We start from the raw sequence: 114,754 nt of genomic DNA, 5'->3' as shown, positions 1-114,754 counted from the left end.
AACATAGGTGTTAATGAATACCCTTGAACAGGGAGGCTGCAGAGGTGGGGGCGGAGAGAAAAGAATCCGCTGCACACAAGATCAGTCTGTTGCTGAACCTTCCTTAGAAGGCAGAAAACGTGGAACAACAGAATGCATCCAGTAATAATTATCTGGCTAATATAAACTTTTATCGTTCTATAAAATAATTCACGCGGGCATTCACAGCATTGTCAAGCGTTCCTTTTGTCGTAAACGATCACAGCGCTGAAAGGGCACGCAGTGCTCGTTGGTCCTGTGAGATATTTGTGTTATTTTCTTAACGTAGAAATACATCAGGTGTCTGATTCTGCTCATTTCTAAATACATCAGGTATCATTCTGCTCAGTGTCTGTTTTATATCTTTAATTTCAGTGCAGGATTATCAGATTTTATTTAAATGAGGGCAGAATCAGGATCCCAGTTTCTTTTTTCTTTAACCAAAAGCAAAGAGAACACAAACCTGCAGGACACGCACAAAGCAAGCACAAGTTGGGAGGTCTGAACTGGGGTGATTTTATTGTCTTTTTATTATTTTATTTGGTTTTGTTTGTGAGATGTGGCTCTTGCTGATTATTCAATGTAATTGTTTTATCGCCATTTGTGAATGAACGCTACTGCTGTGCGAAATTGTGTTGTGAGCTATCCCAGCCCGTCCAGAATAACTAACTCCAGTGGCTTCTTGGTCTGGAATGTCACTACCCTCCTGAAATAGGCCTGCTGCTTTTCTGAGGGCTGTTTGCAGACTGCCGTAATATCAAATTAATATTAAATTTGGTATCAAGACAGTGAGCTCAGCTTTCTGAAGCACGTGGGACCTCATGTGCCTGAGCATACGGCCAGGTTGCTGTGCCACTGGGCCGTTTGCTGGGGTGCAGAAGGGTGGGAAGGGCTCCGAATGCACATGGACAGCCACTTAGGCTGGCGTGGAGAACAAAATCCCAACACAAGGAACAAAGGGTAATCCCTGCCTTGGTTACAACCCTAGCAGAGGAGGAGAATAGTGCTGGAAGGGATTTTGAAAGGCTCATCTCGGCCTCGGGTCAGCTGTCCCTGCTGTACTGCAGGAAGATGTTGAGAGACCTGCAGTGGTGGAGGTTTCATGGGCTCTCTGAGTGGTGTACGGTCCTTACTTAACTGGTTTGGCATGCAGGAAGCTTCCTGATACCTAACCTAACTGGTACACATGGAAAGCAGGTTCTCCTTTTCTTCCTGATGTAGGTGAACACCTCTGCCTGCCCTCTCTCTGCTCTTTAGGCCAGAGAACTCCTCTCCCTTCTGCCTTCCCTTGTAGTTTGGGTTTTCGGAATCCTTTGCTGGTTTTGTCTCTTTCCTCTCGATATTTTTGACTTGGTTCTCAACTATCCTGGAGTGTAGACCTGAAAACTGAGCAGACTATTCCAGTTCAAACAGTAACGGCTGGATAGATTAAAATTACTTTTTGGTTACCTTATTTGTGATACTCCTGTTTATGCATTCCAGCATCAAGATAATGCAAGATAGCCTGGCACTGCTCGTGAGCCGTAATCCTCTCTCTGAAGAGCTGCCTTTTTATCCTGGTACATACTTGTGCAGTTGCTTCTTCCTTTGTACGTGTAGAACCTTCTGTTTCTCCTTATTCGGTGGCATTTCAGTTTTCTCCAGTCTGCCAAGATCCTTCTGCACCGTGATGCTGTGCTCCAGCATAGTTGGAGCCTCTTCCTGTAGATACGGTCTTCAAATGTGAGTAAACGTGCTCTGTTCAGTCATCAGAGATGTTGATCAAAGTACTGAATAGTTCTGGATCCAAGAGAGATCTCGGTGAAATCCTGTTCCATGTATCCTTTCAGCTTGGGAGTACTAATTACTTCCAAATCATTTTGCACTTATTATCTAGACTGTATTTTTTTTTTTCCCCAGTTAAGAGCATGTTATCTGAAGCCGTATGGTCCTCACTCCTTCTGCCCTATCCACAAAGCCTGTTACCATCTGACAGAAGTAGGCTAGATTGGTCTGGTAGTATTTGTACAGACAAACCCATGCTGTTACTTCTCCTGTCTTTACTTTCCAGATTCTTGCAAATGCTTGGATTAGCTGTTTAATCTCTTTTTTCTAATTTTTTTTTTTTTTGAGTAGAAATTGATCTAACCAGTTTGTAGAGCTCTTTCCTTCCACCCTCAGAGAGAGATGCAATCCTTTTCCTCACTCATTCTCTCTTGATTCTTGGAGATAATCAGTAGCAGCTCTAACACTGTTTGAACCTTAAGGGAGTTTCATCAGGTCCGGTCTATCCAAAAATCTTTAACTTATCTAAGTATTTTCCAGTCTACTTCTTCATTTTTCTAGCCGAAGCTCTTAAGACTTTTGTCAGTGGTGCTATTAGGGAAATCACATCTGCCTTCTTAAATTGAAGACTGAGCTTAAAAAAGGCACTAAGGATACTGGCATCTCAGCATCACCAGTCGTTAGGTGATGATTAAATAGATTTCCCCCTCTATGGATTAACAGACCCATTTTTCTCCTTCGTCTTCTCACTATGCATCTTTCCAACACCCTTGCTATCTTTGAAATAAAATTTTCTAACATTTTGGGACCTTATCTTTTTGGTTTTGTCCATAAGCTGTCTGTACATTTATTAATAATTTAGTAATTTGACCTACTTTCTCCTTTCTTTCAGGTCATTGAAGAGCTTATGATTCAGCCCCGTTAGTCTTTATTTCCCTTCCTCTCCTTCCTCTGTGTAGGTCATATTCTGCAGTTTTGCCTTCAGCAGCGGAGCTCTGATGAACTTCAAGCTGTCCTGAACTCGCAAGAGTTTGGGTCTCCATTTAGTTCCTCCTCCTCTTCCTAAGAATGAAAATAGGTAAAAGATGGCCAGGTTGATTCATAATTTTAATTTCTTATAGCCAATCAGAATTTCAAATATTAGGAATTTCTTCTATGCATTTTTCCCTTCTCCCCAAGATTTCTACTACTCATGGCTTAGGTGTGATCCAGTCACTGGTCCCCCTTAGGGCGATGCACATACTTCAGTGGTTGCAGGATGCCTCAGCCCTGCTAACTGGTGCAGCGTGCTTCACCCAACCCTCCAGGCAGCCTGGGTGCTCTCCTCTTCGCACCTGGTGCCCTCCTGGAGCAGAACAACTGCCTTTTTCTAAGCATATGCGCTGTGGACTACGTTCACAGGAGCGTGCCGCTGGGGGAAAACCAGCGCTCTCGCTAGAAAGGACAAAAAAACCTCCCAGCAAACTGGAACATTCTGTGTTCGGAGGTGTTTTCCCAACTAGAAAACAGGATTAAGTTGAGAGCATTATCTTCGTTTAGTTCCTGGCTGGATGATAGTGTTGCACCAATTCCCATGGGTGGAATTTTTAGAATAGTAAAGGTTCAATAAGGGATTTGACTGGAAAAAGAGGACACCTCTCTCAGTGAAATAGAAGATACAAGGTGAATGTTCACACCAGACCCTCAGATCTCTCTAGAATACCTTGCATGAGCAAAGATTTCTTGGATTTTGCCAGTGAGCCAGGAACAGCGTTCTCTTTCAAAACACGCGATGTGCAGACATCAGCTGTCACAAATGCATTGTTCTCTTTCCCCCTCGCCTCAGACAAAGGTAGGTATTTAGGATCTGATCCTGAAATGACCACCTGTTGTTCCCCATTGGACTTGTACATGTTTATTATGAAAATCAGGCCTTTCATATAAAGGCAAATCACAAGTAGGAAGGTGGAATGCAAATTCATGGGGGTTTTAAAGAAATACTGACGGCTCCACATGGAACTTACTGGATAAGGCTCAGAGTTTTATTTGGTGTACCCACACTACAGTGTCAAGCATGTTACCAGATCCGTGCTAAGATCAGTTTGTTGTGAACAGCTCCGTTTCAAATGTTAGCATAGGTACGAACTGATGATGATCTGAAATGCTTTGAAAATCGTTTTCTCGGCAATGGGATAAACATATCCTAGAGATTGTACAGCCTGCTGCATAAAGGTGTTGTGAAATCAACGTGAAAGCCAGTCAATTCAAAATGCATTTAAGAATCATTTCAGGGGTTATTCCGAGTCCCGCTGCTTATGGTTTCATGGCGACAATTTGCTGTCGGTCCGTAACAGGCTGCCTCTGAACACAGACATGAGCCCTGAGACGACGTGTCGCTGAGGCCCTGGTCCTGAGGGAGATCCGCTCACCGGGATTCCTCCCGAGGTCCGATGGCTTCGTTAGCATTTTGCACCAGTGGGAGACTCTGGTAAGAGATCACACTAAGGGGCTAAGGCATTGCTAGGCATCAGAGAAATTACTGTATCTAAAGTGTTAATTGTACATAAGGTGCAGTTAAAACAAATCATCTTGAGATTCCTGCACGCTGGTGGTTTGAATACTGTGTGTGTAATACCAGAATATTACAAGGCTGAGCTACAGTACAGCGAGGACGCACAACAAAGTCACTCTAAGAGCTCCAGCGAGACATTTAAATACTAGTAAGCTTTGTGATGTCTCTTTCCCTGGAAATAACTGGATGAAATGTAGATAGCATCTGGAAGTTACATTTTTAAAAATTCATCTTGTTCCAGTAGGACAGGTAAGAGTGGGCTGGGTTTCCACTGGCTGTCGAGAACACAAACACAGTTACCCGAAGGCAGACTTAAAAGCCATAGGACATCTAAACCCATCTGAAGAATGAGAAAACCTTTAGAGAAAAATCAGCACTAACTATTTCTGTGTGAAAGATGCGTTTCTTCCCAGACAGCAGAAGTGCATGATGTCTGAGAGAAGCATACGCTGTGAGACGGTATCTATCCTGGAATTAATGGTACCCAAGAAACACAAAGCAATTCTTGACAGACTAGCGCTTCAAGTGCTGGTGAATCCCAGTCTGACCTGATCTGCTTTGCCTTACACACTGCACCCAATAACCCCGTCCAACCTGATCGAGTTAAAACCGTCCTTTTGCTTTCCGTATTTCAACAATAACGCTCCCAGCTGTTATCTTACTTCGCACTTCAATAGCTTAATTCACTGACGTTGTTCAAAGCATTTGGTAAACTTGGTAAAAGGGAAGCTACTTTGCAAAAAAAAAAAATCCAGTGTCGTATTTTTAAAGGTAACCGTTGTGGTAGGTAGGATCTGACAGCAGCATGACGGAGCGTAGAGAACCAAGGCTCTTCATAGTGCTGGGGAATCCCAGCGCCAAACTGCGTAGCTAAAGCACGGACCCACATCAGGACGAGGTTCGAACCAACCCAGGATCCACTTAAAGCGAGATAACTTGTGTTTTCTGTAATCCTCTGTGCCGACTGGCTGCCACGGTCTCTGTTTCATCTTGGAGAGCACGGAGAGAGTCCCAGCCTGGTTGCAGCAGAGCAGGACAAGAGCGTGTCTGTCCCAGCCCTCCTCGTGCCCGCGGAGCTGCTGGCACCAGCGGTGACAAAGGCCGGCCGCCGCGGCTGCCCCTTCGCCGGGCGTGAGGAGGGCTCTTGGTCCAGCAGCTCTTCCCGGAGCTCTGCCAGCCCCGCAGCCTCAGAGATGGGCACGGGGGAAGATGGAGCCTGGAGAGAGACGGTGGCTGGGGATGTTTTCAGTTATTTTACACGAAAGGCGCTCTTACGTTTCTAGTCAGCAGTACAGCCTTAAGCGCGGCCAAGTTTACTGCAATAAAACCAACAGTTTTGACACAAAAGTGAACAAAACAAACTTAAGCACAGTACAGCGCAACCACCCAGGGGTTTGTTTTGCTGGTTCAATTTCCCGGAGTTTCTGCAGTCTAGCAGTCTGGAGATAAAAGTGCATTAAAAAAATAGTAACATTAAATATAATCGCATAAGATCGCGTAAGGCTTCATCACATCAGCCACTTTGGAAAGAGAACTAGTAGTTGATTTTGAATTTTCCCCTGAACAGGCAATATATGTCACACTTGCACGTGCAGTAACAATGACAGAAATACGTCGGGGATTTTTCGGCGCTGCTCTTCACACTTTAACTACCCATCCACGGCGCACAGGTGGGAAGCGAAACAGCACAAGTTGCCACCTCGTTGGATTGTCTTTTTTTTTTTTTTTCTTTTTTTTTTTTTTTCCTAAACATAGGGTGAATTTCACAGGGTTCCCCACGCCAAATCCAACGAGAAGCCGCCGGGCAACCCCCCCCCCCGGCTTGCGCCAAACCCCCGCCATCAACCTTCCCTCCGCCCGCGCTCCCGGGGCGGCTCCGACCCCTCTCGCAGCGCAGCGCCCACCCCAGCCCTCTCCAGGGGTCGTTCAACCCCCCCGGCCCCGGAGGGTCGCGGGGAGTGGTGGGGCACCTGCGGGGCCGCCTCGACGGCTCCCCGCGGCGGGGCCCTGGGCGGAGGGTGGAGCGAGAGGGACGGGCCCGGCGGCGGCGGCGGCGGCTCCCCGGCGGGCGGGCGGGCGGGCGGGCAGCCCGGCACTTTCCTTTTCGGCGCGGGGAGGAGCGGCAGCTGCGCAGGCGTTGCTCGCACCCTGTTGATTAGTCAGTGCTGGGATGGCGCTTCCTGGGCCAGGCGCGGCGGCGGTGGCGGCGGGCGGCCCCAGCCGGTCCCGGGGGGCGGCGGGAGCAGCAGCAGCAGCAGCAGCAGCAGCAGCAGCCGCAGCACCGTCCGCCCGGCGGGCCACCCCTTCTGCCTAGCCCGGCATGTCCCGCGGCGGCCGGCGCTGAGTGAGGCGGGCTCCTTGCCTGCCCCCTCCTCCCCGGTTCCCCCCCCCCCCCCCTCCCCGCTGGCTGCAGCCCCGCCGGCGCTGCCCGTCTGGCTCCTTGTGTGTCCCCCCCCCCCCCCTTTTTTTTTTCGCCCCCGCTCCGGGCCGGGAAGATGGACCCCGGCCCGCCGTTGGGCTGCAGCCTCAAGGACGTGAAGTGGAGCGCGGTGGCCGTCCCCCTGGACCTGCTCGTCAGCACGTACCGGCTCCCCCAGATCGCCCGGCTGGACAGCGGTGCGTGGGGCGGCGGGGAGCGGGGAGCGGGGCCGGGCGGGCGGCGAGCGGCGGGGGCCGCTCCCGGGGCGGGCTGCCAGACCCCCGGGGCGCACCCCCGTGCCACCCCGGAGGACTTTCCGTGCGGTCCCCACGCCGTTACCGGCTGTCGGGCGTGAGGCTTCGGCTTGCACCGGAGTCCGTGCGTTGCTTTGCATCCAAATATCTGGGGGATACCCCCTCGCCTCTCCCTGCCCCGTTGCCGTGATGAGGGTCCGGGGGAGCTCGGGGAGGGCGGTTTGCCTGCCCCTCGGGAGGGTCCTCGCCGTCTCCAACCGTGGAAGGGCATTTTCGGTGCTGGCGAGCCAGCGTTGTGATGGAGCGATGCTACACCGGGGCCAAATAAGAAGGGATGTTAAATGGCCAAGCGGGCGAAATCCCAAATGTTCCACTTCACTAAAAAAGCCACTGGACCTGTAAAAAGGGGAGTAACGTAAGAAGGCTTTACAGCCTCCGGATAACTTTTATTAGTGTTCGCTTGGGTGTTCCTCTGCAGTTTCCAAGTCTGCAGCTTTTTGTTTACTCCAAGAAATAAGAAACAAGTCTGACAGAAGAGCTGTGACAGCAGCGTTTTACCTTTACTGGATATTGGTCTTCGAAAGTAATGTGTCTGCACAGAGAACCGGGGAAATAGGGGGAATTCTTTATAAGGGCTCAGGCAGCTGCTTTATAATAGCGTGTGTGTACGTTGTGTGGCAGCTCCGTGAAAACTGTCTGACTCCCTCATCTCTACGAGAATGCAGAAGATAACTGACAAATGAGGAAAAATTTCCAGGCTTTTAAATTCCTTTAGCTTATGAAGTCACCTTGTACTTACAAGGTGTAATAGAACAGTTCCCTTAAAGTTTTGTATTGATTTGAAAAGTTAAAAATGAGCACAAGCATCGTCCTCTGTTAACTCCCGGTGTGCAGGTCAAGACCAGGATTGGTTTATTACTTAACTGCAGTTCCCATAATCCAGTGATGAATCAAGCCAGGGCTTTTTTGACTTTGTCCCTTGATTATGCAGTACTTTTCCTTTCCCTTGTAGTGCTTCCTCAGAGCCGGCGCTCAGGAGCAGGTTGAAAAAAAAAAAAGCTGCTTTGCTTTTTGAACTGCAGCTGGCTGGTTTTCATCCTGCCGAACGTATATTGCCCTGTGAGAATGGCAAAGCTGGTGTGTTCAGGAGTTCCTCGTGGTAATACCTTCTGTCACTACAAACAGCTAAGATGGCCTCCAGTCACTGCACTTACGGCTGTCAATTTACTTGAGATTCCTGGCAGTGATTCAGGCTTTAACAGGATGTATGTATTGATGACTTACTAATTTCCCTCTCTGCGTGCTGTACTTCCCAATCTCCCCGCTCCTCTTGCCTTGCTTCATTGGAAGGGACCTGAAAGAGCTTTAGAGGTAGAGAAAGTTCATGGGTTTTGAAGCAAGTAAATTTTTTAATTATTTTTTTTCCTGGTCTTGTGTCAGACCTGGTGTCGGGAATACCCCACAATTGATGGGGAGATGAAGTGGATTTTGTGCAAAGGCTTTTTTGTCCCCTGCGCCACGCTTAGAGCATAAACAGACCTGAGCTCTTCTGCCCGTGCCCCGAGATGGCCAGACACGAGGCAGCTGTTGGTGTAGGTGTCCTGCGAGTGATGGTTCAACCCCCCGCTGAACCCTGCTGGGAGGCAGGCTCAGGTACAGCACTGGGCTAAGGGCTTTGGGTTGGAGCTGGGGGAGGTCTGGCCAGGTCAGCGTGCAGGCAGAGGCTCTTGGGACTGCTTGTTCCTACTCGCACGGACATACCTTTTAACTTCTGGGAGTACAGATGGCAGATGAATCAATATTTTATAAAGAACACAGACGCCGTGGTCTTGGTGGGACGAAGCGAACGCTTTTTCTGTTTCCAAAGGAGGTTGCCTTGCACTAAGAGAAAGCAACCATGAATCAGCACGCAGCCTCCTACAGGAGGAAGGTTGGGATCGTTGCAATGTTTGTGGATGTGACCGGGGCATCTGCTGCCCCGGGGTGGTTGCTCTGCATCCCCGTCCTTGTCTGGCGAAGCTCACGAGCGGAGCTCTGACAGAGAGTTTCTTGAAGCAGTACTGAAGAAAATAAATGCAGAGCCCCATCCAAATGTGTGTCACCCAGCTCTCGGGGAGTTTGAGGATACCTCTGTTGACCAAGGGGTGTCTTGTTCTATGAGGAGGCAGCTCTTGTCTCCTCCGCACCGCTGCAGGTGCAGCCTGCAGGTTCTCATCGGCGGGTCAGGGTTCAGGTGCGCAGAAATGGCCTCGTCTCTTCTTTCGGTGCTGAATTCCTCTCCAGATCAGCGGGAGCTGTGTCTGTTTCGTGCTGTTGGAAATCAAACCACCTGTAGATGTCTGTCTTCAGTCACCTTTTGATTTCGTGGTTGGCTTCTGTCTGTAGCAGCGAGTTGTCTCTAGGCTGGTTGTTTCAGTCATCCTGAGGTTTTGTGAAAGCCAGAATTCATTTCTTCTGGAGGACCAGGGTGTAGAAGAGGGTTGAAAAGCTGGAGATGTGTTTTCTTCAGAAAATGCCACCCTTGCTCTGTTGTTTCTACATTCCTTCATGGAGTTTAGCCACTCTGTGGATAACGTTCTTGGGTGATACCCACACAACATCTCCAGTTTTTCACTGTTGCTTCACCTTCAGGCCTTTCAGTTTGAAGGGGTGGAAGGGGTATGATGAATGCAGTTTTGTTCTTCAAATTTGGATGCGCAGCTCCTGGAAAAATGCCCTTAAGTAGTGCAGTTTGATTTCTTGACAGGATGAAGTTGTGAAATATTTGTGCGCACTAAATTTGGTCCTCTGCTAAGAAGGGTGGGTTTTTCTTGGTGGTCTAGGATGAAGGAGGAATGGGAAGAAGTGGTCTGTCATTGCATCAAGGTATAGTTGGAAGTAGTTAGGCATCAGTGCCTACCGTATCCATCTCAAAATGATAAATTTGTCAACTTCTTTTTTTCAGATGAAATTTTAAGACTGTTTAGTTGCGTTCCCAGGTTATGCTTTTGGATGTTGCTAAGTCACAAGTCAAGTTGTGTTTGTTCTAGTCTGTTTGTGTGTTTTAATATTTTGCTGGTGAATATTGTTATATTAATTGAACAAACAGACTGCAAAAAAGAAAACCTGTCACACTTGAGAGAAAGGAAATGTTTCGTCTGGGTTTTTTCAACATATGTAATGGCTTAAGTATTTCTAGAGGGTAACTCAAATACAAAACTGCTGAAAGAGTGCTAAACACCGTACCAAAGAAAATGACTGGACTTTCTCTCACGCTGTGGAATTCACTGAGGGGGCTGTTTCAGATGAAAAGGAGCAAGACTCGAAGAGCAAGAGAGGAGCGAGCTTTGTGCTGTGTTGTCCCTGCCCTCTCCCCCCGCCATCCTGACCTGCATTGTCACAGCCGAATCCCACCCCAGTGACACAGAGAGGCTTGTGGGTGGGTGCGGTGGGGAAGAGATTTCGCTCTGGGAACATGAAGCAGAACGAGATCTTCTCAGAGCGTGGTTGTTGCAGCGGGGCAGGAGGTGAGCATCGCTGCTCGGCTGCGCGTGGGGCTTGGGCTGGCCATCGCCAGGTGGTCAGTAGAGAAGGTGCACAGCGAAGCGGTGGCTGTGTCTTGTTTTCAGTGCTGAAACGATGGTGTGCGTAATTATCTCGGGGCTTTAGATGCCTTCTAATTATTTTTCTAAGGATAATTTTGGAGGGTAAAAGTGAAATGCTATCAGGGTTGCGATCCGCAGAGCGTTGCTTTGCGTAGAGCTGAGCTTCAGGCCGAGCTTTTATTTTCCCCGTAAGCTCACTGCTCCCTTCAGACTCTAAACGTTTGTCATCCTTTTTCTTAGTGGAACTCCCCTTTCCCCGGCTGCTGTCGCTCAGCTTCCACAAGTAAAGAGCAGCCCTTTGCCAGCAGGTAGTTTTCACCGACAGATTAGGTATGAACTGGAAGACTTCACCAAAATTCACAGCTTGTGTTCAAAGACTGAAGCCTCAGGGATTAAGAGGGCCTGTGGTCCTCTTAATTTTTTTCACAAGGGATAAGCATATTCATGCATGCTCTAAAAAAAACCCATAATGTTATGGAAACTGGTGGTCTTGGGATCGAATGTAGTGGCACTTGTCCTCAACTCACAGAGAAGTGATTCCCTACTGCGCGTGGTGGGGAAACCACGCTGAACTTTTCTGGAAGGGAGAGGCTGGATTGTGATGAGCTGCTGAGACTCCAAAGGCCGTTCTTCTCTATGCACTGTAAAGGTGTGATTGCTGTAAGATGAAATGACAAAATTAGTGGCTATAAAGAAAGGGATAATCTATAAAATAGGTAATGAATTTAGAGGATGATTTCTTCTTTCTTACTCCTGAGTGAACTCTTGTGAATATCAGCAGTGGGTGAATAGTGAGTTTGTGCTGCTTTTGCTCCTGGGGATGAAGAGGTTTTACTTACGTATTTAATTTCAGGTTCTCTCTTTTTTTTTCTTTTTTTTCTTTTTTTTTCTTTTTTTTTTTTCTCCCTGTCCCATTTCAAAACTTTTCATGTCAAAACTTTTCTGTTAAGAATTTTTCTTTCAAAAATTTTCTGTCCGTCTACCCCAGTCACGTTCAGGGAACTATTGTTCCCTGCAGCGCGTTACTGTAGGGCTTATTCCGGTTCCAAATATCTGGAAACTGAGCACCCTTGGAGCTTGTCAAAGAACATCGCACTCAATAGAACAGCGTGGCCGCGTACATAATGAAAATTTCGTCTTGCGTCACTCTACAAATGCGGGTTATCTGTGCAGCTGAACAATACTTTGAAGCTACAAAGAGACTTATTCTTTTAAGGTCTGAATGCTGCTATCCGTGCTTTCATTGTCTTGAATGACCTCCTTCTTTCGAGAAGCGAGTGCAGGGTGTCTCAGTAGTCCGCTGTTGAATAAATCTTTAAAAGGAATCGTGTGGGGGTAGGGCAGAGCCTCCGAGGGGACCAAGAAAGAGGTTTCAGATATGCTCAGACCCTGGGCAATGGCCGTGATCCGATTTCCCACTCTAGGTGTGGCCGTCTGTTGTGTGCTGTGGTAGGTGACAGTTCTCTTACTGTGCAGACAGGCAAGTGTCTCTGATTCGAAGGCAAAAATCCTCAAGGTATGCTGCATCCACGTAGCTTGATTTCTTCCTTACGTGCTGAGCAGCTTTGAAACTCCAACTGTTTATACTGCGTGTTCTGCCATTAAAGTAGAATCTCAGAAGCGTCTCCTCCTCGCTTCCTCTTCGTTCCTCCTTTACCTTGTGGTCTGCTGTTTCCATCAAGACAATTGAATGAAGAAACAATTGATAGGTTGCCACTAACCACTGCTCCTGGGTTTTTGTTTTGGTTGCTTTTTTTCTTTTCCCCTGCTGGCAGAGACGTGTTCCAGAAACATTTCAGTGGAAAAGCTTTTAATTCATTTAAAATCTGCAGCTCCTGAATGGTGTCTGTGAAGATTATAGTGCTCTCCTGGAGATGGAGGCCAGTAACTTGGCAACGCCTATTCCCAGGTGTGCCACAGGCTTCCAGTGAGGCTAGAGTTCAGCAGCGTGCCTGTTCTACACCTAAAAATCCATGATTTCTTTGAGCTGCTTTCATGTTTGGCAATAATTTAATATACAGTGGTGTGTACTGCATGTTCTTTAATCAGTATGCATTTGCACTGCGCTGGACCCTTGGTAGTATGGTAGGGCTGCTAAGATGCAAAATAGTTGCCTTGCTCTTGCTTCTTACACGCTTAATCAACGTTCATGTTCTTTTCTGCCATACAAGGTGTGAAAATCGTAACTCTCTGTTTCAGTTTCTAAAGTTTTGACTCTCTTAGGTGAAGCCTTTGTCTACATACCTGGACAAACTCTTCCTGGATAATTCTGTCGTTCAGTTATTGGAAGGAGAAACACCATTAGTCTTGCCTTAACTGGCGTTCAAGTGCTATATAACTCCATGGATAAAGTCCTAGAATAAGATTAGTGCCTTGGTGCTTTTTTGTTACCTTTTTTTTTTTTTTTCATTTAAATTATGTGTAACTTTCAGATGAGGCACAAGATACATGTAAAATCAAAAGAATTAAGGTGTCTTGAGCAGTTAGTAAAACCCTTAAAACAAATGGGGTGTGATGAATCATATGCTGCTGTTGCAAGAGATGGTAGTAAGGAATGGTACACGTCTAGGGTAGGAAAGAAGGGTTTTGTTGTTCTATGCTTTGTCTGTAAGTGCTGTTCTGGAACTAGGTGTTCCTGGCTTCGGTGATTATGTGCGTTGGCACTCCCTGTAACAGCCCAGCAAAGGCAACTCCAGGGAGTATGCCAAGAAGAAGTGCTGGAGGATATTGGACAGCGTGGTCTAGTGCTCCAGGATTTGATGGAAGTTGTGGGAAGAGCTACAGCGTGTTCCAGTCATTCCAGCGGTGGTTTGTCAGCGGCGAAGGGCATGGGTGTTGCTGTATTTCCTTTTGGCATTAGGAGTAACAAGTTGGTTGGGTTAGGGAAGCTTAAGTCTCTCCCCTATAGGAAAATACTCATCATCTTAGTGTGGATTGCATATGACTCAAAACCAACCTTCATAAAAGCCAGCGAGCCCATATTTCAAGTCTGAAATTTTTGCTTTTAATGGTGCTTCCCTTTGGAACGAGTTTTACGTGGCATTTGTGGTCTGCGATTTTCATACCATTTACATTATGAAAAGCTTGTGGAGCTAACTTCGCTGCACCTCCACCTGGGAGCCAAATCTGCTCCTCTGACGGCCTCGCACAGGCATGTCAAACCGGGGTGGATAAGCAGATTGAAGAGCGTGTCTTTGCTGAGGAGCGGGGCCACGTCTGCTTTGCACCCTCTGGGGTGCTGTGCACCTCAGCGTAAAACTGCTGGTGTCTCAGCTTTGCCCGGGCACCTGCACCCATGGCTGGGGCATTGCATCAGCAAGAAGCTCTGTCTCCGTACCTCCTGCACTGCTGCTGCGTGGTGTATCGCCCCGTTGGGCTTGTTGCTGCGTGCTGGGGGGGGGGGGGGGGGGGGGGAGAAATGTCTTCCTGGGGGTGGGAAGGGTTTGGAGTCCAGCCTCCTCGTCCCGTCGTTTTTGCTTTGGCTTTCAGTTTGTGCAAAGGAGTGATCAGAAGCTTGGCCTTCAGAAAGGGGTCGGTGGGGTGGCTGGGGTGGGGGAAGGAGGTAACTGCGTTTGGCTCGTGCAAGGCATTGACACCAACAGCTGCTGCAGCGGCTGTCTACGTGGGAGAAATGAGCTCAGAGGTGTTAGGGTGGTCGCAGATGGGGAGCGAGAATTGCCAGATCCTACAGGCTTTCGCGGGCCAAGCCCGGTGTGTGGAGGGAGGTGCTCCTGAGCCTGCGGAACGCGCACCGAGTGTCTGGACCAAGCCACGATACAGACCTGAAGTGACCAGGGAGAGCTGCTGGGGCTGTGGGTTCAGGGGGCTTGGGGAGCCCCGTGCCGGGGGCTGTGGCATGTGCACCCCCAGGCAAGGGCTGGTGTCCTCCCCGCAGAGGTGTGGGTGGTGATTTTACCAGGAGAAGCAGCAAACTGTGTTGTGGCAGGGAAGGCCGCTTGGAGCTCCGTGGAGGTGCAAACCTTCAGGAAATGCAAAATTGTTTGAAAAGTGCCCCTTATGTTTGTTGGCTTTTTCTTTCCCGGTGTTGTAGCTGGTGCAGGTTGTAATCACGGAGAACTCGAACTCGTGCATGTTTCCTTGGCCTATGAGGATGTCGCTGGGCTCCTCAAGAGAACCAAAGATAAAGGTTTAAGTACCATCTTGGAGGCTGGAAGATGCCTGAGAGCTCAACCTGATGAAGTTGGTTCTGGAGTTGCCTCCTGCCAGGGCTGAACCTTAGTGACTCAAACGTAAATATGATGTAAAACACAACATGCTGCAACCATATTTGTGAAATGAGCAGGGGGAAATTTTCCGTCAGAGTGGTGGCGGCGGCGAGGAAGTTGGGGAGTTTCTCGTTATAGTCAGAGCTGGGAGGGTGGGAGGAAAAGCTGAGTAAGGGACCAAAAGCCCCCCTTCGACAGGCCAGAGTCCTCCGAAGGCGAGGTGTTGGACTGAAGGGCTGTGTGCCCAAGAGTGACCTGAGCGGAGGAAGGTCCCCGTGCGTACCCCAAGCAGTCATTTCAAAGTTGTGCCTGCTGGCCCTGTTTGAGCTGTTTCCCCCCTCGTCGTGCTGCAGCAGCTGCTGCTGGGTGAGCTGGGCTGAAGCCGAGCACGCTCGCGTTGCATCTGGGTCCCTAAGAGTCACACAGTCTAAATACTCACTTAGTAAATTACTTCCAGGAGCTATTTCAAAGTAATCCACAAATGCTTGGATACCCCCTTCCATGTGTTTGTTTTTCTGTTTGCAGCTTTTTGTTGTTGTTGTTGTTTCAGCTGGCAGTTTTACTTAACTTGCCCCACTAAAAGCAAGCACCGACTATTCTTGTTGCTTCCTGGCACCTCACCGTTTTGGAGATGAAAGAGGGAAGATTGGGGCGGGAAGATGAAGGAAACCTTTTATAGAAGGGGGGTGTGGGGAAAGGCACATGTGCACAGATCTTTTTCTTCTTGTCCAGCTTTCCTGTTGCATCTTTCAATGGGTCCCTTCGGGGCATGGTTGGATTCAAGGAGCCCTTGGTTCCAATCTATGTCGTTCAGTCCATCCCCAGGCTACTGTCCTGCACTTGTGGGGTTCCAGTACGTGTTGCAAGTTACCTGCAGTCGCTTCCAAGGTCGCTGTAAGGTAAAACACCCAGTACTGTCTAGCAGGAGCAGAATGGAGCGGTGCAAGGAGCTGCTTCTGTCTTTCTGTTAGCCTTTTTTGCCTTCAGACAGGACAGTCTTTCCTTTCATTTCTCCCAGCATTACTGGCACGTTGTTGTTGTGCTCTTGTCCTGTCCTCCAGCTTCTTACAGCTCCTGTGCAAACTCTGCTTCTCCATCCCTCCATGCCCTCTTCTTCTCCCTCAGCTTGGAGGAGGTCGGGGTGTTTCTTGCACCAGACAGCAGCGTGATGTTTGGCTGTGCGTGTATCGGGAGCGATGGCTGTGTATGTGCTAGCAGAGGTGAGAAAGCAAGCAGGGAAAGTTATTTCGGACAATTCTGTGGACTTGAAAATTTCTGGTCGCTGAGACCAGAAATTGGAACTGCAGCTCCTTGCTGCTGGAAGGAGACAGGTGTTCTGGGCTTCGCTGCAGAGAGATGGTTTGTATCAGTGCCGATAACACGGGGTTCTCCCTCTGTGGAGTCTTGCACTTAGCTGTTGGCGTGCTGTTTGGTTTAACTTCAGTAAAGGGAGTTTTGCTGGCAGGACTCAAATGTGAATAGGGTAGGCTTTGCATGTAATGCTTCTTTTTTTGTCAGCCAGCACTGAAAGGGAGTGGAGATGCTGTGTATTTGTAAGAATAATAGCAGTCCTTTTCCATTTGTTGTATGATGTGACTAGCTTGAAGGAGAATCTTGTGTGTGTCTCCTTGTTGGAAGACTCATTTCCAAAACATTGCGTTATTCCTGCTTCTTTCTTAACAGTTTCCTTCAGGCTTCTGTTTATTAAAATGTCAAAGTGCCCCTTTTCCTCCTTGAACGGGGCCGTAACCACACACATCGGGTAACATTCAAGATCTTACCTGAGTTGCGTTTATGTAATTTCATTATGGTCGGTCTCTTTTTCTGTCTTGGTCTTCGAACGTGAAGCTGCGTTATCCTCACAGCAGGAAAACACAGAAAGCATCGGTGCAGATGTGCCTCGGAGAGATGATGGGGTTCCGTACGAAAATACGAACTGTGCCTGGTTACACATGCGTGTTACTGCACCGAACCCGGGATGTGGCGGTAGACAAACAGCAAAGCTGCAACACCACTGCAGCTGAATGTAGGGCAAGCTGGAGGAAAAGATCGTTTCTGTTGCGTGCGTTATGGGTTGCATTGTCAAATATCATTTGGGTTCCTGTCAATATATGCCAAAATATCCTAAGACCAAAATGGCCTGTGGGCAAAGATAAATGTGCCCTCAAGGGGAAAGTGAGGCATGATGGGCTTTTCTTCGCTCTGTGCTGCACGCTGCTCACCAGCAGTAGACGCTTTCCTCTTCCCAGGAGGGGTTTTCTTTCTTTTTGTGCCGCCTTACGACGATAAAAATACTATCAAAGGGCTGTTATTCACTTATCCCTTATGTTTCATTAAAACAAAGCCATTGGTTTTATACCTTACAGTTTAACTGTAGATTTCTCTGAAACAGTAGAAATAAATTGCATTCAGGATTAGGACTGGTCTCGACCAGGAAAGAAATTGGTGCAGCTTTGACTGCGTTCCTCTTGTTAGTATGCCCATATTGCTCAGATTCTCTTACTGTTCCAGGATGTAACCAAACCAAACAGGTCCCTAATTACAGCTGAACATCCCAAATGTCTGTGCCTGTACGCCGTCAGCCTGTGTTTGAAGAGCCATTACCTTCTTGGAAGTGATACTTGAATTTTTCCAGGTTGAGCAGAGCGGGTAGGATGGACACAGCTAAAATGCAAAGGCAAGGGCAGCCCCGACAAGCGGGTGCTGTGTGTGCACAATCAATTAGTGCCTGCGCAGCCTCCGAGGGCACGGGGAGATGGGCCAGGCCACTGGGCAAGCAGCCAGGCGGCAACCCGGCTTCAGAGCAGAGCTGAACTTTTGCTCGCTTCCAGCTGTTTTTTGTTCCGTCCTTATCCGAGGCTGGAAAAAAAAAAAAAAAAAAAAAAAAAATCAGAGACAAATTAAAGTGTGGTGATGAGTTCTTTCAAAGCCGAAGAAAACTATGCTTGAGCAGCTCCTGCGTTTGGGCTGCTTTATTTTTAATTGGGAGCTCGTCTGAGATAGCCCAGGTTCAAACAGGGATCGCCGCTGTGCAGCACAAAGCGGCGTGGTGTGTCTTTAGGACTTGGGATATGTAATGAGAGGACCGAGCATGTTTACTTGGATGCTATTTTAAAATATCATCTCATTATAAATAACTGTCGGTGAGAGCTCCCCAGCTCTCATGCTGTGCCCAGGAAAAGTCTGAATGAATAGGCTGCTTTTCTGTCTGCCAGGGCAATCGAGATTCAAATGCTAGGCCTCAAGTCCGTGAGGCTGGTAAGGTTAAAATTTTCTTCATCAGCATCCTGAGTCTGGGGAGCTTTAGCCAGACTTTCCTGACCAGGCTCCCCACCATTGCACACGGGGAGAGGTGACTTCTGCAGCGGTTAAGGTGCGCAGCCGCCCTCAGTTTTATCAGTTAAAGCATCCGTTCTGCAGAAATAAATAGGAGGCCAGTGAAAGCATGTAGTGCAATGCTGAATGCTGACCTCCCACCTCTAAGTGTTAACCTTCTCCAGGTAGGCATCCGATGCTAAACAGGCGCTTGGAAGTGTATCCTCCAGTGGACCTCGCAATATTTATAGGTGCACCTGAGGAGGAGCTTTCTAGCATGAGGAGTGCTTGCCCCTAACGAAAGAAAACCGAGGCTCTCTTAATGAAGGATTTGAAGGAGCTGATTTGGATGGCAGCAGGCTGCTCAGAGTTCTCATTGCTGCTGTGTTTTTCTTTTGGTCAGGTGGCACTGTCACTCTCTTTATCCGTACCTACCGGACTGCTTATGAAAGCTACTCTTTGGAGTCCTTATTTCCAAGCCTTGATTGCAAATGGCAAAGAAATACTTTAAATCTTTTTTTCTTTTTTTTTTTTTTTTCTTCCCCCTGACTTGGGCCATGAGAATTTAAAATGGAAAATAAACTAAACATGAGACTGACGTAAAAATTCCTTTCTCTCTCTCTGTATGGTAACACTAAACTAGGCTGGAACCTCTCTTGCATGCAATGAAAAGTTATTTAGCTTTCTCCTTCTCAATATTTCTATGCTGTGGTCATTTTAAGTGTAGCTAAACTTGGCATTCTTTGCTCTTATTCTTAATACTTCAGATTTGTGATCTTAGGTAACTTCAAAACCAGAAAACTTTCTTCTGTAAGAATCTCAGGTTTTAGGTAATGAAGTAACTCCAAGATATTTTTTTGATTTTTTTGTTTCCTTCAAATATAAGATGCCATGATAAATAGTTGGCATTATTCAATGTGTTGCAGGGTATTGGAGTAGATTAAAGAATGGCTGAGACTTTCTAGGGTGATTTTTAAGGAACCGTGGTGATTGACTGTTTTGTTGGATCCATCTTACAGTTTAATCTGTGGTGAGGATACAGCAAATCTGCAGTTACATCTGATGATGCTCAGCGTTAATAAGAACAGTAATTATGATAGCAGCAGAAAGTTACTGTGTTTTGGAATGGAAATGTTCAGATGTTGTTGTACTGCGTGGTTTTTTTTCCCCTGTGTGGGGGTGGAGAGCAGTCTGTGTTGAAAGATGTGTTTCTGCTTGTTTGGCTTGAGTTCCTAAAAAGTAAGGTTTCTCATTCCGGGGTGTTTGTTCTGAAGGCTTGAAACAAACACAAACAAAGCTCAGTGAAATCTGTGTTGTTACTCTTCTTTTTTCCCCCCCCCCCCCACTAGTTTTCTTATGAACGCAAAGAAAGCAAGATGGCAAGGTTCAAACTGTGAGATTGCTAAAATCAGCAGAATATTTACCATCAGCGACAGTGGCACCAGATTTCCACTTTGTGTTTATTTAAAATATTTGTGCTCCTCTTCCCTGCAGTAGGTCAAACAGGGGTTGTTTTTTTCTTTTTTTTTTTTTTTTTGAAGACTCGCTGAGATGCTGTCTCTGTGTAGAGAGTGTGTCTCTGTAGAGAGATGCCCTCTGTATTTGCAGCTAGAGAAAAGTTTGTCTTGGAACAAACTGGATTTTTCAGTGGATTAATCTGTCCCGTAGCCTTGTAACAAGATTATGGTTTATGCTGATTTGTTGCAACAGTACTGGTATATCCAGTCATTCCAATAGCAAAATGCTAATCCTAAAGAAATAAATCTGTCTTCTTGCTGGCAGGCATAAAAAAAATAGGGGGATGGGAGACTCTGCTCTCTTCTTGGGTATTAGTGGGTGATAGCTTGAGTTCATCATCGGTTGGATAGAAGCAATTTGATTGTATCAGGCTTTTGCAGAGGGATTGGAAATCGCAGAAGTAAAGCCTTATCTCCTTTCTCTTGATTGTGAAGTATTTAATGGTCACCCAGGGCAAGGTTTGATCACAGTACCGTGAGGCTGAAGGATTACATCAATGCCCAAAGTACCGCCAGTAGTGGTGTGAGGCAGTCTGTCCTCACCCCTTCCTCGCTGCGCGGGTAGGGTCAGTGAAGCAAACTGGATGCCCTGTTGTTCAGACGCGACTGTTGCAGTGTGGTCAGCCGTGGCCAACGACAGTTGTTTCATCCAAGGAAACAGGTGTACAGTGGGGAGAAGCTTAATCTTGGACAAACTGGTTTGGGGGTGGATGCATCTTGCCCAGCTCTTCCTTCAAGCTGAGAAGATTCAGCGTCTCTCATTCCACCATCCGAGGTGGAGACAAGTGTAATTGCTGGTAAGGGACCTTGCTGCAGACGAGCAGTTTTGGGCAGCTGAGTGTCTCAGTCTGGGCTGGGCAGGGCTGGATGGGACTCCTGGGTGTTTCCTACATGGTCTCTGCAGCGAAGTACCAAAGAGGTGGTCTGAAACACTTGAGGAGCTTGTAAGGCACAACCTGAGCTGGCTTCAGTGCCTGGGCTCTTCTGGGGCTCAAATAAATTATTTAAGGAAAAAAAACCCCACCCTCTTTTGTAATGTAAAAAGCAACTTTGAAGACCAACTGGTTGAATCTTAATTTGAGAGACAGCACACAAGACTTTAAACTAAATTTGCCTGATCTTCCCTGCTTTAGTTGTGACTTTTTCCCTTTTTGTTTTTTTTTGCTTTTGGTAAAGGAAGGAAGAATATAAGTCATCTTAAAATCAAAATGCGTATGAATCCTTATGCTGTCAGGGGAAGCCTTTCGTCCCCTGAAAGATGTGGAGTCTATGCAGTTGGTGGAAGGTCAAGTCAATATTACTTTGGATTCCTTTGGAGAGAAGGGTGTTCAATCGCAGTTTGAATCATGACTGAAGTACTGGTTGGTCCAGATAATAGGAGCCAGCCCAAATGAATGTGCTGCAGGGTTGGAACAATTAAACAGATGCACATATTTAAAACTACTTGGGAAATCGCTTGAGAAGGAAGCAGGAAAACTGAAAAGTGAGGTTGAATATCAACAAGCCTGGATATAACTGCACTTTTTATTCCAGATCTTTCGTGTTGCAATCTCAAAAGGTTGTGTAGCTGGGGACAGAGCCCTCTCCTTTCATCTTTTTCACTGTGTTCAGACACAGTCAGATGAGACCACTGTCAAGCTTTCCTAATGAATCTGCCCACTTTAAATTAAAAATTTAGTGCACTACATTTTATAGCCCTGAGATGTTTAAATTTTAACGTGGGTTGGGTTTGTTTTGGTTGGGTTTTTTTTTCCCGTCTTGCTCCTAGAAACTACAATATTTGCTCCTGGAAATTAAAATATTTACCCTTTTGATTCACTGGCAGTCTGTATTTAGAATTTGCACGATACACCCCCACGCAAGTTGTTTTGCTTTTCTTTAAACACAGAAGTTTGCCTGATCAGTTAGATAATTGTTTTTTTTATCAACCTTTTTTTGTGTCTGTATGGAAAGACAAAATGAGACTGATAACATGGAGAGGCTTTCAAAGCAGGTTTCTCTTTGGTGGTAGTAGTGTTTTCTACAATTACATGCTCTTTTTACTTCTCTCCCATTAGGCATTTTATGCAAGAGTAACTCTTCCAAGCATCTGTTCAGACATAGTGACAAAAAAACCTATAAAATTTTCAATCCTTGCAGATCCAATGTTCATTGACGTTGCTACATGTGGGGTTCTCCATGGAACAAAATATTTCTGCGGTTTTCTTTCCTTCCTTTGTTAAGGAACATTACAAGGATGTGAATTTTTTCCGTATAAATTCCCATTGCTGCTTCAAACTGGGAAATTCAGGTGTTGTTTTGCTCCTCGTGAACTTTTTCCTCATAGAGCAGCACAAGTTTTGTTCTTGCAGAAGAGAGAGCACTGGCAGGCTGAACAGCTCATTGAGATTTGACTCAGTAACCAAGCACAGTGCTAAAGCTTAAGCAACCCTAATTTAATATTTATTAGTCTTTGACATTCACTGAGGTATGTCTCCATAGATAAATACCCAACAGATACTCTGGAGTATGATGCAGCATGCAGAAAACAAAAGGTTTTCCTTCCCCCGCCCTCCCTCCGAGTTCAGATAGGAGTTACGTGTCATGAGGAGAGCTTGCATGACCTGCTAAATAAATAATAATAAAATAAAATTCATTGTCCTAATTTGAATATTCAGACTTCACAAGAACTTTGTGTTTCTTCCCCCAAAATGTAAATTCTAAACGCAGCATTACAGAAGAGGAAGGCTTTAAGTGAAATGGTCTGTAGGAGAAGAGGCACCTGTTCTGCCAGCGAGGCGTTGCTGCAGTGCTGGAGGTGAGGGGTGTACGTTGGTGGCATTGCGATGGAGGGGAGGTTGCGTGTTTCAGTCTGCCTGAAACAGCCAAACCACCCGATGACTTTAGATGAGGTCCGTGCTTCTAAGGGAAAAGGGCATTTATTCGCTCGTTTCTTTCCTCCCCTTGGTGATGACTGCTGTCAGATGGACACGTGTGACAGCACCGCAAGTTTTTGATTGACAAATAGGATACAGTAGGTTCGTCTTCTACTGAGATGTCACATACTTAGTTCCTTTCTTTCTCCTCCATTGCATGTATTAAAACCAGAGAGTGTTATGTAGGAGCGTGGTCTTCTCCCCTCGGTGAAAGAATTCATGGCTGCTCTTTGAATTCAGACCCCAATAAAAATAGATACGAAGCCTCAAAGATATTGGAGAATTGACTACTTGGAGTTTTCCTCCAGTAGCCTATTGTCCATGCTCACCGTTTGGGGGGTTTTGTGTATGTTTTTCAAAGAACTTGTGCTCTTACTGCCTTTGATCTGAAACACTTCTCTTCACAAACCCATAAAGTCCATAATCCTTTTTTTTCTTTTCTTTTTTTTTTTTTTCTTTTTAATTAAAAAAAAACAACCCCAAACAACAGATTATAACTTCATTTCATACTGGCTGGGGCTGTGCTTTGTTTTTCATGATGCAGGAGGATAATGTTAAGGTGTATCTTAATGCATGGCTCCTCAGCCAGGGAAGGCCCAGTGAAGCTGCATGCCCAGTGGAGCTGATACCGTGTGAGTAAGGCTCCTCGGTGCGACGGTAGCACGATAAATAAGAGCCTCACTTCTTTCTTTTTTCCAGCTACTGATCATTCTGCTTTCTCTTAGCTTCCAGTTGTTGCAAAATAAGCTTTGGTTCCTCCCTTGTAACACTACCCACGTGGTGACAGTTCTTTGTAGTTATTTCACAGCAGATGTGCTTACCTGGCCAGAGAGACACTTCTTTTTGCTGTTCCACAAATTAACCCTTCGTTCCTAGCAAGTGTTAGTGCAGGTTCAAGTGGGGATAAAGTCGAAGTTGTTCGTTTGTGTGGTTTTGTAGGTACCTGGCTGAGCACACACTGGAATGAATTTTAATGCAGCTGAGATTTTCCTATGTAATGATATGTTATGTGATTGTGGAACATTAGATGGAATAATTAAACTCACCACCTACTTAACTGACCAAGGCAGGCTGGGTGATGCACTTAATTGTGCGGCATCTGTTACCTTGCATGCAGATGGTGTTCAGGCTTAATGAAAACACATGGCCCAAAGTCTTGATGAGTTCTCCCTGGGGTTTCGCAGGCATCTTCTTCATCAGCTATTTCACGAAAGCCATCTTAAATGTCTCATGAGCTCCTAGCTCTTTTCTGTAAGCCTTTTTGTTCCAGGAAGAGCAAATCCTGCATGCTTGAACTGATGTGCAAGGGACAGCATTAAGCTCACTTTGCAGTCTTCTGTGATGAATGAGATGAGAGGAATGTCTCTGTAACCCTCTTCCTGGCAGGAGGAGATGGTATCTAGTTCATCTGGCGCGTGTAAGTGGTATCTGTTACGTTGCTGGAACCTTGCATGCGACTTCTTCTCTTTCTCTGAATCGTTGGTTACCTACTGTTTTAATGTCTCCAGATGCAAAGCTTATGCTTTAAGGCAGTGATGCAGACTCTTAGCCAAGATGACAAAGTGTGTGGCATTATAAAACGTTTATATTCCTGTAGATCACTGCTTATTTTTAGCAGTGCAGTTTCTGTGAGTGAATGAGTCATGTTGGTCTGCCCATTTTGCAGTGACTTGAACGTTAGTTTCTGAATTCTAGGAGGAGAAACTTAAAAGTTGGTTTTGGTTGTTTGTTTTTTTTTTTTTCCCATTTGTTTCATGATTTTTCTTTAGTGGTTGGTGTTGAAAAGTCATTGCTGGCTTTGGCAAACCAGAATACGTGGAATCTGTGTGAATTTTCTTTTATGGACTGTAATGGCCTGAGCTTTAATTGTTGATCCAGAAGGAAGCAAAGGGGAGGTGGGAGTGCTTAGACCCTTCAAAACTGGCATGGTCTTCAGTTCTACTCCTGAGGCTTTAGACCAGACATTTGAAAATTGTGAAATCCTAAACGAAATAAAAGTGTGTGTCTTTAGAAGGTAAGCGGTGGTAACTGCCTGCAGGGAGGTCAGTGCCTGCCTCAAAAGAAATGAGTTTCCCTTTCTGCTGCAGCATTGCCATGTATAAACTCTCTTCCTGTGCGTAGCCAACCTCTGTTGTCTCACCTCGTTCTTAAAAACTGGGAGTGAAAACAGAAATTCATCTCAAACGTGTAGATCGAGGTATCCTGCTCCCAGTTTTGCTACAGTTGTTAACTGTTCCTTTGAGATTGGAGCGTTTACAGTGACAGAGCCAAGATTTGCCAAATGCAGATGATCCAGTTTTGGAACTGGAAAGAATTATTAAAGAAGTATTGGCATTTAATGTAGGTGGTATTTAATGAGCATGGGACTCTTGATTTAGCGATTACCCTTTTTTTAACCGTATCAACATGTGAACAGTTTTCCTTTCGTGGTCAGCGTTCCCTCTGCAATTGCCCTTCCACAAGGGTGGGCTTTGCAGTATTTGTGGGTTTTAGGAATTGTATGGAAATGGACCGTGTAATTACAAAATGGTAATGCGTTTTATTTGCAATGAACACATGGATAGCTGTTGCAGTGCTGCTTTGGTGTTGCATGATGAAGTAGCCCAAATATTGGTCGTGCTCAGAGTGCGTATAGGAGGACAGCTTGTGTAGGAACATACCGGCTAACTTCTGAGTTCGGAGGTGTGAGGCTTTTCTTGTCAGGCAAGGACGGGTGTTGACGCTTTATTTAGGGTTTAGGTGCTGTTAGCGAATCGTGGGTTTCTTGGTCTCGGGCATTATTATGAATAAACTTGACTCATATTTTTGAAAGAGGTAGGCAACGTGGGGAAGGGTGGGGAATTGCATGTGATAGTTCACTGCTTCTCTGACTTTTATTTGGGGGAAAAAAACCAACACAAGTATTTGCTTGTAGGTTCTTTGTAGTGGTTTAATTATATTGCAGGCATGTGGGGTGGGGAGGAGCGGGTGAGAAGATAGAGCTAATCCATATTTGATCATAAGAGACAAAACTGTTACTAAAGATGAGTGGCCTGTGTTCTCATGGCGTCTGCTTTTTGTGCAAGCAGCAGTGTAGGAGTATGTTGAAGAGGTGAGAACAGAGTTGCGTAGCTGGGGGATGCGAGGACTGCCGAGTTCTCTCCCACATAGTTAAAATCTGATTAATGAAAAGCTTGCGTAACCCGTGTTACTGAGGCAGGGGAAGAGATCAGATTGGATACGCGTGGCTGTTTCGCAAGGTACGGTTGGCTGAAGGAAGCGTAAGGGGCTGAGTCTGGGCCGTGCTCGGGCTGGGAGCTGAGTTGTGTAGCTAGTCAGAGGTGTCTCCTGCCTGAAAGGTCGTCCTCTGCGGGAGGAAACCGCTCTAAAGGCAGCGAGCAAGGCTTACGAGGGGAGACAGATGAGAAGAAAACAGAAGAGAGTTTGTATCGCCGTGTTCTGTTGGCCTCGGCCACGTTTGACCCTTCCTTGTCCTTCCTCCCGTCGCGCGGAGGCCATCGTTAGCCAGGTGCTTCTGTGAGTCCATTGATCCCTTTGGTGACAAGGAGCCTCTTTCTATAAAGCAACCCCAGGAATCCAGCTCGCCCATGGTTAGGGAAGGTCAGGGCTTGGTAAGGACAGGGCTGCCTGTTATGGAGGAGCCGGAGGGACCCTGAACTCCCCATCGCGTCCTCTCCGCCTTCTCTCCTCGGCTCAGTCTCCCGTGGCAAAGCACGGCGTTCGTTGCCGATTTAATCGGTTGGATCAAGTAATTGGTGTAACAAGAATTGTGGTTTCCAAGGTTCTGTTTAAAAAATACAGCTACTTCCAGCTGCAGACTTAATTACGTAGTCGCTCTTGGGCCTGCCTTAGTAATCTCTTTTCACACTCGCCTGTCCCACCCAGTTCTAGTGGAGTAACTAGATTGTGGCATGTGAGCCATGAATGGAAGCACCTTTTCATAATAGGTGTCTCTATTTTCCTGAGAATATCTTTCTCAGTCTCTTTGAGGGTGACCCATACTGTAATTATTTCCCTGCAATCCTGGATGTAGAATCCAGCCTTCCTTTAGGTGACGTTGTGAAATTATACCTGCAGGTTGTAAGGCAGAGGAAAAGCATACCAGAGATGCTTTGTGTTTTCTTCAGAATTTGTTTGCCTCTGTCAGTGAAACTAGTAAAATACTAGTTCTTCCCTTAGATGTCATTGGTTTTATTTTGTTGTGGGATGGAATAATTACTTGTTGCCATAATTACTTGTTGCCATCGATTATAGAAAGCATGAGCGTAACTGAACTGAAACATGAGTTTCGAGTGACACCATATATTATTACTGCTATTGTGTTTTCCCCTGAAATCGTAAACCTCTGTTGCAGCAAGCCGAAGATAATTTTTACATGCATTAGGAGTTGCCCTGTGAGCAGGAAACAGGAGATGCTCAAGGTCAGATGATTTGGTAAAATTTAGCGGGTGCATGGCTTCTCTAGCAAATGTATCTGAATTTCCTTCAAGATACGGATGCGAGCAAAGAGTTACCTGGTGCTGCATGGCAGTTTTGCCACTCTTCCCGAGGCTTTCCGAGGTCCCTTCTCCCAGCGCACTGTGGGTGGAGGGGTGGTGCTTCCCAGGGAGCAGGAACTGGTGTTAAGCAGCCTGTCTGCCCGGCTGGGCTGCCGAGGGGCACGCGCTTGGGAACCAGCTCTTGAAATGTCCTGCTTCCCTGGAAGCTACTTCCTGTGCTGTGAAGAAGGAAATTTGGAAATAGTACCTTCGTAGAAGAAAGAATAGCTGTTACGAAGGAGTTCTGTATAACTTTGGATTTTTATATAATTATATATATATATATATAGGGGGTTTTTTTCCCCCTCTAAACCCCCATAACAGCAGTTTATCCACAGTTGTAAGTTATAGCCCCAAATGTGCAAAACAGGAACTTTTTTTTTAACAGGCCATGGGACAGCAGACCCTGGGAAGTCCATCCCTCGAACTCTGCGGGTTGGGGCAGCTCTCTCCTTTTGTTTAGCCAAATTCAAGTTTCTGGAGGAAACAAGCAGAATCCTGTGGCCAGAGAGCGTCAGAGCATGTGGTCGTAATGGTCTCTTCTGATTTAAAATCTTAACAGTTCTCACACACACCAGTTGCTGCGTTTTGAATCGTGTAGGAGGGTGCTTTCTGATAGAATGGGAGCATGAAATCAGGCAGGAATGGGGTGTGTAGTAGCTGTTGCCTACGGTGGGAAAGATTGCCTGGTGTGGGCAAAAAAAAAACCAAAGCTGAATGGAAAGTATCTCTCCTCTGCAGAGATCGAACAGGGGAAATGTCTGCTGCCCCGGGATGAGGAAAGTCATATTCTCCTCTGACTCTTAAGAATATCAGAGGACAGTGAAGAGAAAGTGCAGTTTGTTTTAGTAGCTGAAGGGAATGGGTTTTGCCCAAACTTGATTCCAGGGCTAAACTACTTGCTTTATTTTTGGCTGTAACTGCAGAGGGCTGATGGGAGAGAAGGACAATGAAATGTAAAGCTTCATTATTCTTGGCGCATGTTTAGTGTCGTCTAAGTGTTCCTGAAAGTTCACATGGCTGCTGTAGAGACACCTTGAGAAAGGCTGTTTTCTGTCTGTTTAATGCAGATGCACATGGAGCAGGACTGCAGGTATGTAAGAGCAGTCTGACACGGTACGCCCTGCTCTAAGAGATTTTGTTCATGTATCGTGCTCGAGATGTAGAGCTGGCACTTGGAGTAGCCTAATGTGGCTCTTGCAATTGCTGGAAAGCCAAGCAAAGCACTGCTCAGGCACTGCAACCGGTGGAGGAGGGGAGAGCACTCGGCAGAAATGCAGAGGATTTGGTAGGGACAGGGGAAGAAAGGAGAGCTGGGTCTCTGGCTGTGTTTGGGATGGATTTGACAGATGCCAGAGTACAAGAGTATGAGAGGGGGCATTACAAAGATGAGCTGGATGTTACCTCGGGGGCTTCTTGTTGAATTTCTCTCTGAGAGAGGACTTCGGTGTGTGTTAAATTTTTTTTATTTTTATTTTTCTCCTCATTAAGAGGCAGGATTAAGTTTACAGACATAGGAATAACTAATTAAGCAGTGGCTTTCAAAGGGATAGAATGACAAAGCTGAAATCTGTGTTTCTGCGTGTGTGGTACCAAATTACTTCATAGCAATGAACAAGATTTGGCTTCAGGTGGCTGTAGGGTAGTGTGATGCTTACCTTTCAACGTATGAAAATGTACTTTTTTCCCCTTTATTTAAAAATCAAAAAAGTTCTCAAGTATTCGTATTAAGTGAGATAGGCAGACATAAATAGAGATATGAAAAGTCTGTCTGTGCAGAAACCTGAAAAAGGAACCCCAGAGCCACTGCTGAGTAATCTGGATTACAACTCTGTGGTATTGTGTTCATGCACTGAGTTGTTTTGTTTTATATTTGTTTTCTGTAAGGTCAAGTGCTTAATTGCAAAACCGAATACTGTGTAGAATTGAAATTTACTTAACTGTATTTTTAAATATCAAAATGTCTGAAAAAATAAACAGCAATAAGATTAAAATGCTTGTCGTGAAGTTTTTGTAATTCTTCATGCAATAAGTGTGATTTTTTTTTAATTTTTTTTTTTTTAAAAAAAAACTACGTCTGTTTTGCAGGAGAAACTGTAGAAGGCCTTCGAGAGAGCGATTATCTTCTGATTCATTCATGTCGGCAGTGGACAACAATTACAGCTCACAGTCTGGAGGAGGGTCACTACGTCATAGGGCCAAAGATAGAAATCCCTGTACATTATGCAGGTAAAGCTATTGTTGACCTAAAATAGAAATTCAAAGTGAATGAATTGCCTACCGCTTACACTGATCACTTTATTTGACAGAGTGGAGCTAAGCCTCTGATGCTGGTGTCTGTGACTTAACTTTTTAATGACGTTACAGAGCACAAGAGGTACTGACTTATTGCCAGGGCTACTAAATAGACGTATTTCAGTGGGCAGCCCGTTGACAGAACACACAGCTACGTAGAAGAATTGGTTTCAATTTGAGTATAATGAGTTACCAGTACTTCTCATCTGTGAATGTGGTGAGAAAAGTGTGAAAGTTTGAAAATGTCTTGAAATAGTTCGGCCGAAGATTGAAGGGGTTTTGCACTTTGTTGCATACTCAAGCTGTAGGGGATTTTTTTTAATATTTCTATGCTAAAAGTCAGGGACCCTTTGTGATAATACTGCTGGTTTGCAGTGATGCTCCTCAGTAGTTCCTTGTCACTCTCTACCTTTTTGGGTGATGCAGTAATACTGTTGTTCCAAGCAGATATGATACAACTAACCCATATTTATTTTACGATTTTAAATTACTTTTACTTTCCTAGGAAATTATTTTTAATACTGTTTCCTGCTGCTTAGTGTCCTTATTTACAAGCTGAACAGAACAATACTATGATTGGGGAGTGCTTGTCTTACTGCAGTAGATAGAAAACATTTAAGAAGCTGGAAAGCATGAACTGAAAGAGCCATGGCTGTGAAGCAAAGACGTGGGCTTAGTGTTTTATTTGGTCTTCTGTATAGCCAGTTGTCAACTGAGTGATCCACTCGGCTCTCTTATGGTCTCCCTTAAAACGTGAGGGTGTGCCGAGTTGTACAAGAGCTGACTGAAATGTTTTATTTCAGTCCCAGCTGTGCTGCAGCTGCAGTGATGCACCCTATGGCAGTGACGAAACTTAAACCAGTTGCCTTCTTCCGTACTGTTTCTCCTTTGTGTCCACTTCTGGAAGGTTAATTTATTTTTTTTAAGATGTGTTTAAAAGCTTTGGTCTGGTGGCATACAGTGTAATAATATGCGTGGCTGTAAAACTCTCTGAATTTAACTTTCTTAGTATAAACAGTTTCTAGTTCTTATGCTTAGTAACATCAATTTTTTTTACACCTCCTGGCTGCATAAGCTTCAGTGCTGTGGCCAGATAAACTCTTCACTTCCTTCAAACCGAATGGCGCATTTTAAAATCCTCACTGTGGTTCCTGGGAGAAGGAGAACAGAAGATAAAATGGTTATTGGCATGAAAGAAGATTGGATATTAAGGGGTTTACTAAAGCTTCATTCTTAACTTCTAAAGAAATTAATAAAGGTCCGCTAAGCAGGGTTCCTGACTCTTCATACTTCCATTCATTCACAGCTTAAATTTACACAGATACCAGCGAAATCAAAATCTGTCCCCTAAGGTACCGCAGAAGCATCAATGTGCTTTTCTTCCTGCCTTGTGTTAATGCAGGAAGAGAGTGTGCGCTTAATTGACGGAACACGTTTTGGTGTCAAAGAAGTCCAGAAAGTTCCCTGCCATAAACCCCTCGTTAATGAGATGAAAATACGTGAAAGTTCAGGAGCTGCCATGGAGGGAGGGCAGTTACCGAGTATGCGACAGGCTCCGATGCTGCCCGAGGAACGTCACAAAAATGGTCAGCGGGACTTGCAGTACCCGATGGGCTCGCCTCCAAGAAAGGAGCGCTGAGTCTAAGCAGGGGGAAGGTTTAGTTCGCAAAGCACTGCGGTCTGCTGCTTGGGTGCTAACGTTTAAATGCATTTAGAGACCTTGCCCATGCCCTAAAGATTAATTTAGGCTGCTGCGGCGTGCCATCCAGAGCTCTCGAAGCTAACACCGAGCGCGCTTCCAGCGCCGCCTGGTGCGGTGCCTCGCGTTCGCTGCTTTTGGGACCCTGAGCCCCGCGCTAGAGGCGAAGTTTAACGCGGCTGCCCCGGGGAGACTTGCTGGGCGCTGACCTGACCCAGTTATGCTGCTAGCTGTGGAGCCAGCTGGGGCAGCTGCTCTGCTGGGAGCTCTGGGGAGGCCGGGAGGTGGGAGCGCTCCAGAATCGTTACCTTTCGGAGGAGGACGGGCTGCTACCGAAAGGCAGAGCCGTCGGGTGGCGATTGCTGCCGGAGGTGGCTGGCACAGAGAGAGCTTTCCCTCTTTACAGAAAGCACAGCTAGAACAGTTGGCAGAACGTTTATATGGGGCTGTTTTAAAGGAGGGATTTTGTGTCCTCGTAGGCAAATGTTTGTAAACTGTATTGCTGTATAAATTTTGGATTATAGGACTGACTACTGGCATGCTTTAACTTTAAACTTCTGTCAAGGAAGATGAACTGCCTACCAGAATGACCCTTAGAGATGAAACATAAGAGGTCATTAAAATTATTTTCTAGGTTTCTTTCGGCTTTAATGGAATAATTTATATTTTTTTAACCCGTAGCAGAATTTTAATGTAGCAAATTGCAGTATGATTTTGGCTGCGGCGGTTGATCAGGAAGGGAAGTTGAAACTGATGTTATTCTCCTGAGATTATGGGCTTAAGTATGACAAAGTCATCACTTACATATATAAATATGAGTATAAAGTAAATCTTATTTTGCTACTTGCTAAATCAGGTTTTGATACACTTATTAAATCTAAATATAATAAAATCTTATTAAAGAAGGAAAATGCTGTATTTTGCATTTAAGTGAAATCTCATTAACAGGACCTGAGTTCTGCAGTCCTACTGATGGCCCTTTCCCTACGGGGAGACTGCTACCCCAGTTGTTCCTGTTGAGGATGGCTGACATGGTTAATTTTTGCTGTTGCTGTCAAAGAAGAGTCATATATGACAGTTATTAGTCTAACCATTCCCTCTTGAATACTCTTTCCAGTCTGCTTCTCTTTAGAGTAAAAGTTAAAGTTAATGTAGGATTGAGTTCAATTTTCATGTAATTAAAACCAAATGGCTAATGTGTTTCTGGCTCCTAAAACAAAAGACGTCTTCACATGCGTATAGAATGGAAAGCAGATCAAAACTACTGTTCTGAGAGCGCCCTGTCTCGGCGTGGGAGACTGGACTTCGCAAGAGTCCGAGGTAAACCATCACAACGGACATTGCGTTGGTGTCCTTTCCTCAGGTACACAATTCACACTACAGGAAGGTCTTACCAGCTTTCTGTCTGAACTAGTTTTACGTTGCTCCTGGTACTATGATGTTCTTAATACTAATTTTCAGCTCTAAAAGCAAGTGTGTATCATCCGTACCCTTCAGCTGATATGAAATATTACTGCTAGTTTTGGCTTTGGCCGCACTGTAATCTTTACCTTGATAAATGTCTCCCTTAGTAGCCTCTGGAAAATACTGTTTTATGATCTGAACGTGGAAGATATAGGGCATGTTGGTATCTTGCAGAATTAGCCTTCACTGTGGTGCCGCTTGTCAAGAGGAACGCCTCTCGTTCCTCTGCAGAGGTACCTGTGCAGGAAGATGTGTCCCAGGGGTGCTGAGGACCACGTCTCAAACGTGTTCTGTGATAACTGAAAGGCACTGAAGACACTCTCTGGAGGTTTGAACGCTGTGGCCCTTGGATGTTGCCTGTGCCTTCTTGTGTTACCCTCCAGGGCTGTATAGCTCAAAACTATCAAAAGCAGTTTTGAGGATTCATCAGCTCAAGCCGCAGAGGTCTGCTCGGACTCTTAACTACCCAGGTTCAATCTGTTGTAAATGCCTGTGCTACGTGGCCACGAGTCCTTATGTGTGCAGATTACCGGTTTGAAAGTCGATGAATTTGGATGTGGTTGCTTAAAATTCGCCGTACAGGAAAACCAGCACAGAGGGCTGTGGAGTGACCCACGTTGTGTGCATACCCCGACCTACACAGCGTAGCCTTTCCTTCCAAAGCCCATGCTAGTATGGGTGAGTGTATGCAATGGAAGAAAAAGTACTTTGGGATGGGTTGGCAGCGTCTAGGTTATTTTGCTTCAAATACTCCCACATTTAATCAGATCATAACTGGACATTTACTGTTGTTATTTAGGGCCGTATCTCTGTTGTTGCAACTGATGGTTCATTTGCTCTCCTGTCCATTTGAGAGGTTTCCTGTCCATTTGAGAGGTTTTTTCCATTCTGAAAGCAAAGCTGTTCCTTTGAGATGAGGTTTTTTTTAAAAAAAAAAAAAAAAAAAAGGCAAAAAATCCAAACCCCTACCTTTTCTTTTTCTTTAAGCTTCTGCTCAGCTTTGCCCAGGGTTTGGCAGGAATCCCTCTTGTGTCACTGCTGCCTTCTGTGCGCTCATAGGAGGCAACTAACAAAGAAAATACTTTCTAATGTCTTCATAAAAGTAACACCCCATTCCAGGGTGTGCCGCGCTAACGCATCCGGGGTGTTGGAAATACCTTAGTGTGAGCTCACACCTCCCCGCCACGTCGAGAAGGTGTGCAATTGCTAGTACAGGGTAATCGCTGGTGCCCTGTCAGGTGGCTTACCTAAGTGTGCTGATAGCTTTCTTAATGCCTTTTAAATGAGGAAATATAAAAAAACCTTGTCATGTGAACCTTCCCCAGGTGGCTTGCCGGGTGGGAATGAGTCAGAAGTCCCTTCTCTGGTATTAGAACTGGTGCACAGCGAACGTCCTACTGAAACCTGTTTCTACTGGTTTGATGTGTTAATCATGGAGCGGTGCCTGATGGGCCTGTTGCTCGCTGCGTCCAGCTAACGCCGAGGAAGACGCTCTCTGCAGGTCTTCTCAAGAGTGAACTTGCCTTTGCAGCGGTGGAGCGGGAGAGCTCCCTGAGGTTTTGCAACGTGCGGCTGCAGAAGCTTCTTTCTCGTGTCCAAAGGCATGCCTGCTTCTGAGACACAGCTCTGCAGTCCCAGCAGGCCTCCTGCTTGCTGCCCGCTCCGGCATAGTCAGACATGTCCAAGGAGAGCGCTGAAGTATGGTGTGACTTAGTCATCTCCTAGTGGTCTTGAGATCATGACAGCAGCTGCTGTTGCTCAGTACCCACCCCGAACCCGATGCATCCAAGATCTGGAAGAGCTTGGATTTTTATTTTGGCCATACTGAGCACTCTTAGTTGCTTGTAGTTCTGTAAGGACGCTGTACGGCTCTCGTGGTGGCCTTGGAGAGAAGAGCGAGCATGAGACTGGCAAATGTCCTTTGCTTGGCAGCTTTATGGTATCTGCTGCCAACTTTGGGGACAGAGGGGGTGCTTCCTTGTCTTATGTTCAAGAGTCTACTCTTCACTCCCTCAAGTGCAATTTAATGCTCTCTGAGGGTCAAGGAAGGTGGTGTTGGACAAAGAGCCCTTTGTCTGGGGCTTTGCCTTCCTGGGAACAGTGGGTGGTGTCTGGGAGAGCTATGCCTGTTCTTCTGTGTAAATGGAGCAGTAGAGCTCTGATGGGGTAATTTTTAAGTTCAAAGAGGGGTGTGAGATCTAAGACGGGGAGGGACACTGCTGTGGAGTAGGGAACTTACTTAGGTGAGTCCTTTCCAGCCAACAGGTACACCACTCCCTGATATGAAATGCGTTTTGCATTTTAATTTGTGTTTTGCTTTAAGCTTAACCTGGCACCCAGCTATCACGTAGTTCTCCTGGGGCTTTTGTGTTGTACAACTGAATATAACTTCTAGAGAACAGGGCATGAATGCAGTGCTTTTGAGAGAGGCAGGCTGCCAGGTGTCTATGGGCTGGTAAACAATTAATGTATGTCCTCAGAAGAAAATCAAGGTAAAAAACAACGCACACATTTAACCCCCTGGTACCCAAGTTTTGGGTTTGTTTTGTGTTTTTTTTTTTTTTTTCCTTAAAAAATGATCTGAAAAGCTGTTAGAGGTTTGAAAGCTTGTCTTCATGCTTTCAAAAGAGAACTATGACTTCTGTAGTTCTGAATACTTGACTGTGTGAAGTTTCTTGAGAATTGCAACCTTTTTCTCTCCATAAACAAACAGAAGAAGGTCTATTCAGTATTCATTTAAAAGTTTGATCGTAGAGTAGTGCCTGGGTCTTGCAGAGTGAGAAGGCACTCGTTTTTGTGAGCAGCGTGTGCCTCTTCAGCTACAGGTCTGAGATCAGTAATGTCCGAAATGCTTGCAGTTGCCCGTGTAGCATCATTCCGTGCTTTTCTGTCAGGGAAATGATTATGCCTTAAAATACATTTGTCTACTTGGTTTTAGTTTAATTGCTGCCTCCCTTTTCCCCACCAAAGACTGAGTTTTTTCTATTCTAGGCGATCACAGCTTTGTAGTCTGGAAACTGTCTTCATATTCCTGGATTTTTCAAATCTGTCACCTTGAAAGAATGGATGGACTGTTCTTCCATACATGAGCAAATATCTATATTCTTTTTATTTTATTTTATTTCTTTTTCCCAGAGAGTTGCCTTGAACGAATTTAGTTGCTGTCAGACTTCCCCGTGATCCCGTCTGTCTGTTATTCCACTTTTCTGTGCCTATTTAAATTTTGGCAAATGCTTCTCTATTGATCTACAGTGCAATATCAAATCACAGGATCAAAATGCAGGCACTGAAGTTGCTGGCAAAACCTGCTTATTTCTTTTGCACCTGTGGGTGCACATGTTCTTCCTGTTCCTTCGTCTCCCCCCATTAGTCAGGCTGGTGAAGCAGCAGCTTTTTACCCAAGTTTAGTGAAATACTCCCATTTTGTCTGACCACTTGCATTCGAGAATCTCTTCATTTTGTTTTATAACTATTAAGGAATGTATACATATGTCTTCCCATATTTTTTTTGTTTGTTTGCATGCTTCCTTACTTGATTTTTGGTTGAGCAGTTTGTCCTCAGCCCAAGGAGTTTGTTCTGGGTATATATGGTACTTGCTTTCTAGTATCATGCACGGGCAGCTTCCCAGAATGCAACTTATGGATCAGAAATACTTTTTCACTGTGGGGAGATGGTTCAAATTTAGCTTCTAGTGAAATGGCGTTGTGCAATTCTTCATCAGGTTGCACTGCTGAGAATCTTCCACTGTCCGCTTCGGCTCTCTGGAGTTGGTTTGCAGTGTCTAGTTTCCTTAAAGCTATCATCCTCGTGAGTTAAAATCAGCAGACTGTGAGGCTGCTTTTCTCCTTGTATATGTACAACTTCATGTCTGTGAGAGATTTCTGGAGTCACCTACAGAATTTGCAGGATTTGCTTGACATTCAGTTTGGTGGCTGGGTATATCAAAGTTTGTATTCAGCTTTCTGGAGAAACCCCCTTCAGCTCTGTTTTAGTTCCCATCCACCTGCCGGTTTTGCTGCCTGACCCATCTGAAATGCCTGAAACTGCAGCTCTCAAAGGCTGCTGCTCTTCGCTGTAATGAGAATAGTAGGATTAGTGCACAGGGTGGTATTATTCCACGTAATGGAGAAAGAGTCTGATTATGTCCCAGAAGGTTATGGAAAGAAAATACCGGCGTTTTCTCTCTTGCTTCCTAACCTGGAATAAAAGTTTTGTTGTTTGTAGACACCAGTTTGTACTATAAAACTCATTTGGTTTCATGGGATTTGCTTGATGCCTTAAAGGAAACAAAAGCTTGTGATAGTAGTGATATTTTTCAATACTGGCTGAGTGAGGTACTAGGTGGGAAGAGGCATATGCTTTTGGGTACAGCTCTCTTGCTCTCCTATGCTTTCACTTCAGCACGAGTATAATTTTGCCGTTGTTTAAGAAAAAAATAAGATTTGCCTCAGCATTGAACTCCCTGTGTTTTATTTGTGAGAAAGGAAAGGGAGTAGGAGGAGAGAGGGAAAACTTGCAGCTTTTACCACCGATTATTTGAAGTATCACGTGTTCTTCTCAGACTTTCGCCGTTCTTGGCTGTTACTCTAAGGCTGCAAACTTGCAACTTGCTGAAATTCAGCTGTGACCATACAAGCATTAACCCTAAGGTGGGGTTTTTTTGTTTGCTTGTTGCAGAATCTCAAGGGGCAGCGAAGAAGCTGATTGGAGTTACATCAATTAGGGAAGAACTCTAGAGGCTTGTACAAAAGAAATTAACTGAGGAGGATGACTTTTTGAAAGATTGCAGTTGAGGGAATGGTAGAATAGCAGCCAGGAAAGTGATTCCCAGAAGACTGGGAGATGGGCTAAATCACACAGGATTTGCTTGGCATTGCTTGAATTACTTTGCCTTAGCTCTTGGCTGGTACGGTGGAGCACTGGGCTCATTTGCATGATGCTAGAAAGACTTGAGTGCTTGGGAGAAAGGTCTTAAAAGCTGCCTAACTTAACGACTGGGGAGCTGAGAGGAAAAGGCTGATCCCCACTGGGAGTCTGAGGTGTATTTAGGGCTGCACTCGAGGTTCTGGTCTGATCCCGCATTTCCGACCACTTGAGGCTACCCTAAGTACTAACTACAAGGAAATTGGGAATGTGGCGCCTGAGTTCCCAAGAGGAAGCTGTTCTCCTCTCTCATGAGATATGACTTAAGGATCTAAAAGGAAGGAGATACATGAACACTACAGCCTACCTGCAGGTAGGCTACCATGGAGCCTACCCTACAGCTCCTGCCAGCAAGGTTGGGGTAGGGATGAGCTGTCTGTTTCTAGGCACTGGACAAGGCGTGAATCAAGTGTGAAGCTGCTTCACCCTTTCCTACCCTGAAGCAGATGTTCAGACATGTAGAAAACCATACAGTTAAGAAGCTTTCAGGGTAGTTAGAAGCTCAAAGAGGGTCTCTTAGCCTGTAGTCTGTAATGGAAAGTCTGGAACTTCACACCTGTTTTCCTAAAGTAGGAATTTTACAGATTTGACACCACCCATCTGGCCTCGAAGTTGACCCTTGAAGGGAGAAGAGAATAAAGACGAGGCAGCTGTAAAGGCCGTGGTCACTATTTAATCAGTAAAAACCCCATATGCTTTCCCTTCTGTACAAACCTTGAGGGAGTATTTTTATAAAATCTATTTGAGCTGAAAAGTTGTACGTTTTGAGTTGATAGTTCGTATGGATGATGATGCCTTTTGTTAACCTTTTACTTAACTCTGGTGCATGCAGTTGGAGCTTGTGTTTTGTTATGAACAGAGTAGCAGGTGCAGAAGAAAAACAAGCACGTGTCACTGCTATGAAATCTTTACAAAGAGTGAGGTGGTCACCAGTGCAACTTTTCCCTGGGTCATAATCCATGCTAGTAGCAGATGAAGACTTTTTACAGTCCTTATTGCTTAGGGGATTTGGGTATGGTTTACTGCATGCTGCTTTTTTTTTAAAAAAAAAAAAAAACCCTTCATTTGGCCATCTCTTCTGCCTTTGGTTTAACTTTGTCTCGGGTTTATCCCCTCTTTTTCCTTTGCTGATGTTCTGACTTGTTACATGGTCTAAATCTGCGTAGGAATTTGGGAAGGAAGAAATTGCCATGAGCTTCCTATGGTTAGTCTAAGAAATCCCTTTTAGACTGACTGCCCTTTTTTGCTTCTTGGGGCTGGAGGGGAAACTGTTACAACTGAGCTAACATGGCAAACGAGCAAGGCAAAAATTGTGAATGCCTTTCCCTTCTGTAAATACAGAACCCAGCTGGCAGGAATGTAGAGCAGGGGTTTTGATAGGTCGTGTGTGTTTGGGGAGGGAGCTGCAGAGAAATCTGTCGCACAGGATGATGTCAGCTTGTGAATTTTTGGATGCCCAAACAGGATTTTTTTATTTATTTTTTTTTTCCTTCCCCCTGGAGCCAGTGTTTGCTGCTCAAAACAAGTGATAGGAAGTGCGGTAGGAATTCTTTGGTCAGCGTCCTCCCCATGGAAACCAGCACACTTCACGTCTGGGAACGAGAGCCAGTCACGTCAGTGCTGCCTATTAAAGCAACTGACATCACGGGTGTCTTGAGCTTCGACTGAACTACTGTACCAATTGGTGCCAATAGGAAAATAAAACCATGCTATTTAAGCCATGTATAACTCTGTTTATACAGAGAATGTAATTTGTGTGTTTAATTTAGCCTGTGATCCAAGACAGTAATTCTGCTGTGTCAGGGAAAGGCGCTTCTGTGAGCTCTGAAACTTCGAGGAGTGGAAAAACTGGCGCTTTTTCACTGTTGTGAGCTGTTGTGCAGAGATTTTTGTGTTCTCAGTTGGCAGATTAACTTGTTTCAGTGTGCGTGTGTAGAGCTATTAACACTAATAGCGAAGGTGACCATTCTTAACAGCATAGGAGAAACGTGGGTATTTAACTTATGCCGAAGGTCCTAAGCATTAGAGGGAAACTGAAGCCTGTCCTTATTTCCCTCACAGCTTTATGTGCAGACACGAAGCTCCGTTTCTTTCGCTCGTTCCCTTTCCCACAGGTGAAGGCTCAACTCTCCTGTTGAACCAGAGTGCGCAGTTTGATCCCAAAGGCAGGCAGAGCAGGAGGAAAGAAGGAAATGCAGTGTACACGTGTGTCACGTACAGGGCCTTTCATGGGTGCTCTCAAACTAGGAACGCCTGGCTGGGGAGCCACCTGTCACAAAATCTGCAACACTGACAGATGCTACTGTCGTCTTGGATGGTTGATAGCTGATGTAGAGTAAGAAGGACCTTTTAAATCTAAATGCTACGAAGGGTGTGTTTTTCAGGGGAGTCACCTTCACAGCGTGCTCTTTAAATATTTGTCACCGATTCAACCTTTTCCGGTTCATCTCGCATGAATTCTGTGCTGCGGTAGACTGGGAATAGCCAGCCAAGGCTGGCTGGCTGCATTTGGGTGGCTGCAATAATTCAAGCCAGCTGCATCTGTTCCTTGTTGCTTTTTTTTCATGGTGCTCACCTGATCCCTCTTTTAGTGTGTGTATGGACCACCTTTTCAGGTGAAATGTCCCATTTTTGTCATGATGGCTGCATGTGTGCACGAAAAAGGAAGAGGGACACGTGATTAGGATGCACGATCACATCTGAAGGTTTCTGAAGGTCTTCGTGAAAATCATGAGAAGGGCATTTGTTGTCTTCTGCCAGAATAGGTTTGATTGGCTTTGGGTTTTTGGTTTGTGGTGGTTTTTTTACCATTAATAACCTTTTGAACATAGGTAAGTGTGAGATGCATATCTATGGAGGAGAAAGGTGTTCAGCAGGAAGTACTGGTTAGGGAAAAGCTGTGCAAATATCTTAATTCACACAAATGGCATTGCCAAAAAAAAAGAAGAAAAACCAAGTAGTGCTGTGTTTAAGTTTCATGGGTCTGAGTAGAGATGTTCTTACAAGGGTGACTTGGAAACCCAAAATCATCTGCTGGGGAGGATGCGTCCCTCAGAGTTGGTATAGGGGAAGGGCTACAGCGTATCCTGGGGTGTGGGATGAGAAATACTCCGAGTAGGAATGAGAGCTGCAGTGTGATAGTAAATCAGCTTTAGCCTTCTCTAGATGTTGTTGAGATGTTGGTTGGGGGAAATGGTCATTCCTTCTGACTGTTCATGGTATCAGTTTTTTTTTCCTGTGAAGTGCTTTTGGATCCTCCAGGACAGTTGCTATAGAAACATAACATGCACATTTAGACAAACTTCCTGACTGAAATTAATGGGGAACCTGAGTTTGACTTCAGACTGGTAGTGCGTTAAAGCAGTACGTAAATAGAAGAGAGACTGGCATTTATAGTAAAGATGTAGTGTGCATATGCTCCTGTCTAAAAAACCTACTTTATCTGATTCTAAAAAAGAGGCTGAGATGCACTTGAAATCCTAAGGGGTTGGGGTGGGTTAGTTGGTTGGTTTCCTCCTTGTCAATTTGATTCCTGCGGACTGACCTCTACCCCGTGGCAGAAGCCTATGGATGCCTGTGGGTTACCTGTGCTTCTACCCCCACTGCTAAAGATACACAGCACGGACCCAGAGGTCTGCAGGAGCTGTTCTAGGTAAATGGTTGGGAGCAGATCTTGTTTGTGCTGCCTTCCCAAGCTGGGAAGTGCACAGGCTTCTCCATGGCGGACAATCTTGGCTGGTCTTGTCAGCTTACGCTCCTGTGGTCATCCTGCTGGGTGTGGGAACGAGGGGGGGGAGATGCTACGGTGGTAGTAGGGAGGGAGAGGAATGAAGGGGAGATGGTGGTGGAGGGGGGAAGCAGGAAGACAATAGGAGCAGCAGCTTGGGTGGTGGTGGAGGGCAGGAGCAGGAAGAGGTGGTGGGACTGGGGCTCCCCTGCGGGAGGTTGGGAAACGTCGGCCTTGCAAGGACCAGGAGCTCTGCCAATGCGGCTTTGGGGTCTGGGCTCGCGTTTCTAACCGGTGGCTCGCTCTGAGCACCAAGTGGTTCTCAGTGCTCTGATGCTTAGGAAAATTTCTGGTGCCATTTTAACAAAAAGTGTCTTTGCTCATCTGCATTTCTGGTTAAAACTAATGACTAGAATTAGTCTGTCTAGAAGAAAGAGACATATGGCAAGCAAATGGCCCTTTTTAATGAGCCTCCCACTCAGCAGTTGGCTGCTCATCCAGTTTGTGTGTGGCAAAGTCTTAGAGCAGCATCTTATTGCCAGGAAAAAAACCCAACCCTGCAACCTTTTGGTGGGTTTCTTTCAGGGAGCAGGGGAACAGATCATAATCTCAGTATTAGCGGAAGACAAAGCCTCAAGTTAGCTTCTTCAACAATTTTTTACCAAAGCGATAAGAAAATGTTCCAGAACGTAGTTTAGAAAGCTGGAAAGCACCCAGTTCTTTACCTCTTGATGGTGGTTGGTTACCATATGTACCTTTTTACAGCATGTGGGGTTTTCTAATGAAAAGTCAAATAAGTAACATAATGCCTGACTTCTGAAAGTCACAGTAGTCTAAAAGGCCACAGTAAGTGATTGCAGCTGGTCTATAAAATCCTATTAAAATTAATTTCATTGAATATTTGATGGAAAATACCGTATTTGGTAGCCAGTAGTGGGTCTGGAGGATTGATGGCACCATTTTTTCTAAACTGTAGGTGCCACCAGTATGGGGGCATAAAATTTGTGGTGACCAGACTCTGCTGTTAGTCACAGCTGCGTGACTGATCGAAGAGAAATCCGTTGGCGAGGTGTAGCTCGGTAAGGAGTCATGCAAGTAAAACCATAGTTATTTATGCCAGTCTTCCTCATTCAACCTTGTGACTTCAGATGTATTTGTAGCAAGGTCAGGCTGTCCTTCAACACTCAACCTTGCTGAAGAATAGTCTGTGCTAGGGCAATGACTCTTGATATTGGATCTGATGTTGATGTTTGTTCTCATATTGGAGTTAGTCTGTGTATAGCAAATGGAGAATACCTTGCTCTCCACCATCCTGATACTGACCCCCTCTGCAGCTCTGCCTCGTCTAATGTGCAGCTGTGCCACATTTCCTTCTCTCTGTGATTTCTAACACTTCTCTCTGCTGCTCTGTGATTGCTTTGAAAGTGCAAGGTACTTTGCCACCCTCTGTGTGCGGTTGGGACTACCCGTCCCTCAGCTGAAGAGAGAGGGCTGCTTGTGCAGACCTCGGCTTTGAGCACTGCCACCACATCGTGGTTTAGTTGGGTCCTTTGTCACTGTAAGAAAGAGGCTGGTTAAGTATTTCTGCAGGAGAGAGAGATGTGATTCAGACCCGTTTCAGCAGGACTGCCTGCAAGAAGACGTATAGACGTGGTGCTCAGGGATGTGGTTTAGTGGTGGGCTTGGTAGTGTTAGGATAGTGGTTGGACCTGATGATCTTAAAGGTCTTTTCCAACCAAAACGGTTCTATGATTCTGAGTGGGAGGTACTGGATTTCACTGGGGTGGTTGCAGAAGACAGCGCACCTAACCCTTCACCTGGTGCTATTTACTTTGTCTTTAGTTGCCATGAATAAAATTCTAGTTGCCCTTTCAGCAGAGGAAGGGAAGCTATTAGCAGCAACGATTGTGCGCATCCAGCCCTTTTGATAAGATAGGAACTAGTAATTGCAACTTAAAATAACTTCTCCCGGTCCATCCTGTTAGCTGCTGTGCAGTTGTTATCTAAGCAGCCTGGAAACGGAGCTGTGCCGCTAGCCTCGGACACCACCGGGTCTAGTGTCTGACAAACTGGTTTGAAATCCGGGGATGAGCTTTTCAGCTGGCCAACACAGTCTGGGTGTTTGTTTTGTAGGCTGTTACTCTGCAGTCTCACAGGCTTTCTTCCAACTGTGTGCATCTAGCAGAGACTCTTGTGAAGTTCTCCCTCCCCAGACCTCGTCTGGACCCTCGCCAGCTGAGCCCGTGCGTACAAACCTTTTCTATGTCAAATTGCTGGTGACCAATTATAGCCGCGCAGTACAGAGGGGAGGAGGGGGAAGGTATTTGACTCTCTGTATTTGCCAAGTCATATTATCGTAGCAAGGTGTGAGTAATAGCCGCTCGCTCACGCTCTCTCTCTCCACAAATGCCAGATCTCACTTCGATTTGATTTCCAAAGTGTCTATGCCAGAAAGCAGACTACTTCCAGATACCTTTTCTTTGTGTGCCAGCAGTATAAAACATTCAGTGCGAGTGGGTTGAACATTCGGGGGGGGGAAATGTAAATATATTTTAAGGAAGCTATCTCTGATGGGCAAGTAGCTAAAAAAGCAATGCAGCAAAACTGTCTACCTAATCCTACCAATGTGGCTGGACTAAACTGTGTTCTTTGCTGTTGGGATGCATGTAGGGTGGGGTTTTTTTAATTATTTATTATTTTTTAAAAGTCTAGTTTTTCCATTGTAAAGCATAAAGGGAGTGTACACTTTACATAGTGAATTAAATGGGGTCGATCAGGAGTTGGTAGGTCCTGCTGACTGTGCAGTAAGTGGTAGAAAGTTTTCACAGTGACTGATCTTTTCCTATCCAGGAATAAACTGGTAAGGTACCTAGTTTATTTTTATTGTCTTAAATTCCTCTGGAAAAAGGTAGGGTAAATTTAATCCAACCCAAAAGCTGGCTTTTGAATTTTCCATATTTCTGGTTACTCAAAAAATTGCCAAAAGAATTCTCTTTCATATGCAGTTTTCAACAAAACTACGGTGCTTTAGACATTTAAAGCTAAATGAAATACATTAATGTCACAAATGTTAAGAACATAGAATAAAGTTAACTAGTGTGCTTGAGGGAGATGGGGAAAGAAGTCTGAGATGCTGTGAAATTCCTATGTGACAAATTGCCACAGCTTGTATACATCTGAGTGGGTGTGCAAGGAAGCTGGTGTTTTCATTAGAAAGTTTCTGCAAAAGAAGGTTGCAGCCAGTCCTTTCCATTTTGAAAGAGCTCTAAAGGGAGCAGGGAAGGGGATTGAGTCCTAGAATTAGAAACCTAGTAAGTGTTTAAGGTCTGTGAAAATCATATTTCTCTTCCTCAAGTTTTGGGGGGGAAGGACAAAAGAAAGAAAAGGGGGGGGGGGGAAAAACCCAAAACAAAACACTGTCTGAGTGCTTCCGAGAGGATTTGTCTGCCCACATCAATAACACGAAGTATCTTCTGTCTAAGAACATTTTCAGCTCTAAATGCCTGTGGCGCTCATCAGCTGCTGTGGTGGATAAGAACTGTGCCCTGCGTATAGAGACCATCGCTTCGGAGGGCCTAGACCACACGAACTGTGTGTGTGCGCGCTTTATGTCCAGATTTGTAACGTTTGCTGTTGTGTGGTGGTGGGGGGTATTGATTGGTTTTCATAGTTCATACTTACTGGTCCAATCATGATCTTCAGATGCATTTATAAAATAAAGTGGAGGAGAAAATCAGCATTGCTTCCTGGGGCCTCGCCTTGAGCCAACAGCAAGTTGTGCTTTTCCGAATCTGAATCGAAAGTTTCCACTGAAAGGCAGCACTTGAGTAATACTTGATCGTGTTCGTAGTTTAGTTGGAACCGATTAAAACAAACTCTCTTTCTACAGGCTTAGTTGTTTGTAAAGCTCAAACCCGTATGTGGGTAGCTATTTGGAAAACTAAAATGCAGGACCTGGTTGGTTCCCATTTGCCCTAGGCTTCAGTATCATTGACTTCAAAAGAAATCGGCAATAGAAACAACTTGGGCTGGTTTTGGCAGATGAGGCTTTTTTGTTTCTTGCTTTCCTTGGTTGGGAGGGATGATCTTGAACGGAGACAGAATACTTTGACTAGCATTGCTATAAATATTAGTTTCCCCTCCAGGAATTCTCTGTATGAAACAAACAAACAAAACTGTTTAAAAAATTTGTCCTTTTATGTAAGGAACCATTAAAACGAATCCAAGCACCCTCTTACCTATGTCCTCAAACAGTTTCTCTGAAACAGATTTAAAAATAACTTTGTTTTCTTGCGTTTGGGGTCTGTTTGTGGTATGCAGCCACAACTCCATGCTGTTGCATGCTAGAGCATGTCCTGTCGTGGCTGCTTGGGCCAGGTGTGTTTCACAAGTCAATTATGCTTAAAATAAACAATTGCTGTAACTCAGAAATTTGTCTTGAATGATCAGTTTTGTAGTTCCAGGGCTCAGTAACCCTCATCAGGTAATTCTTCACCAAGTATAGTCTTCATTTGAAAAGCTCAGCAGTTGTTAATCTTGGTGATTCCTCACTGGAGGAAAAAATTCTTCTTTCTCTGCCGTAGGAGGAGAGTGGTTATGGCATGGGGGTGATGTCAGAACTTTTGGGTAACGTTTGGAGTAAGCGAAAAAACAAACAGCATCAGGGAGGGATTAGATGAAGCTCTTCGTAACTGGCCTCTTAGGTCGGAGGAAAGCTCTATACTGTCTCTGTTATAAGTAATTTTGCAGAAGCACATAACATTTCCTGAGTTGAGCCATGGATTTTTTTTATATATTTTTTTTTTCCAAGAGTAATAAAAGTCTCACTAAACTCAATGGGCGCAGAGCTAGATTACTGATAAAGGCTCTTGAGAAGAGCCTGCTTCTGAGTATTTGAAAATATTTATATTCTCTGGTATTCTCCTGATACTACCATGGTTCAAAAAGTGGAAAATATAAGGAAGCAATCTGGGTGACTTCCAGTTATTTGAACACAATGCCCTGGCTCTAGGGGCTCACTTCCATGAGAGGAGGTGGAGGCTACAGATGGCAAATCTTATTCAGAAACAACTAGGATTCAAAAGCATGTTGCCTGAAACTTTGGAGCTTAATCTAGCGGCTATAAAAGAATGTCCATCTATATCTGTATAGAAATAAATTATAGCAAAATCAGTTTAATGCCCAAGGATGGATGGAGCTGATGCAGATACAGAGATGCTTATATTTGTTCAGCTGATTCCATGTTAAGTGCTGTTCAGATGTAATGGCAGCAACAACAGCGTCATTCCATATTAGCTGTAGTGTGGTTGTAATAGCAGCGACAACAAAAATATGTACTTACAAACTCAGAACATGTAAGAATAATTATTAATTTTAAATGCACTGAATTAGTCGCTCCCAACCACCCATAGGAATGGATTTTTGGGTGTTGCATTTTGGAGCACGAAATCTAGGTTCCTTACTCCTAGCTGCTATGGCTCAGAAACGTCGTTAGGAGTGAAGAACAGCGTAAATGTGGTTTCCACTGAAAAGAGCAGGTGCAAGACCATATACCAAGGACTTGTATTCTTTAATAAAAGCACCTCTTCTTGTAAGAGTTGGGCTGCAGACTGTTCGAACCATGTCCAATCAAATATTTGGAAACAGATGCAATCGACTGTTGTTTCTCCTCTCTTGCCTTCCAGTGGATAGTTGGCACGTATTAAAACTAGCTGATAAAGATTAATTCTGTATAAAAACTTTTTAGTTAAAACCAAAACCAAACCACACCAAAACTGTTGCTTTCCATAATTAGTCCAATCTACTTGTTTTCGTGGCCAAGTAAATTTATGGAACTTTTTGTTGTGACTGGAACGACACAGAAGTCAATAACATGGTCAATGTAAAATCCCACAGTACTGTTTTCGTGGTTGTCTTTCAGTCTGGTGGTAGATGTTTTGGTGGAGTTTTCGGTTTTATCTTTTTCAATTTCTTTTACAGACTTTTCTGCATGGGGAGTTACCACTTAGGATTTGTGAAGACCTGATAACTACAGTGTTTGACTGTTCCAGTATGTCCAACTAATAGAGATGGCAAAATGTTGTCTGCAAACAGTTATATATGCAAGAGTTCAGACCGACATGGAAATCAAACTTTGGGTGTCGACACCAGTATTCTTTCAAATAGTGTAAACAACCAGACAGATTATTCTTAGCAATGATTTATAAACCCACCAGAGATTTGATTGCATCCAGATTATAATGCGACATTTCCCTCTGAGCTGCAAAGGCAGTTAGTTTGCCAGTGGAGGTTGTGAGGTTGCCACTATTTTTTTTTTTTTTTTTCTGTCATTTTGAGCCTGTGTGTGGTATCACCGTACTGGTTTTGGCTGCTCAACAATCTTGAGTTAACTAACACAAAACTTAAAGTAAATACATGAAGAATGGCTAAGAGGTTGCTGAACTTGTTTAGAGATTTGGTGTATTCCCCTAAAGAAAGAAAGCAAGCATTTCTTCTGTACTTGGCAAATCCTTTTATTGGATTTTTTCCCCTTATGCTATCAGACTGATTTATCTATTTATTTATTTACTACTTTTTTTTTTTTTTTTTTTTTTTTTTTTCCCTGCAGATGTATTGGCTTCAGGCATTGGCGGCTGACCCGAGTTATATTTGTGGAGTTGATGTCTGTATTGTATTGATTGTGCTGTTCCTAAATATAGCAAAGTCACTTTTAGGCTGTTTTCTCCCTCTTGTTTTGCAGCCATTCAGAGATGCGTGTTCCTCTGTGAGGTTTTGAGTAGAAGCTTTCTGATCTTGAGAACTGTGAAAAGTTTAAAAAATACCTTTATGCTGTAACTGACTAGCAGAAATTTTTAATGATCTTTTTGAATGGCTGTTAACTGTGAGAGGGGATTTTAGGCCATTTTAAAAAAACTAAGCGCTTCCCTCTCTCATTGTGCAATTAGCAAGACCTATGTATTATTTGGCAAAAGTCCTTACTAAATTTCTAAAAAGTTACTGGTATATGGTCTTAAAGGCTGCTTTGTGTTAAAATGAAACTTGCTCAGATCCAAAATGTTGGCAGTAGGTTCTCTATGGTTTGTTCAGTTCTGTAAAGCTTTCCAGTAAGAGACGACTTGCTGTTGTAGTCTTGCAAGAACAAGACGGTGGGGCCATCCTGGTTGTTCTTTGTGAGGTCTATTGCTTTCCTGTCTCTGAAAACGTGGAAGGTCTTGTTTTGGATGAATCTCAACAGTTAGGCTCAGCTAGGAGAAAAAAGGAGAACTTCCCAGGTGAAGCAAGAAGGTGGATGAGACTGAAGTTCCCCAGGCTAGACTTGTAGCGAGAGTGAGTCATAATCCATGTCCAGATAAGATGCTCCTCTAAGATGAGAAACTCTTTATATTTTTTTTTTTTTTGTATACCAGATGGTGCAGGCTGAGACAACGGAAGATGAGGAGGCATTCCTGGCGCTGGGCTGAAGTATTCTTGTGCTAGAGAGACCCTGAATTAAGGATAGCAACTAAACTCGCCTGATCCTGAACAGAGACGAGCTTTAAAAGTACTTGGTATCTGGTTAGAGAGGAATATTTGTGAGAACAGTGATAATTTGGCACTGAGATGCAGTGTAGTCATGAACACAGATGCAAAACTAGAAGAGCATCGTGTAGTTGCAGTGGAAAATGTCTGTCCGACCACTAACAGCTCAAAAGTAGCAGCGGCAGCTTTTGGTCGCTTAGTGCTGGAGTCTGAATCCGAGTTCCCTTCACGTGCCCCAGCTGTGCCTCAGCTCTGGAGTGATCCTGAGGACTGGAGCATCAGCCCCACAGAGGTGCCCCGTCGCTGGCACGTGGCCGGCAGTGGGCCGAGGGGGACGCTGCTGCTGCTGCAGAGCAAGTGGGACACCTGCTACAAGCTCCTTGCGTGTTATTTCTGTTTGGTAAACAGCACATAAAGCACTAGAGGAAGTAGTAAAGACAATAATTTATAATCTTAAATGCATGATGTAATCAGGACGCTTACAAAAGGGGATTTTGTAACCATCTTTCCTGTTTTATTAGTATTCTCTTGCATTGCAAAACTGTTCCTATTACCGGATCTGTTTGTAGGTGTGTTTATTCTTAGGGGTTGGGACGCTTCTTTCATCCACAGATTGAACTGTTAATGTCTGATGTATTTACGTTACACCCATTTCGCCATTTTTGAGTTCGTGAAAGATTCCAGTCTGCAGTTTAACGTTCTCCACTGACCATGCAGTATTAGAACTGATTTGAGTCTTGATTTATATGACCACCTTCTTTCAAAAGAACAACCAACCTGGATTGTCCATTTCCTCTAAAAATGCCTAATTCCATACTCTTTCCAGTCCTTTCTTCATCCTGCTGAAGCTGACTGGTAAAAAAGCCTTTCATTTGATCTGTACGTTGACAGCTTGCACATAAATGGAGATTCGACGAAGCAGTTAGTTGCAGCCTGCTTTGTGTCTGACACTGCCAAAGGTTTTAAGCAGGACTGAAATCTAGCTAGCAAGGGCTTAAATCATACAGCTAAAGGATATGAATGCAAATTTGTCAAGTGTTGCGGCCATAATATCTAAGTGGCCCTTTAAAAAAAAAATCAGTTGCTGATTTGTTGCCAAGATTTTCTTGGGGGAGTGTTTTGTTTCTGTTGCTTTGAGGTGGGAAAGGTGCTTGGACTTTTTTTCTTTTTTTCACCTCATCTTGGAACCTCATACACCCAGAAGTACAAAGGTGTAATTCCAGCAACTTGTCTTCAAAAAATGTAGCATCAAAAAAATTCTAACCTCGTGCTGCAGAACATTATAGTCACCCAGAAAAAATGCTTATGTAACTTCAGAAACCTCTTGCTTGAATTGAGCTGAGACTGGTCTTAAGCCGTATTTAGTGGCTATTTCCAAATTAAAATAACACTTGCACAAGCTGGGCAGAACATGGAGCTGTGAAACCATTTTTTTTTATTACATGCCTAGTTTATGCACGGCTGACATGGTTGGAAGAAACGTGCTTCCACGTGTTTGTATGTGCGTATGCACACGCTGCAGTATCTGTGATCAACCGGCAGACTAGAGCTTGCTTCCTTACCTCTCGTTCTTTTTAAAGAAGCGGGAGTATCTGGGTGACATGTTTGGTTTCAAACTTGGTTTAACTAGTTAGTGCTTCACAGTCCTTTATTATTTGTCTTTGTAGAGCAGCCGTAGTATCTTAAGCACCGTTCAGATACATGGGCAAATAGTCCCTGCAGTGGGAAACTTCCATCCTGCTGAAGGCAAGCGGCAGAGGAGAGGGGAAGAGGAGATGGCAACAAGAGTATGTACATTTAGGGTAGATCCAGGCAAGTCTTAGAGCTGCATGGATCTTACTGGAATGGCTGTATGATTCGAATGGCTTTTTTTTCTTTTTTTTTTTTTTTTTTTTTTTAAGCTGGCAACCTCTTCCACAACTGAGTGATGCTTCCTGCCTCCCTTTCTTGGTCGGGAGCCTGCGTGTTCTGCCAGAAAGCAGCTGTCACTTGACACAATCTGTTCTGTGCTCCGGCGTAGGCTGGCTGCTCAAAGGGGAGCTCTGTTGATTCTTACACATTAGGAGATTAGAGAGTGACTTCAACCTCCCTTGGTTATTAGGGCTTAAAGACCAGCTGCAGAATGAAATATTTGGAGCCTGTTTCACTAGCTTTCCGCAGCAAAGTGGGTCGGGGTTATGTGTTGAAAGAGGGAGGGGTATGGTGTTCTGACACCTACAGATGCTTCGGGTGTATCGTGGTAGATGTGGAGAGGGGGAAAGTGGAAGGGAGAATTTTTTTGAGAGTTTATGCAGTGGGCTTTTTGCTTTTGTTTGTTTCTTTGCAGGGGTTGAAAGGTAAGGTCCGTGGTTTTGAAATTGATATGTATATATGTGTGTATGCGTGTGCATATATGAAAATATATACACACGAATATACACATACCCCCTCCATATATATATATGTATATACACACACATATATAGATGAATATATATGAAACAATGATTACAAATTACTACCACCTCTTGTGGTGACTGTGAACAATTCAGAGTGGTACACTGCTGCTCCTGAAGGCCGATTTCTCTTTATGGAGATCAGAAAAATAGCAGGGTAGTAATACCAAGCTTCCTGAACAGTAACAAGTGAAGGAAAAAAGTATTTCTGCAGAACAATTAAGCCTGTTTGGAAGGTAATGAGCACCAGAATCACATGCCAAGGCCTAGTTGCAAGGAGTTTCCAAGTTACAAGAGACGCTTGTATGGGAGCTTATTTCTCCAAAATAAGCCTTAATTAGTAAATGGCAGTGCAGTGAATTTTGTCATCTACTAAATCATCTGAGAGTCCTGTCTAAAATGTTTCCTCAGGACAACTTTGAGAGAGCCAGTAGTGCTTACCCTATTTGTATGTAGTTATTTTACTTAATGCTCTGTTTCAGTGATTACACGGTCTGATATGAAAGTAACACCTTTTGGGGTATATTAATTAAATTTAACTGAAAGGCAGCATAGCTGAAGGATATTAGAAGAACTAATTACCCTTTGGCATTTTTTCTTTTCTTAAAGCTGAGTGAAGAAAGATTGGTTTTGTGTGCTCTTAAAGCATCCTTACATTTGCAGTGTATATAGTCTTAAATTTAGGAAAATTTGTGATAAAGGCATCTCTCATTCTTAACATTTATGTTTCCATGCAGAAAGAGCACAGTTTAAGTCTACTAGTTAGACTACAGTGATTTGAGAAGGTAATGTGAAAAATCAACCTTTAGTGTGTATTTAGGGTTCTCCAGTGATCTTCTAGGAGAGGCGGTGGTATAAAATTTGATCCGTTTATTTTACTAGAAAAGCTGTTATGTGCAATGTGTGAATGACTCCAGTTTTGGAAAAAGATGGAAAATTTATCAAAGAATGCAAATGGCTCAACAAAAACCAAGTCATCTGTTTAATTACAGCCTCATGTTTAAACGACAAACTGTGGCACTTTCTTCATTTCTTATAAAAGTGGCCTTCATCTCCTTCAAGTTGTGAAATTGAAGTTTGTCACAATAATTCAGAAAATTCCTGAGTTCCACCGACATTGTCCGTGAGTGTTTCAGCTGCTCAACTTTGTTAGAGATCATGAGATCAAATCCTTCTCTCTCCCACCCCCTTCCCTCTCTTCTGTCTGTAAAGACTGTTTTGTTTGTGTAGTTTCTTGGAACAAAATCCACTGACAGCAGTCTGTGCAGTAGATTTATTAAGCAAATACAGTAGCTCCTTCTGTAGCTTCCTTTCCTGTATCATGCCTGTGACCCTTGGAGTTTTTCCAAGATAATGTCAGTCTTATGCTTGATAGTTGGATACATTAATTATGCTTATGTGAAACCGAGTGTCTTAGACTTCTTTCATTCATTGCTACTCTTTGCAAATCTTGCTGAATTAACTAGTTCCTAGAAGCGTTTGGTTCCAAAGCAGAAGGCTTTTAGGTTATGGCCTGGGCGATCACCTACTAGTTGGTCTTTGGAGAACTTGCAGGGTGGTGACACTCTGCTGCTCCTTGCTTCCAACTTCTGCCTAACAGTTGAAAGGTGAAAATCAGGACTATGCTGGGGGCTGTCTCAATACAGCAAATTCATTGTGTTGGCGGGCAGACCTGGGGAGGTGGTGATGGTCATTGTAACTTCACTGCAGTTGTTGGACCACTTACCTGCTGTTGAAGTTGTACAAGACATAACATTAAAAGGAGTCTTTGACCTATCTGAATGGTTTTTTTCAGTGGAGATCCTGATACTTCTCTGGCCGGTGTAAGGCTAATAAAAAAACCTGCTTTTCACAGTTGCATTAAATGTCAGTGGACCATTAAAAGCCCTTACTGCAGAAGGAACAAACCTGGAAATCTTCCTTTTCCCTCAAAACTGTCTTGTGTACTGAGCTGTACATACTCCTAACAGACCTCCTCTAAGCTCCTGCAGGAAAATGTAAGGCAATTAGTAGAAAATGAACAGCAAAGCAAACACTATGGTCATGCCTCGCTGATTAAAGGTACTTGAATCATGTACTTTCTCTTTAAGTAATATGATGATTATCAACCCATCCTCGAGCCAATTAGAAGACGTAGGTGTGGTACTTCTCACCCTGTTCTGATGCTAGCTACTTGATGCTAGACTGTCCTGAAAGTCTTCCCCAAAGGTGTCCCTTGGGTACATTTTCACTTAGGTGCTGTATGGAAGTAAGGACTTAAATGAAAATAGGGTTGAAATGGTGATGGAGGTGGAGCAAACCTGGCAATCCTAAGTGTTGACATCTTTCGTGTGATGGTGAGAATAGGAAGGATGGCAGAGTAGGAGGAACGAACCGGATTTCGTTTACTAACTGTGTTGATTGCTGTCAGTTCTTTGCTAGTCTGATTCTTCCCTAGTGGGGTGAGTAGGATGTACAGGGTTTGCTCCTCTTTAGGTTATTTTATGTATAAAACCTGTACTACTCTGCAGGCCGAAGTGTGCTTACATCAGGCAAAGGACTACACTGGTCTAACTCAGCTGATGACACTTATTTTTATGAGGATTCTTGATTGCATATTGACTCAGTTATGCCTGGCTGATTGAGATGGAAGTGCATTAATTTGCATATTACTTCCAGACTAATCAAGAATAGCTGTAACTACCAAGTGCTTGATTTTGTCTTGTCGTCACGCTGAAAAACAGACTTTCTGTAGTGTGTGTGTTACCTTTTACTTAACAAGGGAGAAGGGTGTATTTCCTAGCTCAGTTTTGCTGGAAGTTTGGTTTGAATGGAGTTTCTGCTTAAGGTGGTATTTGGGGCTAATGGATTTGCCTCAGGAGTTTCAAAGTAGTAGATGACAAATCAGAGTCTGTGGTGGATGTTGATTGTTACCAGTAAAAGGAGTTGTTGGGGGCCTGCCAAAACATTAAATTATCTAGCTTTTTCCAGGTGTGTTTTTGTTTGTGAATTCTCTTACTTTACTAGATGCTTCCTAAGGGCTTTCCTGGAGATTCAGATGCTGTCTGTAATCTTCTAAATCAGTTTATAAACACATTTAATTAAAATCTCTATAAGGACCTAAGGCTTATAGATAATTATGGCTGTCCTTCAGCGAATGAGAAAGATGCCTGACCATTTTGCATGGGTGGATAAATGTAAGTAGACTTTATTAAAGCATCCAAAAGAAGCTTAAACTCACTGCTTGTCCTCTGTCTGAATTGAAAATAGAAGCTTGTGGCTTATATGTGATGCATCAGTTCGTGTTCTGAGGCTGGAAATCCTGCACAGATAAGCCAAACTGAGGAATACACCCCATAGTGTGTATTAACAGGGAAACTAGCTTTTGATGGGTGGCCAGTACCTCCTTGGAAGAGGTGAGGTGGTTTTGACCTTCTGTGATCACAGCAGAAACTCCAGCCCTAGGCACAGGTCTGAGACTTCCAGATGGTGATGGATTACTAGTACTTGGCCTAATTGTAGATGAGGAGGGAATTCAGGATGAAAATCTTACTGCCGTGGATCTTGCCTGGTAGCAGAGGTAGAGACCCTACTCAGAGCTACAGCTGCCGGTTGCCTCTTCCAAGGGCGGTGCAGGGGGGTGAGAAGCCAGGCTGGCTCTGCAGGGAGGGTGCTCTCCTCTCTGGGAAGTGAAGGGATTGCTTGGGAGAAGATGGGGGCCTACGCTTTTACAGTCTGGGTGCATAAACCCGAGCTACTTCGCTGCTGAGACTGTTCGAGAGCTACATCCTCCCGTTGTGTCTATGGAAAACAGAGGTTGGTAGTGATTTCCAATTAAATGAACCCTTTTGTAGAAGCAGCACTTTGGTCTTTCTATAAACTATAGAGTAGTCCTCCTTTGCTGGTCACAGGAAGGCCAGTGCAAAATCCTGTGGTGCCTGTGTCCAAAAGAAGACAATCAGTGGGAGCTGGTTATCCTGGGAGTCTTGGTGCACTACAAAGCTGTTCCTACGATGGCCTGTGGTTGATCAAAACCCCGAACTTAATGGCCCAGGTGACTCTTTCCAGTCCCGTGTTTTTCTGGATGCCACATCTAGCTGGTGCCAAAATAGCAGTGGATGTTTGAGGTACCAGAGAGCAGAAAGCCCTTGGCTAGCACTCTGAGCGGTTTTGGACCTTTCTGTGGGAATCCAGTACATGACAGCTTTTTGGGTGGCAGTCTTGAGCCCTGACTTTAAATCTTAGCTAAAGATTTAAAGCCCAGATACCCTGGAATGGCTTATTTCTTCTTTCTCTGTGGAAAAAGTGAGGAAGAAGGACAAAGGCAGGCAGAGAGGGACAGGAGCTGTAGTGTTTGTCGATATGTTGTTTCTCTGCGACAACAAGTTATATAGGGAGACGTAATATTTTTGTTAGACCAGCTGGAATTTCGTAAGTACAGTTGGAACAGGCAGGCGGACTCTTGGGCACATGGCCCTTAGGGAGGAACAGCTATTTTTGCGCCGCACGGGAGGGGTGAGACACATGGAGTCCTTGGCGGGAAGGAAAAACTGGAGGACGTGAGCATTGAAATAGGAGGGCAAAACACGGTTTGACGTGCAGCAGAAAATGATCTCAGCCTGACGGGGTGAGACTTCACACTTTGTTTTCTGTGTGACTGGGCATCGACGTTACCCAACGGATAGCGGAGTGGGAAGCGCCCGGTTTAGCGCTCTGTGAGCACCGTGTTGTGTTTGGGGTGGTGCCTTCAGCTAAGACTTCTTCTCATTCTTCGTGCGTCCGCACCTGGGAAATTTGTCTTTTGTGGGAAAGAGCAAGTGAGGAGAAGAAGTTTTCTTGTTATATGGGGAGGAGAAAAAGCCGTGTTAGAGACCTTCTTGCAGCGTTGCCAGTGAACTATGACAAAGGATGTTGTAGGATCTGAAATCCAATGGTTGAAGCAGAAAAATCCGATGAAGATTTCTTAGAAAACACCATTCTTTTTTGGTTTATATAGTTAAAAATGAGGTGGTTTTTTTTAGTGGATTCTAATAGTATTTAAAAAAAAAATACAAACCCACTAATGCGTGTCTGTACTATAATATGTCACTAACGGCATGTGCCTTCCTAACCTCTAATCTCAACCAGTTCCCTTTTAGAAGATTGAAGATGGTTGTTTACTATGTAGTTTTATACTTACCTGATGGGGTTAAAGGGTACTTTTGTTCTGTAAGCCCTTCTCAAAAGCATTCATTTACTAGCTACCAACAGAAGAAGGGTTCAGAGTGAGCTAGGTCCATGATCTTATATTGCATGCGTTCACCATCTGTGATTAATCTGGATTAAAGAGGCCACATATGCAAGAATTTAATTTAGGCACTTTAACCATGTGAAAAGACCCTGTTGGTGTTTTCTAATATGTCTGAACTCAAAGCTATTGTAAGAAAATTTTGATTCTCTAAAGTACAAGCTAGCACTGCTTTACTTCTGATGTAACGTAGATCCTAAACATTATCGTCTCAGCATCAGGTGGGAGGCAGTAAAGGCAAATATGATATACTGGGCATGCAGTAGATCAGTGTGTAACGATGCCTTACACACATACAGAGTTGCTTAGTATGTCTGTATAGTGGACAGCACAGCTTTGTATCCATGTGAGAAAGCAAGCGATTGACATTTCTAGATTTCTTTTATTAGTCTTTATTGGGAGTAGCAGGTTTAGTAGTATTTAAGTGTAGGCAGCATCCTGAAAAGTCAGATGAGCCAGGAGGTTCTTAAAGATACTTGTTGGTAGTGGTTAGGGGGCAGAGGGAGTTAAGCACTTGATTTAAGAGAGTACTGGCTGGTCATCTAGAAATATTTCTAGAACTCTTACATACGCTGTTACCAGACAAGACTGTTGTGGAGATTTTAGTAGTGGTTATCTTGGTATACTTAGTAAAATAACATTTCAGATTCTTTTATGGAAGCAATCTTGGCTAAAGTTAGGTCATTTTCCTCCCACAGCTGAGAACGGGAGCAAACCGGGCAAACTGGAAAACTTACGTTTGTAGTACAAAATGTTTAGTAAAAGGTGGAAAAAATATATTTGGAGGCAAGGGTGAACTATGTTCATTGACAGAAAATGCAATTCATGTCTGTTGGTCTTATGTAAGACAGGAGCATCTTACATTACGAATGAGGATGGTTTTAGTGGTATTTACTACAGTTTAAAAGTACTTCCCTCCCCTGTCAGACTTGAATGTTGTTACGAAATGCTGTATTTGGAGATACTCAATAAGTTCTACCTTAATTAGCAATTCAGAAATCAGCCAGGCAGAACTGTTTCTTAACTGGTGTCCCTTTCTAGAAACCAGAGCACCAGCACTATGTAACTGCTAGTGCGTGAAGGCAGCTTTCAAGATTCAGGCTGGTTTAAGGATGGCCTCTGCATTCAGTGTACAAAGTACAGGAGTTGGCTCCCTTAAACTCCTTCATGCCACTCTGCTTTATGGCTTTTAAAAGAGAAATCCAGGAATTTTTATTTCTTTCTGGAAAGAAGACTCCAGCCTGGCAAATAGCAGCTTCCAGAACTCGTACAGATATATGAGGCAAGGAAAATATTAATCATGACTTGGGAGGCATCATTGAGATGTCACATTTTGTAGTTCTTAATTTTATGGCTCATTTCTGCCTTTTATGGTATTACTTCACTGTTTATTTCTGTAAACTCTTATGTATTCTTTATGCTTCTTCTGACTTCTTTACTTAGGAGGGGAAAAAAATATATTTGCCTGACACCTTTCAGAAGGAAGATATTCAACAGAAGCTTCTTTGTTTTCTTGAGTTTTTGGACTAATTTAAGAATTCAAAGCTCATGTCAGAACTTCTGAGCATATCTTAGGAAGTGACAAGTAAAGACAGACATTTAATTGCTTCAAGCAACAGATTCTTTCATTCTCTACCAGTTTGTGCCCAACAGCATTTAGAAAAAATGGGAATCTCTTTTATTAAAATTGACTTCTAGTGTTTGTTCATCTCTGTTCATTAGGAAATTGAACTTTAGAAATTCGCACTTACATATGCATAATACTGCTCCTACCCGTTACTTCACATACTTAAAATGCTTCTTTTGACTCTTCCTCAACTCACTGCCCATCTCGCACTGCCACTGCCCAAGAGCAGTGGCTCTTGCACATCAGCGTCCCATTTGGAAAACCATTGTAGTGATAATACAAACTTAATGTATTCTATCAAATGTTCTAACTCAGTACAGTTTTGGTGTGTGTATTATTTACAAGCGTCTCTAAAACATGGGGAGTATAAAAATGGTGTGATAAAAACAGTTGTTTATATATATATATATATATATGGAACAGGAGCTGTCTAAACTCAGGAATGTTTTGGAGCCTTGTAGCCTGAGTGCTCCCCTGCTGGGTTTTTATAGTCTATTTCTGTATTGCTACAAAGACAGAAATCTCTGTGTGCAGCTGAACACTTTGCTGCTTTATCATAGTGATCATTGCAGGTGCCTCTCTTTCCTAATTGTGGTCCAGCTCTCCAAGACTTCACTGAAACTTTAAAGAATAGGGCAAATCTCTTACTGTTCCATGTGACACTTGAGTTTATTTTTAAAAATACTGTATTTGCCATCACGAGCTCTTTTTCCCTATTCTTTGGTTGTTGAGTTGGGTTTTTTTATGATAGATTTTCTTTTTCCTGAAGAAATAGCAAAAATATTGTCCGTGCTGAGTTGATACGTTGGAGGGTGGTTGGGGGGTCCCGAAAGGCAAGCGTTCCCCTTTCACCCGTGCAGAGAACTGAGATTCAACCAAGTAGTATTTATGGTGTGCATCAACCCCTCTGCTATGCTTTTAATTTTTATAAGAAAGTGGCTTTGTGATACGTCTCAAAATCAGCCATCCAAGGTACTGATGGTTGCAGTTTGAAGGCTGTTGACAGCTGAAAGGGAATCCACTTTAGAACGGGAGCATAAAAGGTTAAAAGGCAGGCGTCAAGCTTATTGCTGGCAGCAGACATCAAAGATCTTATTTTCAGCTGGGTATTTAGATATGGAAAACAAATTTAGTAATGGTTTACTACTGTTTATAAATCTGAACATGAGTCAACAGTGTCATGACGTTGCCTCAAGGAAAAAGGAGGGGTGAAGTGTCTGAGATGAAGCTTCGTTTGTAGGACGATACGATTCTGCTCTCTGGGCTGTTGGTAAGGCATCAGCTGAGCAGCATGGTCACTTTTGACACTGAACTGCAAGAAAAATGCAGACAACTGAAAATCCAGGTTACAGCAGCAAGAATGATCAAGAGCTAGAAGACACAACCTCTGAAGGAAGCAGTTCTAGCAAAGGAGATTTAAATGAGTTATTCCAAGTATCCCATAAAACTTTTCTGAATGTGAGGATGCTACATATTGGCATGAATTGCCTTGACATCGCCTGTGTGGCATGTTTTTAAGAACAGGTCAGACATTCTGTATTAGAGACGAGAGAAGGGAGGAAAGAGGGAACCTCTGGACATCTGCTCTTGTTTTCTGTGATTTAAGATGGAGGTTGTGTAAAGCTCGTTCTTTCTTCTATGTGTGTGTTTGAGAATTTTTGTGAAGGTCAGACATAAGTAGTAAATGAAACCAGATTGCATATTGATCTACATTAAAACAGGATTTATTTCATCACAGACGTACAAAATTTATATATGAAGGAACACAGAAACATAAGTTACGTTTACAGGATAGTGAAACACTGTTCTAAGAAGCACCATTTCTAAAAAAGGTCTTGGTTATCCACTGCTGAGAGTTTTGTCTGACTTCTGTGGTAAATGGGCCTAATGGAACCAATAGGTACATAAACCAGAGCCATATATATGTGTATATATCTCCTCTCCTTGGGACTGATGTGACTGCAGCCAGAATACAATTTATGGCTGGTTTTCACAGTGGAAGAGATGCTGGGGGAAAAGCAGCGTTCCTAGAAGAGGCATATAAACATGATAGGCTGGAAAATAACGTTGCTGGTGAACACTGGGGGTTTGGAAAGGAAGCTGGTTCTGTTCAGCTGTAGTCTCCCAGAGCTTACCCTTATCGAAGCAGTGAAGTTAAGCTATGTAATGTCAAAGCTGAAGGAGCCTGCCAGGCCAAGTCACAGCAGAACTGGAATCGAATGTAAACAAAATGGTAGCAATGAGAATGAGGAAAAAATATGAATTTGAGGGTAGAACTTCCTTCCCTGGAAGCATTTCCAGTCAAGATTGATGGAAGAATTTTTGTTTTTTCCCCTTTGGAAAAAAGTAAAAACCCATAAGCCTTAACCCAAAAGAAATAATTCATTGCAGTCCTCTGGCTTGTGTTATCAAAGAGATAAGACTTAGATGATTACATTGGCTCCTTCTGGTTGCATAATTTATTTTGCGGAATGGGGGGCGGGGAGGGGGTAAATGAGAGATTAGCAGCTCTCGTGGGAGCGGAAGGAGGGTTTTCCCATGACTGGCATTTTGTAACCTCTGTCTGAAAGTGTGGGTTTTTTTACTGTTTGTGCCTGTTCTTTTTAGGTCATTAATATTTATATAGATTTTTATGTCAGAGGAGCATCTTTTAGCTAATCTTCTCATAGCAGGGAGGGTACTGTTCAGTTACCATCAAGGGAGTTCCTCTCAACTCTTGATTTTAAGGGGTTTTTTGTGGTTTGGGTTGACTTCAGTAATTGTTTCATTTGTTTCTTTGTCTAACACCGCAGTTTCTGGAGTCACGTAATTACTGACACAACTTTCTTTCATTCTTAGCAAAGAAAAGCTAGAAACTACTATACAAATGTATCGTGAAAGTTGCAAAATCTGAGGAAAAAGTGAAACCAAGCAGTTGGTGGTGTGGATATTTTTAATGTTAAATATATAATGAATTTATTTTGGGGTAGAGGCTTGGCTTACGTTTCCAGTATTTGTTAACCCTTTATAACTGGAATTATGAAACTATACATCATGTTGAAGGAAATGGGAACAACATACGTTTTGAAGGGAAGTAGGTGATGTCAAGGGAAGAAGATTGCTGACTTCAGAATGATCTTGCTGGCGAGCTTATTTAGCCGTGAAGAGCCCTCTGCAAATTTTAGTGTATCTGGAATTAGTAATTTAACAGCAAAAAGTCACTGGGATAGTTGGGGGCTGTAGCGCACGGTGTGTGAGGAAAACCGGAGGAAGTTAGGCTTGTTCAGCCTGGAGAAGAGAAATGGGAGGGACAGTCTTCAGCCAGAGGGGGTTTGCAGAGAAGAAAGTGAGACTCTTCTCAGAGGTGCACAGTGACAGGGCAGTGTACACCATGTCCAGTGGGGAAAATTCCACTCGGATGTAAGGAAAAGCTTTGTCACCACGGTTGTGGTTAAAGCTGGGAAGGGATCGCCGAGGTGCTGTGGAGCCTCTGTCCTTCGACACCTTCAGACCTTGATGGAACAGGGTGGTGGGACCCACCTTTCAGGTTAGTCTAGCTTTGAGCAGGAGGTGAGACTTCGTGACCTTCAGAGGTCCCCTCCAAATTAAATTGTGTGCTTTGTTAAGGACATTACAGATTTGTCCTGTAAGGATAGAAATCCCTGCCCTTTATTTCCTGCTTATTACTGGAAGCTGAGTCTGTAGTACTAAAACCTTAGTTTAAAATGGATGATTTTATTCTGACGTTTATCTCGTTTTATGAGATGCCGTTAGGAGTTGGGCAGCAAGATGAGGAAAGGAATGAACCTGTCTTTATCACCTGCAGTACACTAGTGAAATGTCTTGTCTTTTCCTTGGAAAGGAAGCTCTACGGGGTACTACAAGGCGTAGTGGTAAAGGTCCTAGCCATCTAGTTTCTCTGGTTCCCTGCCTTCTGAATTACAGTATGAAATTTGGAGCTGATGTTCAGATTCACTTTTTTCTCCCTTTATGCTAGGAGCTGGGGATATGTGTGGGAGGTTTTTTTTCCCCCTCCCTTGTATCCCTCCAAAATAGTTCTTTCTAAACAATACAAATACTGCCAGGAGAAAATTTGGCATATGCGTATAATTTAGCTGTTCACTTATTCCTAATTGACAAGAATATGCCTTCAAAACTACTAAGAATATTCTCATTGTGGAGTTTGTTGTAGGGTATATTTTGTATCTAATTTGTGACTAATTGGCTATAGCATGTGGTAACACTGTTTTGAAATAAGACACCTCAATTTTTTTGGTTTTGTTGATTTAAAGGAGTTTTTCTGCTTAGCTGTTGGTGTTTTCTGGACACGTTTGTTAATGTTTGAGCCGAGTAAGGGCAGGTCTTGAGCTCATAGCTGAGGTTCACTTAACAGATGGCCTTCCTTGGCTAACTTGCTGGTTCTCCTCCCCCTCTCTTCCCTTCTCTTGAGAGAGAAGGTCTCAGTGCTCATGGCTGTTAACTTGTGAAAACTGGATCCTACTGGTTTAAGCCCTTATGCATCCAAGTTAGGAATACTCGTGCTCATCTGAGCAGTTGTCCTGATGCGCACAGTTTTCTTCCGTCTTCAACCTGCTTGTTTTCTCCCTTCCAGGCGATTTTTCCCCACCTCTCCAGGTTGCCTCTTAGCCTAGTCAAAATTCCATGCAGTTTTTCAAGAGGTGACCAGAGCAGAATCCAAGCTTTGCATTTTAGGATTTTTTTTTTTTTTAAGAATAAACAGCCTTTTGCCTATTTTTCATATCATCTCCCCAAAACTGTCTGTGTGCTCAAACTTTCTTGCTGTCAGATGTGATGTCCCTGATACACTTGAGCCTTAGTGTTTCCTTTCCCATATCTGTGATTCCAGATTTCACTTAAACCAGGGCATAAGTTAGTTCCTTGGAAGCTCTTCTTTGTGATCTGGTGGATTGGGGCTTCAGGCAGGGATGGAAGGAGAGGGCTTAGTGGCTCTCTGGGATAGATGCCAAATAGCCTCCTCTGAATCCTCACCTTTCTTTTTTTTTTCCCCCCCAATTCCTTGGGGTAAAATAGATACACTGCCAGTGTGCTAAGTAGGGTATAGTTTCCTTTTTGCAGCTAAAGGACCGTGATTTCTAAGCTTCATAATTTTATAATTTTATGTTAATTTAGTTCCTTACTAGATGTAACCATTAATATCACCAAATTTTTTTTTTTTTTCCTTTCTGTTTTCTATCTTCCACAATTCCTCTGTTGCAGTGCTGGTAATGACACTTGCCAAAAATTGCTTATAAAAGAGAAAATAAAATCCCTCTCAGTGCAGAGTTTCCCTCAGGAGTGAATGCTGAAGTCCTGGCCCACGTGTCATAGCTCAGCATAGGTATCCCTAAAAGGTAGGTTAGTCGTAAGTTCTCCTTGGGGGCGAGTGCGTGAAGTGCTGGTACTGTGCTTGGGCACCTTCGCGTTCGGAAACCTGAAGGTGACAAGTACCACTGTAGGAGGACAAACTTCTTAAATGACATCTTAGTGTTCTGGAGGAGTTCACAGGACGCGCTTGCTTTAGCATGCTTGAACAACTCTTTGCTCCATCACACCTGCTTCTCACCCCAACATCCAGCTTTGCAGCAAATGGCGAAAATCTGACATCCTGAACTTTCTTATTGAGCAATAAATTCCATCCTGTTTAGCGAAGTATGAACAGAAATCTCCTGCTGATCATGGTTTTCTTTGCTTGCAATTAAGGGTTTTTTTCTGTTTATTGTACAATACTTGAAAGCAGTGTTATTTTAGTGAGCCAACAATCTACTTTATCCTTTACCAATGTGAAATGCTCTGAACTCTTTAATATTAACCAAACCATTTTGCAAAAAGTGGTATCTCAGAACAAACTCAAACGTAACTTTACCCAGGAAAGCCATGGAAACCCTTTTTTTTTTTTTTTTTTTTTTTTTTTTGTTCTTCAGCTGGAAACAAACGTTCTGTTCTCATACCATGTGAAACTGGAATAGATTCAGGTCAGGCAGTGCACATTCATTCCTTCAAGTCTCCTTGACAGTTCTAACTACAGTCACTTCCCTCTCCAGCCCACTCCTTTCACTTCTAACTATGAGAATGGGAATTCCTTCGTGTTTTGGGAATTGTGCTTGCATTTCTCTGAGCCCTGATGGATAAAAGTCTGTTAAAACTTTAGCTAAGTGGAAGACGTTTAGTATGTGAATTGTATTCTTGGGAGTTGTGATATAAAAATACCAGCATTCACCAAAAATGGCTTTCGGTGGGATTTGTTTTTTTTATTTTATTTTATCTGGGCACTTCTATACTTTGTAATACTCTGTATTACTAAATTTGTTATGGGAAATATTAATCTGGGTGAGTCATGGTAGATCAGCAAGCCTTCTTTGGCTATGATCTAAAATGTCACTGATAAAGCCTAAAACCTTTTCCTTAGACAAATGCAGCTATCCCCTAGTCCGCAGTGGGTGCTAATCAGTCACGTGCAAGCGGACATTTAATGCTTTCCTCTCTGACCTTCACCGAACATCTGACTGGAAATCTCTTTGGTACGTTAGCAACTGTCCCTCTTCCTGGAAAGCCAAGAGGTACCATGGTGGGTGTTTGTATGAACTGCCAGGCCTGGAAAATAGTGCATAAAAGTTTTTACTAGCCCTTAAGTCGAGATGTGGCATTACACCCAAAGGAGACTAAAACCAGTTATTTGCTTTATTCACTTCAAAATTGTCCTTCTCTCGCCTGTGTACGATTTGAGGGTTCAAGTGGCAGCGCAAGGGTTGAGAAGGCCGTATTGTAGTGAACAAAATGACGGCTGTTCTCCAAAACCCTGTTCCCTGCTACGTAGGGTCCATCTATACTGAAGGAAAAAGAATAACAACAGATTAGTTGTGCAGGGAACCACAAAACACGTTGCCTATATGGAAGATTTAGGCCTCTTCTCAACGTTGAATTAATCTGCTGCTGAAAAGGTCTCCCCTCCCTGCCAGTGCTACGTGAACCGACACCTTATTTTTTATTCCGTTTATAATGTCTGTTACAGAGGTTTAATGTGCAAGCAGTGGTTGGATATTTTTCTCATTAAAATTTATGTTTTGAATAGTTACCAGGTCAGCACACTGGCAAAAGAAAAAGGGGGATTTAGCAGAGTCTGAGCCAGCCATTTACAAATAAATCTCTTGGGGTCTCTAATCACTAGCAAATCTAGCTATCACTTTGATTTGAATGGAGATTAAGGATTACGAATATTTTATAAATCTTTTTTAAACTTCAGTGCCATTGTATGAAGGTGAAGGCTTCAGTACTACTTTTTCACCCTTTCTTACCTCCAGCAGCAATCTGGAATGATTTAGTTGGATAGACTGAAAACCATCAAGTGTTTCTGCTCTGTACCCAGTGCATGAAAAAGCCGTCAACGGTGTGGGCAGTAATGCATTGATACAGAGGTAAAGAAATTTGGGTATCACCAAATGGGGCCGTGGAAAGAAAGGGTTTGCCTGGTAAACTTTTAATTCGTGCAAATGGTGGATGGATATTTTCAACTTCCGTAGCTCTTGTCTTAAAACACATAGGAATACTTGTGCCCTGATTCCCACCGAGCAGACTGTGGCCGCCACAGGATACTGCAAGTGGTTGACACATCGCTCCCGACTTGCTTTTGTATCTGGTAGGGAAACATCCCTTGCTGTGGTTTGCCATCATCCTCCTAGACACAGGATTTCAAATGTCGGCAGAAGTTGCCAGGGTGAGGCTATGTAGGAAGAATTAAGTATTTGGATGCAAGGTGCCTGCCTTCTCCTGCTGTATGTGTGTTTTGCCTTTTCCAAACGTCTGCGTAGCCGGTTCTGGCAGTGAGTTCCTTTGCAGGAACTCTGTGAAACTGTCACAGAAAAGCCGTGAGGATGCCGAAGCAGCATCCTTTAGTTACGTTACACCTTTTCCCCCATTCCCCTCCTTGTCATCTGCACCAGTTGCTTGAACTGTTTTGCTCTGCCAGGCGAATTCAGTTAGGTCACAAAGCAAAGTCGTGGGGGGAGGCATGATGACTCCCGTTTCTCTGAAACCTTCATAAGTTGGTGCTTTTTAAATATTAGAAATAAAATGCTGAAATGATCCATAAATGTTAATGGAACTTAACTGGGCTAAAGGCATTGAGGTTTGCCTACAAACGCGCTCTGGCTATCTGTCAGCACAATGTTTGTTCTTTGTATTATTCTTTCAACCTGCTGTAAACAATTTCAATGGCTTCTGGATTTCCCCTTGATACACAAATGAATCTTCAGTGCTGATCCTCCCTTTGATTCTCAGTATCAGTTCTGGTGCCAAATGAAAACAAAACTCCCTTCTGTGTAATAGCTTAACTGCATCTCTGCTCCTGTGGGACTAGTCCTGACAGGGAAGGAAACGCAGCCCCAACCCTCTCTCTGCCACCAGCCTTCAGGAGGGTGTGTTGTCAAGTCAGAAGAGTGCACGAGGTCAAGGTGGAGGCCTGATCCTTGAAACCTGTCTCCAAGGCATCCGCTCTGGCACCCTGGGCAAGGAGAAAAAGCGGGGCAGAGGCTGAATTGCAGCTTGCCCCTTCCACTGCTCTGTGTAAAGCCTTTGAACTCTTGCCCTAAGGGGAGCCGGGGTGCCCCTGCGAGGCAGGGGGCTGCTAACAATGCACCCCTTGTGCTGGCTGCCTTCTCAGAGCGCGGCAGCATCGAGGATTGTCCTGGAAATTGCCTGGTGAGAAGGGACCCCCTTCTGGTGTAAGAATCGTTTCCTACTCCTGGTGATGGATGAAGCTGAAATAAAGCAGTTTCATTTTTAGAAAACTGTCGACCCTGAAAGGATTGGGCTATTATTTTAATTAATGTAATGAGCAAACGCTGCTTGGAAATCGTTAGGAGAACATATACACAGCTCCAGATCCTGCTGTCTGACGTGTATTGATGAAACTTTTCTTGAACCAGAAGGATGCAGGTTAATTTTTTTTCTGCTAAATTGACAGCAGCGTGGGCAAGACATTTTGCTGTTGCTTTGTATTGCATTTCCGTCACCAGGAAATTTGTAGTCAAATACAGGCTATTAGTGTAAGTGTGGGTGAGTGTTGTGAGTGAACATTCATAATGATCTCTTCATAGCGGTTTGAAATTAGAGTTGGCAGAATTAATTTTCAGCTATACCGTTTTTCCTTGGGAATGCTGACCTGTTGGAACTATTGCAGGACCACGCTGAGTCCAATCTGAAGGTTGGGGGTTGTTTTATTTCAGATCCACGATAGGAATAGAAAATTGTACCATACAATAACTGGTGATTTTAAAACTTGAGCGTGTAACGTGCAAGATGCGTATGCTCATGCATTTCCTGCCCTGCTGGATTTGATGCAGTGGCTTGAAATTTGCTTCCCACATTCACGGTTCCCTGACCATGAGGGTGTATAATCAGCTGCTCTGCCTCAAGGATTGTATTTGGAGCAGTTTGGGGGGTTTTATGTATATACAGTCCTGACTGCAGCAGAAAGATTGATATTGTGGCAGGGGTATGAGAGGCTGGATTCAAATCGCTCGCTCAAATGAAACAGAAGAGGGTAATGTGAACTCAAGTTGCTCACCAAGACTTGGGTTGTCCAACCCTAGTTGGTGGCACTGAGTGAGCATGCATGCAGGCATCCCTTCTGAGGGCATCAAAGCGCTGAGAAGGCATCTCAGAATAGTTCTGCTGCAGGAAAGAAAGAAATAATTCTAAAACTTCAGATCTGTACAAGGGGCGGAAAAGTTTAACCGAGTTTTCGAGTACAGAGCTGTAAGCTCAGTGAAATAAAGTTTTCATAGAAAGTTTAAGATCCTTTGGAAAGAGGTTGACGAAAAAATGGGCAAGCAAATTGCTAGCGTAAGGTGAAATACAGATGGAATATGCAGGCTTGTGTTCTTCCTTCAGAAAAGCACTTTTTATTGGTGTAACCACCTCATAAAATAACACTTCTTCCAAGCATTTTTCAGGTTAAATCCCTATTCATATGGTTCTCCTGAGTATAGCGGTTGTTCACCTGATAGGAGCTGGCGTGCTGTGCGTGTGCCCGCGTTGCTCCGTGACAGCGGGTGATGAAGGTGGCAGATGAACTGATCCAGCAGAAGCATTGTGTCGTTTCTTTGTCCTTACATTGCACGTGAGCAGTCTTTCTACGTGGTTCTCTCGAGGAGACAGCCAAAACTAGCGAGGTAGCACGACAGTGTCAGAGGAGTTGTTTAATGAGGGCCGACACCCTAACTGGTTGTGAACCTGAAGGAAGAAAATGAAGAAAACAGGATATGTTGGGGGTGGGAGGGAATGTACTGTTCTTGCATTGCCCTAGTGCCTTCACCTGTAAAGAGAGAGTTGTCGTGTTCTGCCGGTTTTGCTATTTAGAGGTTGAACTCTGCTGTAAGGCTGAGTCAGGTGACCCAACACTTGCTCTTTTTCCCCCACTTCTTTCCATCAACACTGCTTGAGTTTGGCCGTGGAGGTGGAATTGGATTTCGTAAGGGAAACAAAAATCTCATTTTCAGGCAGATGTTGGATATCAAAAGCAGAAACGTGTTAGAAAGCTTGATCTGATGAGCTATACATATGGTTTAATTTTTCAGTAGAAAATGTAATTATATTTTCTGGCGTTCCTAGATTAGCCCATAGCGCTTCGTGCTGTAATCTTGCGCAAAGATCTTAAGTGTGTGGTTTTGATATTTCTGGTCTGTGTAAGCTGCTAATATTGTAGCTTTTCTGCTGTGAAGGATTGGTATCTGGCTCATTTTATTTAACAATTAACCTTCCTTTTTTTCACTGATCGTTAGAGTGGTGTGCTATGTGGTCGCAGATAACCTCTATAGTTACTCTGGGAAGAATGCTTTTTAACTTGCATTTCTCTCAATATTACTACTTATTCTAAAGCTTTTTTTTTTCATGGTATAAGGAAAAAAAAAATCATTTTGAGTAGCACAGATTTCTTTACTGTACATTGCGTACATTTACTATGAAATTTGGGTCATACTAATTCCTGGCTATACATTTTCCCAGGGGAGAACCACAGAAGATACTTTTAACATATTCATTTCCTTGCTTTTCCTTTTCTTCAGAGGGGAGATAATTCTGAGCAAGGGAGAAGGGGAGCAGGGAGGAATTGCCACACACAATGTTTGCCAGTGAAGAAACGAGTAAGTAAAACATAAAGGGCCACGTTAAGCCTTCAGCTCTGCACGAAGGTGTGTGCAGGCTCCACGGATTAGCCGTCTGCCGTGGCCTTAGGTCAGCCGGGAGGAGCCTGTAGCAGGCAGGAGCGCAACACTGGGGTATGGTGAAGAACAACCTGTGGGTAAGACATTCAGTAACGGTTATAGATATTTAGCCTCCCAGCCACATGGGCAATTCAGACTGCAGAGGGGTTGGGGAGGCCGGTGGGCTGCGCTCAAAGCAAAGCAGAGTGATTGCGGGGAAGAAAGGTGGGGGGGACCCTGGCGTTGCCCGCTTTGACATCCCTCAGTCGGAGAGCCCCCAGCAGATGAAATGACACAGATTGCAAAGCAGATTGTATCTGGCTTGGCTTAGCTGGTCACAGTCTTTCCAGTGATTTAACTAAACATGTACTAATTTCGTTAAGCAGGCATTGAAACCGTGTGTAGATAAGCCTGTTCGCTGTGGTGCCATGTGTCCAGTCAGAGTAAGCCATGGCTGTGGCTGCTTTCTATGAACCCAGCACGTACCGTTGGCCAGGTTTACCGGTGGTAAAGACCGTCACTATCGATGGCAGGGTTTTGGCACGACAGGCACTCAGTCCCCTCAAGGCAGCTCAGCATGGTAGGAGGAGGAGGTGGCAGACTGAAGGGGTGAGAGAAGTGTTGGGACACTTCCATGGAGCAGGTGACCCGTCTCCATGTCATCTTCTGCAGCATGGTGGTGACTGTGCCGCTGTATGTCTGCAGGGGCTCGCTGTGTGGCAGGCCATGTGCGTACTGTTGGGTTTTGCTCCCGTTGGGTATGCAGTTGTGCAGCTGAAAAAGGAAAGAAAGGACTTTTTTTAGGGTGTTACCGCTTCAAGGAGCGCGGTTCATGTCATTTCAAAGGCAGAGTTTCTTAACAGTGTTGTTGCCTTTCTGCTCCCTATGTGTAGAAATCTCTACTGAAATAGTTATTTTCATGAAAGGGACACTAAGGTGCTGGGAGAACTTGTTCAATACTTTGTGGTAGCTGTAACAAAGACTGATCTTTCGGCAGTTTTGGTGTTTGAGTTGCTTTTAGCTCGGGATGTCCGAGCTTTTCTGGTCTCTAAGCATCATCTGTCTCTCTACGTATATACAGTAACCAATTCTAAGTGTATGAAACCCTAATACCCTTTTTTTCCATCCCTGGCATCTTCATAACCTTAAATCTCTGTGCCAACACGAACCACCCAGTATTGATTTTGTTTCATTATTCAAGGAATGACTTTTTTTTTTTTTAAACCAGAAAACATTAATAGTATTTCTCTTAATCCCAGAGGTAGATTTAAGATCACCTTGTTTTAAAACTAAAGTTCTTTCACAGAAATGTAAAGCACAGAATTTCTCTGGAGCATTTGCAGCTGCTCATGTTAGCTTGTGTACTTAGAAATCGGTACGTAATAACATATCTCGTGATAATCTAGCAGCTGGGGAAGTCCATGTGTGTTCGAAGACAAATCAGCGGCCAGCCACTCTGGTAATTACCACTTCACAGCCCTTCCTGTGAAAGGCTACAAAATGGAATAGGTGCAAAAATGGCTTTCAACCGGAGATGCCCCAAACCAATATTAGCGAGAAGGTCTCACTAGAAACTCGTATAGGATAAAATATTCAGTAGCATTTCAGAAAGCATTAGCAAGGCGTAGTACAACTCTTTAAATCATGAATTATCATTTACATGGAGAAAACAAGATCCCCTAAGTGGTCTTCTAAAAACACTCTTGAAATTAAACCACCCCATGTGTAGTCTGTAGCGTTTATTTTCTGTCAAGCTGTTTTAGGCTAGGCTGCCTCTACTAACTGGTTTTGTTTGGCTCTCAGCAAGCTGGCAGACATCTTACAAGAGGGAAAAAATTGGCTGGGCATTCTGTTTCTTTATACCTTTTGATTCAGCTACGATAATTTGAACTGCCAGAGAGTGGTTCGGGTGGTACCCACCTCGTTTAAGGTAATGAAACAAAACGTGTGTGACAGAGTGCATTCGAGAGAACTGAGGCAGATGCGTATCTTGCTTAGATCTGCATTTTAGATTTATCATCTTTGTTGCCTTCTTGAGTAGCAGTGAAAATTAAATGAAGTGGCAGTGCTGAAGCAATGTGTTCCTACCCACCGTCTCTATTCACCCACCTTTTCAGCTCATCTCCTCTTTTCCTTTTTTTTTCCCTTTTTTTTCTTTTTTTGGTGACACTTTAGCACATGCTGTGAACATACGCCGAAATGCTCATTCTTAAACGCTGCTTTCATTCATCTTGAGCTGTTATTGAGAGCTTTGCTTCGTAGATAAGTTGCACAACGCCGGATCAATGTCCTCTTGTACTGGAAACCAGACAAACGCTTCTGACAGAAACTCTGTTCATACAGAGCGAGTGAAGACGTGGCTTTCCTCATGCAGAACGTGGCTATCAAAGCACCTGCGTCTCAACTGAGGCGAGGGTATGAACGTGGCTACTGATCCTAAACCAAAAAAAATTTAGAAATGTTTGCTTGCTGCAAGTTGCTTTGCATGCTTGATAGATATTCCAACATTATGAATGACAATTTTAGGAGCATAAGCTACTACATGTGTTTCATTACGGTGATTTTCAGATCATGTATTATTTTGGCTCTACACTTGTTTTAAATTCTCTTTAATAAGGTTTTAGCTGTAGCGTAAATGTACTTAGCACTGAATACTGTCCTTGACAGGAGACTTTAGCTGAATAAACCAGATCTATTGTGTAATTAAGGAGTTTCTTTGGAAATTGGCTTCATTTCAGTTTTAAATGTGTTGTCTGATCTGTTCCAGAAGTAAAGTGAACTTGTTTTTCAGAACTTGCTCATGATTGCTGGTGGTCAGAGCTATAATAAATTGAATTCCTTCCTGATTTAAACACTTCCTAAATATGTAAGTTAAGCTTCAGTCTACACCAGGCATTGGCAATACAAAGAGATAGTACCTTTCAGAAGAAAACTGTTGTTTTAATCACACAGAAGAATAGCAACCCCTCCTTTCCATTGCTGGTACACAAATGTTGGGAACTACTTGAGCGACAGGTTCTCCAGTAATTTGAGTGCCGTACTTCAGTAGATTTAAGTTGCGGGGAAAAAAAAATACAGACCCTGCTAGAGACTGTGAACCACATGTATATTCAGCAAGCAAATGAGATAGGAGCTTTGAAACAATAAGCTGCTCTATAATGCACAGACGGTCTTTCAGGAAACCAAGCCCAAGCTCTGAAGTCTCTCTACGCATTGATAAAAATGTCTAACTGAATGAAATACGTTTATTCTGTCTCGTGTAAAGCCCTGTAAGCTACTAAGAACTGGCTGAGCTGCTGACTCAGCCATTGTTCCTGCTTTTTACAACTCCTCCCATTCAGTTAATTAAAAAACCTGTTCCTGAACAAGAAACAAAAGCACTTTTTATACAGGATTGATCTATGTACATTTTCAAGATTTCTGCTCCGTGAATGCACTTTTTCTTTAGCTTTGTTTATTGCAGCGCCAGTGCCTGCCAGAGGCAGTACTGTCGGCATGGCTCTCCTTCTTGGGCGGAATATTTCACTACACACCGTCCTACACTTGTGCTGGGGCCCGTCGAGCATGGGATGGGGTCAGAACCTGAAAGGCACAAAAGGCTGCTCAGCGAGCAAGCAAGCGATGAATGGCGCTAAAGTCAGGCCATAGAAATGGGGATCCTCACGTGGGAGTAGCAAGAGGAAAAAGAGCTGTCAGCAAAAGAGCAGAAAGCATAAAGGGTGGTGGGTTTGCAGCTGAAGGAAGCATCTTGGCGCTGTGGCAGAAACACTGAGAGCTTGACTTTGGGTGAGCGTGTGGACTTTGAAGCTTTTGCAAAAATAAATAAATAAAAGCTGTTACTCAGTAAGGCAAAGTTAACAATTAAGCTCAGCAGTTGGCTGCTGTTATTTTAGCAAAAGCTTTGACTTGCCAAGAAATAGAAGCGTGTGTATGAAGTTGTTTGGAAAAGCCACTTTCGTTCTGTCAGATTTAATTTTTTTTTTTTTTAAGAGATGGCAACCAAATCCAAAAAGTTGTCTGGTGTAAATCCACAAGTCACTCATCGTTAGAATCTCTGCAATCCGTGTTATGACCAAAAATACACTTCTGCACATCTTAAATTCCTCCCTATAATTGCAACTCGCTCCAGTTTTTTAATCAACAGAGTAAAGTAACACGATTCAGAGCAGGCCCGAGACAGAGGTTGGAACCTGGTAGTTTTGGAGTTGCAGAAGTTTGCTTTCTTTAATGCGATCAAATTTTGGTCCACTAAAATGATTAGCTCTCTTTCCAAACTTGGCTGTTCCTCTAAGAATGAAGCCTTTTTCGTCTGTCGGTGTAAGATTTCTCTGTTGCCGCTGGTGGACAGGTTTTCTTCTTTGAATGCTGTCTGGTTTTTATCTTAACCTCAAATACCGTCATTTACTTGCCTCTACAGGTAATGAGGACATAGATTGAACTCCTCTTTCCAAGTGCAGTCTATGTTTAAAACACTTTTTATTCGTGCAGAAATCCTCTTCACCTTTTTGAACAAATTTAGGGGCTGGAATTAGAAGGATCTATTCAACTAGAGCTGCACTGAACTCAGATCTTGAAATATTGTTGAAATATTAGAAAATACTCGAGTTTCTTTTGTTGACACTTCGGTTGCACAACAAACTGAAGTTCTCTTATTTAGCAACCAAAATGGGGAGAGTGAAAGGCAAGAAAGGTTTCTTCCCATGTGGATTTCCTGTGAAGAGGCATCCGCTGAAGCAGGGGAAGGATGGAGTTTGGTTCCTGTACTTATTTGGTACCTGGAGTCACGCAGACAGTGAACTACAGCTGCACTGTTGCTGGTGGGGGCATCAGCCGAAACGGAGCAAATTGGTGTTACCGTGTGTCCTTCGAACTAATGATCACAGATTTTGTTTTGATAAGAAATGGGATTTTGCTGTTTCTGCATTAAAGAGGAAATCTTACACGTTCATAATTTCTCCTGAAATCGGTGTTAAAGAAGTGAGGGATTCTGTGGTGTAAAGGCAGAACTTTTTGATGCAGCTGCCATATAAAATCCCAGCATGCTTGGCTAACCTTTAACAGATATTCTGATTTGTTCTGTTTGAGCCTGCTTGAAACTAGTAGTATTAATTTCAAATGTTAACCAGGAGTTTATTCTGTTACTCTCATCTCTGCTTTCTTCTGTGCTTTAATTAAATGCTGATTTGTTGTAGACAACCCTGTTCTTTTAATGTATGTGTGTCTTGGGATGAGTGTATGCTGATGATTTGGGAGGAGATCACCTAGTTAAGAATAGATTCAAAGGCAGATTAAGTCTGTACTCTTTCTTAATTTTAAACGTATGTGATGTCTTTCACTGAAATAGGAAAGTCTACTCGGGCAGAGCAGCGTAAGATGCTGTTAAGGGGCTTGTCTGCCATCCAGTGCAAGGCTTGCTGTTCGCTTTACGTTGACATATCTAAGCTGGGTGTCCACTCCTTGGGATTGATTTTTAGCCCTGAATCAGTGTTAATGTATAAATGAAAGCAATGTGTTTGCTTAGTGAGACAAGTGATTCAAAGTACAGTAAGAACTGTAACCATGAGCTTTTTCACCTTTGGTTCTACCTCGTTTTCCTTTCCAGCTGTTCATATACAGGACAGCCGTTTTTGCTAGAGGCTTCTGTTAAGTGAGGGATCAGTTGGCTTTACCTTCTTGTCAAATCTTCCTCTCTGGCGGCAGGCAGCAGGCATTTTCATAAGGATCCTGGATGCCGCTGTAGGAGGTCAGAGCCATAAGTTGGTTTTTTTTTTCAGTGACCCTTCCCCACTTAGATGTCAGTTCTGAAAATCGTGTCCACTCCGGCACCAAGGGAACGGTGCTAGTGGTCACGTAAGAAAAGCTTCTGTTGTTGAGCACCTGCTGTTATAGTCATCTCAACGCTGTTTCATGCAAGCTCTGGGTTGGTTTAGTTGAGCTTTCTGTAGCTTTCCTGTCTTTGTCTCGATGCCTTTTTGTGCTGCAGTTATGGGTAAGCTCTGATACTCGCCAGGAGAGCATGCCATCTCCATGTGCACGTCTTTACACTCTTACTGTTCGACAGGAAACTAGCAACAGCTTTTGTTAGTGGTAGTTAGGAAAGTCAGACGGTGCGGTAGTCATCAGAGTCCTCTGCATGGTCGCTTGAGCATGTGAACTAACATGCTGCCTGTGGAATGTTCTTGGTGTCTGTTGGCAGCACATGGGAAAGGAACAGAGTCGTGTTAATTACAGGTTAGAGTGATGATAACCCAGTGAGTAAGTTAAATCTAGTTAACTTACAGTCCAGACACGCAAACGTGTGACCCCGTAAAATGGAACATTTCATTGTGGTAATCTTGTATTTGTGATCATAATAACTTATGAAACAAAGGTTAGAGGTTAGGCTTGTTTTCCCTGTCTGTCTTTTTACATCATCTGTAACCTAAAATTCCCTCTCGTGCAATATCTGTGAGTTAAATCTGCTTTAAGCTATCATCAGTCACCATTTGAACTGATTTTTCTTTGTTATGCTGCCAACAGAATTTAATTTTTTTTTTTTGTTATGCTACTTGAGAGTCATAGAAGTAAGATAAGAGAAAACGCTAGGCTGTACCATCCCCTTTGCTTTGCCAGCATAGGATTAGAGGTTTCAGTCAGCAAGCGTTGCGTTGCTGTGTGGGAAACTTGGTTGGGTTCCCTTCCTTGATCTCTCCAACGGTGTCTATGCGTACGCGCAGGTGATGTGTCAGTGTGCTGATCCTCTGCTTTGACATGTCTCGCCATGCAATGCCTGACTCATTCCCTCTTGGTTGAATGGGTGTTTGTACCGCAGGCGTAACATGGAGAGTAATAAAAGGCGTTTAAGGCTTTAAAATCTTCATAATACTTCCGAGAAGAAAAACTATTCATGCTGAAGGGCTCCTTCCCCATGAAATGTTGTGCAATCTCTACGGACTGAATGTGCCTTTGTGCCGTGCCCTCTGCTTTGCAGTGCCACAAGTTTAGCTCCAGTACACTTGATGAATTCTACTTGTATTGTGTTTACTTAGATATGTCTCTAGTTCATGTTTCATCTGGGTTTTTTTTTTAATCCATTCCCAAACTGTCCGGAAGATTGAGTACAGATGGGGACACAAGAGTTCCTCTTCTTCACCCCCTCCCTCCCCTCAAAAGTACTGACAGGCAGCTTTTAAAAAACAAGCAGCATTTTGAAGTCTGTTTAATAGCTGTTTCATCGTGATTGTAATGTAAGAATCAATCGTAGCTTTCTAGTTTGTGGCCCAGTCCTTATCCTTACCTAAGATTCTTGTTGCGTATTTTCCTGCTGTATTCTCCACCCTTTTATAGTTTCCTGTATGCTTTCAGCAGGCTACGATATGAAAGTAAACAAAGAAAATCTTAGGAGTAACTCAGAAAAACTTCCTTCTCTGACCTCCAAACCTGTTTTTGCATAACTCTCAGAAGCTGTCAGTGTGGCAGCTAAGGATGACCCTGTACCGTTGGGTTGTCTTGCTCTTTCTTTGAGGGGGTCCCGTAGCGTTGCACCCATATTATTTCGCTGCCAGGTCCCAGCCTGAGAGGTGAAATCAGTAACTCCTTCAAGGGGGAGCCCGGGGGGTGACAGAGCAGGTGATTCCCTTTCCTCTCCTCTCCCTGGGCAGCAGGGCTGTGAGCCTGTCTGCCCTACATCGTTTTTCAGCCTGTCTGCTCCTGCTGCTGAAGAGTGTTCTGTCATTCTGTTGATAGCTGCAGTTTCTCTCTGGGGTGAGTCTTTCCCCCTGCGCTGCCCCCTCTGCAGCGGGGAGCCGGCAGCTCTGCTGCTCCAGAGGACCTGAGCACGCAGGAGTTCTCTCCTCTGGAGAGCTGCGATCCAATGCTGAGTTTGAACAAGCTGGAAGACGACAGAATTGAAGCAAGGCATTTATTTCCCACCTGTCGTTACTTCTGCATGTCTGCTGAACCTTTTCACATTTACTTAGTGATAGGTCCCCGAAAGAGCTGCGATATTAACTTTACACCTTGGTTCCGGTAGCTGTATCAAAGATGTGATGGATTCGTTTTTATTCTTCCTTTTTTCAGGTCTAGACAGCTACAGCCACTGCCATGACAACGCTTCTTGCAGCTACGTAATGCCACATGGAGGTTCTATGCAAAGACATACTGGCAGATGTCAATTTAAATAAAAAGCTGATTTAAAAAAAAACCCCACACGTAGGCTGGAGTGTTAGGATTATGTCTTAACCTATTATTTTAGAGTCTTTGGTTCACCGTGCTTGCTCATGACTGGCTGCCTTGTCTAAGGATTAGGTAGAGATGAAACAGCTCTACAGTGTGATCTAGTTGACGGGGTGACAAGTGAGACCATAAACTGAGGTTTCCTTCCATCGCCCGCCACTGAGACAAATTTATTTCTGCATCAGGCGTTTGGGGCAGTTGTGCACACTGTCAGTTGAAGACTGTACAGGTCCATCTAAGAACTGGGTGTGCTGAAGCGTACTTCCCAGTTCATGCGACCGCGTTCTCCCTGATACCTAGCAAGCCACCTCTCTTTGTTATGATGTCTTATTTATGCTTTAGGCTTATGCTCTTCGGCTCTGCCCGGTTCTATCAAGCATCATCGTTTGGGGAAGGAAAACAAAGTTACTTCCTATCAGCTTGATGCACTGGAATGCTGAAAAATATGGACAGAAATTGTCTTTTTTCAAAATGGTGATATTCTGGCAGGTAGAGAGCCTTTTCTTTTCGAGTCAGCTCTGCTGTTCTTTGAAATACTGAAATGCAGTCAGCAGTCAACAAATAATACGAAACATAAACATCTGCAGTACTTTTGCTACCCTGCTGTGCTGTCTGTGCATTCTTGAGAAGCGCTGGGCTTTGCATAGAGTCTCACATAGAGAGATGTGAGACTTCCTAAATAATCAAAGCTGCTGAAAGACAATACAACTCCTGCCTCCTTGGAGAAACATTTAACAGCTGGTGCAACTGAGCAGATGTTTCAGTGACCTTCCGTGTTTCCTACTGATGACATGCAGCTACCTTTTTTTTTTTTTTACTTTTTTGTTTTGTTTTATAGAATTTCTTTTTTCAGATTTTCTTTTTGGTGTATGTGCTCTCATCCTTTAATTGTCAATGAAAACTCAACCATTCACTCTGTGAGCCCTTGCCGTAGATGAGGTCTCCCTTGGTCTAGGCACAGTACAGACACAGTACAAAATGATTGTTTCTGTCTTGGAAACATTCTGAACTGTTGGAAACAGCTGTACTGTTCGGTGGGGAGGGGTAAGTCGCTGCAAAATCCAGGGGATCTTCCATCACAGAAATAATCTGTATGAGGTGGGTTGGAGTTGTGAAGGTACGCAAGGCTGTGAGAACCGAAGCAGTGGAAGCGGCAAAAGCAACCCCAAGGCTGGGGCAGAAAGGGCTGGTTAATGCCCCTGCTCGCGGATGTTGCAGGGCCAACTTCTGGCAAGGAGGAAGATGGACTGATCTTCCTGCTCCTGCTGGGTTTTAATAAATGCCTCCATAAACTGAAGGATAAGCCCTGGGGTTTTTTTACCTTTCTGGATTCATTTCCAGCAGTTGCAGATTTACTGTCTTTGCTGTAAGTACCTTCACAGGGAAATTAGAATTCATAATCTGCAGAGATAATATATACTAGAATGAAACTGTTCCAATACTGTGCCTGCCAGAGGCCAGACTGAAAGATAAAGAGATAGAAAGCTTGCAGTAGTTGTTCATTACTCCCTTGCACTGGGTGCAAAGGAGTAACCACGCCTGCTCAGCGGACCGTGTAGGTATTACAGATCTTTGATCTTCCTGAACCTGCACTGATTTACTAGAGAAACATTTCATTATTCTTTTTGTACTACTGGGAGAGAAAGGGGTGAACTTCCATAAAAGTACAGTTCTAGCTTTAGATTTTCTTCAAGTTTTTTTGTTAAATTCCTAATTGACACGCAGTTAATTGCCTTGTGATTTATTTAAGCTTGCTCGGTTTTTTTAAAGTCTCACGATGAAATCGTGCCTCTTGTGAAGTGTAATAAAATTCCGCTTTAACTTGCAGTCAAGCCAGACTTGGGTCCGTTTATCCTGTATTTCAGCCATGCTGTCTTTTTTTATGGCAGCTTGAATAGAGACCGGGGAGAAACACAGTAAGAAATTGTCTCCTTCCTCCTCATTAGTTAGTTACTTGACATCTGGCTCAAATATGTATTGCAGGCCCCTCTTCAGCCCATCTTCCTCTCCTTCCAATAAAAAAAATCTGCCTTTTTCAATGAGGAAATAAATTTTTAAAACGTGTCTAGAGAAAATCTTGAGTTATAAACAATCTTTTCCAAAGGAGAGGCGTTTTAACATCTAGCCCTGACAGCTTCCATGCACAGCATGCTGCTGGATTTCGTAACAGGAGGAGATTAATGCTGCCCTTCTATTACATGCTCTGGGATCTGAGTGTGCTCCTCTGCGGTCAACCTCCTCGTGAACCGCTGCTTATTAGCAGCGAAGGCACAGACAGCTTTGTGTTTGTGTGGCTCAGCTGAGGAAGGGGAGGATGGCACAGATAGCGGCATAGACAGTTCCGAGCATCTCCTTGTACCGAAGCAAAGCTCCAGCTCAATTTTTTTATTTTTTTTTTTTACAGGAACGTGTGTAATTCTGCCATAGATAGCAAACCCTGCTCCCGGTTGCACACAGCCTAAAGCATTTGTTCTGTGCTGAGGAATTTGGGACTTTTTTTGGCAGGAGTTTGGATTACAATGGGTGACTGGCCTTTTCTTGCCACTAAACTGTGTGTTGTTAAGTATGTACCAGTCATAGTAAAGTCAGTATTATTATGGTTCCAAACAGAGTAACCAGAGAACCTAGAATTAAAGACCACTGTCTCATTCAAAGTGCTGGATGAGCATTGTTCATGTAACGTGTTGTTATTCAGTGTGTTGTTTTCCTTCTTAGTTCATGTGAATTCGTGCTTTGTTACTGTGCCCAACTCAATTCCCACTCAGAAGTGAGACTTCTCAATTTCTTTCTGAACTAGCAAAATGTTGTCACTGCAGTACCTCACAGTTTCAAAAACCTGTGTAGCTCCCATGCAGTATTGTATTCAACTCTGTTCTGTAGGTAAGGGGGGAGTGTTACATCAGAAGTGACCTGACTGGGTTAGATCTGCCTGAGGTGGCTTGAGTTTACTGTGGTTTGGGGTTTTTTTCTTTAGGGAGCTTACAAGTATGAAATGTCATTATAAATTGTAATTACAGTGTGCCTTGAATAGTAGGGGAATCCTGGAAATCCTGCGCATCAGACCCCTGGATTCCAAATTGGGCAATCCATTAGGGTAGCACCCAGGTGGTTGTGTTGGTAGTCAAAGAGGACAGCAATTGGGAAGTAAGCAGGAGAAAGCAACAGCCTGAGGTCAGCCCATGGTGAACGAACACTGTGTGACCAGTTCTGTAAAATTTGAGAACATCTTGCCCTGAGTGACTATCTGTGAAATACAGTCATTGGCTCTACGCTCTAGAGTAGCAGTTCTTCTGTGCTGGCAGGTGCTCCCTGGTGCAACTCGTAGTCCCCGCTGCTGCATGATGTCCTGTCGCGTCCTGACTCCACGTAGGAGGAGGTCTGACTGCACTCAGCTCCCCCCCCGCAACTCCTGAATTTCCCTTGCAGCAAAGCGGGGTGCCTGAAGGAGGAAGGACCTGCAGAGCTGGGGAACGCATCTTCCTCTTGGGCTGTGGCTGACAGGGAAATCCTGAAACCAGGACTCGCGTGGTCTGTGTGGCAGACTGGGGATTAAAAAGCAGAGTTGTATTCCCTTCATCTCTCCCTGTCCGTGCCTCAGGCATCAGTCACAGCACACTTTCCACCGTCCGTTAACGGAGCACCTCCCTGCTGATTGTCCAGATTCCCTGAGCCCAGAGGTGCTGGCTGCCTCACCCCTCTCTTGCTGAGGAATTCAGCTTTAGGATGCTGACGTGTTTCTGCTGAGTATGTGAAGCTTCCACTGTCAGGTTTCCTGTTGCTGTCCATAGTGGCTGCCAGGCGTAGCTTTGTCACTCCTAAAATTTCTACTCTTAATCCTGGGTGTACCGTGAAGTCTGTGGAAGAAGAGGTTGCCAGAAATGTTCAAGATAGAGGGTATGTCTGCAGTGAAAGTTTCAGATACCTTCAGTCAGCAATTAAACATATTTACAGGGAAAAAAACCTCTGCTAGGCCCAAAGATACCTTTTCCCTGCCCTGAGCATCCTTGAGCCATGACTTCCTCCTAGAGGTGTGGCGCAGACTCTGGGTAGTATTGCTAATTGTGCTTAAAGTCCTCCTTGCCCGGCTGTGGTTTACTCCTGTGTTACTAAACCTTTGCAAAATACAGTATTGCAGTGGGAAGTACCAGCATCTTTAGGTATCTTTAGTTACCCTGCTGGTAGTTCTTCAAAATTTACTGTGGTCACTTTAGGAAGACAAAACGAATGAAAAGGAATAAAAGGAAGTCTTCTGTCTCGTAAGCTGATGTTTAGGCTTACAACCGCAGTACTCGAGCATACTGATGAAAAGAGTGTGCTCTGTCAGCGGGGTGCTGGGGTTGGGTGGAGGAGCTGAGCCTCTTGGTCTCACACCTCTCTCCTGTGTGTGTGTACAACGTGTGTGCACACACCGGGCAGGGTGGTGGGTCAGGACTTTCTCGTGGGGCGTCAGGACTCGCTGAGCTTGCATTTGTTTCCTCCTCTGCTGCTAGGTGGCCTGGAATAGTTCAGTGTGGGTGAACTCTCCGAACGTGTCACAAAAGTCTCGAGTCTGGTGGGATGCAGAGGGGCAGCAGGGTGTTGTGCACAAAAATGCTGAAGGAGTGAGAAAATATGTCTGTAGGTGGCTGACATCCAGATGTATTGGATGTATTTTGATGAAGTTGAGCACTGTTTGGGAACAATGATCCAGCGGCTGCGTGCGTTGCTATTTTAAAATACGATTTACAGGAGATGCACTAACCATTGATTTTTTACTCAGCCTTTTTCTCATTTTCTGGAGTTGTTTCTTGCATCAAGTCTTGCTGTGCTATTCTCTTCCCAAGACCGGCCTTTAACTTAGTAGTAGTTATCATGTTTCTAAATTTGGGAAGATGGCTCCACTGATCTTAAATCGTGCAAGCAGCAAACGTGTCCATGTAAGCTTTCGGTATTGCTGTATTTATAAAAGAAAGCTTTTAAACTTTGTGTTCGTAGCGCACAGAGGTGGTTGATGTGCCTGGCTGTCCCAGGGCAGCTGCCTCCGTGTTAGTTCTTGCGTTTTACAAGACTTAGAAAACAGCCAAAGTTTTCATGCTGGGAGGAGGTACAGTCAGCAAGAACCACTTACTTCTAATGCTCTTCTGAAGGTGACCACCTTCAAAAAGGTTTTAAATGTGTATGGTTTAATTTCTTATGTCAGGTAAAGTTCTCAAAGGGCTTAGTTTATGATTAAGGAAAGTTCGGTGCTGTTCCAGTCTTAGGGAAGCCTAGGGGGAAAAGGGTTTTAGCCTAGCATTTTTAATAGCTGTTTGCTAAAAACAAACCCAAAACCCTTATGTTTATTGTTTTGGGGTTTTATAGTAATGGTTGTTCTTGCTTTTTTTAAAGCTTTTAGTATTAAGGGCTGAAAAAATGCTATCTGTACAGCTACTATTAAGTATCTATCTGTATCTATCACTGAATTTAAGTACACAAACACGAATGCCTCCGTACTTATTTACTGTTTCTAGAGAGCATGTGATAAAAGGATCTTTTTTAATTTAACTCGGGCTCCCACACGTACTTTTCATTCCGACCTGGTGAAACTGTTCCGTGGCAGGTTCAGGAGACTCTCTGCAACCTTTTGTCTTGTTTGGCTGCTAATAACCGGAAAAATTGACTGAGCAAAACGGTGAAGAAGTTGGGCCAGCAGTTGCCAGTGACAGTTGTCCAATATAAATATCTTACAACTCTTTTTATCATCTGTTTTCAGGGCAGTTTAAGCTGCTGGAACAAGACCGAGATATTAAGGAGCCAGTGCAGTATTTTAACAGTGTGGAGGAGGTGGCTAAAGCATTTCCTGAACGAGTTTACGTCATGGAGGAAATAACATTCAACGTTAAGGTAGTCCCTGAATAAATATTTATCCCTGTCTAAACGATTAACTGTTACAACTTTTATATACACGGCAAGTGAGCAACAGCCCTGCGTGGGAAGTGTGATTTTTGAGACAAACGAGCCTTTGGTGTTCTGCATTCAGTGATGGTGCTCTTTGGGATGGTTTTTGCAGTCTTAAATCATCACATTCTCTGAGGGCTCTCCTGTCCTGTGGCACTTTGGGGAGCAGTCCTGATGATCCATCCAATAATTCATCTAATTAAAATGCTCCTGCCAGATTTTAAACAAATGTTGTTTGTTGCCCCCTTTCTCCTCCCCCTCCAGCAGCCTGAATTTCATTCTTTGCTAAGCAGCAGCTGCTCAAATCCCTGTCCAGAAAGCCTTATTCTCAGAGAGCACGCAGGGTGAAATGATGGGGTTGCTTGTCTCAAAATTACTGCAGCTAAATAGCATTGTGAATAAAACAACAACAACAAAAAAAAACCCAACCCACAAACGACACGCTTGTTCTCTGCGTGCGTGTGTGTTTGCATGTGCACGCCTCTTGGGCTCATCAAAGGGTCAGCCAGCCCGTGCGCGTAAGAGGGCTTGCTGTCACCAAACCCAGCGCAGTGGCACGAAACAACGAAGACAGAACTTGTTCTTCCTTGTCCTGCCTGTATGTGTGACACTGCACCAGGTAGGTCAGCTCTGCCGACAGAGCAGAGTGGTCTTTGGACTCATCTGGTGTGCTTCAGTGGATACACCACCACCAAAGACTGGTAGAAGGTCAGGCTAGAGCTGGGATGCCATGGTCCAGAGCCACATGGCGTACCCTACAGGGGAAACTGGTTGATTCTGCTGGTGCAAAGTGACTCTGGAGTTGCCTGGTCCATGTGCAGTGAGGTGGGGTTTGCGTTAACGACCTTTTAATGGCTTTTGCTTTTTCTTGCACTGCCAGAGTTGGGGGACACCAGCTAGTCTGCAGTTTTTGTAGGTGTGAAACAAGGTTGCTGAAGGCTGCTGTAAGTGCCAGAGCTCATCAGTTAATTCATGCAGCGACACAGACTCATGCCTTTCAGGACAGTGGGTTGTTTTCAGTGACACTCTCTGTTAACCTGAACTCGTAAAACAGAGCCCTTCATGAATGAAGGCTGCGTGGGGAAGCTGGAACGCTTTTGTATGCTTAGAACATAGATGGGCAAATCAAGGCAAAAAGAAAAAATAATTTCTACCCAGGAAAATCAGTTTTACTTTGAGACTGCTAGCCTAATCCAGTGCCATTATTTCTCAGTTGATCAATGACCAAATCAAGGGAGTGACACAGTAAAAATACAGCTTTGATTTTATAGGGAGAAAAGGATTCATCTGCAGGCGTGTTCAAATGTAAATGTTGTATCTTGACTTTAATACGAGTGTTCTTAAAACATTTTGTCATGTTTAGCAAACTGAGAAATAAGCATAGCTTACTGTTAGATATCAAATCCATTTTTAAAAGGTATTATAGTGATACTCCTTAATGTAAATAACAGTAATAATAATCCAGGTTTAACCTAGTTACACAGTTATCTTGGCAGTATTTCTTTTGGCAGTTTTTCCAGTTTCATAGAAGTCTATTTTATCATCTTCCAAAAAATAAATGAACTTAACAGTATTTATTAAAGTGTTTAATAACCGTTTACGTGCAAGAGAATTATGTACGCTAAAATTTTAATATAGAGGAGATCCTGTCAAACTGATTAGAGCAAAGGGAGGAACACTAAGTACGGTTGATTTCTGTCCCATGCAGTGTGCCCATTTAAATTCAGAAGAGAGTATCAGAAGGTAGCTAATCTGATATAAAAAGAAGACAAAATGCCTAAAATATCTGATGAAGGATTTAAGGTGAGGGGGAACTCTGAAGTCTGGGAATTCTTTCTTGTTCCAAACACTCAAGTCTTTCATGGGTAATTTTTGAAGAAGGAGCCTGTGGAGTTACAAGGTGCCGCCAGACAGTTTCTGCATGGTTTTGTCTGTGCTCCTTGGCGTCTGCCAATATGCTGTGGTTACGGTTCAGCTTGGTGTGAACCTGACTCCTCCGTGTAAATCCTTCCTGCTCCTGTTACAGCTAGGGCTGCCATTCGGTGAACTGCCTTCTCACTGTGACGGGCCATGGCCTTCTCCAAGGGGCTTATTTTATTTTCACTTCGTGTATTAGTTGTTAAAGGGCAAAATAAGCCACCTTATCCAGGAGGAGGCAGGGGAGATGGGTCTCCCTTCTTTCCTTCCCCACGGTTTTGCAGCTAGGCAGGCGTTCTGGGGAGGGTGCTGAGGCAGGGGCTTTGGGACCAGCCGGGTGTTTGAAGGAGGGCTGTCACACATGCCATCGAGCAGAGCTGGGGCTGGAGCTGGAGTCACTTTTCACAGAATACCAAACAAAAATTTTAAATTAAACCAAACTCTTGTAATGTCTAAAGCTACTTGTGGTCATTTCTTTAGACGGACGGACATGGCAGTCCTGTGCTTGTGTAGCCAGTCGGTTGCCTCAGGTACCTACAGGCACAGCAATTCAGAGTGTTCTGGGGATAAGCTAATTTCACTCAGTCAATAGGTATTTAATCTGTTCCTAATTTAAAATTAGAGGCATTCTGGTTTCTCTCCACTGACCACCAGATGGGCGATAACCTTTTTTGTATGAATATTCAGTGCGTAATTGCAAAGAATTTTGTTCAGGTGACAGCATTACGCTAAAACGAGGATTTTCTTATTGTTTGTGCTGGGAAGAAAAGTATTAAGAAAGTTGAGCTATGCCAGGGTCCTAGCTTTTGCTGAACAGCAGTAGGTTTCTGCAGTCAGGTGCTCTGGTCCCATACGGGTGGCAGTCCATATAAATATTCAGAAACCTATTTGCATTAAGACCAGGAGCAAAAACCCCACATCAAACTGAGGGCAATTCACAAAAAGTTCTCTTAAAAAGCAACAATATTGTCTGATCTGTTGGGCGTTGGACAAGCCGTGAATTCCTGCGCTCTAAAAACCAGCCCAGTTAGTGCCGCAGGACCCTTCAAATCTTCCGGAATATCATTTTTTCTCCTGACAATGTCTCTCCCAGGAGAGGCTGTGAAGTTTGCAGAGCCTTCCTAGGATGGAGAGGTACGGTAGGTAACTAGCCCTGTAATGGCTCTTTTCTTTCCTATCAAAGGCATTGTTCGGCTGATGCGAACTTTTGATAGCCGATTTGATGATGTTTGTAATGTAATCCTCTTTTCGCAGTGGTTTAACTGTGTTGGCCCATAGAGCCTGCATCTGGTCAGAAATAAATATATAGTGAAAAACGCACGGGGTTTTTGTGGACAAATGTTAATGCAGCTTAGGGAGGCAAAATTGATCTTCTGATTTGGCTGCAGTTGTGCTGGCTCTGCTAAACTTGCCCTGAGTTTCCAAAAAGCGCGTATTTAGAACACTGTGACCTATGGTGGCGCTTTTAAATGCTGCAATAGCGACTGTCTTGAAATCAGCCTGCGTGCAGGGTTTAGCTCCAAATTTGCAGGCAATTCGTAGTGCTTCACCTCGAGACATAGTGCTTCACCTCGAGACATAGTGCTTCACCTCGAGACATAGTGCTTCACCTCGAGACATAGTGCTTCACCTCAGGGCTTGATGCCAGCCTTAGGAGTGAGCGCCACTGCCTCTCAGTGGCTCCGTGTGCTGGTCTTCCTGAGACCCCGTGTGAAGAGACACTCATGTTAGAGCTCTCTGGTGTTACCTGTCACATTTAGGGTCATTTTTTGAAGACTTTGATTTATTTGAGACATCCTTAAACAGCACTGAATCCAGCTTTTAATGTAGTAATCGAGGCGAACTCCTCTTAGCTGAGGGGGAAACACACGTATACCAACATGAAGAGTTGTACTTGCTGATTCTCTGTCTTGGGAGACAAATGTCGATAAAATAAAAATGGTATGTGCTGTCTCACTGAATTTAGTCAGCTGAAAAGGTTTCTTACTTTTTCTGCTAAGAGCTCTTCTGAAGACTGTTTGTTTTATATTAAAATAATCTTTATTCATTTGGGGGGACCTGTAAAGAAAAAAAAAAAAGGTGCTCCGATCAGTCCTTTGGCTTTAATAGTAAAAATTGTATGCAGTAACTATGAATTAGAGACCTCACAGTTAAAAAGAGCTCTACCAAAAGAAATCCTAACTGTGAATTTTTACTGTGAATGCAATGCTTGCTTGCATTACTCTGATAAGGTCTAGCAGGTATAACAAGCGATATGAAGGCACAAACCGTTTTTGTAAGGAGTTCATATGTGTCCAAGTGATTAAAGGCTTCTGCTTCAAACTATAACAAATTAGAACAGTACAAGTCCAAGACAGGATATTGAGTCAGGTGTTATCAAAACCTATTTTTCTGAGTTAACCTTTCCTTAAGCAAAAGAAACAGTATACTTGAGCTTTCCCAAAAGAACATGTTTCCTAAATAGCCATTCATCACTTTCCTGATGCCTGTCTTCTGCAGTAGGTGTAATTGGCTTCTGAATTGCTATTGGATTGCAAGAGTCTTCAAATTTAAAACATTGTAATGACTTAACCCGCTGCTGTTTTGCAGTGTGTTTGCTAAGATGTCTGTAAACCAGTAAGCTTTCTGGTCAGCATCCTGGCATCAGTAGTGAACGGTTAGCATGGATCAATATCTGGCAGTAGGGAGGTGGAGGGTGAGTACAGCATGGAGTAGGTTCTGGTTCTGTGGGTCCTCTGCATTAGGATGTGTTCAGTTTGAAGATCTCCTAGTGATTTCTAGATGGCTTTGGAGTATAGCGTGAAAAGGACAGCCTCTTCCACAGAACTGGGAGCACTGGTTATTCTCACCTTCTAAGAGAAAGTCAAAGCTGGCTGGGAAGGGCGAAAGAGGGGCGAGGGGGACATAGAACTGCAGGAGTCGTTGTTATAATGCATAAAGCGTCATTGTTAGAAGGTGTAAAACAGAGCAATCATGAAGATAAATGTGTTTGGGGAAGGAGTTATTTCAGAATGCTCCCAGGGCTAGTAGTTTAATAACTGGAGGAGACTTTGTGTTTGTCAGGTAATGACAGCAACAGGAGGCACGATGGTTACTGCTGCATGTTGTGCACTGGGATTGTCCAGTGAAGAATTCCAGGTTTAAATAGAAGATGTGAGGAGAGGACATAGACAAAAAATGAAAGCATGAGGGCACAGTCTCACTATGGAGGTGTTTGAGGAAAGCGTCTTGTCCTGCCTTCCTTCCCCCCGTTCCTTCAGCTGGTCTCAGCTTCCAACCAGTTTCAAGGTCTTCACACCTGAAGGTTCAAAGCTGAAACTGGCAGAAGTCCCAAAGGAGGCAAGAGCATCGCTCGAGTGTGGGCAACGCAGGAGGAGGGAAGTCAGCTGAAAGCGTGAGGCAGAGTGGAGCTGCCCTGGGACTAGAGTCAGCCCACCCAAGTGTGTTATGCAGCTGAATGAAGGCTTCTCGAGTGGTTTCTGCCCTCTGTAGCATTGCCTGTTTTCCAGAATTATGAGGAGGTTCTAACAGTTTGCCGTAAAAATGTATCGTTATTTCTGCATCAGTCGGTGTTCTGGACTGCCTTAACTGCGGCTCTCTGTAATATACCGGTGATACACCATGTCACGTGTGTGGGCTGGGACGCGCCACCAGCGGTTCCAAGCATCTGAAACAACGTAGGGCTCTGCTACTCCCCACCAGTGACTTCGTAGCACGAAGTGGAGGGTGGACGGGGCACGCTGTCAGCGGGGTGTGAAGGAGCGTAGGGGTGCTTGCAGGTGCAAATCCTGTCGGGTCGGTGCTGGAAGCTTCGGCGGTAGAGGGAGCCGAGTGTGGTGTGGTGTTACCCATTCTGCCTTTTGGGAATAATTTATGATACGCACTTTCTCCCAGATCATGTTGTCTTTAAATGTACTATTGAGCGTAAATCTAATCTGTTCTGAGGAGCTGCTGTGCTTGACTGATTCCCCAGGCTGATGGGAGCCCTGTGAAGTTCCCCAAAGGCAGGCACAAAGCCCAGCACCTGGGGTGCCATAAGCCCTGCAACAAGCCGAGAGGCTAGAAAGTGGCTCTGTGGAACAAGTCTGAGGGGGACCTGGTAGACCATAGTGGTGGTGTGGCAAAGGCGGCCAACAGTATATTTGACTGAATTAGCAAGAGTGTAGGCAACTGCATGAGGTTGGTGATCATTGCCCACCATTTGGCCCTTGTGGTGCTACGGCTGGAGTGTTGCTTCCAGTTTTGGAAACAGCTTTTTTCCAGTAGCACACTAATACAAGGAAGGCCTTGACATGTGGGAGTGAGTCCAGTGTACCAAGGTGCTCAGGAGACTGTGGCAAACTATGTATTAAGGAATGGCAGGGAGAACTGGGATTGCCCAGCCGTGGGAGGATATAAAGACCACCAACAGACTCATCTGACGTGCCCAGTGGGAGGACAAGAGGCAACAGGCACGAGTTAGAACATGAGAATTCTGCTCTAATATAAGAACAAAATAATTTTTAATGAGGGTGGTTGAACACAGAAAGAGGATGCCCAGAGAAAACGTGGATTCTCCGTCTTCAGAGAAACTAAAAATTTAACTGGACACAAGGCTGAGCAACCTGCTGTAACTACACTTGCTTTGAGGAGCAGGTTGGACAAGGTGACTCTGGGGGTTCTGCCCAGCCTGGAGGATTCTACATGCCTTTCCTGATGTCCTGTGAGAAAGTCCATGGCCCTGTTTGATGTTTCCATAAGTTTTGTGGCCATTAATGAAGTGAAACGTTTGAGTGAAGAAGACAGCAAGTTTGATTTCTGTAGGTCGTTGCTACAGGGACAAAGGAAAGGTCATTTAGCTATGAAATCTGAGAGACAAAAACTTAGAGAAATCTGTGCGTGAGTTTTTAGATTTTCTTTTTTTTTTGAGTGATTGCTGTGTGTGGTATGAATGAGAGATATGTTTATTGCTAATTTCCTGGAACACATGTTTACCTACCATGTATGCTTTATAGATGTTAACTACCATGTGGTAATGAATGAATTAACCTAACAGGAGAAGAGAGGAGTTACTTTTCTTGACTTTCAGAATTTAAATTTTAAAATATTCTTAGCCTGCTGAGGTGTACCAGCAGCCTTAACTTCACCTTAGTACAGTTTGATGGATAGGGATAAAGTTGTGCGGTCTGAGACTTACAGTTTCACTTTTTGATTGTTTTATTACAGTGTTGGACAGCAGGTCATACCTTATATTTTTGTTCAGAAAGAGGAGTGCAGAACAGGATTTTTCTCAGAGTGCCAAACTAGAACCGTGGCATGATTTTTCTTTTGTTCCAGCACAGTAAAATTCAGCCTTATTTCAGCTATTGATATCCTGAGACTGAATTTAAAAAATAAAAATAAAAAAATTTCGTATTTTTGAATTGAGCATAATTTTGTCTTTAAACATTTATGTCAAATCTAAAAATCCATTTGCTTATTTGGCTGGATGAAATGAATGCTGTGAATAAGCTGCTGCTTCGTGAGACCTTCGTTGTGAAGCTCATCACCTCGGTGGTGTCACATCTCCCCCACTGTTTCCTTCTACATCGGCTTGTTTGTTTGTGAATCACCAGGGAGCCGCGAGTTGGCCGAGCAGGAGCTCCCGCAGCCGTAGGTTGTGACACCTCCCTCGCTCCGGCCGGTGTCCTGCAGGAAGCGAGGAAAAGCTGTAACCGTACGGTTTTGAGTTTAAAATACCTGACAGCGTAGCTCACGTCATCCAGAGAAGCCGTTTGTGGGGATTTGTGGATGCTAGGAGTTGACATTCTTACACAGCATGCTTTCTGAGAGAGAGAAGGGGGGGATTGGGTGGTACATGCGCACAGCCCTGCGTGTCCTCAGCCCTTCTCAGCCCCACCGAAGGTCGGGCTACACTGCCCGCAGCTCAGAAGCAGCACTCTGGGGTGGTTTTGAGGAGAAACCCGCAATGAGCATCCCACCAGTGTTACCAGCAAAAAAAAGGAGAGGTTTCCTTTCACGTCGCAGTGTTTCAGAACGTTGCCTGGCCGGCGGTGTGAGCTGTGAATGGGCATTACGTACCGTGAGTCCTAGTAGTTTCCTGGATTAGACCAGTTAGTGTTTGTTTAGATAATTCAGGGCTTGAATGACTTCCCCTCCGGAAGGCCCGAGACTGAAGTGCTAAGGCCGCACACCTCGGCTGAGCTGCCTGGGCGTTTGCCCTGCGAGGCTTGCGGAAGGCGGTCACAACTTTACAACTGCGGGTGAATTGCGGAGCGTGTCTGTCCTGCAAGAGGAAGGTTTATTCACAGCGCTTCCCAGCCGTTCGCTGGTCGGAATTACAGCCTTGATTTCATGCCGTGGGTATTCCGTGGTGATACCCCAGTTTGAAGCCTGGAGTTTGAAATACACACAGCTCCGTGAAGTCATTAGGGGTTGCAGAAGTTGAGGAAGGGATATAGAATTTTAGCCTATGTTTTCATTTGCTGGTTTTTTTTGTACGTTCAGTGTTTCCAGATAAAATGGTCTATACAGGCCAGTAGGGTTTATCTGCTGCACCTTCCTTTACGAGTAGATATCTGCTGCTGCTGCCGAAGAAGAGCTGGGTGGGTTCTGTTAGGTCCCTGAAAAGGGCTTTTCACGTTAAACCACTCAAACACGAAGCAGAGCAATCTTGTCTCTAAAGAGTTATTCCAGTCTTAAGGAAATAACTTCAGGAACAAATGAGCCTTAGACATCTGGTTTGCTTTTTTTTTTTTTCCTTTCCCGTACAATTTCCATACTAGAAAAGCACACACATGGCTGTGCATATGTTGTTTAATCTCTTAAATTGCAATTATGATCAAAAAATGAGGAAGGAAGTCTCTGACTAGGAGAGCAAAGCAGAGAGGGGGAGTTAGGCATATAGGATAGACTGGTATTCTTGACTTCTCCTTCAGGGAATAGATGTCATCTGTCATTCTCCCTAGCCTGGAAGAGATTATATCAAAAGGATATGCTTCATCCATAATGATGAGATCACGTTTTCTGCTCCTCTGGGAGCTGAAGATGGCGAAAGAAGAAGTTTACTTCCGTCAAGAGCCTGGCAAATAAGTTCTAGCAAACAGCAAAAAACCAAGGGGCTGGGAAAAAGATACACAAGGGAATCCAGACATGCTCTGTCATAGCTGTGTGACACAAGTGGCTGTTTGAATTGCTGGGATATGTGGATTTGTCCTTTCTTTAAAAATCGGTTATGTTTGTTCTCATGCCACTTTTGGCAGTTTCAGGTGGCCGTTTCCCCTCAAGTAAGATGCAGGAATGTGCAGAACAATAAAAAAGAGGTTACTTGGCTGAGCTTCAGGTTAACCACCTTCCATTTGACTGCTGAACTGTTCAGATAAAGTTAGTTCAATTTCTCCCAGTATATAGCCTTGTAAGTTCAGTCTCAATAGATTTGATATGACTTGAAGTGGGGGGAAAACAAAATTTTTTATTATTATTTTGCAGGTGGCTTCAGGTGAATGCAACGAAGACACCGAGGTTTACAACATTACCCTTAGCACTGGAGATGAGCTCACTTTAATGGGGCAAGCAGAAATCCTTTATGCAAAATCTTCGAAGGAGAAGTCGCGGCTCAACACCATCTTCAAGAAGATCGGGAAACTTAATTCGATTAGTAAGTTAGGCAGAGGCAAAATGCCCTGCCTCATCTGCATGAACCACAGGACCAACGAGAGCATCAGTCTCCCCTTCCAGTGTAAGGGCAAGTTTAGCACCCGCAGCCCGCTGGAGGTGCAGATGCAAGAAGGTGAGCACACGATTCGCAATATCGTAGAAAAAACCAGGCTGCCCGTTAACGTGACCGTGCCCAGTCCCACCCCACGAAACCCTTATGACCTGCACTTTATCCGCGAAGGGCACAGGTACAAGTTTGTCAACATCCAAACCAAGACTGTGGTGGTTTGTTGCGTGCTTCGTGGCAACAAGATTATTCCCATGCATTTTCCCTTGCACTTGACGCTTCCAAAATTCACTCTGCCCGATAGCCTGGTGAAGGGGGAGCTGTGGCACGAGTCCCTCATCCAGCATTGGTTTAATATATGCCAGGAGCAGTTTGACATAGATGAGTATTCCCGTGCCGTGCGAGATGTGAAGACTGACTGGAACGAGGACTGCAAGAGCCCAAAGAAGAGCCGCTGCGCGGGGCACAGCCACGTGCCGAACTCCCTCAGCTACGCGCGGGACGAGCTCACGCAGTCCTTCCACCGGCTCTCGGTGTGCGTCTACGGAAACAACTTGCATGGGAATAGCGAAGTGAACCTCCACGGCTGCAGGGACTTGTGTAACGAGTGGGCCCTGTTCTCTCATGACGCTCTTCAGTACCAGGAGTCTGGTGACAGTAGCAGCGATTACCTTTTCCCCGAAGTTAGCGAAGAATCGATGTTTCTGCCTACAAAACCAGAACTTCCTTACGAAGAGCTGTGGTTGGACCAAGGGTCTGGAAAGGCTGGCGACCAGCCTCTCACTCGCTCGCTAAGTGAGAAGAACAAATGTGACAACTACAGAGGGTCTTTCCGATCAAAGTGTGGTACCGCATCTCTTCCTGTGCCTGCGGCTGTCGGAGCAACCACAAAGTCTTCAGATGTTTCCCTACCTCCACCTCCAGTGCCTCCCAAATCAGAAGCAGTAAGTCAGGGTTATTTGTGTTGGTTTGTTTCTCTTTTTTTTTTTTTTTTTTTTTTTTTTTAGGTGGTGAAGAGTTTCCTCGGGGAATTTTTTTAGGGAAGACTTGGGGGGAGGTGGGCACGTGGAGGGCAAGGAAACGGTGAGACTTTGTCAGATGGGCACCTTCAACTAGTTTCCTACCAAGTGTAAGTCATGTCCTAAAAATCCTAAGTAGAGTGTATTTGATATAACTGGTATAGTAGCTTAATCCTGATGCTTTCAGGTGGTATTTATTGGGGCTTTTTGCTCCAACAAACAAGGTCTGAGAATTGCCGGGTGACTTCCTTCCCTGGCCTTCCGCATCACCTCTTCCCTTGACCTTCATGTTTTCTTACATATTCTGTGGCCAAAGCGTGTGGGGCACGACCTACCTGGAACTGCCTCGGATCACCTCGGTGTGTGCCTCTTCAACTAACAGGCCCTGATAATGAGGACAGCTAGAATTTTTGTTATTTGAAGTGTTTGTTAATGAGAGATTGTCTTCTCTGTTACAAGGCTGTGGCAGATTTCGAAGAATCTAAAGTGTCGTTGACCTCAAGGAAACCTTATCAAACAAGACCTGAACTAATCGCACTGTACTGCTTATTGAAGGAAAACATGTTTAAATAGGAATTCTGCAGAGTTGCTAAATGAGCCTTCTAGAGGACTCAGTTTTAAACAGAGCATGTTTCCTGTCCTGGGGTTTCTAATGAAAACTCAAGGGAGAAATCACTTCTCCAAACCTGAAATGTCATGGAGACTTCAGAGGCAAAAATGCATATATGTTTTATTAACAGGAGCTTATGCAAACTGGGTGAAAATCCAACCATTACATGGTCTCTTGATGTAGTCCTAAGCATTATTTTTTTTAAAAAACATGAAGGAAAAAAGAAAATTTCCGCCAGGAAAGAGTGTCTAGGAATCTTCAGCAAAAGCTAAATGGTACATACTTACGTCATATAAATCTTGGCATATATTATAATGTCACAGACTGGTTTTGCCGTGGTTTTGCTGGAACTTAAATAAAGAAAACACTGTTCCATTTGCAAGTCCGATGGTATTTTCAAGAGCACGGCTGCACAGTAAGTTGAGACTAACCCAAGACCAAGCTGCAGCAAACCCTGGTCATCCCATCCCTCTCCTACTTCCCCCTAGCCGTCCAGCCGCGTTGGCCGTAGCCTTTCCGTCACGAGCCAGGTCGCAATCCGGTTGAAAGCGAAGTCGTATTTATTTGTGCTGCGTTGACCTGCAGCGGGTTGCTGTGGGGATCCCCCCGGCCAGGCTGGGCAGCTGCTGGGGAGGTGCGGCCGGGAGAGGGGAGGAGAACGCCGCTGCAGGCGTGAAATGCACAACTGCAGCCCTTTGACCGTGCCGCCAAAACTTCCCCCAAAAAAACAGCCGCAGCGGCAGCTTCGGCGAAGACGGGAGAGTCCAGACGTTACGTCGTCTTAGCAAAGAGTGTTTACGTGTAACGTCGAAGTGCGGGAACCCAAGAGCACTTCCCCGAGGTCAGGTACGCGCCGACGCTCTGTCCAGACTCTTTTGGACCAGCGCCCAGCAGCACCGTATCGGGATGAGGTTTCCCGGCAGCCTGCGCTGATGTAAACCGGCGTGGGGCTGGTCCCACCCTCCTTCTCCTTCTCCTCCTCCTCCTTTCCCAGCCCCATGGTCCTGGCTCTTCTTTCGTGCTGGCTCTGGCACTCCTGCGCCTGGGCAGGCAGCCAGGTCTGGATCTGGAAAATGATTAGTTTCCTGCTGATTTCTGCGAGCTGAACTGGTTCAGCGTGGGGTCAAAGGAGTGCCGGAGCCAGCGCCGGGGAGCGGGCGAGGGGGCGGTGGGGGGAGGAAGGCTGCCCCCGCAGCGGGGTGCGAGGCAAGGGGGCTGTGGGCCCCCCGGGTCATGCCTGAAACGTGGGTGCTGGGATGCTGGGAGAGCTGCGGAGCACCTTGCAAGGCGTCGGTGTGCTCCCTGGCACTTGGGGACACCTCGTGACAGAGTGACGCCCTTCTGGGGGCAGCAGGGTGGTGTTTGGGGTAGATACATCTGTTGCCTTTTAAGGTCATCTTGAAAAATGTGCGATTTCTGTCACGTGTGCCTTGCATTACTGAGGTAACGGGTCAGTGCTCTCGGCGTTTTCAGTATCGCTTTCTAGCCATGTAGGAGAAACAATTTTTGCTAAAGACATTAGCTTGCATTTAGAGGTGGGCAGAGGGGTGTAACCCCATAAAAAGTAAAATAAAAAAAACCTACCTCTCCATAGATGATAATAATTTAGACTCGCTTTTGTGGCTTCCTGGAACAGCTTTGGAATGAGTATCAGTGACCTACTGAATTCATCAGTGGGCTGGGGCCGAGGAGATGTTTGCCTGGTTTCCATGTAGGGTATTTATAGAATAAGTCGATCTCAGGAGCTGCTGATGAACATGCGGTTTAGTCATCACTCCCTCTAGAATGATATTCCATCGCGTTTCTGTACAAAGGTTGGCCGGCAATTGTATTTTTGCATGCGCTAAATTTAAAATGTGTGTACGGGAGCTGTTTGCAGGAGAGGAGAGCACGACTGGGTATTTCATAAGCTGTTCTGCTTTTCTTCTCTCCGGCAGGATGCAGCATTTTGATGTATCGTGTGTATTTTCTAAATACCTTTCAGAAAATCGAAGTAGCATGAAGGCAGAAGGGGAGGTGGGGGGGGGGGGAATGACCTCTGAATTAAGGCCTGCAAAGTAGAAATTGCTTCAGTCCCCAAACGCTGATTTGCATAAAATCAGAGGCTGTGTTCCTGATTGATTTAAAGCACGTCCCCGATGGAGCGTGCGGGAAGTTCAGGCTCCCGTTGGCAAGGAGCATGGAACGGCTCGTGGCCGTGCCGGCGACGGGCTGGGTTTTATCCCGGCGGCCTCGGAAGCGGTCGCTGCGGTGCCCAGGTTGAGGAGCGACACCCCCAGGGCTCAGGGGGTGCTGGTGGGGCTTAGGCTGGCACCAAGGAGAGGGAGCAGAGGTCTTAAAATCCCCCTCACGCTGTCAGAAGTGGGTCACCATCCCTGGGTCCCGGGAAGGAGTGTTGGGGCATGGGAGAGCTCAGACCGTGACGGGTAGAAGTCCCGGGATGTGCAGTGCAAATGCACTTTATCTGCATCTGGCAGCCGTATGGCATCTGGTGCTTGTGGGAGAAAGAGTATTTGCCACGAAGAGCAGCAGAAAGGAGTATTTGCCACGAAGAGCAGCAGCAGGAGTATTTGCCACGAAGAGCAGCAGCAGGAGTATTTGTCGCAGAGAGCAACAGCAAGAGCATTTGCCACGGAGAGCAGCAGCAGGAGCATTTGCCACGGAGAGCAGCAGCAAGGAGCATTTGCCGCGAAGAGCAGCAGCAAGGAGCATTTGCCACGAAGAGCAGCAGCAAGGAGCATTTGCCACGAAGAGCAGCAGCAAGGAGCATTTGCCACGAAGAGCAGCAGCAAGGAGCATTTGCCACGGAGAGCAGCAGCAAGGAGCATTTGCCACGGAGAGCAGCAGCCACCGAGGCGATCGTCATGTCGCACCGTGGCTGTTCCCTTCCTCTCCCGCGTTTATCTCATTGCTGTTCGCTCAGACCTAGCGAGGGCAGCTCTCCTCTGCAGCTTCCCCTTGCTCTTGTCGGTTTAATCTGCAGAAATCTCTCCTTTTAGTTCCTCTGCTGGGTTTCCCAAGGGCTGCGCCTGGCAGCTGTAATCGCGGTCTTGTGACAGGGACCAACTGGGACTGCAAACCGGAATTATTTATGGCCTCGTTCCGATCTGCAATCTGGGTCAGCAAGGGAGCTTGGCGTGGTCTGTTGTGCCAGCACCTTTGAATGCCAGCAGTCTTCGCAGGAAAGAATCCCTTTAACCCCTTGCCCGTCTGCTGTGCTCCAAGAGCTCCCCTGAACAGTCTCTCCAACCCCATGGGTGTTTATCCAGTAGTATGCCGTGTTAACTTTGCCTAGTCCGACTTGGGAAAACAAAAATATGAAGTCCTTGGGCATCCTTAGGGCACAGCACTAAAATGGTTGAAGAGTTTTATGCCTGAATTCAATAACAAACATGAATAAAATTGATTCTTCTTCTTTTTTTTTTTTTTTTTTCTTGAAAGAGCAAATCAGAACCCTTAGAGCAAGATTTATTTCAGTGTTTTATGCTGTTGGGCATTTCCTGTAATTTTGACTTGTTTTGAATTAGGGAAAAAATGTACTACAATGTCCTAGTCCCCGATTTTCCATTTCACAAAAGTACTAAATGGGTTGTTGCATTGTGAAAGCACTGAAGCGGATTGCAAAAGGTTCCACATTTATTTTGTTTTTAAATAAATTAAATCACTTTAATTGCTAATTATGTGTTGCAGAACTGCTAAGATAACTTCTAGTTCTGCAGTGTTGTTAAATTTAAAAATAACTTTCAAACACAAAGAAAATTTCCCTTTTCTGGTGCAACTGAGTGTTTCAGACAAGGAGAACAGAGAGGTCTCCTCCTGCCCAGGGGGAGGTGGCGAGTCCGTAAGAGCCCTGCTTGGCAGCCTCATTCTCAGTAGCCTTGCTCACCTCTAGCCCTGCTAAATGCAGTTGCTCTCCCGAATATGTACTGATGAGATCAAGGTCTTAATTCCATCATTTTTTTTTTTCTGTGGGGACAGAGCCTGATATTTTGCTCCTCCCTAGGCAGCCCCAACGACATTTCAGATAAGCTACAGGCTTTATGTGTTTTAAGCTGCAGAGTTGGCTGGCTGCAAAAAGCAGACCTGTTGGCTTGGTGCTCTTCTGCTCACACCTTTCAGCTTTTACATTCGGTAGTTAACCTTGTCCTGGCAGCTACAGAAGGACTGAAGCTCCAAGTTTGCATCCCAGCATCTGGTAAATATGAGATACATGTACTGTTCCTGGGGGAGGAAGGCTGGGAATTATCCCAGAGCGGAATGGCCGGGTATGGTGAAGTAAGTCAGGAAACATCAAAGTCTGTTGAGATCTTTTCATTACGTAAGCTTGGGTTATTGCATCTAAATAAACAACACTAGTGAAGTTTAGGCCTAATGAGTTGCTTCTTACAAAATATAAAATGTCTGGAACAGTCTGTCTGATTTTGTGTGTTACTGGGAGGTTCTTTTACATCGTTTCATTGCTGCTACTTTTTAAATGGCTGGGTATCAATCTACTGAAAAGCACCCTGAAAAAGATTGCTAGTAGCTCTGCTGGTAGGAAGGCCTTCTTTTGGACTTCTTCATGACAGCCACGTACTGTTGCAAATGTGTGTGCTTAGCATCATTTTTCTCTTCTCCTCCCTTTTTAATTATTTCCTTTCACAGAATTGAGGCAGAACCAGATGTGTTTCATCTGGTTGAGAGTGCTGTTGCCCAGATTCGCTCGCTGCTTGCTTACGTGTTCTTCTTTTGTACAGGTAAAAGAGGAATGCAGGCTCCTGAATGCTCCCCCCGTCCCACCACGGAGTTCAAAGCCGTCCTCCACCAGTCCTTCCATCCCTCCTCGCACAGTCAAACCTGCACGGCAGCAGACCCGCTCTCCTAGCCCTACTCTGTCCTACTACTCTTCAGGACTGCACAACATGTATGTGTTTGAGCTGTGAGAGACCCATGCTAGCGCTTTTTGAGAAAGTTAAATTCAGCAGTGTTCTTCTTGAAGGTGTTTGTTTGTAAAGGCCTGTGTCAGAGTTGCTGACTTTGTGTGAAATGGGCTAACCTGTCAAGTTATTTTTAAAGATTCAAGAGGAAGCAAAGCTCTAGCAGAAACTATGTTTTCCTAGATAAGACATAGTAATTTATGTTAAATATGTGCACCTATTGCTATAGGTAATCTCCCTGTAAGGTGGCACTGGCTGTCTAAATGGAAAAGCCCATACAGTTCTGTGTGATTCTTGAAAGTCTTGAGTCTTCGAACCAGAACATCTCGAAGCGAGTTTTTGGGTGGGATTTCAGTGCTACATGCAGGGCAGTGCAGCCAGCTCAGATAAGGGGGTGCTCGAAAGGGGTGTGGTAATCCAGAAACGCGTTGTGCCAACGGCATGGGAACCTGCGGGGTGGGTGTGATGTAGAACAGAGAGGCCAGCAGACACCACTGAGTGCAAAGTGAGGTGTAGCAGAAGGGGGGGCCAGACAGCTTCCAGATCAAACCCGCTTCAGCACAAACCTAACCCACAAACTGGAAAATCCAGTCAGGCCAGTCAAAAGTTGACAGTAAATTTTGAATTATGTGGCTGCATACCTTTTCCTAGCAATGCAGTGTTCTTCCTTGGGCTTCAGAAAGGGTATACAGCTTTTGAAGTCTCCCCTCCTTTTTTGCCTTGAATGTCTCGTTGCCATTATTTTTGGTATCTCTTCAAAGGCAAGATGCTACCTGTCTGGATATTACAAATTGATCTGAAACAGCACTGAAATCGTTTCTGCCTAGACGCAACTGGTATAACAACTTATGCTGGAATTGCCTTTCTAAGCCCTACTGCACATTTGCAGCTTAGTGTTGTGTGTCTGGTAATGATCACCCTAGATCAAGGCTGCTCATTTGTTTTTATGAAAGCCTGTTGGGTAGTTCTGTCAAGGTCTGCTCCACAGGAGGTTGAGCCCAAGACCTCCCAGCATTTGGGGCCCGCCAAATGCTGCTTTCTCTCTTTGTAGCGAAGAATGCATCTGCCTCCCAAGAAACCAGGAAAACAGTGAAAAGTGAAGTTTCTCAGGAATGCAGGTGGTATTATTTGCCTTGAACTTCACAATATTTGCATGAAATTCATCTCCAGCTTGGGTACAGACCGCGTGTCTCCATTTTGGTGGAACTGACTTAGTGCTGCAGAGGAAGCTGCTAGAAAATGGGCAATGTGCAGAGAAACCAGATTGCTGGTGGAGTTGCTTTTCAAGCCCTACCATTTTTGTCGATGATCTTATTTTCTGAATCGTGAAGGGTTGCAGCCAATAGTTTAAACACAAACACTACCAATTCAGTGTGTCCTTATCTGCCTATAAAAATGCCTGATGACTGAGGTTTCTCTTGCATCCTTTGGCACTGAGTCCCAGTGAGTTAATTTTGGTGGAGGACGATTAAGGAAGCACTTTGAAAATGTTACTTTGTCAGTTTTGAGTGATTCTGTTAATCTTTTAAATCACTAAATGTTCCTATGCTGAATTTGACAACAGAAACAGGATCAATCAATTTAATTCCTCTGTGTTTTTAGTCGTTTACAACACCTCACTGTCATCTCTGAATTGAGCCGCCCGATGGCTTGGTTTGTGGAAAACACTTTGCACTGTGTACGTTACACCAGTTGGCCTTTGAGCAGCCAGAAATGACCAGTTGACAGTGTATCCCTGTTGTGGGGGAAAAAAAACATCTCTGCTATTGCAAACATCCAACTGCTTCAACGGGCAGACTTGTATTAGTGACAAAAACAGGGGAAAAGAACAGTTTGGAGGGCATGGGGTGGAGACTGAGGGGTGGTTAGGTGGAGGGCAACCAACCGCCTCTGTTGGGGACAAGTTTTGTAACTAACTTTCCAGTGATACAGGTTAGAGCTGCTTTTAGGCATCTGCACTTCGTGCTTGAGCTGGGCCAGTCCGGGTTGGCTTCCTCTGTGACTCACTGTAAGCACAGGGGGAGCTAATTTTGTGTCAATCCGTTCAAAACTTTGCTGTTTTTTTGAAAACTGCTGCCCTCCTCAAGCAGTTTTCACTGAGCTGTCACAGAATGTCTACCGAGTTTCTTTCTTGAGTAGTTAGTTTCCAGGAGAGAGAGGTGAGTAGTTAATGGTTTGTTTCTGTCTGTTGCGTTAAGTAAGGATTTTATAAACCTGCTAGTTGTTTTTCCAGTGGTCTGGGTTAATTGGCCAGAATTCCAAAGATCAAATCAATCCTTCAGACTTTCTTTTAGAAAGTGGCCTAGAAGTGGCAAACGTTTGCCTTGATCACAGATTGCGTGGCTTTGTTGGCATCTCTGTCGCTCGGGAACCCCTGGATATAAACCATCGGTTCCCTCAGGCTGAGCTTAGTTTACCACCTGGAAGTAGCTCAGGGTGACTTTCTTCAGGTGCCTTTGAAAAGCAAGTGTGTCTCCTCATAGCTTTTTAAAGATGTGGGCACACAAAACAAGTTACTGTCGGGTAAGCTTAAAGCCTGGTACTTGGACACATACAGCTTGGTCTGCTTACCCTTCCAGGTGACACCCTTCCTTTGGCAGGAAGCATTAACTTCTTTTGTGTTACTGTACCGTGCCCTGGTGCAGCTTTTGCACCTCTGACCGGTGGGGAAGGATCCTGTGCCCTGTGCACATGCGAGTGCCGTAACAAATGAAAACGTTGACTCCGAAAGGGCTTTTGGTCGTCTCTTCTGTCAGCCAAGCCTGGGTCTAGTGCAGTGGTGGCCTGCCTCTGTTACGAGCTTTTTGCCTACCGTGACGCATCTGTGGTATGTAAATATAAAATACGGGATTAGAACATCTTCTAGTACATGTGAGGCTGTTCCTTTTCCGCGGTGGTGTCCCTCAGGAATTCGACAGTGGAAAAACTGCGTATTCGGGAGATGAATTGAGACATCGACTTTTTTATGAGCTTGAAGGACCAAGACGTGAGGCTTTTGGGCATATCAGCATCTTGTCAGGCTTGTAGAAGGAGTAAAAGAACTGTCAATGCATTATTCAAACGTGTTGTTAATTCACATCTGAAACGTTCTGCCGGAGGAAAGAAGATTCTTTCCTTGTGACAGCCACCCTCTGACTCTGTCAGACAATTTATGAATTTATTCAGATGCCACGGGTTTTTTTTGTACTAACGACAGCCTTTCTGCTTTGTTCCTTCAGCAATGTCGCAGAGGGCGACACCACCAACCCAACCGAGAGCGCCCCTGTTTCCTGCTACCCGTGCAACGTGGTGAAAACAGAATCCAAAGAGCCTGAGAGCACGATGCCTTTGGGAAGCCCCTCGAGTGAAGCTCTGCCTTCGAGGTTATCTTGGCCAAACCATTTTTCAGGAACTGCTGAAGGCCTGAACAGGAGTGATTTCCTGCTCGATCCGAGCAGGAGCTACAGTTACCCCAGACAGAAGACTCCAGGTACGCCAAAGAGAAACTGTCCAGCACCTTTGACTTTTGACTTTGACGGGTGTGAGCTCCCGGCGGGGTACTCCCCGCTGACCCCAGCAGAGTTCACGAACAGCATCTCTAGCTGTCCAAAGTCAGCAAGTTATTCTCTAGACTGCACTGATGAGAAAACTCTGGGAGTCACCAACGCGAAGCAGAGCCATTCGTGTCCTGCCTTACCTCCTCGGGCACCGAAGTCAAGTGAAGAGAAAGCAGTTACAGACACGTGTCCCTTGCCGCTGAAAATAGATGGTGCTGAGGAGGAGTCGAAAAGTGGTTCTCCAGACCTCTTGGAAGACCAGTATCTCGTTAAAAAGGGCATGCAGGATACGTTCTCTGTGTCTTATCCCTTCTCTTCTCCCCTCCACCTCCAGTTAGCACCAAGGTCTTGTGGGGATGGCTCTCCTTGGCAACCACCCACAGACCTTTCGGGACTCTCGATAGAGGAAGTGTCTAAATCACTGAGGTTTATTGGTCTGTCAGAAGATGTCATCTCGTTTTTTGTTACAGAGAAGATTGATGGCAATTTACTGGTTCAGCTTACGGAAGAAATCCTGTCCGAAGACTTTAAACTAAGCAAATTGCAGGTTAAGAAAATACTACAGTTCATTAACGGCTGGCGGCCCAAGATGTGATGCCAAGTAGTTACTAGTGAAACTGTATGAAACGTGCTCGATGCACTTCAGCTAATACATCACTTCCTGGTTTTTGCACTACAAGCCCTTCCTGTAAATAGTAGTAGAAAAATTCTTACTATGCAGATAAACATTTTTGAGTGGTGAATGGATTTTTTTTTTTTTTTTTTGTATGCCAATAATAAAGGTAGAGAATCTGCAGAGGTGTGCCTTGTGCATCCCTGAACATTCAACAGCTGCTAAAAACTGGACACTAAGGGAACTTTTACTCCGTAGTCTGTTAAGACTTAGTCGTATTTATTACTGAACAATTTGATGCTGAAAGACACACACCAATCCAGTTTACAGTTTTGTGTTAACTGCAAAAAAAAAAAATCTCTTTTACAGGATTGTTTCTGTTCTAATAATATTTGGCAACATGCTGTGACTTTCTTCTGTTTCTGTTAACAAAAGGCATGTTCAGATATACAAAACCATTGTTTTCACACTACATCTGAAAATGTTAAGAATTGCTGTGAAGTGCCACTAATACACTCTTCCTGCAGCATATTTTTATTACCAGTATCTTCCTGCCTACCTGTAATGTGGATAGATTTTTCCATGTTACTTTGAGCAAAAAGAGTTAAATGTTTTTAAAACAAGAGTCTTGCTTAGCTCAGTGCCCAGAGGGGAGGGAGAAGGGGGATTTTCCTACTGAGCCGCCCTGCCCTGGCCAATTAAAAGTTTATGACCTGTAGATTTCAAAAGTTGCTTTTGTAGTCGGGTGGCCGGAGTCAGTAGCATGACTTCTGGCAGTGCAGCTTTCTCATGGGAAAGGCAGCTCGGTGCACGGACTCTTCCCTCAGCAGATCCTGCTGTAGCCTTGCTCTGGCGAAAGGCAACCTCTTCTGTTGCCTCTGCTGCTGTTACAGTCATCTGAAAACGTGCTGGATGTGCTGTCCTGTTCCTGCAGTCGGATCTGTGTGGGAAGGTGATGGGACTCCTGGAGGATGCCTTTGAAATAAAGCATTAGCCAGGAACAGAAACAGCACGCGGCGGCCTGGTAAGAAGGGGCCAAGTGAGGTTTTGGGCCCTGCCCCAGGAAATGCTTGTGATGTTTTTAAGTTCACCTCTCGCCTTTGCAGGGGCTTAGGAGAGTGGGGGTGTCAAAGTGGGAGGACCGTAGCGTCACGGGATGGGCTAATTCAGTTGCCCGGCTGCAAAAGCTCCCTGGGGTGGTTGTCACAGGGAAGTAGCAGTCAGAAGGGAGCACAGAGATGGGAAGGGGGCATTAATCTGCCCCTGGAGACCTTTCAAATTTAACTGCTCGGAAGGCTAGAAATAGGATTAACTTTTGATAGTCTCTTGCTGGTTTCTTGTAGTTGGCAGAGCTCTCTGAAATGTGTCTAAATCACCCCAGGATCCCCTGCCTTTGTCTTACGGAATGAAGGATTTGTGGAGGTCCTCAGGAAACATGTCCATCCTCAGCAAGTGTGCGTGCCCAGGACTCTCAGGTGGTCAGAGCCAGGGATGCTGGAGCAGCTTCACCTCCACCTGCTGCTGAGCAGAGCCCTGGCCAGGGAGACACCATCATCTGCCTTTCTTACCTTTTTGAAGTACAAAAAAAAAAAAAATCTCTTTCTGCACTGTAGGGCATGTAGTGGGACCATCAAGAGACAATACAGAGCAAGGACAAAGAGGCTGATTTTTGCTGTTTTCTCAACCATGTTGACTCATTAAAGAGAATTTATTTGCAAATGGAGTTTTCTGTTGTCTGGGCAAATTTCATGTCATGTCTCCATGCCGAAGCCAAGATGCATAGTTTGTCTTGCAATAATGCAAACCACCAGTTCCCAACCAGACAGCAAAGCCCAATTGATGTGGTACTAGAAAGCAGTGAGCCAAAAAAATATCCCACTAGAAAACCCCCAAGAGTTCATAATCCTACTCTTTTTCGTAACGTATTGACTTTTAGCAACAGATCAATAGCTTTCTCTGGATGCTTTTTAGTTAGCGTCCTAAAATATTTTAGCTGCGAGTAAGACTAAATCAAATTCATGTACTTTTCAGATGGGTAGGCTCATTGGTAGGCTCGTGCAAGTCGAAGTCGATGGAATTTTAACCCTCACTGTGTCAAATAAGCATTCAGATTTGAAAAGGCCAAGTTTTAAATCTTGGGTACTTCTCTTAGATTTTCTTGGCTTGTTAATTCCAGGTAAAAAAAGTAAAATAGCTCTCTCCAAAAAAAAATTAAAAAAAAAAAAAAAAGAGGAGATTGCAGTCTTGTGAATATTAACATTAAATATTGCTAATGCTCCCAGGATACGAACATCCCTGAGAAAAACAGCGTTCTTTGACTACGGATGGATACCTGTTCTGTCACCGCAGCTTATCTGCTTGGAATGGTTGTTCTTGCAAGCAGCCTGGTGGAATCTGCATTCACATCATATATGCACAGACCAAAATTGCAGCTGGCCTGTTGAAAGGCCCAGGAACGTGCAATAATTTCAGCAGCAAAGCCTGTGTGCAAAAGTACAGCTAAAACCTCTAACTGCAAGCTTGCTGTTGATGTCCTTCCACTTGTCTTGTTCTGGCTTGGCACCGCTTACTTATTTTCATGCATATTATGTGGGCACGTCGCCTCTTCTTTTTCCTTTAGCTGCTCATCACCTTAATTTTACAAGCCTTTCTGAGCGATGTAGGTGCTCCTAGCGTTTGTGTTGTGTGAATTGTGTGACTGCGGCATCGAGCCGCCTGCTCTGGTCGCGCCCAAGCTGGAGTGAAGCGTTTGCCCTGGTGAGGTCAGGAGAGCCATGAGCAAACGGGGCAGCTGGAGTGGAGCTTGGCCCCTCCACCGCTGCGTAGGTAGCCAGGCTGCGGCAGCGCTGATGCCCGTGGGATCTGGTTTGTTCGCCTTGCTCTTGAGCTTCGCTGCCCTGGTGGTAGGGTTCAGGGCTGTCCTTGGCGCTGTAGGAGGCAGTCTGGACAGGGCAGACCGGTGTGAACGCGTCGGTCTCGTGGGAAGTTACTGGCCATAAAGGGATGGTGGCACCTTTGAAATGGGGCAGGAGCAGAGGAGAGCTTCAGGCCGGAGCAGAGGAGATCTTCAGGCCTCAGCAGAGGAGAGCTTCAGGCCTCAGCAGAGGACCACATGCCCTCTTGAGAAGGACGGGCTGTAAAACCTTGAGACTTAAATGTGTAAAAGGTTGCAACGTGCTGCACTGCTTATGGTACTTAGAGTTGGAGGGTTTCTTTAATGTTCCCACTGTGATTAGGAGGTGTATCCCTGTGGTACGAACTTTTTACCAGCTAAACTGTTGATGCAGGCTCTTGCCTGGTTTGGTGCAACCCAACCAGCCTGTGCAATGAGTGATCCCAGACAACCCCCAGGCAGAGCGCGGAGGTTAGCAATGGTGGGGGCCAGCCTGGTTTTGGAGGCTGATGGGGTTGATGCGAGCTGTGCTTGGGGCCTGGGAGCAGGCTCTGGCCCATTTTGTCTACTGAGTTGTAGCCGTTGAGTTCAGACAACACACGTCATGCCGGAGTGGGCCTAAAATCTCTTACTTTTTGGAGGCAGTCTACTAAAATATGCCAGTCCTAACCTTGGATTTCTTTCCTCGGGTTAAATAAATGTAAGGCCCCTGGTTCGTGTTTTGTTACCGGTGTCTGAAGTTGTCTGTTATCCCTGGGGTTTTTTGTTTGCTACCAAAACCCCCAGAGAAAAAATCTGGCATGTCATTCCGTATGGAGCTGTCTCGTTGTCCTGCCCCAGGAAACGCATCCTTTCTATGCAACAGTCGTGCGGCGGCCCAAGGACTGATGCTGCCGTCAGCAGTGAAAGCTGGATTCTGGCCTGGGGGCTTTTCTGGAGGTCAACGTGGAATTGGCCAGGGAAAGGACAGGGAGGAAACTTGAGGGGAAATGCTGGTTTCCTTTAAATGCTCATTGTGCCTGGGATTAAGATTCTTTGTCTTGTTGCCTGGCTGACTAACCAAAGCTGTATTGAAATCAACTCAAAGTGCATATTTGCGTTCTTATTCTTGCCGTATTGTAAAACTTGCCTACGGCTAGAAACTTAGAGACAGAAAACATTTGGTCCATCCAAAATTAGAAGGAGAATGCATTTTGAAGTGTTCTTTGCAGCTAGAAGCAAGGGTTTGAAGTAACTGTCTATTACACAGGGGTTTTTTCCAATACAACGGTTTTTCTTGCCATTTTAATGGACTTTATTCCACAACAAGGGTTTCAGGAGAAACAGCGTAAATAGCAATGCTGTCTCAAATCCCACCGTGTTTCAGATCTGTCTGTAATTACTTGAAGTGTTCTCTTCTCTGTTTTCTTCTTGAATCAACTCCTCACTAAATAAAGTGTGCTGCCACCAGCTCATGGTGCCTGCCTGCAACGCAGGTCAGCAAAGTCCTGCCCGCAGGCCAGGCAACGGGTACGCCGCGCTACTTAAAAGCCAAAACCAGCCCTGTGCGAAAGGACTAGGGCTTAGCCCAGCTCTCCTGGCTCCTCTTCTTGATGCTCTTGAGATCTCAGCATTCCCGTGTGCAAGCTAGAAGGTACGAATGAAGTCTTAATCGGAGTGAGGGATCGTCCTTTTTATTCATGGTGTTAGGGACGGCAGGGCAGGAGGGAAGTGCAGGCCCCTTGTTGAGACCTAGCAATAAATGGCTCTTCATTTATGTCTTAAACTCCCGATAGTCCAGGAGTTGGTCAGACTTTACCATTTCTGTGCATAATAACCAAATTTTCAGCGTGAAAATCTGCAGAGTGATTCTCTTGACTTGGACAATCTTCTGAATTATATTAAAAATATTTGTTAGTTCTTAGCTCTTTAGATTCACTTTGGGTAGGTCAAAAAAGTAACACTTGGGAAAACAAAAGAGAAAGCCCCAAAACTTTGGCTTGGTACGTTTCCGTTATAAAACGAAGCATGGTTTTTGTGGAATTCTGTGCTGTTTTGGGCTTTTGTGTAAAAGGCTGAAGGCAGATTATTATTTAAACCAGGTGCAAATAAATATCCCTGTAATGTATATGAACAAATTTAAACCGCGTATTGTAAGTATATAAACTGTATATTAAAGACACTATTTTCATGATATTTCAAACGCGTACAGAATTTGTTGTGCTGAATTGGTTGGGTTGCACGTATTCTACAAAATGCTTGGCTTTCACTTCGTAATTTTACTGACTTATCCTCTTGCTCGTCTCAGTATAATCTGGAAATAAGCACTTCTTAAATAGTGAATTCGCAAAGTAAGACTGGGATAATTGAGAGGAGCAATCAGGCTTTTGCATTTAACCTCTCAAGACACATTATTTTTCCCTGTCTTGTAATTTCCCTTGATCCCCTTCAGCAAGAGTATCGAGCTGTGTGTTCCCCAAAGAATTTGTTGCCAGACAACTTTCCTGTCTCCAGCAGACGTTCACTTACAACATTATTTTCCCGAGCCTTCAGCCTATTATCTTTGTTTTAGAGAAATGTATTCAATTATAATTTGGATATGCCTTTAAGTGCAAGACCACGCACGAGTATTTCTGCTTTGCAAAAAGTCTTTGCAGCATTTATTGGGTGGGGAGAAAATTAGAGACAAAACAACATTGTGCTCTAGGTTGTCTGTTCACGTTTCCTCCGGTATTGGCAACGGGGCAACGTCAGCTCTACAACCATCCGCGTGTCGTGCAGACAAGCTGCTGTTGTGCCAGGTTCTCCTTGGGCTGAAGCATCATTCGCTGATACTGGGCCAAAAGTTTACTCCAGCACGACAGTAGTTGTGGAGGGTTTTATAGAAGGAGTCATTAATACCTGTTTATGAGAGATAAAGCAGTGATTGCCGTTGGGTTTGAGACAGATGGAGTCTACTTACCTACTGTGGGGGGCAGGGGGAGAGGAACAGAGAGAAGCAGAATTCCTTTCACCAGTTAAGAAAAATCTCATTCGTGAGCAGGGCTGTCTAGGGCACCTCTCTGCTTCGCTCTCCAAAGAAGGGAAAAGAAAAATATTTAATTTTTTGAATGCTCCGGTCAGTTGGCTCCAGGCTGAGCGAAGGGTCTGCGGGAAGGCACTCGATGCAGGAAGGGGAAGGGAAGGGCTATAGCCCAGCTCTAAACCTGCCCATCTCCCTGTCAGGAAAGTGCCGTTTTGAGGCATCGCTTCTCTCTTTACGGGTGTTGCAGTAGCCATGGAGCCTGCCATAAATCTCCTGTCTGACTCTAGTCGCCATGGCTACCTATAAATAAGGAGGAGGAATGCAGGCAGGGGAGGGACCCGAGTGCAGCGCTCTCCTCTTTGGGAAGCGCCAGCTTAGTGCTCGTGAACCGCCGCTCCTCTTGGTGCGACACGTTCGCGCATTAAGGCTCCCCTAGGTGCGTTACGTGTGCGCGTCTGCTCCCTCTCGCTGGGGCTCCCGCCCTTGAGTCGGGTTGCTATGGGATTCAGGATGTTGAGGGAGCCTGACGTCCTCTCTCATGACTAATCCCTGAAGTCCTTCGTTGCAGCAGGCTGTGCTGGTTCAGGTCATCGCTAGCTTGGGGCGCTCTACGCCACGCTCCGTTGCCCAGGTACAAACATGCTTTGTGTCACCAGGTACACACGTCACACGCAGCCGCTCTCTCCTGTGCCCGGGGTCACCAAAAGCTGCGCACCTGCGTGAAGCTCTCCTGTCCTCCCTTTGTTCCACGCCTGAGCAGATGATGGGCTTTGCCATCGCAGAACCAACAGAAGCTCTGGGCCGCTTGGGCAGTTGCCTCAAATGGTTTTGCCCAGGCCCTCGGTGCTGCTTGACCACCTCCCTAGGAGCCTTGCTGCTGTGGTGGCCTGATTTTTAGGGCTTCTCTTGGCACCCCTTGCTAACCACTGCCCCATGGGCGGCTGTTGGAATGGCAGCTCTGGTGGTTGAGCGAAAACTCAGGATTAATTGTATTCTGAATATAGAGGGTTTTTTTTCTTCTCTTGCCCGTGGTTGTTGCACTCAGTGAACATCAATTTTTGTTGAAAGTTGACAGTATATTTTTATTCAGTTGCCTGGATCCAGCGTTTCTGCTTTCCCAGGATAACGCATTGCTGTTCATTTTCGCTCGGCACAATGAAGAGTGGCTTTGAGAAGGGAGGGGGGGGTCTTCTCCCCGTTCTTGCCATCAAATTCCAAAGGTGGAAAGCTCAAGATGGGTAACCAGGGTGCCACAATGGCGACTTAGAAATGCAACTCAACTCTTTATTTATTGCTCAACGAGACCTCAAAATGCCCTTGACTCCTGGGCGGGACAAAAGGAATCTGGTGCCAGACACGCTTGGATTAAATGAAAACCATTCCTCACAGGGAGTCTGGGGGAGGAAGAAGAAGAATAAAAGGAAAGTAAATAGGGAGGAAGGAGACAACATTTAAGGTGCCAAGTCTAAAGAGCTGACGACGAAGCGGAGGGACATGTCCTCTTGCTTTGTGTAGTGGTGACTGCTGTAGTACTTGTACGTGTACTGGCACCCAGCCACAAGAGATGGAACCAGCCGTAGGGGTTTCAGAGGGTGATTGATGGGCTCAGAGTTCTCATTAGGGCTCTGCCAATGCCATAAAAGCTCCGCCATGAGAAGGAGCTGTTTTAATTGCGCTGTTGCTATTCCATTATACCGTATCAACAATTTTTCTTAATGAATATGGGGGTCAGTGAGGCAGGTCTCCAGGGCTGGTTTTCCAGTGGATTAGTGCGAACAGAAAGCAGAAGGAAACTCTAATGGGTCAACACTGTAAGAACTGGCAGGAGGTCTGGCAGAGCCCTGAAGAACTGTGTGTATCTTGGCTAATCTTATTTATAAGATTGTAAGATTTATATATTTATTTAAAAGCAGCTCCGCAAGTGGGAGAAAGTATGACAGCTAGAAACTATCCCAAATGCTAGCCCTAGATAGTCATTGCTCCTGAAGAATGAAGCACAGGCCATCCCAGTAACCAGTTTCCTCCTGAAGACAATGAGTATTCAAAAAGAGTGGAAAATCATACTGGATTAGTATTTCACAGAACGATGGAATGGTTTGGGTTGGAAGAGACCTTTAAAGAACATCTAGTCCAGCCCCCCTGCCCTGGGCAGGGACATCCTTCACTAGACCGGGTTGCTTGAAGCCCCATCCAACCTGGCCTTGAACAGTTCCACTTACGGGGCATCCACAGCTTCTCTGGGCAACACGTTCCTGTGTCCCACCACCTACATTGTAAAAAATGTCTTTACATCCAATCTAAATCTGCCCTCTTTTAGTTTAAAACCCTTGTCCCTTGTCCTGTCACTACAGGCCCTCCTAAAAACCCGCTCTCCATCTTTCTTATATATTGGAAAGCTGTAGTAAGGTCTCCCCAGAGCCTTCTTTACTTCAGGTTGAACAACCCCAACTCTCTGTATCTTTCTTCACAGGAGAGGTGCTCCAGCCCTCTGGCCATTTTCATGGCCCTGAAATTTCTCCCTTTACTAACAAATTAGGGAAACTGCAGTAGAGGTGGGCATGGCCCTCTGTCTACATCTGTCCCACACAGGTCTGTGGTTACTCTTGTCTTACTACTGATTTCTGAAACATTTTTTCCTTCTGCTTTCTGTGATGAAAGGCAACGACAGTTTAATGGTTTCCTGGTAAGCTTTCCAATAAGCCTACCTTCCTGACTTTAAAAGAAAAAAATGTAAGGGCACATATTGTTTCTTCTTTTGATTCTTCTCTGCTACAGCTGGTTTACTGAAAAAAAAAAGGAAGTGTCATTTCACAAGGTCTCCTCCAGTGATCTTTTTATTTTTTTTGCTTTACAGAATTCAATCTGAGCTCCTTGTGTAACGCTAAAGCAGGACATGGAAACTGAGCCTCCAGCATGAGTGCAGCAGGCCAAGGATAAAAAGCCCAGTAATTAAAAAAGCAACAAACAGTACAAATCCACGTTTGCCAGCTTGACCTACAAACCCAGCTCACCATACCCTCTCATTTTGTCACCCTCTTCTCCTACCCTTTGGCCTCCAGAGGCCAAGCGGGTGCCTCTTGCCGTGGAGTGACAAGGCGGTTGCAGGGGGGCGGGTGGCTGCCTCTGGTCCCACACGGAGCCCTACTGCGATGTCCAGGCAAAACAGCCCGTTCTTCTCCTGCCCTGCTTCTGCTGTCTGCACCCCTCTTGCTCCAAGAGCTTCAACCTCTGAGCTTCCATTGCAGATAAACTTGTTCTTGGCTTCCACCATGCCTGGAACCCTTGAAGGAATCAGGTAGGGTGATATCTACATATAAAAGCACGTAGCTAATGTTTATAAAATACCCCGCTGCAGCTGAGCAGTGAGAACTGTTTTGAGGACCACAAAGCATTCAGTTGATGGAGTTTCTTTCATTCTTCTTCCCTGGTTCTTCATGTGTGAAATGAACTCGTCCCCAAGCCCAAGGTATGGTGTGGTGTTTCTGCTCCTACTGCCCTGAAAGTGGTTTGGTTATTTCCCCACTCTGGGGGTTACTGAGGCACCTTCCGCTACCGTCTCGTTGTGTGGAGCTCCGTGTCCTAAGCATGCATAACGTCACTTACGTGGGATAGCTGGCAGCTGGAATTTTATTTTTGCAGCTTATCCAAATGGCTTGTGTTCATATTTCCTTAACCCAGTGTTTTTACAAGAAAATTGAAATATCTACCTAAAGTAAAACTATATAGATGATCCATGAAAACTGATATCATCTTATTCCTGTTGATGGCTTTAAACAGAGAAAAACAGAGGAGGGCGAAGCACAAGTAAAGGAGTTATATTTAGGCTTCAGGTTCTTATTCTTAAGCTTCAAATCCCAGGGCTGATCATGAACCTGCCTGGAGCCGTGAATTTCCATATACAAGACGCCGCTTTGAAAATCTTTTTCAAAGCCTTACGTTTGAACTGTGGAAAACCAGAGATGAGAGGGCCGTTTCTAAAGGAGAGAGGAGAGGCCTCTCTGTCGCACTGCGCCTTTCATCCCCGAGCACAAAGGACCGACACACAGAAAAAGAGCCGACGTGAGCCGAGCCGCGGCGGCTCAGCCCGAGGTTGCGGCCCGTTACCGCCCCCCTCGCAGCAGCCTCCAGTGACGATCATGCCAAGGGAACGGGAACAGGACACACCGGGATATTTCTTGGGACTGTTTTCCCCGTCTCCAATGATTTACATCTCAGGGACTTTCAGAGACAGGAGTGGTATTTTGCATTTACAAGTCACCGTCTTCACTAGGGAGTTTCGAAGTTCCATGCTAAAATGCAAATTTTTACCTGCAACCTGCGTTGGATTTTATTCAGAAGCGCTAAGCTAAAATCAAGATTTTTAGGAGCAGATGCATTTGAAGACCCCAGCGCCACCACTGAAACAGCGTCAGCATGTTGTGTTTGTAATCCATGCATGACTCTGCCTCCGGTGGTTTTGTTCTTGCATGCTTTTCCGAGGTGTTACAACTTTCTGTTGGTACGCACGAAGCTTGACATTTATGCAATAACCTGTGGAGCACCTTGAATTAGGGGATGCTTGTTTCTGACTGGGTGAAAAAAAAACCCTCCTGATTCTCAAGGGATGCAGTTTGCACCCGCTTATTCACGGGGATCTAAAGGAAATGTGTCCAAATACCAAGGAACACAGTAAATGTTGTCTTGAACCCCAAACCTCAGCGTTTCTCAGGTTCTGTGTGAAACCAACCTTACTGCGTGGGTTTCTGCATTTATTTCTCAGACAGAATTTGCCCTGAAACGAAATAGGATTTTTTAGAAGCCAGAGGGGATTCCAGCCAAGAAACTAAGATAATGTTCATCAGCAAAATTTGACCCAAGGCATTATTGAGCCCCTTAGGCCTGTGTTATATATCACCAAAATTCTTCCCAGAGAGCTATTCTCCATAACCGCCCCTGCTTATTGCTCTCGATTTTGCCGCAAGCCAAGCTCATAAATGCATTTTTAATTGATGTAATGGAAGACTTGGAATTTGGGGGGGAAAAAGGATTATAATTCCTTCAATTATGCTGAAGTATTTGTGGGCTAATTTTAAATAGGTGTCTTCTAGAAGGCTTTGTTACTTCATTTTTAGTGCTTACCGTAAGCTATTTCAGATGGGAGCTCTTTGAAAGTCAGAGCAT

General features: G+C 44.6%; 1 protein-coding gene across 1 annotated transcript; it reads left to right on the top strand.

The window, feature by feature from the left end:
- The first annotated feature begins 6,828 nt into the window (after positions 1-6,828).
- Positions 6,829-103,679, top strand: GAREM1 (GRB2 associated regulator of MAPK1 subtype 1). Its single transcript, XM_086472659.1, has 6 exons — positions 6,829-6,949; positions 29,190-29,330; positions 83,200-83,330; positions 92,769-93,947; positions 99,369-99,535; positions 102,767-103,679. The coding sequence occupies exons 1-6, from the start codon at positions 6,829-6,831 to the stop codon at positions 103,677-103,679; spliced, it is 2,652 nt and encodes an 883-aa protein (XP_086328785.1).
- The last annotated feature ends 11,075 nt before the right edge of the window (positions 103,680-114,754 follow it).

This window comes from Leptosomus discolor, chromosome 13, assembly GCF_034619465.1.
Source record: "Leptosomus discolor isolate bLepDis1 chromosome 13, bLepDis1.hap2, whole genome shotgun sequence".
Classification (NCBI taxonomy): domain Eukaryota; kingdom Metazoa; phylum Chordata; class Aves; order Leptosomiformes; family Leptosomidae; genus Leptosomus; species Leptosomus discolor.
The sequence above is the reverse complement of the archived record's forward strand: the minus strand, read 5'-3'. Positions and strand labels throughout refer to the sequence as shown.

Bases quoted from the DNA above. Each gene is read 5' to 3' on its own strand.
- GAREM1 (XM_086472659.1), top strand. From the start codon at position 6,829: ATGGACCCCGGCCCGCCGTTGGGCTGCAGCCTCAAGGACGTGAAGTGG. The intron at 83,331-92,768 runs GTAGTCCCTGAA...ATTATTTTGCAG, and splicing joins AAATAACATTCAACGTTAAG to GTGGCTTCAGGTGAATGCAA. The intron at 99,536-102,766 runs GTATGTGTTTGA...TTGTTCCTTCAG, and splicing joins TCTTCAGGACTGCACAACAT to CAATGTCGCAGAGGGCGACA.